This window comes from Staurois parvus, unplaced genomic scaffold (genome assembly GCF_062004578.1).
Source record: "Staurois parvus isolate SC_StPar_1 unplaced genomic scaffold, SC_StPar_1.0 ptg000280l, whole genome shotgun sequence".
Lineage (NCBI taxonomy): Eukaryota > Metazoa > Chordata > Amphibia > Anura > Ranidae > Staurois > Staurois parvus.
This window is the reverse complement of record NW_028318076.1, coordinates 69,383-213,561: the sequence shown is the minus strand read 5'-3', so window position 1 is coordinate 213,561 and position 144,179 is coordinate 69,383. Positions and strand designations below refer to the sequence as shown.

The 144,179-nt window shown below is 41.9% G+C and overlaps 2 protein-coding genes and 1 long non-coding RNA gene across 5 annotated transcripts; 1 reads left to right on the top strand and 2 right to left on the bottom strand.

Annotated features, from left to right (window-relative positions):
* Positions 1–43,166: 43,166 nt before the first annotated feature.
* On the bottom strand, positions 43,167–89,229 carry TXN2 (thioredoxin 2). Its single transcript, XM_089681829.1, has 4 exons — positions 89,015–89,229; positions 69,515–69,792; positions 56,441–56,564; positions 43,167–43,482 (listed from the first exon to the last, which is right to left on the bottom strand). The coding sequence occupies exons 1-4, from the start codon at positions 89,066–89,068 to the stop codon at positions 43,360–43,362; spliced, it is 579 nt and encodes a 192-aa protein (XP_089537955.1). The 5' UTR covers positions 89,069–89,229; the 3' UTR covers positions 43,167–43,359.
* Positions 89,008–99,257, top strand: LOC149458707 (uncharacterized). The gene is made up of 2 exons (XR_016313391.1): positions 89,008–89,163; positions 98,397–99,257. It is a non-coding gene; the product is annotated as an uncharacterized LOC149458707 (long non-coding RNA).
* Positions 99,258–101,939: 2,682 nt separating this feature from the next.
* FOXRED2 (FAD dependent oxidoreductase domain containing 2) lies at positions 101,940–131,374 on the bottom strand. Of its 3 annotated transcripts, XM_089681826.1 has the most exons (12): positions 131,235–131,374; positions 130,861–130,971; positions 127,290–127,424; positions 123,817–124,311; positions 120,969–121,220; positions 120,089–120,370; positions 118,986–119,021; positions 116,974–117,140; positions 115,965–116,130; positions 114,421–114,665; positions 109,903–110,073; positions 101,940–103,911 (listed from the first exon to the last, which is right to left on the bottom strand). In XM_089681826.1, the coding sequence occupies exons 4-12, from the start codon at positions 124,308–124,310 to the stop codon at positions 103,730–103,732; spliced, it is 1,995 nt and encodes a 664-aa protein (XP_089537952.1). In that variant the 5' UTR covers position 124,311; positions 127,290–127,424; positions 130,861–130,971; positions 131,235–131,374; the 3' UTR covers positions 101,940–103,729. The 3 variants fall into 3 exon arrangements, with proteins under 3 accessions (XP_089537952.1, XP_089537954.1, XP_089537953.1); XM_089681828.1 differs by lacking the exon at positions 118,986–119,021; XM_089681827.1 differs by lacking the exons at positions 130,861–130,971; positions 131,235–131,374 and adding an exon at positions 127,870–128,070.
* Between the last annotated feature and the right edge of the window lie 12,805 nt (positions 131,375–144,179).

Genomic DNA, 144,179 nt, shown 5'->3' with positions numbered 1-144,179 from the left:
GGAGTTAAGGGGCAAGTTATTGTCCGCACACCACACAACCAGATGTTGTACCTCCTCCCTATAGGCTATCTCATAGTTGTTTCTGATGAGACCAATCACCGTAGTGTCATGTGCAAACTGATGGAGTTGGAGCCAAACAGAGGTCTGCAATCATGGGTGAAGAGGGAGTAGAGGAACAGGCTGAGAACACAGGGCAGGTAGCTTGATATTCCCTCTTAGATTGTAAGCTCCAAGGAGCAGGGCCCTCCTAACCCTCTTGTATTGAACTGTATCGTTGCTGTATTGTCCCCCTTTATATTGTAAAGCACTGAGCAAACTGTTGGTGCTATATAAATCCTGTATTATAATAATAATAATATAAGCTACATGTGCTTGCTGTGACTAAGAACATTTAGTAGCAGCAGCATGCTTTTTGTATCACCTATCATGGCGTTAAAAAACAAAAAAGAATATTTATTTATTTATTACAGATACTTATATAGCGCTGTCAATTTATGCAGCGCTTCACATATATATGTTGTACATTCACACATTCACACCAGTCCCTAAGCCTTAAGGGGCGTACGATCTAAGGTCCCTAACTCACATTCATACATACACATACTAGGGCCAATTTAGACAGGATCCAGTTAACCTAGCAGCATGTCTTTGGAGTGTCAGAGGAAACCGGAGTACCTAGAGGAAACCCACGCAGGCACAGGGAGAACATGCAAACTCCAGGCAGGTGGTGCCGTGGTTTGATAGCCCTTTATAGTACAAAAACAGAAGATAATCACTATTATAAGGGGTTAAGTTATACTGTGAAACAGCAAAAGTAATAAAAATATATACACTGCATATATCACTTACATCATACAGGTGAAACTCAAAAAATTAGAATATCATGCAAAAGTTAATTTATTTCAGTAATGCAGCTTAAAAGGTGAAACTAATATATGAGATAGACTCATTACATGCAAAGCAAGATCATTCAAGCCGTGATTTGTCATAATTGTGATGATTATGGCTTACAGCTCATGAAAACCCCAAATCCACAATCTCAGAAAATTAGAATATTGTGAAAAAGGTGCAATATTCTAGGCTCAAAGTGTCTCACTCTAATCAGCTAATTAAGCCATAACACCTGCAACGGGTTCCTGAGCCTTTAAATGGTCTCTCAGTCTGGTTCAGTAGGAATCACAATCATGGGAAAGACTGCTGACCTGACAGTTGTGCAGAAAACCATCACTGACACTCTCCATAAGGAGGGAAAGCCTCAAAAGGTAATTGCAAAAGAAGTTGGATGTTCCCAAAGTGCTGTATCAAAGCACATTAATAGAAAGTTATGTGGAAGGGAAAAGTGTGGAAGAAAAAGGTGCACAAGCAGCAGGGATGACCGCAGCCTGGAGAGGATTGTCAGGAAAAGGCCATTCAAAAGTGTTAGGGACTTTCACAAGGAGTGGACTGAGGCTGGAGTCAGTGCATCAAGAGCCACCACACACAGCCACCACACACCTGGACATGGGCTTCAAATGTCATATTCCTCTTGATTTTGGAGCACTTCATGATTCCATCCGCAGACGAGCTTTATAGGGATGCTGACTTCATTTTCCAGCAGGACTTGGCATCTAGCCACACTTCCAAAAGCACCAAAACCTGGTTGAATGACCGTGGGATTACTGTGCTTGATTGGCCAGCAAACTTGCCTGACCTGAACCCCATAGAGAATCCATGGGGCATTGCCATGAGAAAGATGAGAGACATGAGACCGAACAATGCAGAAGAGCTGAAGCATCCTGGTCTTCCATAACACCTCAGCAGTGGCACAGGCTGATAGCTTCCATGCCACGCCGCATTGGGGCAGTAATTGCTGCAAAAGGGGCCCAAACCAAGTACTGAGTACATATGCATGCTTATACTTTTCAGAGGTCCGATATTGTTCTATGTACAATCCTTGTTTTATTGATTGCATGTAATATTCTAGTTTTCTGAGATTGTGGATTTGGGGTTTTCATGAGCTGTAAGCCATATTCATCACAATTATGACAAATCACAGCTTGAACTATCTTGCTTTGCATGTAATGAGTCCATCTCATATATTAGTTTCACCTTTTAAGTTGCATTACTGAAATAAATGAACTTTTGCACGATATTCTAATTTTTCGAGTTTCACCTGTATATAATAATAAATATACCCAGAAGTAGGATATATAGGGTATTTGATTGGGAGTCAGACATGAAGCTACATCAAAGGTGGAGGAGGGATGTAAATATTTTATATTAAAGTAGTACTAAAGGCTCAGACTTTTGCATGGATATAATCATTTTTAAACATAAGGCACATACTGGTAAACTTTTAATTTACATTTAATTGTAATACCTTATATTAACTCCACTCTATCAGCCTCCAACTTGGAGTTTTTTTTAATTTAGAGCTGCCCCCACAGGGGCCACTTGATAATGCTTGTCCCTAGTGGTTGCCCTGACCTTGCAAGCCTCCCGACACCTCTGACACTATAGGTTCAGACATATTTCAACAGTATAGAATAATAATGCAAGAGACACAATTCTTAAGTGATATCTCTATATTAGTCTTGGTCAACAGTGTAGACCACAAATATAATGGGTTTAGGATATACAACACTAGGTAATGCATAAAAATAGAACACTGGTAAAATAGGAACAATCAATTAGCAATGTTTAACAAAGTATACAGTCATGAGCAGTAAGCTTCAAGTATTAAACCGCAACCCCAACAGTAAAAGGGAGAAGGAAAGGCTTGTTTACTTATCAGCTCCCTCTAGGCCACCTGTGCCGCAATGATGGATAGAGGAAATAATGTAAATATATACTCCAACATAAATAGATATGAGTATTCTAACTTGAATAGCAATGGGCTTAGAAGACAAGAGGTCCCTTTAACTAGAGATTGCAACTGGAGTCCTTTGATGTTTAAAGTTGCTGATATGGTGTCCATTGTCTTCTGCTAGTAATGGTGGGGCTCATAAACAGTAGTGAAAACTGGTAATTCAATTAAAGAGGATCTCCACTTAAAAGTGGAAGCTCTGCTTGTTTGCCTCATCCCCCCTCCACTGCCACAATTGACACCTTTGTGGGGGGAGTGGATACCTGTTTTTCACAGGTACCCGCTCCCACATCCGACTCAGTTCGCCGCGGCGAAGTGAGCTGGAAGCTCGGCCCCCTCCTTCCTCCCACAGTCTCCTGGGAACCTCCCAGAAGACTGCCGGACCAATGAGAATGCACAGTGTGACTCGCACATGTACAGTGGGCACCCGGATGTGAAACCACAAGCTATCACAGCCTGGCGCCCACAGTTGTGATGCTGGTGCCAAGGAGGGAAGAGTCAGAGGAGGGACAGTGTGCGTAGGAACATCGCTGGACCTTGGGAAATGTAAGTGTGTGTTTATTATAAGTCAGCAGCTACAGTTTTTTCATAGCTGTTGACTTTTAATAAACACAAAACTGACTGGAATTCAGCTTTAAGTTAAACAGATAGGCTGTGGTACTGTACAAAGCAAATCTCTTTATCCTGAGGTGTAAAACTGTCTGCATGCAGTGTCTCTAGAGTGATGACAGGAAGAGGTTGGGCATCCGCCCGCTCACCAGTTCCATGGATAGCATGGCCTCTTAGGAACAAGAGTTCTTCCCCGGGTTCTTGGCTGTTTGCAGATATGTACAGAGTTGTCACCTGGCGGCCTGTCAGTGTGGCGAGCAGAGATGTCTGCATGAAGACCAGATAGTGACAGTCCCGAGAAGCTGATGTGATCATGGTGTGGTGATCATTGTCTCGCAGCAGAAGGCCAGCAATCCATCTCTGGAGGAGTGTGGCATTCCCTTTGTGTTCAGCTCTGAATCCAGTGCCAGGAAAGCAAGCCCTTGCTGTAGAATATATCTGCTTTCCCAACATCCTTCTGAATTGTCAGCTCTCTGGTGGTTGTAGTTCAATCAGCACTCAGGAATACAAGATGTATTGGCTATAAGATTGCAGGTCCCAAGATCCTCTGCTGTCAGAAGAGCTGGATCCCCTCTGCTAACAAGAAGTGATATAGCAGTCCCAGTGGGCACTAGTGGGAAAAGGAAATGTCTTATCTGTAAATGTCCCCAAAAGGCATAATGATATAGCCAGCACCTGTCTACATAACTGACAAACATGTCATACTTACCTGCCCTGTGCAATGGTTTTGCACAGAGCAGCCCCGATCCTCCTCTTATGGGGTCCCCCGCCGGTGCTTCTGGCTCCTCCTGCCTTTTGCAGTGTCCCCATAGCAAGCCTCAAAGTATAGCATAGAGTACCCCTATAGAAAGGTAAAAAAAAACATCTGTCCAGGACTACATGTTCCGCGAGGCATTGCTCCTCACACATTCACAAGTTCTCAGGCACTTATTGACATGTAAGAATGGTCTTCTGAGCTGTATGTGTGCTGCACTGTGTATACTGATATGTATGGGTGGTCTTCTGAGCTGTATGTGTGCTGCACTGTGTACACTGACATGTATGGGTGGTCTTCTGAGCTGTATGTGTGCTGCACTGTGTACACTGACATGTATGGATGGTCTTCTGAGCTGTATGTGTCCTGCACTGTGTACACTGACATGTATGGAAGCAGAGAAGGCCAAATAGGTATTTAATGCACTTGTGTGTTACTCTGTTGTTTAGTAATGCAGGTAGATCTGTATGTAAAAACTGTTGTGTGTGTGTTTACTTGTAGTTCCACCGAATTTAGGAACTTATTGAATTTACGAACTTACGAATCAAGTCACTGTAGAGTAATCTAACGAATTTATAAATCCAAGTGAATTTATCAATCTATCGAAATATACAGAACAAATTTATCGAATCTATTGAACCTATCGAGATAAGCTATCGAATCAAACCACTGTAATATGTAAGAAATAAGCTACTGTATGATAAATGAAACAAGCCATTGTAAGCAGTGTTATATGAAGAAGATGGAAGTTATTAAAGAAGTTAACTAAAGTATTCGGTGTGCTCTTTAAACCTACTGCATCCATAGAGCGGCATTGGAGGAATTATAGAGTAAAGTCAGTCTAATCAAACAAAGAAACAGCAATTGCATAATTTTTCTAATGCCGCAGCGCACTAGGCACCAAAGGGTGCTGCGCCTGCCACATGCTGCACTGTGTACACTGACATGTATGGATGGTCTTCTGAGCTGTATGTGTGCTGCACTGTGTGCACTGACATGTATGGATGGTCTTCTGAGCTGTATGTGTCCTGCACTGTGTACACTGACATGTATGGATGGTCTTCTGAGCTGTATGCGTCCTGCACTGTGTGCACTGACATGTATGGATGGTCTTCTGAGCTGTATGCGTCCTGCACTGTGTACACTGACATGTATGGATGGTCTTCTGAGCTGTATGTGTGCTGCACTGTGTACACTGACATGTATGGATGGTCTTCTGAACTGTATGTGTGCTGCACTGTATTTCCTGATATGTAAACAAATAATGCATTCTGTATGCAGGCCAAATAATCGGCTGACCAGCTAATCGATAATTTTTTCCCTTAAACAGGTTTTAATGTTCATCAAAACATCATTTAAATTAAACTTCTATTGCTAATTGTTCCATTGTTGAAGAATGCAAGTTGCTTATGCAGTGCTACACACGTAGGAGCCACTGAATAGTACAGGACCTCTGTGCCTACTCTGGCCTTCAGAACACATCAACCCTTCTGACTCTCTAGGTTTGTAATGCTTCTTGCAACTACACCAAGGAGTTTGTCACAACTAGCTTTCAGCATACTATAAAAAAAAGCATTAGGCAAAGTAATAAAATAGAATTCTGCTGTATTGACACCACTCAAAATAGTGACAATGTCAACGATCAGGCATATCAACAGCTATAAACAAGTATCTATAAATCAGCTACAAATGGTAAACATAATATAGCTGGCATATAGTGCACTGGCTAACCGGACTCATCAGAGCTGTAATAATAGCCCTAGTGCAACTATGGTAGCTGGAATAGGAAAACACAGGATCAGGAGGCTATGCTGCCAAAGAGCACCCAGGAATATGTTAGGCCTAGGCTGTAGTTAAGAAAGAGGAGGAGAATGAGGATAGCAATTCTGTGGAACAACAATATTCTAATGTCTTTATGTCCTACATGGAATTCTAGATCTTCTTCTGGCAACATTGGGGCCCTGATATTGTCATGGAGGTGCTTAACAATAATGCTGATGGTTTTGCTAGCACAGAGGCATTTCTGGAGATTGTATAGTATTCCACTGGGTGAAGTTCTGTTCTTAGAATACTAATAGTATAACTGGGCTTGCTCTCAGAGTGATGAGCTATAACTGGGTGCACGGTCCTCTCCCTAGTCCTCAGATGTTACAGTAGTCCTGGGAGTTGTACACTCTTGTACAGTGGTAATCTCCTCTAGTGATCAAGAAAGGGCCTTAGAGTATTACAGTACCGGCATTACAGCAAAGCGTAAGTCATTAGGCACAGTAGTACAGTATCTCTTCTCCTCCCTACTTGCATGGCTCAATACTTGGCTACACCTGGGCTGGCCATACATTATACAATTTTATTTATTTTCCTTTATATTTACCAAAACCATTTAACCACTTGAGCTCTGGAAGATTTTACCCCCTTCATGACCAGGCCATTTTTTTCAGTAACGCACTGCACTATTTTTTTTTTTCAGTCTCTACTTTAACTGGAAATTGCACGATCATGCAACACTGTACCCAAGCAAAATTTTTATACTTTTGTCACACAAATAGAACCTTGTTTTGGTGGTGTTTAATCACCACTAGGTTTTTATATTTTTTGCGATATAAACCAAAAAATACCAAGAATTTTGAAAAAAATAGCCCAAAATTACTTTCTGCTATAAAATATATCCAATATATATGTGTAATATGTATAAAGTGTGTTGCTTTTACTAATAGACTAATTGATAGATGCTGTGCAGGAATGAGAAACACAGAGATCGTTCCCTCTGTACAGAGCTCTGTGTTGATTGTCAACACAGAGCTCTGGGCTGTGATTGTACACAGCCGAACAGCAGGTCTCAGCCATGAATCATTGGTGAAGACTTGCTGACAGGCTCCCGCTGTGTACGTTGCTTTGCCTACAGTAGCTGCCCGTACGCAATACATTGCGAGTGGGCGGTCGTTACATGCATAATATAAAGTCAAACCTAAACACTTTCAATTTGTATGCAGTCAGGCAGGCCCTTGCATTACATAGCATATTAATATAAAGGAAATTGATCAAGAAAATTGTATAATGTGTGACCAGCTTTAAGTTGCCTATAGACATTAAATAATTGTTTCAAAATCCAGCTATCATATGTCTGTGAGTTACCTGAATTATTGCCAGATAAAGAGTTTGTAAACCCTAACATCAATGTTCTTATTAGGTTTCCTTTAGTGTGGTAAATATGCTGTTTGAAGTGTTTTGTTATATCTGTTCAATAGGTGAAAAAAATACCTGTTGACCCTGCCAAAAATCTTGTTAGCTGAAAACTTCTTGAGCTTTCTGTCTGTGCTGTGCTCTTATTAGTCATATTGTACCAGTGATCCCTGAAAACTATACAACCTGTTGCCTGCAGGCTATGGAGAAATGAAGCGGGAGAAGGGTTTGTAGTGCTGTCCATCCACAGATGCAGTATGGTGTGTGAGTGTTGTCACCTTATTGTACAGACAGGGACGAACTGACAACTCATGGGGCCCCCGGGAATAGGGGATCATGGGGCCCCTGTGTCCTTGCCCAAACTCAAAAAAGCCTATGAAAAAGGTACCAGGGGCATCTCATGGGGCCCCCTACTGACCCCGGGCCCTCGGGCAGTGCCCGAGTTTCCAAATGGTCAGTCCGCCCCTGTGTACAGATATATATACAGTATATGCCTCTATCTATTAGTTACTGATCACCTGTGATGGCATTTAGAGATGTCAGAGCTTTTCCTGATTCAACACATCTAGTAGCAGCACAGATCTGCTCCAGTAATGGTCAACAGGGTCCTATTCTTTGAAGGAATCTAATTTTGACATTAGGGTGTAGGGTGTAAATCTGTCAGGAGTTGATTTTTTGTTGGGCAAATCTGGAAGAGCAATGATCCCTCTTATTTATGAACTGAACATAGTGATATGTTAGCAGAAACATTCCTATCTTCCCATCAGGGACTCCGCTCAACTCCCTTGACTTACAATTCTAGGGTCAGTTACTTCACAGTACCCTGGCAAGGATGCTTTCTCTCTCTTGGACAGGACATTCACCGGTAACAGGATGATTACTGCTTTATTCCCAGTGTCTCCGAAGAGTTGCATCCCTAATTTCTCAGTAACAGTCCAGACGCTGTTTACCTTACAGTTCTGCAATGTACTCACATTCTTCTTTTCAGGGGTCAGGCTTCACTAACTGCTCCCACAATACTCTCACATTCTCTCACAAGAGTAAGATCGCTTGCCATATCAAGGACCTTCTTGAAGTAGGAAAATTACACTTTTCCATTCTTTTCATCCTTAGATAACTAATATTAATTTCCAAGTATTCCCAGGCCCTCCTCTGCACATCATCGCTTCTATCACAAATTTCTCACTCTCAACAGACACACCTGTACCTGTACACCCTTTTGTAAACAGTACTTGTCCCATCTTTTTTCTTTTGCGGACAAAATCTAGGTAATAAGTTACATCTGGAACACTAGGGATGCCTTTCTTCTCTCTTTGCTCAATGTATGAACAGTTTTACTCTTTCCAATTGTAAAATACTCTCCCTTAAAATAGTTGTTAACCCTTACATGTACCCTCTGAAGTGCCAAGCGTGATATACAGACTTGGAACAAAACCTCCTTATATCTGTTGATCTACAGCCCTCTCTTCTCTACAGCCTTCTAAAATGCACAGATCAAAGGCTATTTCTCAGCTCCAGCAGGTGGGGGGCAGGGCTCTGACATCACACCATGCACTGCATAGAGCAGGGAGCTGAGTGTAATCTGAGACCTGAGTGGAGGATGTGTTGCTATGGATATGTGGTGATTATTGATATGTAAATGAACCAACTGGACTGGTTTATGAGCTCAGCAACAGAAGTCAGGCTACAGGATATGACATAACAAGAACTGCGGGAGGGGATTAGGACTCTGGAACCATGTGGTGAGGAAAAAGAGAGTCGTTCTGGACTTTGGCGAGGAAGCAGTTGTTCTGAAAAACAAGGAAGGATACACTTGTTCTGAAGACGAATGAGGAAGCAGTTGGAGTTCAACCATGACAAGATTCCATCACCAGGAAAACCCAAGTTTAGCAGCCATTTAGTATACTTATTGCATACATATTGTACATGCTTATTTGCTAGGAAGATAGTCAGCTTGTGCATGTTGTAGGCATATTTTGGTATACTTTCCATGCTATGATTTTGTATCCTGCAGTTGTATGTGCAGCTTTTCTGTTTAGTAAAGCACATTATTACACTGCAGGTTTTATTCACTTCCATGGCTTGCACCACAAAAGAACCTTGATAGACCAAGCAAAACAGAGGGAAAGGACACACCCACATCTACTCGGTCCTAAACAGGAACATGTGCAGCTGAGGCTGCCAATCACCTTCTGTGTGCTGGGGTGGGGGAGGGGGGGGGGGGGGTTGGGGGTGCTGTTTCTGGAGTTTTTTTGTGATGTCAGCATAACCAGATTTTGTGATGTCAGAGGTGATTCATTCAGAAAGCAGAGGGAAGATAGAGGAGACAAAAATCACACTACTTTCTTTGGATTGAAGCTAGTACACACTATAGACGGATAAAACGTGTATGTTACACGAAACGCGTCAGTGAGGTGCCCCCCAACTGTCTGGACATACTATATAGTTGACCTATGGTTCCTGCTTTTTGAATTTCTGTAAGTGTGTTTTTGATTCATTTTGAAATTACTGCACAAATAAATACCTACTACACTATCAAAGCTTCTGGCCTGTGGCTCTCTTATTATGGAGGGAACCCGGGCTTTTTGAAGGTGCTCGATTTTTCCTGGCTTTCTGCTGGTTGCTGACTGATGTGCTGGATAAATCCCTCCATTGGCTGATGTACACCTCTGGGATCTCTGTCCTGCTGTCCTGGGAACATGACATCTAGTGGCGAGAGATAAGATGACATCAACCTTTCCAGTGGCTTCCTTTTCAGAGCACCAGGAGTAGGTCTTAATTACTCCATGCTCCATGTGCTGAGACATCTGGTTAGTGCAAGCTATTCTCAGTTCTTTACCACAAGAGTCACAAACTTTTTTCCGGTTTTTCAACCTTGGATGCACCACAGAAGTCACATGTTTAATATTTTAATGTTTTATTTTAACCATAAATCTTTGTTTGATTATTTGATTTATGCGAATATAATACTATCTGGCATATGAGCGCTGCATATTTTCTATGGTCACTGTAGACGGATATGTTTGGGTAATTTTTCATTTCAGAGGCTTACAACCATTTTAAGTGCTCTACTGATTGGAGCAAAGCTTACCAACCATTAAAGACAGCAACTCTGGCTAAGGGCTCCCTACAGTAGGTTACCTGTATCCCTTTATATGCCCCCTAATAGATCCAATTCATTTTTTCAAGGAATTGATGTTTGGAGATAGGGGAGCTCTGTCATTATCCTGCCATAACATATTTTGTCATAGTGCAGATATGCTCTATTAATTTGTTGGTGCACCTTCCCATTCCTGGAACTTCCCTGGCAACATCAGTTTAGGGATCAGGGCAGATGTGCTGATGTAAGAGAGAGCATATAAATCAGAAGCATTAAGGTCAGAACTGAGAAGTGTGGTGGCTATTTTGGGCCTATAATAATTTTCAACATATTTACCATCTGTTGTATCACCTCAACACACCTCCATGTATGTTACTGTGACTGTGGGGGGGAGGGGGATTACACTACAAAAGACTCAATGGAGCTGAGGGGGATGGAAGGCAACTTGAATTTCCTGTTCTTTCATTTATTTAAACTAACCATTGCTCTGAAGCCCACCCGTTTGAGGTGTGATTTACTTGGGTGGGTGGGTTTAGGGATGGTCTTTTGTAATGTGCATAAAACACCTTGGACAAAGGATAAGCTCTCTCTTTATTGTGTGTGCCTTCCAGGAGCCAGACCTAACAACATCTGGGTGTCTGTAATGTATAAGCCATGCTCTATCTTTTATTTTCTATAACTTCCTTTCTTATAGTCATCTCTCTATACTGTAACATCTAATATTTTATTTCATGTAACATCAATTGATTGACTATATTAGTAACTATTTGTCTTCTGTATAAATAAATTAGATTTACTTTTTCTTTTTATTTGGCACAGTGGTTATTGGTTAGAAATAATCTACAACTGAGAGAGAGGCAACAAGGCCTGATTCTGTTGTGACAAAAGGTTGTAATCACTTATTGTATTTGTAATCGATAGAACCAAGTAAATAAGTGTGGGAGAGAAAAACCGCCAAAACAAATGGTGCCCCGTGTGAGGAAGTCTGAATGTTTAGGTAAATGTTACTTCTTGTGTGGAATAGATAATTATTTACATCTTTCTTTGTTTTCATGTCTATCTTCCATTTCTGTCTAAAATACCTAGACTAGTAAGCTTTGTCGAATGTCATTTTTACCTTTTGTCTTTACTAATATTTTGATGAGACTGATTATGAACAGTATAATTGAATTAAAATTGTACTGAGAGTGTATAAGGAAACATCATAACTGCTGGGTTGCACCTATTGCAGCGGGGTGTGAGTATGAATCTGTCCTCTTTGTAATTTAGTAACTGTAGATTGTAAGCGTAAGAGCAATTTAGGAAAAAATCTGTCAGAATACTTCAGAAACCTCCACGGGGGGGGGGATTGAACTATCAAGTTCGGGTGATCCCTAGGCTGCTTGAAGGACTATATTACATGTAGTGAAAAGCAGCAACGGTGACAGGGGCAGAACCTGTCAACCCAATCATTGAAAATGATCACCAAACTTATAAGAAGGTGTACCTCAATGAGGTATCTCCTATTGAGAAACCGAGAGGCCATTAACTGCTCTCTAAAGAACCTGATCCGATATACACAAAAGAAATTTGCACATTCAAGAGAGGACCCTAAAACAACATAAAGGAAAAGGAAACTCTTGATGTTCTTTGTTTCTTTTTTCCCCTTTTTTATTGTTTTTTTTTGGTTTGGTTTGTTTTAGGGAGAAGCCTCTAAATTGGAGCAATAAAATGCAGTCAGGTTTATCTAAATTCTAAAAGTTTTTTTCAATCAAATTTTTTTACTCTCCCCGTTTTTGTGTACCTGACCTGCAAATATACTGTTGATTATAGTATGGCGGAGGACTTGTCTATTGTCTAGTAACTGCTGCAATTTTTGCAATGTTTTTGTGTTTTAATGCAGTTTTCCTAGGCGACTATATATATCCACAATATATATTATTTTTTTTTCACCTTTTCTAATTTTTAATTTTTTTGTATGAATACAGATTCATTGCTCTTCACCATCCTAAAGTAAAAGTCGTAGTTGGAGGAGCATTAAATCTGTACCTTTTTTATTTTTATATCATTTTGTTTATGCTTTGGCTTTTATGCTTTGGCTTTTATTACTCTTTCCTCTCTCTCTTTTTCCTTGTTTCATGTAATTTTTATTTTAGCCTGAATTAAAAGGCTGTGGCATTTGTGCCCGACTCAGTTTCAAGAGTCCGATGGGGATCCACAGGCTTATAATTGCTTCCTGCAGACATCCCTCAATCTGTATATAGTTTCACCCCGAGCCCTGTGAGTGGGTGGGGAGAACCCAGGGACTGAGACCTGACAATAGCATGCAGCATCGGCCATCCCCACCTTCAGGGGCTCTGGTAAATACCGGCTGTTGCTCAGACTCTGCATCCTGTGGGGATCCCACTTCACTTGCCCACATTAAGACCCCCTATGGTTAACAACCTTAAAAAGGCAAAACAGCCGCTTCACACTTCATTTCCCCCCAATAACATTCTCCTTCTCTTTTTTCGTATCCATGTATGATCGTCTGGAGGCCTGCCCTACCACCACCTGAAGAAACAACAACCACCACGTCATCTCTAGAGACAAGGGTGCAAAAGCTAGACTTTCCTCAACTATCTTTCGCCATGCTGAATAGTGCCATTTCGCGGTCTGATCCAATCTCTGCAAACATTGCACAGTGTTCCCAAGCTACGGGACTAAAGATACCAGGATCCCGCCATCGATGTTGGAGTTCCATCCTTCCAAGGCAGAGGGGTGAGGAAACATCGCAGCACAGGCATTCATGGTGCGAATGTGAGGTCTCGGAGGCACCAAGACTAGGAGTTCCTTCGTGATCAAGAAAGAAGAGGAGGCCGCAGTGGTGGTGGGGGGGTTGGGCCTTCTGGGTGGTCATGGGTGGGTACAAAATCATTGAGGGAGGGCATAAGTTCTCGAATGAACTTCAGGGGGAGATGTGGTGGCTATTTTGGGCCTATAATAATTTTCAACATATTTACCATCTGTTGTATCACCTCAACACACCTCCATGTATGTTACTGTGACTGTGGGGGGGAGGGGGATTACACTACAAAAGACTCAATGGAGCTGAGGGGGATGGAAGGCAACTTGAATTTCCTGTTCTTTCATTTATTTAAACTAACCATTGCTCTGAAGCCCACCCGTTTGAGGTGTGATTTACTTGGGTGGGTGGGTTTAGGGATGGTCTTTTGTAATGTGCATAAAACACCTTGGACAAAGGATAAGCTCTCTCTTTATCGTGTGTGCCTTCCAGGAGCCAGACCTAACAACATCTGGGTGTCTGTAATGTATAAGCCATGCTCTATCTTTTATTTTCTATAACTTCCTTTCTTATAGTCATCTCTCTATACTGTAACATCTAATATTTTATTTCATGTAACATCAATTGATTGACTATATTAGTAACTATTTGTCTTCTGTATAAATAAATTAGATTTACTTTTTCTTTTTATTTGGCACAGTGGTTATTGGTTAGAAATAATCTACAACTGAGAGAGAGGCAACAAGGCCTGATTCTGTTGTGACAAAAGGTTGTAATCACTTATTGTATTTGTAATCGATAGAACCAAGTAAATAAGTGTGGGAGAGAAAAACCGACAAAACAGAAGCCACCCCATGGGACCACCAGACATGTAGTATATCAACTGATTGATTATAAATTTGAGTGCAGGCATTTTCTGTTGTGTTATACATCTGCTACTGCTTTATTTGGAATGTATACTATTAATATAAAATATTCAACCTTTCTCCTTTATTGGAACATTAAGTGGGATCTTGGACATTGAGTTAAATACATCCACACAGCCTTATTTTATCCCTTTCTATAATACTACTTGCTGGTATATTGTATGTGTCTAATGTAATATAACAACATTATTTATATTATTATTATACAGGATTTATATAGTGCCAACAGTTTGCTCAACACTTTACAATATAATATGTAATCTTGCCCTTTCTCATAGGGTTACTAAGATAGTCTTTCTTGAAGTATGTGAGTTTGGAGGGGGCATGAAATTGCAGGACACCAAATGTCATATTTGTAGATTGTGAAATAATTCCACTTTATGAAAACCCATATTAAGACCCGCCCAAGATAGAACCATAATATTATGTGCAATGTCTTTTAAGGTCAACATTTTCTTTGACTGCCATGCAGGGGAGAACTGACCATTTGGAAACTCGGGCACTGCCTGAGGGCCCGGGGTCAGTGGGGGGCCCCATGAGATGCCCCTGGTACCTTTTTCATAGGCTTTTTTGAGTTTGGGCAAGGACACAGGGGCCCCGTGATCCCCTATTGCCCTGGGGCCCCATGAGTTGTCCGTCCGTCCCTGCTGCCATGTCTTCCATACAGCACTGGCATGTGCTTGTAATAAATCAGGATTGTGGAAGAGAGGCTTAAGCAGTGATCATTCACTTAACATATAGTTGTAGTTTGAGGACAGACTCAAACCAAATGTCTAGGCCAAGCTTTCTCAACCAGAACTGCAGAACCTTAGGGCTACCCCTTAAAGGAGAAATACAGCCAGAGCTCATTTGACTGTACTTCTCCTGTGGATCACTGTTGGCTGAGGTCACTTAGCTGGTCCAGGCTGGGGAAAGATCCAGACTTTAAAGTTGGGATCCACCCCAGAGTCTGGAGCGGCACCTGGCTCAGCCTCTTAGCGATCTGCTGAGAGCCTGAGCCACACACTCACTCCCCCTCCACAGGCCAGCGCTCTACTGAGTTCTCACACTAGAGCCGGAATGGGACAAATGCAGCATACGGCCGATGCTGCATCCACCTAGGTAAGTATGATTTAAAAAAACAAAACAAAGCCACACTTCTCTTTTAAGTTTTTTAGGGGTTCCATGAGCACTGATGAATTGATCTCCCATTTATACTGACCATCAATACAACAGAAAATTGTTCCACTTACCACCTATGCAAGGGGTCACTTCTACACTAACAACCAATGCAGTTATTTTGTTGTATAGAGGCATGATCTGCCCTGGCTTTCAAATATGTTAGGTAGACTGCATTTACAGTATATTCTTTGATTGAAAACTTTCTACAATTTACTGGTCACGTTAATGTACCATTCCCTGAAGTAGTTCTTCTAAGGTACCAAGGCTGAAAAAGGCTGATCTAGGCTATGTGTGATAAATGACGCAAGGTATTCATACACAGTGTTCCAAATGTTTTTGTGAAATCACATATTGGTGGATTGAGTGAATGATAGATACCTCCAGCTCCATTTATCTTACCAAAGTAAGAAGGGGTGTTCCACTTGTAGGAGTTAGGTAAGTTTAGAAAGTAGATTGTATTTTTGTATGATAGACTGACTCTTCTTGTAGTTTGGCCAGAGTGAATGTAGGGGTTTTCACCCTGCCACACAAAGAAGGAGAACAAATTAGGTATCTTAGGAAAAAGATTCATTTTTACTACATTATTTTATCCGAAGAAGGAGAGCTGTTCCCTTCCAGAACTGATTATGAAATTAGTGTACTAGAACAGTGTAATTAGTAATACATACATTATATTGCCAAAAGTATTGGGATGCATGCCTTTATGCGCACATGAACTTAAATGGCATCTCAGTCTTAGTCCATAGGGTTCAATATTGAGTTGGCCCACCTTTACAGCTATAACAGCTTCAACTCTTCCGGGAAAGCTGTCCACAAAGTTTAGGAGAGTGTCTATGGGAATGTTTGACCATTCTTTCAGCAGCATATTTGTGAGGTCAGGCACTTATGTTGGACAAGAAGGCCTGGCTCGCAGTCTCCGCTCTTATTCATTACAAAGGTGTTCTATTGGGTTGAGGTCAGGACTCTGCAAGCCAGTCAAGCTCCTCCACCTCAAACTCACTCATCCATGTGTTTATGGGCCTTGCTTTGTGCACTGGTGAGCAGTCATGTTGGAACAGGAAGGGGCCATCCTCAAACTGTTCTCACAAAGTTGGGAGCATGAAATTGTTCCAAAATGTTCCCTTCACTGGAACTAAGGGGTCAAGCCCAACCCCTGAAAAACAACCCCACACCCTAATCCCCCCTTGTCACATATGTCACATACCTGATGGGAGACTGAAATGACAAGGTCAGCCTCACTTGTGTCACTAGTCCTGACCCCGCTGGAGTAGGAACAGAGGGAGTCTAGGACCCAGGGGAACAATAGTGCCAGTAGTTGTTGTTTGCAGCTGTTGTTGATGTAAACCTTGGAAGGCTGATGATCCTCTGATCTTGGCACAGTAGTAGTAGGCAGAGCTGGTTTTATAGATTGCCAGGTGTGCACCAGAGCAAGGCAGGTAGTGAGGACAAGAGACAGGAGCAATGTCATGGAATAGCCAGGGTCATCAACAGTCGGGCAGCACGGTACAGAATCAGAAGGAAAAGCCAAGGTCAGGAGCAGAGCCAAAGTCAGGAACCAGTATCAGGAGAGCAATCAGAGTCAGGTGAGGAACAATCCGGGTCAGCAACAAAGGAATCATACAGGAACAAGCAGGACACGGGGAAGCTGAAGACCAGTCAGCACTGAACATGAGCAGAGACACTCCTTAAATAAGCCGTCTGGTGCCAATCTTCGCCGTGCGTGTGCATGATCGCGCATTTCGGGTCACGATTCGTCTAGCCGGAAATCCCTTACACCCCTCCACTAAACTTTACACTTGGCACAATGCAGTCAGGCAAGTACCGTTCTCCTGGCAACTGCCAAACCCAGACACGTTCATCGGATTTCCAGACAGAGAAGAGTTATTCATCACTCCAGAGAACACATCTCCTCTGCTCTAGAGTCCAGTGGCAGCGTGTTTTACACCACTGCATATGACACTTTGCATTGCACTTGGTGATGTAAGGCTTGGATGCAACTGCCATGGAAACCCATTCCATGAATCTCTCTATGCACTGTTGTTGTGCTAATCTGAATGCCACCTGAAGTTTGGAGGTCTTTAGCTATTGACTCTGCAGACAGTTGGTGACTTCTGTGCACAGTGCGCTTCAGCATGCACTGTCCCCGCTCTATCATTTTACATGGCCTTCAACTGAGTTGCTGTTGTTCCCAGTTACTTTCACTTTGTTATAATATCACTAACAGTTCACCATGGAATATTTAATAGCAAGCAAATTTCACGGATGGACCTATTGTACAGATGGCAACCTATCATGGTACCATGCTTGAATTCACTGAGCTCCTGAGAGCGACCCATTCTTTCACAAATGTTTGTAGAAGTAGTCTGCATGCCTAAGTGCTTGATTTTATACACCTGTGGCTATGGAGGTGATTGGAACACCTGAATCCAATGATTTGGATGGGTGTCCCAATACTTTTGGCAATATAGTGTATTGCAGGCCATAGACGGGGAAAAAAACGGTTGGTTTTTTAAAAAGTAACCGAAAAATTGGTCGTTCAATAGGCCGACGTTACCACCAACAGTAAAAAAAAATCGCCCGATTTTCTTCCCGTCTACGGCCGGCATTTAATTACTTCTGTCCCTGCAGAGAGCCCTGCTATTATATTTGACATTAAAAAGTATTGCGGTTGCAACATTGTATCTATTTGTATCCATTTCAGATACAGATGGGTTTTTCAGATACAAATAGATACAATGTTGCAACCGCAATACTTTTTAATGTCAAATATAATAGCGGAGTGGAATTCTTCTTGTTTCTCTTCTTCTTCTTTCTCTTCTTTCTCTCTTCTTCTTTCTCTCTTCTTCTTCTACTTCTTCTACTTCTTTTTTCTCTTCTTTTTCTTTCTCTTCTTCTTCTTTTTTTTTCTTTCTCTTCTTCTTTCTCTTCTTCTTCTTTCTCTTCTTCTTCTTCTTTTTTTTCTCACAGGTCACGGGTCATGCGCAGATTTTTTATCGGTAAAAAGATCGGCCGATTTGCCCATCATTGCCATGAAAATCGGTGGATCGGCAAAATCGGCCGATTTTTTTCCAACTTTACTGATCAAAAAAATCTGACAAAATCCAGAAAAATGGAGGTGCTAGAAACTGTACTGTCATTAACAATCATGCCGCCATAAAGAGTTCTATAGTAGGTTTTAAACTGTTGGAGTATTGGAACCGGATTGTAAATCAGGTATCCTATCTTAACCCAAAGGAAATTAAGTCTAGACTGAATAGTCTTGCTGTTTAATATGCAGGTTACTAATTTCACTGTGTTCCAGCTATAATATAGTTGACCTGTAAAGGTAGGGTCTTTTTTTGTGTCAGCAGGGCGTTGATTTAAACTTTGAATGTGGTTTACTTCTTGTCCAACCAGTCTATCCTGTGCCACACTTCCAGATCTTTTATGATGAAATCAAGAATTTTGGCATCAAGGTTTTTCTTGTGGTATCAAGCTATCTTCATCAGCAGTCTCCATATAACTGGTTTGTGGGATAATTCAGAAGTATTTAAAACTCGTTTTGTAATTGTTTGTTTTTTCTTGGCAAATTTTCTCACATACATCATCCACTTACAATGATTAATCCAATTTACAATGGCCTGCTTTCAGAAGCAGGAGGAAGTTTTCAAATGAGGTCAGGACAACTGCATTGTCAGACCAGGATATTTCTGAAAGATCTGTTGAAAGTATTCTTTGGTTCGATTCCCACTCCAACACTCAGTACAGGCACATGCCTTGTACATAAGTTCTGTGGCACATCTTATGGAAAGCAGGTGTTAAGAATATTCTGAAGAAGAAACAAAATGAATTGAAAACAAATGTAGAATAATGCAATATACAGGTGAAACTCAAAAAATTTGAATATTGTGCAAAAGTTCATTTATTTCAGTAATGCAACTTAAAAGGTGAAACTAATATATGAGATAGACTCATTACATGCAAAGCAAGATAGTTCAAGCCTTGATTTGTCATAATTGTGATGATTATGGCTTACAGCTCATAAAACCCCAAATCCACAATCTCAGAAAATTAGAATATTGTGAAAAGGTGCAATATTCTAGGCTCAAAGTGTCCCACTCTAATCAGCTAATTAAACCTTAACACCTGCAAAGGGTTCCTGAGCCTTTAAATGGTCTCTCACTCTGGTTCAGTAGGAATCACAATCATGGGAAAGACTGCTGACCTGACAGTTGTGCAGAAAACCATCATTGACATCCTCCATAAGGAGGGAAAGCCTCAAAAGGTAATTGCAAAAGAAGTTGGATGTTCCCAAAGTGCTGTATCAAAGCACATTAATAGAAAGTTATGTGGAAGGAAAAAGTGTGGAAGGAAAAGATGCACAAGCAGCAGGGATGACCGCAGCCTGGAGAGGATTGTCAGGAAAAGGCCATTCAAAAGTGTTGGGGACTTTCACAAGGAGTGGACTGAGGTTGGAGTCAGTGCATCAAGAGCCACCACACACAGATGGATCCTGGACATGGGCTTCAAATGTCATATTCCTCTTGTGAAGCTGCTCCTGAACAACAAACAACGTCAGAAGCATCTTACCTGGGCTAAAGAAAAACAGACCTGGTCTGTTGCTCAGTGGTCCAAAGTCCTCTTTTCTGATGAGAGCAACTTTTGCATCTCATTTGGAAACCAAGGTCCCAGAGTATGGAGGAAGAATGGAGAGGCACACACTGTAAGATGCTTGAAGTCCAGTGTGAAGTGTCCACAGTCTGTGTTGATTTGGGGAGCCATGTCATCTGCTGGTGTTGGTCCACTGTGCTTCATTAAGTCCAGGGTCAACGCAGCCGTCTACCAGGAGATTTTGGAGCACTTCATGCTTCCTTCTGCAGACAAGCTTTATGGGGATGCTGACTTCATTTTCCAGCAGGACTTGGCACCTGCCCACACTGCCAAAAGTACCAAAACCTGGTTCAATGACCGTAGGATTACTGTGCTTGATTGGCCAGCAAACTTGTCTGACCTAAACCCCATAGAGAATCTATGGGGTATTGCCAAGAGAAAGAAACATGAGACCGAACAATGCAGAAGAGCTGAAGGCCGCTATTGAAGCATCCTGGACATCCATAACACCTCAGCAGTGGCACAGGCTGATAGCTGCCATGCCATGCCACATTGAGGCAGTAAATGCTGCAAAAGGGGCCCAAACCAAGTACTGAGTACATATGCATGCTTATACATTTCAGAGGTCCGATATTGTTCTATGTATAATCCTTGTTTTATTGATTGTATGTAATATTCAAATTTTCTGAGATTGTGGATTTGGGGTTTTCATGAGCTGTAAGTCATAATCATCACAATTATGACAAATCACAGCTTGAACTATCTTGCTTTGCATGTAATGAGTCTATCTCATATATTAGTTTCACCTTTTAAATTGCATTAATGAAATAAATGAACTTTTGCACGATATTCTAATTTTTCGAGTTTCACCTGTATGTTAATCAACAATACAGGTTTCTTTTAGCAATAAAAAGTGTTTATATAGAGAGTATGGGGGGTGGAGCTGTAAGAAATGTAGGAGAGTGAAAAACCTAACAAAAGGTAACAATGTATCAAAAGTAAACATACATTTTGGTAGACTCGCAAGTGAATGTAAAACTAAAGTCCTACAATCCAAAATTGTTAGCAGTTAGAGTTTTTTTCATTAGAAGAGACATGCAAAGTATTTTATTTTCTATGCACTGCTGCATGGTGCATGGCAAGAATAGAAATGGCTCCTGGGGACCTAACTACTGTGTGCATGTTCAGAAGTTTCTTAATCAGTGGCTACCCAATGGCCATAGAGAATCAATGCAGGATCCAGAAAAAGTGGCAGGGAATATGGTAGCAGTGGGCATGGAGTATGGGCTGCCTGTGCTGGAGGAGGTCATACTGGATGCTAATGTTTGTTGTGCATGCTTGAACAACTAAGACAGAAACACAGGTATAGAAGGACTTAAGAAGAAGGGGCCAAGTACAGAACATAATGTTTTGGAAACTTCCTTCTAGTAGGGATGGTTTATAAAGGCCATAATACCTATTAACAAAGACCAGGTGCTAAGACTCAACATGTCTAATAAGGCCAGAACAGATGCTGGTTTATCCAAAGCCTACAGTGCTGGCAGAGCCACCTCACATCACTGTACCTGGTCTGCTGAGCTCTGCCTCCTTCCCCCATTCCCACAATCAGGGTCAGGACAAGAGAGGGCAGCCTGGTGCAGTAAAGTTTAGACAGCAGGAGTCGGGAAGAGGTTTGGGCTGTGCCCTCACCCTCCTGTCAGTGAAGCGCTGTAGTGATTTTTCGCATGTAAGTTAGTAAGTTAGGGGGGTGGAATTTACAGGCAGAGAATTGTACTGGGAACACAGTGGTGATGGGGGGGGGCACTAGTTTGTGCTTGGGATGAGAGATTTGCGAGGGGTTGGCTATTTGTGCTGGTTAGGGTAATTTGGAGGGAAGGGGTGTGCTAAGAGGAGGAATGCAGGAGGATATATGCTAGGAGGTGGGATTGGTGGGGGGATATGTGCTAGGAGGGAGGATTGGTGGGGGAATATGTGCTAGGATCGGGGGTTGGTGGGGGGATATGTGCTAGGAGGGAGGATCAGTGGGGGGATATGTGCTAGGATCGGGGGTTGGTGGGGGGATATGTGCTAGGAGCAGGTATTGGTAGGGGGATATGTGCTAGGAGGGAGGATTGGTGGGGGGATATGTGCTAGGAGCAGGGATTGGTGGGGGTTATGTGCTAGGAGGGAGGATTGGTGGGAGATATGTGCTAGGAGCAGGGATTGGTGGGGGGATATGTGCTAGGAGGGAGGATCGGTGGGGGGATATGTGCTAGGATCGGGGGTTGGTGGGGGGATATGTGCTAGGAGCAGGGATTGGTGGGGGGATATGTGCTAGGAGGGAGGATTGGTGGGGGGATATGTGCTAGGAGCAGGGATTGCTGGGGGGATATGTGCTAGGAGGGAGGATCGGTGGGGGGATATGTGCTAGGATCGGGGGTTGGTGGGGGGATATGTGCTAGGAGCAGGGATTGCTGGGGGGATATGTGCTAGGAGGGAGGATCAGTGGGGGGATATGTGCTAGGATCGGGGGTTGGTGGGGGGATATGTGCTAGGAGCAGGTATTGGTAGGGGGATATGTGCTAGGAGGGAGGATTGGTGGGGGGATATGTGCTAGGAGCAGGGATTGGTGGGGGTTATGTGCTAGGAGGGAGGATTGGTGGGAGATATGTGCTAGGAGCAGGGATTGGTGGGGGGATATGTGCTAGGATCGGGGGTTGGTGGGGGGATATGTGCTAGGAGCAGGGATTGGTGGGGGGATATGTGCTAGGAGGGAGGATTGGTGGGGGGATATGTGCTAGGAGCAGGGATTGCTGGGGGGATATGTGCTAGGAGGGAGGATCGGTGGGGGGATATGTGCTAGGATCGGGGGTTGGTGGGGGGATATGTGCTAGGAGCAGGGATTGCTGGGGGGATATGTGCTAGGAGGGAGGATTGCTGGGGGATATGTGCTAGGAGCAGGGATTGGTGGGGGGATATGTGCTAGGAGCAGGGATTGGTGGGGATTATGTGCTAGGAGGGAGGATTAGTGGGGGGATATGTGCCAGGATCAGGGATTGGTGGGGGTTATGTGATAGTAGGGAGGATTGTGGGGGGACATGTGCCAGGAGCGGGGATTGGTGGGGGGATATGTGCCAGGAGCAGGGATTGGTGGGGGTTATGTGCTAGGAGGGAGGATTGGTGGGGGAATATGTGCCAGGAGCTGGGATTGATGGGGGATATGTGCTTGGAGCAGAGATTGGAAGGGGGGATATGTGCTAGGAGCAGGGATTGTTGGGGATTATGTGCTAGGAGGGAGGATTGGTGGGGGGATATGTAGCAGGAGCAGGTTAAGAGGGGAGGGCTGGGAGGGGAATATGGGGCTCTGTGGCAAGGGATAGACTACAATTCCCATGATGCTTTGTGTCAACATACAGTGCAGGTATCCGGGCCATCCCAGACCCTCTAAGTTTATTTTTTCCCAGTGACACAGTGTGGCAGGGCAGGTTGAGTGGAGAGCAACATGCAGAGTTCAGGAAGTTGGCAGAGTTGTTGGCAGCAGAAAGGGGGACTTCTACAGTGTTCAGTGGAGCTGAAAGTCTGTGTAAGGTGAGCTGCCTGAAGACTGCAGAGGGAATGCATGGTGTTATTCAGCAACTGCCCGACAATGTATTTTTTGTATGTGTTGCATATTGCTGTAAGTGCCTGTTGTATGTCCACTGCAGCAGTGTCTCTGGCTGCCTCATAGAACCCTCAGAGCAGAGGGAGACTCATTCTGGATATCTGTACAGTTCTAAGCTGGGAAAGGGGGACTGGAAGGGAGTTGAGTCTGTACTAAGGCAGGGGAGGGGTGACACCATGTTTTACCACACCAGGTGACACCAACCCTAATGACACCACTGCACAGGATAAAATCAACAGAGGACTCTGCTAACTTGTAAGTGAAACAGGATCAAGTTTACAAAATGATTTGTCCAACTAACTAATTTGTATAAGAAACTAGATTGGATGAAATCTTACAGACTGACTGCTAATTTACTTGTATTTTCATAAAAGATACTAGAAGACACACAAACTATTTGGGGATTTTTGGCTAGAGCCTTTTATATGATTTCTGAACATTCATTGGTGACAAATGTCTTATACAATCAATTGCAATTGTTACATCACATCATTGTTAATTAGCGCCTTTACACAGACATTTACAGCCATGCTAATGAGTGGTCAGTCCCTGTGATCATGCATGCAACAAATGGTAAAAATGCTGAGATGAATGTTCTCTGGATGTGATGATATACAGACTGGATTGTGAAAGAGCATAAACTGATCCATCTGGAACACATCTGGGTCCTGACACTCTGTCACGGAAAAGAGACACTCAGATTTGGAAAAAGAATGTTGCGCAATCCGTTACTTGATAGCAAAATATACATAAACAGGCACGGATGTACAGTTAACATACCAACAGTACAGACGTACATGCATACATCTTGAATTAATTACCAACTTTATTTTTAAAACAGCAAAAAAAAAACGAATTAAAGCAAAAGAACAACAGACTTAAATATTTATAGGTTACAATTTCATTTTTACATTATTTTTTGCCAACAACTTCTGGTTTTCTGTTTCATATTATAACAAAAAAACTATAGTGTTTGAAAATAAATAGAACTTGTGCATGCTTAATATAAAAATGTCTCAAACATGCCTCTTTTCCCTTAAAGTCAAGCTTGGTCCCACCCATTTCACCTCCTGCTGGTCCTTTAAAATGGTGAGTAGCTTTACTGATCAATAGTAAAAAGTCAGGTGATGGAAAATAGCAGACTCAGTCTCAGACTTCCACATAACTTCAGTCTCCATCTCTGCTCATCTAATAATTTTGACATGTTATTCTCACTGAATATAATCTTTGGTAAGACTTTTTTTCACAAAATAGTCTGAATATGACAGGTTTCCTTGAATGGGGCAATCTAAGACCTCATACACATTGGGTGTTTTTGATACTACTGTTAGGAGCATCAGATATTTTTTTTTACTGCCTCTAAACTCCCCTGCATGTTATCCTTTGCATTCATGCACACATAGGCTTTTAACAGTGTTTTGTGGCAGGAGAGTTTAGTGGCAGAAATAAAAAACACTGCTAGTATATTTTGGAGCAGCAGCATTTTGGCAGAAAAAACACTTGACAGCTCCTAAACTCTCCTAAACTCTGCTAAACACTGATGTCCAGCATTTTTTTTCTATGCGGAGGCTGCTGGGGTCCTTAACAACCATTAAATAGCTGATTGTTGTGGAGCGGGCCGGCAAGTGGGCCACGGCATCCTTCACAGCGGATGGGTTCCCCGCTGACAGCTGAATGTAAACAAAACTATTGCCGGCTGTGACAGACCACCTGGCACCCCGAATTAGTGTCTGTGCCAAACAGTGCCTCCTGCCCTCCAAACCCTTCCAGCAGACCGGTAGCTAATACCAACCCTTTACCCCAAGTATACTACACAGACAAGATGTTGAGGTAAAACCAAAGGAATACCTATATTGAAAAGAAATACAGGTTTTTATACACTTCAAAAATGGTGTAGTTACCACATGAACAATAAAAACAAATATTACACATTGGGGTAAACATCCCACAATGGTTAGGTAATGAGGTAAAGTTGACACAGGGTTAATCACATTTGGTAGGAATCTCCAGAAGGATTAGCAAACAGACAGAAACAACAAATTATTCAATTAACAATGGGAATTCACACCTAGGAGGCACACAATGGGGAAATTACACAATGTGAGAAAGACACTTCACACCTAGACAGGATAGACACATTACTGGCACTTCCCCAACTCTCTAAAATGTGCTAGTCACCCCCATACTTAAAAAAGCCTCACTGGACCCCACCAATCTTAGCAACCTAAGACCCATCTCCTTACTCCCTTTTGCCTCCAAACTCCTTCAACGTCTAGTCTACAATCGGCTGAGCTGCCACCTTATTGAGAATAACCTTCTCAATCCCCTTCAGTCTGGATTTCGCCCACAACACTCCACAGAAACTGTTCTCCTAAAACTCACAAACAACTTACTAACAGCTAAAACAAATGGTCACTATTCCATACTCTTGCTCTTGGACCTCTCTGCTGCCTTTGACACAGTTGACCACCCCCTCCTCCTCAAAAAAATCTATTTACTTGGTCTCCATGACTGTATTCTCTGTTGGTTCGAATCTTACCTATCTTACCACACCTTCAGTGTCACTTACAGCTCTACTTCCTCCTCTCCTACTCCTCTTATTGTCGAGGTCCCCCAAGGTTCTGTCCTTGGACCTCTCCTATTCTCGATCTACACTTCTTCCTTGGGTCAGCTGATAGCTTCCCATGGTTTCCAATCCCATTTCTATGCTGATGACACACAAATCTATCTCTCTACTCCTCAGCTCACCACATCAGTTTCCTCATGTTTCACTGATTTACTAACCGACATATCAGACTGGATGTCACACCACTTCCTAAAACTCAGTCTATCCAAAATGGAGCTCATAATATTTCCTTCCCCACGTGCCTCTTCCCCTGATTTCTTGGTCAGAATCAATAGCAACCCTATCAACCCATCCCTGCATGCCAGGGTGCTAGGGGTAACCCTGGATTTTGAACTATCCTTTCAGGCCCATATCCAATCCCTGTTCATCACCTCGCAACATCTCCAGAATACGCTCCTTTTTAACCAATGATACCACAAAACTCCTAATTCACTCCCAGGTCATCTCTCGCCTCGACTATTGCAACTCCCTCCTCATTGGCTTACCTTTACATAGGCTATCCCCCCTCCAGTGCATCATACTGCTGCCAGGCTCATCCACCTTACCAACCGTTCAGTTTCTGCTACCCCTCTCTGCCAATCCTTCCACTGACTTCCACTCGCCCAACGAGGGAGAGAAGGGTAAGTGGCCACTACAGTGGGGGAGAGATTATGTGGGTGATGTGAAGAAGGCAGAGGACACTGATGGTAGAGGACACTACTATGGGGGGGGGATGTGAAGAGGGCAGAGGACACTACTGTGGGGGGGGGGTGATGTGAAGGGGCAGAGGCCACTAATGTGACACACTATGTGTTCTTCATGCTGTCTTTATTGAGAGCTTGATAGTTTTTTGTTTTTAAAGGGTGCTGCCTAGTAACCCCCTCCATGGGGATCTTTACTCCATGTTGTCCAGGTAGATCTCAACCTCTGAAAGGTTGCCCCCCCCCTTCTGTAGAGAAAAATAATGGTTTTAGTGATTTTCACACATTTGAAAGTTAAATAGTACGTTTTTATTACATAGGTTTCTACATTAGACCAAAAAAAAGGAATAACTGTTAAGGAAAGAGCGACAGGAATTTGGTTCCAAAAGAAAGACAGCCCACAACAAGTGAAAGAAAAAAAATAATTTTCAGAGACTGTTTCCATTTAGCACTATTGCAGGATTTGTTTTGTAGTGACTGACAGATAAATGTCGTGAGATTAATCTCACTTCAATGGGAAAACTCACTGCGCAATTTATCTCCTAGTACCCAAATTAGCAGAGATGCATTCATTTCAGTATAGCGAGGGTTTACTGAAACCCTAATAAATATTACAGGATGCCAGTTACCTGCAGTTTTATTGTCCCTAAAGTTCAAGTGAAATGAGAAACCAAAAATGTTTCCATGCAACCAGAGGGCAGATTATTTGGCCAGATGGGTTTCATTTGCTTTAACATGTCATTTTACAGGAATTGCCCAATACATTGCATAGTAACTTTAGTGCTCTCCTTCTGCGGGTTGCAGAGCTGGACCTTTTACATTTTTGTTATCTGACGCACAGCTGTTTCTTTCAAATGTAAACAACACAGCAGAGATTTATGGAATCCTAGGACAAGGAAAATAAACAACATTGTTTGATAAGATCACAAACTGTATCTGGATGAGAAGTGTTTAAAGAAAAAGTCAGTTCTGTTGAGACAAAATCAGTCCCCTCCAAGTGCATTATATGTACTACCAGGACTTTAGAAATGTTGGGGTGGCACAGTGGCTTAGTGGTTAGCACATCTGCCTTGCAGTAAATGGGTCATGGGTTCGATTTCTGACCATGGCACCTCCTGCATGGAGCTTGCGTGGGTTTCCTCCGGGGACTCTGGTTTCCTCCCACACTCCAAAGACATGCTGGTAGGTTAATTGGCTCCTGTCTAAATTGGCCCTCATATGTGAATTAGGGACTTTAGATTGTACACCCCTTGAGGGTTAGGGACTGATGTGAATGTACAATATATACAGTATGTAAAGCACTGCATAAATTGACAGCACTATATCAGTACCTGAAATAAAAATACATGTTTCTGGCAGATGCTTACTGTCTTGTTTTGGAGATACCGGTTTAGATCTTATTCCATGTCTTGCAAGCGCGTTGTAGAGGGTGTTTTAATGCAAGCCAGCAAGCACTGCAATAAGGATGCATTCACAGCTAAGCGTAAGCCTTTACAGGCGATTTTGGAGCATTTTTTTAAGGCATGTTTAGGCTTGAACACTTCTGTTTTACACCATGAAAAGGTAGTTACCAGGAGGATAGGATGGTTGTTCAGGCTCGAAAAACATTTTTTAGATGCTCTCATTGAAGTCTATGGGGCCAAAAAAGCTTCTAAAGTAGATCAAGTACCTTTCTGAACTTTATGTATTGAGTAGAAGGTGCATGGACGATCATACACTCACTGACCACTTTATTAGGTATGCCTGTTCAATTGCTTGGTAACACAAATTGCTATTCAGCCAATCACATGGCAACAACTCAATGCATTTAGGCATCTAGATGTGGTGAAGACAACTTGCTGCAGTTCAAACCAAGCATCAGAATGGAGAAGAAAGGGGATTTAAGTGACTATGAACATGGCATGGTTGTTGGTGCCAGCCGGGCTAGTCTGAGTATTTAAAACTGCTCATCTACTGGGATTTTCATGCACAACCATTTCTAGGGTTTACAGAGAATGATCCAAAAAAGAGAAAATATTCAGTGAGCAGTAGTTGTGTGGACATGAATGCCTTGTTGTTGTAAGAGATCAAAGGATAATGGGCAGACTGGTTGTTCCAACATTCAGATGGTAGGGTTGAGAATCTGGTGTAAACAACATGAAAGCATGCATCCATCCTGCCATGTATCAATGGTTCAGGCTGGTGGTGGTAGTGTAATGGTGTAATATTTTCTTGGCATTAGCAAGGTGTACCTAATAAAATGGCGAGTGATTGTATGTGTGTTTGAGTGTTTTGAGCTTCAAGCTACAAAAATGCTCAGGTGTGAATAAGGGCTAACTTGTGGTGACTCCCCTTTGATTTCCCGTGGCACCCCAACAGGCATACACGCACGTTTTCTCCGTGCAACACATGCAATACAAGACACATATGTCATCTTGTGATGCACTGGCAAAAGATAAGTCAGCTGCATTTTCTGGTCTGCGAAGGAAAGCCCATAAAACATTACTGGGCCTGAGCAAAACAATACGTATTGCTGCACCTAAAATGCATACACAACAGTAAATAGGCCCTATGTAGGTGTATAAAACTGCTGACTCCACGTTACTATGTGCTATGTGCCTATGCCTTATATGCATTTTTTTTTTGTAGGTAATGCATATAAACCTGTCACCACTTCTCTCTTCTGCTATGCAAAAGGCTAGTATTACACTTGTTATTGTCCCCTCCGATGATTCCAGTTTGTCAGTTTTTGCAGAATCTGGCACTGTCCCTGTCTGACACGTCTCAGCTTGTCGTCCCTTCCCTGCACTACTTCTCTGTATGTCTCTACAGCTCCCAACAAATTATCACAATATGACAGCTCAGAGGATGTGTACAAGAGCTGTGTGGCTGTGATAAACCCGTGTGACCATGGATACATGTGATCACATGGCTTTATTTGTATACAAAAGCCATGTGAAAAGTAGTATGTCCTTACTTAACCACTTGCCCTTCGGCAGATTCTCCCCCCCCCCATGACAAGGCCATTTTTTGCTATTCGGCATTGCCCTATTTCAACTGGTAATTGCACGGTCATGCAATGCTGTACCCAAATGACATTTATGTCTTTTTTTCACACAAATAGATCTTTCGTTTGGTGGTATTTGATCACCAATTAATATAAATGAAAAAAGACTGAATATTTTGAAGAAAATAAAAACATATTATTTACTTTCTGTTATAAAAAAATATTCAGTAAACTCAAAGGTAGTAATAAATTTAGGCTAAAATGTATTCTGCTTCATGTCCTTGGAAAAAAAAAATCCCAATACATGTATATTATTTGGTGTGTGTGAAAGTTATAGCATCTGCAAACTATGGTATATATATTGGAATCTATGCAGCTTTTACTTTCTGACTGCCTAGCACATTTCTTGAGGTGCTAAAATGCCAGGGCAGTACAAACACCCCCAAATGACCCCTTTTTGGAAAGAAGACTTCCAGAGGCATGTTGAGTTCATGGACCATTGTTGTCATTTTTTCAAAAAGTTGTCACTTAAATGATATATTGCTCACACATGCCATGGGTATATGTGGAAATACACCCCAAAATACATTCTACTACTTCTTCTGAATATGGGGATACCACATGTGAGAGACATTTTAGCAGCCCAGCAACATACAGGACCCCAAAGTCCAATGACCACCTCCAGGCTTTCAAAGGGTATATTTTCTCGTATCACTTCCTCACTACCTATTACAGTTTCTTAGGCCATAAAATGCCAGGATAATACAAACACCCCAGTGGACACCCCAAGGAATTTGATAAGAGGCTTGGTGAGTATTTTACAGTTACCATTTTTTCTCACAAGGTTTTGAAAAAGAATAAAAGAAAAATACAGTCTATTAGACTCTAGATCTCTCCTCTGCCCTTAAAGCATCTGATCACACCAATCTTGGTTTCCCAATTTTAAAAATGGTGCTGTTTATATCTGATGAAACGGAAATGATGAAATATTCGTAGCTTCCGATGTCTTAGACCATAGAGATGATTGGAGGCATTCCGGTCTCCTATCAGCTCTATTGTCAGTCAGCAGAGCTGACAGCTGCATTTTTGGGTTCCCCTGTGGGACGGGAGAACTCAAGAAAACCTTGGAAGGCAGTGGGAGAGGTGGGGGAGTCCCTTCGCTCTGCTTGTAAAAGTAATCCAATGGCTAATTAGTGGCTAGGATTGCTTTTACATGAAAGCCAACCACCAGCTGAAAAAAAACAATAGCAGGATGATGCCTGTAGACGCAAGCACCATGCCGGTATAACTACTCAAAGTCCAGGGAGGGGTGGGGGAGTCCCTTCCCTCTGCTTGTAAAAGTAATCCAATGGCTAATTAGCAGCTAGGATTGCTTTTACATGAAAGACAACCACCAGCTGAAAAAAAACTATACCAGAATGATGCCTGTAGCCGCAGGCATCATGCCGGTATAACCACTCAAAGTCCAGCGACGTATCAGTACATTGCTGGTCCTTGTTGAGCATATACAGTTGTGTTCAAAATAATAGCAGTGTGTTGAAAAAAGTGAATAAAGCTCAAAATCCTTCTAATAGCTTTTATTTCCATACACACAAATGCATTGGGAACACTACAGATTCTATTCTAAATCAAAACATGAAGAAAAATATATCAAATTTGTGTTGTTCCTCTAAAAAATTGAAGAAAAGTGAATATTAGACTGTTCAAAAAAATAGCAGTGTTTGTATTCTTCTTTACAAACTCAAACATTCACTATATAAACTGAAAAATGTTTGAAGATTTTGCTTTCCTTTGAATCACTTAATTAATATTTAGTTGTATAAGCACTGTTTCTGAGAACTGCTGTACATCTGTGTTGCATGGAGTCAACCAACTTCTGGCACTTGTGAACAGGTATTCCAGCCCAGGATGATTGGACTACATTTCACAGTTCTTCTCTATTTCTTGGTTTTGCCTCAGAAACTGCATTTTTGATGTCACCCCACAAGTTTTCTATTGGATTAAGATCCAGGGATTGGGCTGGCCGCTACATAACGTCAATCTTGTTGGTCTGGAACCAAGATGTTGCACGTTTACTGGTGTGTTTGGGGTCGTTGTCTTGTTGGAACACCCATTTCAAGGGCATTTCCTCTTCAGCATAAGGCAGCATGACCTCTTCAAGTATTCTGATGTATTCAAACTGATCCATGATCCCTGGTATGCGATAAATAGGCCCAACACCATAGTATGAGAAACATCCTCCTATCATGATTGCGCAACCATGCTTCACTGTCTTCACAGTGTACTGTGGCTTGAATTCAGTGTTTGGGGGTCGTCTAACAAACTGTCTCCGGCCACTAGACCCAAAAAGAACAATCTTACTTTTATCAGTCCACAAAATGTTGCGCCATTTCTCTTTAGGCCAGACAATGTGCTCTTTGGCAAATTGTAACCTCTTCAGCACATCTTTTTTTCAGCAGTGGGACTTTGCGGGGGCTTCTTGCAGATAACTTGGCTTCACATAGGTGTCTTCTAATTGCAACAGTACTCACAGGTAACTTTACACCTTCTTTGATCTTCCTGGAGCTGATTGTTGGCTGAGTCCTTGCTATTTTGGCTATTCTTCTATCCATTCGAATGGTAGTTTTTCATTTTCTTCCACGTCTTTCAGGTTTTGGTTGCCATTTTAAAGCATTTGCGATCATTTTAGCTGAGCAGCCTATCATTTTCTGCACTTCTTTATAAGTTTTCCCCTCTCCAATCAACTTTTTAATCAAGGTACGCTGTTCTTCTGAACAATGTCTGGAACGACTCATTTTCCTCAGAATTTCAGAGAGAAATGCACTGTAACCAGCATGTACAACATTTGCTGCCTTACTTCCTTAAATAAGGGCAATAATTGCCACCTGTTTTTCAAAGAATGAATGACCTCGCTAATAGAACTCCACACTGCTATTATTTTGAACATGCCCCTTTCAATTAGTGATTCAATTACACAGAATCAGCAGCATGCATGTCATGACTGTTGGGTCTGTTGGATTTCTATTACTCTACTAAACCTGCTAGTAAGTTATTTGCCATGTATAAATATCATTTCTACCAAAAACAGTGATTGATCAGGTTAGTGATGTTTGACTGCTATTATTTTGAACACAACTGTATGTAACAGCAGAGAACACGGGCATATGATGAATTGGGTCTGTGGACCAATATGACCGCAATGCATTCTTTTTTGTAATGCCCATGTTGAGGGTTAGGCCCAAAAAAGTTTTAAATTTGGAAGCCGTGATAGATTTCCATGCGAATTGTCTGGTAAGAGCTGAATTTGGGTGGGCGGCGATGTATTGTTGTGCATATAAATTGCTTTGGCCCACAATCAATTCATACAAATAAATACTAGTGCTTACGGTGAACAGGGCCAATCCTGCTAATACTGTGTTTTTGGGGACACTATACAAAGGAGACACTAATATAGTTCTATTCCTGATCAATATATTTATCTGTACAAACACCATACGAGTAATGGCGGTGATCAGCGACCTATAGAGTGTGATAGTGTGCAGGCAATCTAACTGGGGGTGTTAACTAACCCTAATGCTACCTGATGTCAGTGGCAGTGATACAGTGATCAGTGAAAAATTACATATATTGACACTGTACTAATGGCAATGGCTGGGTGACGGGGCAATCAAAGGGTTAATAGGGGCGATTAAAGAGTTAAATGTGCTAATCTAACGTGTGTTTATGTGTGTGTAAAATGTAGTTCTTTACTCGTGTTTGTTCTTCTCTGCCTGGACAGCATAGGGGGCAGTGGGAGATGCACACATGGGCATGCACACCCAGAAATAGAAAGCGTCGCTTTGCCCACTTGCCTGCACATTGTTGGCAGGCGGGCAGCAAGTAGTTAAAAAAAATAAATTTTAAAATGTAAAATTTTTTTTTAAAACATTTTTTATTTTTTTAACATTTTTATTTTTTTTAAAAAAAAAACAAACTTTAATTAGAGTAGTGCACTATTACAATAGTAACTTTGTACTACTCTACAGGGGGGGGGGTCAGGGATTTTTGTTTTGCATTTCATGAGCAATAAAGATTGTTGCTGTGCAATGCAGAGCTTGCTTTGAACTGTCATGAATGTGTTAAGTTCGTCATAGTTCAAAATACAGTGATCTGTGATTGACTCCAGCTGGTTACATGGTACAGGATGCTGTGATTGGTCCCATGTGCCATGTGGGAACTGTGAACCAATCACAGCTCTCCAGGAACAGAAGCAAAGCTTTCATGAATCAGAATGATTCATAAAAGCTTTGTTGTCATTGTGGTCATGTGATCAAACAGCGATAACATGATTACAGGGTCCCACTTACTGGGGTTCTCACTCCGCTGTGTCCGGTGGACACAGCGGTCATGGGGGGGGGAGGGCCCGCTGTAGCTCCTACCCATCCGCAGTACATTGCTGGAGGGTGACCTGAAAGTGGTTAAAGTGTTACTACACCCAGGACCCTGCATTTACTATATCTGGTTTCCCACAGTACACAGAACACGGAAGTGCAATTATTTTAGTAAATATAAACTGCTAAATACCTTTTCTCATCAGCAGTATATAGCAGTCTTCTGACTGCTATCAGTGTCCAGCCGAGCACTGGTTAAAATTTGTAGAAGGAGTTTTCATTCTGCCCTAGGAGGATGCAGGACCCCTGACCTCTGTCTGGATAGTGCTGATTGACCCTTTGCTGATCACATGCACTCTCCCAAGACAAAAAAAAACAACCCTCTCTAGCAATACACACCAAACTGAGCATGTGCAGAGTGACTCCACACATATGTCTTATCAGGAGATAATAGAGGGACACTGGAAGAAGGGGAGGATCAGAGCAGTCAGGATCAAACAGCCTTTTTACACAATGCTGAGGATTAACCACTTAGGTTCCACAGTGAGTATATCAAGTATAATTTACTGCATATACAGACTGATTTTACTGTTGTGGGTTTAGTAACACTTTAACCTGATCACATAGCCTATGTTTGTTTACAGATCTTCCTCACTTGATGTCACCTGTTATTTAAACAAATCCATATCACACATCAATGGGGTGTTACATGTTACTCCAATGCATGTTGCTGATATAGGCTATGAATGTGGCCCAACACAACATTTTGGCAGAACCTATATATGTGGGCAATTATGAAGACACGAAGAGCAAAATTAGAACCAACATATCTGATGAGCACCTTGAGAATTGCTACTACATCAATCAAAGCAGATATTGATGCATTTGTTGATCAAAAACTGTGTCAAATATTGCACTAGTTTTGTGTTGCCTTCTTTTACTTTTATAATAAAAACAGTTTAAAAAATAAAGTTTTATAACTCAAATAGGTACATTATCTATAGCAGTGATTGTTAGCTTGTGATCTGCCTGACTTTATTTGCTCATCAGCTCTCCTTATTGTTAGTATATTTTATGTGTGGCCCAAGATAATTCCTCTTCTTCCATTGTGGCTCAGGAAAGTCAAAAGGTTGGACACCCCTGGTCTATCTCATTCCCTGTGTACATAAATCATTTGTTTCCCAGCAAATATGGTATGGAAACCTTTCTTTATCAAACCCTTAAATATCTTCCCAAAAATAGAATTTACATTTCCTGATCTATAGTTAGTATGTGAACACCTTTATTCCTTTTTAATGTTTATCTACGTTTATTTTTTGCTCTGCAGCACCAGGGCCATAACGTACCTGTAATGAAGTGTTGTCTCAGGTCTGCCTGGTTGCTTCATAGTGTACAAATCTTCTCATCACTGCCATCGGGTTTTCCCCACAGAGATGATCTTCTGGCACAGATGTGGTTTGTACAAGCTGCCATTTAAAGTATATTACTCTCAAAATCCACCAAAAAACACCTTGTTTTCAGCTTCTCATGGACCCCAGTGCATTTTTTTCAAATGCAAAATGTCACAGAAATCTCACATAATTTTCTGACATGTTGAGCTCACAAAAAATACCAGCAGTATTCCATAGGAATCAACAATGGCCCCAGTTCTTTTTTTAATTTATTTATTAATTAGAGATATAATGGGTTATTTACTAAAACCGGAGAGTGCAAAATCTGGTGCAACTCTTCATAGAAACCACTCAGCTTCCATGTTTTTTTGCCAAAACTTAATTGAACAAGCTGAAGTTAGAAGCTGATTGGACACCATGCAAAGCTGCACCAAATTCTGAGTGCAATAGTTTTAGTAATCCCCCCAGAGTGTCTGAAAGTAAACAGCTTCTGCTGTGCTCTATTTTTAGAAGACCGATAATGATCTCTGAATTCTTTCATAGATGTATCAATTTATTATCTTCCCTGGCATTAACCTTTAATGTTACTCAGGCTCAGAATTCTATTGGAAAACCTTTTTTTTTTAAACATCACTCACGTTTAGAGTTCAATTCCAGATGCAGTGTCAAGACTAAGTACTGCAGGGCAGTGTTCTGCTGCCATCTAGTGACTGAAATAACAATATGCAGACAAAAAATGTGATATGTTGTATTTTAGTATTAAGTGTCTCTGTTACATATAAAAAAAACTTTTCCTTGTAGAAAAAAGCAACTCTTTTTGCATGGTTTTCCAAGAAGAATCATAATGCTAAAAGGGTTAAATAGTTCAAATAATATTTCATATACCTACTAAAAAATCAGTGGTGACGTCTATGATAATACCCAGGGGTTTCTGCTGGGAATGTGAAGCAGAGCAATGAGAGCACAACTGCTTCTGCTGTTTCTACACAAACCATTGACAGTGCTGGGTACTTTCTCCCAGCACTCTCAGTGGCTTATATAAATGCTTCAGTGGTATCTAATTTGATAATAGCCAGGGGTTCCTTCTGTAAATATTAACCACTTGAGCTCCTGAGGATTTACCCCCCTTAATGACCAGGCCTCTTTTTGCTACTCGGCGCTGCATTAATTCAACTGATAATTGCGCGGTCATCCAATGCTGCACCCAAACGAAATTTACATAATTTTTTTCACACAAATAGAGCTTTCTTTCGGTGTAATTTGATCACCTGTGCGCTTTTTATTTTTCACGCTATAAACAAAAAAAGGCCAAACATTTTGAAGAAAAACAATATTTTTTACTTTCAGCTATAAAAAATATATAGTAAACTCAAAGTTGGTTATAAATTTAGGCCAAAATGTATTCTGCTACATGTTTTTGGTAAAAAAAATCCCAATAAGTGTATATTGATTGCTTTGTGTGGAAGTTGTAGCGTCTACAAACTATGGTATAAATACTGCAATTTACGCCATTTTTCTGCTATACGGCGCTGCGCTAGTTTAACGGACAATTGCGTGGTCATGCAATATGGTACATAAATGAAATTTACATCCTTTTTTTCCCCACAAATTGAGCTTTCTTTCGGCGGTATTTGATCACCTGTGTGGTTTTTATTTTTTGTGCTATAAAAAAAAAGGCTGACAATTTTGAGGAAAAAAAACAATATTTTGGACTTTTTGCTATAAAACATGTCCAGTAAAAAAAAATGCAAAAATCAAATTTCTTTCAAAATGCATTCTGCGACATGTCTTTGCTAAAAAAAATCCCAATACGTGTAAATTAATTGGGTTACGTGAAAGTTATAGCGTTTACAAATGGCGGGAAAGATACTGGAATTTTTCATTTTTATTTATACTAATAATGGCGCCGATCAGCGACTTTTGGCGGCAATCAGCGACATATGTCGGCGACCAGCAACTTATGGCAGGACTGCGGGGCTGCAGCGGACATTTTGACACTGGGGGGGGAACTGACTTGGGGTCACTGACATCCCCAGTGACACCAATACAGTGATCAGTAAAAAAAAACCACTGAAACTGTACTAATGTCACTGGGGAGGAAGGGGTTAACATTTTTAGAATTTGCAGTGTAAGGGGAGTGTTTTACTAGGGAGCGGGGGTGTGTACTGGGTGGGGGGGGGAGGGGGGAGCTGATTGAGGGAGAAAAACTCTGCAGCTTCTCACAAGCTGTCAGAGAACTGACACAGAACAGGGCTGTGTGTAAACAATGCAGCCCTGCTCTGTGTCAGCGATCACCCTCAATCGCGGGAAAACGAACGGTAAAAACCGGCCGTGACCCATCGGCTGACAAACGCTGTTGACACCCGGGTAGGGCGGGCTCCGCAGAGGATGGGTGATGCAACAGGACAATGACCCAAAGCATACAAGTAATTCAACAAAACAATGGCTGCAACAGCACAGAATATGCCTTCTGGAGTGACCTCAACCCGACTGAAATGCTATGGCATGACCTTCAGAGAGCGATTCACACCAGACATCCCAAGAATATTGCTACACTGAAACAGTTTTGTGAAGAGGAGTGGTCAAAAATTACTCCAGATCGTTGTGCAGGTCTGATCTGCAACTACAGGAAACGTTTGGTTGAGGTTATTGCTGCCAAAGGAGGGTCAACCAGTTATTATGTCCAGAGGTTCACATACTTTTTCCTCCCTGCACTGTGAATGTTTATATGTTATGTGCAATTAAACCATGGCAACATCTAATGTTTGTCTAGGATTATGTTCAGCAGACTGTGTTCTTCTATTGTTGTGACTTAGATGACGTTCAGAGCACATTTTATGCCCAATTCATGCAAAACTCCACGTAATCCCAAGGGGTTCACATACTTTTTCTTGCAACTGTATACTGATATGGACTGGGTAATGTGTTAGGAACATAAGGATGCCCTATTACTTGATGGAAATGAAAATTATCAACCTACAGAGGACTGAATTCAAAGATACCCCAAAAATCAAAGCGAAAAAATGATGCAGCAGGCCGGTCCATTTTTCTGAAATTTCATTGCAGCAATTCAAAAATGGTACTCAGTAGTTTGTATGGCCCCCACATGCTAGTATGCATTCCTGGAAAAACGAAAATAGGCTGCACACCTAAAAGGCTAACCTCAACAGGTTGAGGCTAGCCTTTTAGGTGTGCAGCCTATTTTCTGTTTTCTTGGTTTTTGCAGTATATTTTAGGTAGCATCCTTCCAAATTACTCTGGTAGCACCTCATCACTCTTTTCTGTATTATTGTGGACTCCCCAGCTTTCCCCATATTTTCCCCCTATTAGTATGCATGCCTGACAACGTCAGGGTATGCTCCTAATGAGACAGCAAATGGTGTCCTGGGGTATTTCCTCCCAGATCTGGACCAGGGCATCACTGAGCTCCTGGACAATCTGAGGTGCAATCCTTGGATGGACTGAAACATGATATCCCAGAGGTGTTCTACTGGATTTAGGTCAGGCGAGCGTGGGGACCATTCAATGGTATCAATTCCTTCATCCAACAGGAACTGCCTACATACTCTCGCCACATGAGGCTGGGCATTGCCATGCACCAAAAGGAACCCAGGACCCACTGCGCTAGCGTAGGGTCTGACAATGGGTCCAAGGATTTCATCCTGATACCTAATGGCAGTCAGAGTGCCATTGTCTAGCCTGTAGAGGTCTGTGCATCCCTCCATGGATATGCCTCCCCAGACCACCACCAAAACGGTCATGGTGAATGATGTTGCAGGCAGCATAACGTTCTCCACAGCTTCTCCAGACCCTTTCACATCTGTCACATGTGCTCAGGGTGAACCTGCTCTCATCTGTGAAAGCACAGGGCGCCGGTGATGGACTTGCCAATCCTGGTGTTCAATGGCAAATGCCAATCGAGCTCTATGGTGCCGGGCAGTAAACACAGGGCCCACTAGAGGACGTCGGGCCCTCAGGAAGCCTGTTTCTGATTGTATTGTCAGACACACTAGTGGCCTGATGGTCATTTTGTAGGGCTCTGGCAGGGCTGATCCTGTTCTTCCTTGCACAAAGGATCAGATACTGGTCCTGCTGATGGGTTAAGGACCTTCTACGGCCCTGTTCAGCTCTCTTAGAGTAAATGCCTGTCTCCTGGAATCTCCTCCATGCTCTTGAGACTGTGCTGAGAGACACAGCAAACCTTCTGGCAATCGCACGTATTGATCCTAGAGGAGTTGAACTGCCTGTGCAACCCCTGTAGGGTCCAGGTATCGCTTCATGCTACCAGTAGTGACACTGACCCTAGATAAATGCAAAACTAGTGAAAAATAGTCAGAAATTATGAGTAGGGAAAAAAATGCCAGTGGCCTCCACCTGTAAAACCATTCGTATTTTGGGGGTCGTCTCATTGTTGCCCATCTAGTTCATCTGTTGTTAATTTCACTAACACCAAAGCAGCTGAAACGGATTTACCCCCTTTGCTACTTAACTGACCAGATCATTATCCCAGGATTTTAATTGACATGATGCTATACTCGGATTCAAAGGTGTTCCTTTAATTTTTTTGAGCAATGTATATAGAAAACAAAACCTGGTGCATAGTAAAGTCTAGTTGGACTATGTTGGGGTGTGCAGCTGGTCCGATATCTGTGATCTGAGGGGTGTTGTTGCGAACAACCTGAAAGATTTGTGAATATCGGGGTGTACACTCTTTGAGTGTACCAAGATGGCAGAGGATACTTATTCAGTCCTCGATACATTCAGTATCCGGTTGGGAGTAGCAAGATTGCCAACGTCATACATCCAGCCAGGAAATGTAATGAATTGAGAGTAGTAGGCAGAGTTATAACATATAAATGGGTTTGCCAATCACCACAGCCCTATGCCTCTGAGGACAACCAGTGGGGTGGGCGAAACACATTAGTACGGACAGTGGTGACGTCATACCGGTGTTTAAAGTGCACAAGGAGCTGCACTGCCTTCCAAGCCAGTGTTTATGCTCTTTTTATTTTTGAAACACGTGAGTGTAATACCAGTGTAGCTAATTTTATTCAATAAACATAAATCACACTATTTGTCTTTCTCCATTGTTTGCATGCATATAGTCTACTTCATGACGGAACGATAAGCTTCATTTACACCAGGAGGATCACAAGACCCAACAGGAACTCCACATGCCCCATCAAAGCGTCTAGACTCTTGTTTTATTATAAGAGTTCAATATATCTGGTGAGTCGGTGGCCACATAAGAGGGGAGCACAAAGCATGAATCACCTGTTTCTGGGAAGAAGCACTTGCTATTTGCACTAAGGACATTATTTTTCACAATAAGGTTTTCTTGCTGAGTTGTATTTATGTATGTTTTATCACATTTAGGCAGCGCTTTTATGTGTATTGTTTATGTTTGGAACAACAGTACAGGATAAAATTGTGTCCGAAATTGGGTAAAAGTGCACCAGAAACTTTGGAAATGGTGAAGAAAGCTTATGGAGAAGCTGCGCTATCACCTCCACAAGTGTACCAATGGCACAAGGCCTTCAAGGAAGGAAAAGGTGTTGAAGATGAACAACAATCACCTCTTCATCAAAAATGGAAAAGAATGTGGATGAAGTGAGGTCTGTTCTCAACCGTGACCGACGGCTCACTATCAGAATGGTTGCAGAGGAAACAGGAATTACCAATTTAATTAGTGAAATCGTGACTCAGGATTTGAACATGAGAAAAGTGTGTACAAAACGTGACACTTGATCAGAAGGAACACCGTCAACTCAGTTGCTAAGGCCTGCTGGCCTGATATTTTGAGTCAAGTGATCACGGGAGATGAATCCTGAGTGTTGGAGTACAATCCAGAGATGAAGAAACAAAGTTAAGAGTGACACACGCCCACATCACCTCCTCCCAAGAAATCTCCAATGAGCAAATCATAAGTCAAATGGTCATTGTTTTTTTGATTCATGTGGAATTGTCCATAAGGATTTTGTACCTGCTGGTCAAACTGTGAATCTAAGATTTTACCTGGAAGTTCCAAGTTGCTTGAGGCAGAGTTTTTTGTGTGCATCCTAAGGTTATCTCAAGCTGGATCCTTCATCACGACAACGCACAGTGTCACAGTGCTTTGGCTGTCAGAATTTTTGGCTGAAAAACACATCACAGTGCTTCCCCTTCCACCCTACAGCCCAGACTTGGCTCCTTGCGACTTTTTCATAATCCCAAAGATGAAGAAGGGTTTGAAAGGACACCATTTTGGTAGTGTGGATAACAGCCAAAGAGCCACTATGCAGGCTTTGAATGCCATCCCACTTGAAGACTTCTAGGGATGGAAAAATCACTGGGAGCATTGTGTACACTCAAAGTACATACTTGGAGACAATGTTCAATTCTAAATTTTTTTCAATACAAATTTTTTAAATATCATTCTCATTACTTTCTGGACACACCTCGTATATACCAGTTTGTAGACACAATAACTTTCACACAAACCAGTATATATACACTTAATGGTATTTTATATTTTACCAAAGACATGTAGCAGAATACATTTTTGCCTAAATTTATGAAGAAATTTGTTTTTTATTGTTTTATTGGATATATTTATAACAGAAAGTAGAAAATATAACTTAAATGTTTGGTCTTTTTTTGTTTATATAATAAAAAAAATAAAAAACCCAGTGGTGATCAAATTCCACCAAAAGAAAGCTCTAGTTTGCGAAAAAAGATAAAAATTTATTTTGGGTAGAGTGTAGCATGACCGAGCAATTCCCAGCTAAAGTAGAGCCTAATAGCAAAAAATGCCCTGGTCATGTAGGAGATAAAACCTTCCAGAGGTCATGTGGTTAAAATAAACAAAACATTTCCAAGACATTTCTACAGAGAATCACAGAACATTCACACCACACGTACATTTCTTTAAAAGCAAATTACCTGAATTTAAGAATACCACATATTTAGCAAGCAAGTGACATGCACACGGCCACTCTCCAGCTTTTCACCAAACTGACAAGTCTTATTAAACCCTAAAGCGAATTTATACATTTCCCTTCGGATCCAAATCATTAGCCTCACTGGGCCGTAGTTCAAGCTGTGGGTCACCTGTCAGTACTGCCCAACTTGACTTGAAAAATTGATTTTTCAATCCACTTCTGTCAAAGGAAAATTGTCGGTGGAACAGTGACTGCATCCAATCAAATGTAGTCACTTTCAAATATTCAGCACCTGCTAACTACAGTAGCCAACAGTGGAGACTCCTTCATCCATGTGGTTCAGTATGGATGGAGAAATCTATTAGGTTTCTCTAATTCAGCGTTGAACAAGAAAACTCTTTGTGTGTATGGATAGCTTTACTGCTGTGCCGTGAATAGTCCTGGACTGCAGACTTTCAATTTACATACAGGAACAGTCAAATAAATGATGACACCACTCCATCTTTCCTAGCAGATAAGCCTGTGTGTTTTCAGTTAGGCTGAAGCAGCCAAGACATGAGTGGGAAGACATTTCCTTTACAAAGTATACTGCATCAAGAAAATGAAAGGGATAAGAACAAGATCTGAGTAATAATGTACTATACATTTTATTTTACAGTGTTTTTTTTGTTTTTTTTAATTCTGTCTAGAAATAAAATTCAAAATGAACATGAAGACAGGTATACAAAGAGGAGCAAAATGTCACATTAAAGTTGTTGCTGTCCCTGCTTGTTTGGATCACAGTTATGCACAGGTTTTATTGGCTTCATACTTCTTACTAAGGACATGGTCCAATAAGCTTGTTGAGAAATGCTTCAACCTGATCATCATCTTTGACTCCCACAAACTGATCCACAACACTGCCATTTTTCAGAGCAAGAACTGTTGGTACAGCACTGACCTGCAGAGAAAAAAAAGAAAGTTAATTACATGGAAGGCTATGGGCTAGGGCTATGGGATTTGTGCTGTGCAGAGAGCAGTGCATGTGACTGCAACTAATATGCACTGTTCATTCTAAACTAATGGAAGTCAGGGATAAAAGGAGTGGTACGGATGCTCACAGAGGACATTACAAGGAGACAGAAAAACAGGGTAACGATTTAATGAATAAGATTACAGGGCCATTAAGTGCTGCTGTCTGTCAGTCTCTGGGTGTGCGGCTTCTCTTTCTGTCCTTTCACATCCCCTAGATTTTTGTAAGATCAGATTTTTGGAAAAAGGCTGCATGCATGGGATACATGTTTATTTGTTTCTTGTGTTTAGGTGAAGGTAGGGGAGTGTTTTGCATAATTTAATAAGTTTTCGGATAATAAAATAGTTTCTTTGTATATAGTTCTATTTATGTTATTTTCAGAAAAAAGACATTTTCTTTTCTGTTATTTGCTGATATAAGCTTGTTTGGATATATATATATATATATATATATGCTTTTATTACTAAGCTGTATGTTTGCAAGATTTTAAATACACAAAAAATGTACAAGGAGACAGAAAAAGAGAGTAAGAAATCATTTAATGAAAAAGAGATTACAGGGCCATTAAGTAGTGGATGTATATGGATTGCTATTTTGGAGAATAAGGACACCCAGAAGATGCAGTATATGACAAAATGCGGTGGATGGAGCTTCGTGTTGTGATGTCATCACATTACCAGAAGTACCCCCGGAAGTTGGTTTTGGTCTATCTGGATTGTATTACTGGCAGTGCGGTTTTACACTATGTGGGGCGCATGGTCTCCTTTCACTTTTTAACATGTAAACGCACATATGAATAAATGTTGGAGATGGAGGATTAAAGCGATATATATTCCCTATTTTTGCCAATTTCTCTTGATCGCTCAAACAGAGACATAGACCCAAAAGAACTATTGTGCATCATTTATTGATTAAAAAAATTATATCCCAAACTTTAAAATATTCCACTCACATAGTCAGTGGCCCTCCCTGGCTTCCAGGATGACTGGCTACCACAAAATGCAGGATGCACCGATGTTCCACAACTGATGCGTTGCAAAAATTCACCAAAACCGTTGTAAAGAGTACTGTACATACTGTTCTTTTATAAAGTGAAATCTATGTGAACAAGACCTAAAACTTCTTGAGTCACTGACCTGGAACAAGCATGCAGATCAGGAGCTGTGACTGCACTCTGTCTTTTCAATTTGCATGCATGTTCCTGGTCAGTGAGTACTTAAGTCTAATAAAGCCAGGTAAATAGTATTCTTTCAGGGAACTCCTAGATTGTAAACTGCAAGGAGCAGGGCCCTCCTTTCCCTCTTGTATTGAACTGTATTGTTGCTGTATTGTCTCCCATTATATTGTAAAGCGCTGAGCAAACTGTTGGCGCTATATAAATCCTGTATAATAATAATAACTCAACCATCACAGCCCCCATGTTTCCCTTTGCAGTTAGGTGTGTGCAAAATCAACAAGAAGCAAACTATAGAATGGGGAAGGGGGGTTGTTTGGGGGTGACAGCGCATGTCCATCTCTGGAAGGTTCTCACATCAGCAATTTAACCTGCTTTCACTTGTATATTCCAAATAAGAACAATAACACTTTTACTAGCTAGTATTATTTATATATTTATTTCAGGTACTTATATTGTACATTCATATCAGTCCCTAACCCTGAAGGGGCCTACAATCTAAGGTTCCTAACTCACATTCATACATACACATACTAGGGCTAATTTAGACAGGATCCAATTAACCTACCAGCATGTCTTTGGAGTGTGAGAGGAAACCAAAGTACCCGGAGGAAACCCACGCAAGCACAGGGAGAACATGAAAACTCCAGGCAGGTGGTGCCATGGTTAGGAATCGAACCAGCGACCCCAGTACTGACAGGCGGAAGTGCTAACCATTTAAAGTATAAAGGACACTCAGGCAGGCCATAATATTCTCCAGTAAGCAGCATATTCTCAGTAGTTCATTAGAATGCTAGAGGCATCTGCTATACAAAGGGTGCTTCTTCAGCAATGTGATATGAACAGGGGGCTTATATAGCATCAGATCCTATCAATAGCTCTTAATTTCTTTCATGTTACATGGCAGTACAAAATGTAACCACTACTCGCCATCCACTTACCACTTCCATTGAGGGATTAATCTGGTGGTTGCCATCTCCAAAGAGCCATTCCCTTTAAGGAATTGTTCCAAAGAATTCCATCTACCATGAAGGATGTGTTTGAGCCTTATTTGCTGCCTATAATTTGTGCAGCAACTCTTTCTGGTGAGTGCATTTGGAGTGGTGGTGGAACTTACTGAGGATTTTTGTTGGAGAATCTGATAAATATTGATATTTGACTGGAGAGTGTTTATCACTAGATGAACTGTTATCACCAGTTTCCTTACTCGTTGGACTTTTCTATATGTATGCTTATGTTATGACACTTGATCATGAGTTTTGAGCGCTGCACTTTTTTCACATATAATTTAACACGAGGTTTAGGCATAGTCACCTTTCAGTGCCAGCAGCTGATTTATTTTCCACAAAGCGCTGAATTTTTTCATATTTTTAGTGAATTATTCCTTTGTCTTCCTACTATGCATGACAGCATGTACAAGTACCCTTAAAATACACATTAAAGCGTTAGTTCAGAAAAAAGTGAAAAGGTGAACTACCACCCTACACCTTCCCCAATCCCCTAGTTCCTGCTGTACTTACCTCCCGTAGGTGATGCATTGTCAGTGCAGCTGGTGTAGTGGTCTGGGAATTTGAAATCCCCACTCTTCTCCCCCTGATGTGGCTCAGAGCATTCCTGATTAGTGGCCACTGACTGTGCATCACCTCACAGGAGGTAAGTACAGTGGAGACAGTGTGTGGAGCGGGAGGGGGTTGGGGGTTAGTTTAGTTCACCTTTTCAGAAAAAAATTAAAAGGTAAATACTTTTAATGTACTTGTATGTGTCATTTTTTAACATGAACCCTTCTGTTTTTTTAACTCATTTAGTTTGTGTAATCCACTTATCTGCCTTCTTCATGTATACTGTTCTGACATGTTTGGCTATGGTATGTACACATTAAGCATGGGTCTGCTAAGCTGAAATGTAATTCTCTTTGCTGTGTGTAGAATGGTATTACCTTGACGTACTAGAAAGGTTTTTATGTTACAAACAAGTTGAAAATTAAAAGCTCCTTCACCTACAATGCACAAAAGATATGTTTCATATATAGACATAGGAGGCTGCAATGTCCCAAATCCAGTTTGACAGGAATCTCAAATGACAGCACCTGAAGGAGGCCATAAGTGAGATTAGTACACTGTTGACTTGATTATCTCACTGCAGGCTGTATATTACAGACTAAATCCCTACATAAACAGAATGTGAATGCATAAAGGCACTTTAGTATTGTATAGTCATACATAAGTCACCAAATTACTCGGATTAGAAGCACAGTAAAACACATTCCCTAGTCCTCTTCTAGCTTTAGGCTGGCTTCACATTAGTGCATTAAAGCATGGAACTCAGGCCTGGTTTAGATTTTCAGAATTTCTCCACCAATTATATTATACTTATATGGTCTTTGCTGTTTAATTTAGCACTTGGAAAGCCTGTGACTAGATCTCTCAATTGTGTTCAGAATTTTTATGAACTTACCAACTGCCTATGTAATGCATTCCTCCTGTGTATGATGTTGTCTTATTAATTTCAATGTACAACACAGGTGCATGTATTTCTTAGCACTGATGTTACTTTATGCCCATTTCAGTATTTATGTAAACTCTTTTGGATTAAAAAATATATCACTGGTGCCATACTGGTGAATTTCTGTACTTCTTTATTCCAAATATTTCTAAAATATGCTGGTGCTTCAATTTACAGACAGGTAGCCTGTTCCCTTGGTCAAGAAAGTTGTTTAAACTGCTAGGAAATGTGGAAGCCAACCTGAACCTGATCTACCTGAACAACATGAAAGAGATCTACCTGAACAACATGAAAGAGATCTACCTGAACAACATGAAAGAGATCTACCTGAACAACATGAAAGAGATCTACCTGAACAACATGAAAGAGATCTACCTGAACAACATGAAAGAGATCTACCTGAACAACATGAAAGAGATCTACCTGAACAACAGGAAAGAGATCTACCTGAACAACAGGAAAGAGATCTACCTGAACAACATGAAAGAGATCTACCTGAACAACATGAAAGAGATCTACCTGAACAACAGGAAAGAGATCTACCTGAACAACATGAAAGAGATCTACGTGAACAACATGAAAGAGATCTACGTGAACAACATGAAAGAGATTTACATGAACAACATGAAAGAGATTTACATGAACAACATGAAAGATCTACCTGAACAAGATGAAAGAGCTCAAAGGTTTAGTGCCCCCCTTTTTTTAAAGAGTTAACTATCAAGGACAAACTAAATAGTAAGGAAAAAATATACTTAAACAAATGTCATTGTAAAAATATAAACTTAGCCAACCTTAAAAGTGGATGGTGTAAGTCAGTAGAGCAGTGGACAGTGCCAGCAGGGAAGTGGACGGTGTGTGGACAGAATCAATAGGGCAGTGGATGGTGTCAGTGAGGCAAAGGACGGTGTCAGTCAGTAGAGCAGCCAACAGGAGAAGGTAAGCTGGCCATGCTGAGAGGTTGGGGGATGTAATGGGGGGCTGGAAAAGAAAGGGGAACCTGGACTGGAGGGATAGTGGGGGTGGCATTTACCAGAACCAATCCCCTGTATTTTCCTCCTGCAGCAGCAGAATGCCGGTAGGAGAGAAAGAGAAGACAGCTTTTGTCTGCTGCAGAAGGAAAATACAGTGAATCGGTTCCCATAAATGCCACACTGCTCCTGCCCAATTTCTGGGGTCGGCAAGGAAGGGATGCCATCTACCCATCATTTACCCATGATTAACGGGTAGATCACGATTGCTAGGTTGCCGACCCCCGTCCTATCCACTACAGCTGCAGCAGCCAAAGGTGTACACATGCCGCAGCATGAATTATATATTCTGTCACTTTCAGTGGGTGCTACTGCCCACCAATCACAACCCATTCAAGAAATGGGGCCACTCTGCAAGTGCCCTGCAACTGCATGCTTCTGTGGAGTTCAAGGGTTTAAAGCAGATGGTGAGAAAGCAATACAACACCTCCTCACCGCCTGCTTTAACCCCTTGGTTGCTGTACTGCACATTATTGCAGGGCGCTTGCAGAGCAGCGTCCTTCACTTGAATGGGTCATGCTTGGTGGGCACAACACTTGCCAAGCGTGACAGGGCATATAGGTCCTGCTGTGGCCAGGACATGTGTACACCCTGGCCAATGCAGCTAAAAAGTCTGGGGGGGCGGTTGAAAACACTTCTCAACTATGGGGTATTACCACCCCTCAAAACGCATCTATAGAGCCCTTACTGCTCAGAGTTCCCTAATATAGAACAGAGTTCACAGAGTTTTAGATGTGATTATGTCCAGTTCAGTCAGACCTATGAATGTGCCAGTCTAGAAGTACTATCAGGTCTTTAAAGAAGGGCATGGAATTCCTCACAAGACTAAATGCTACCCTTGAGAAACATGAAAACATTTGTAACTCTAGGAATTACCTTTAGGCGTAGAATGCATTGCTCAATGATAGGTAATGAATTAATCAACATAATGAGGGCAGACTAGGTGGCCCACTGTCTTCTTTCATTTTTTTTCCTCCCCTTGATCTTGATTCTTAAGCTGGCCATAGATGGATCGAATCTCGGCTGATCCATCTATGGGCAGGCTGGTAGTACTAAAGTCAACCCATCCATCAACTTCAGTACAACCAGCCTGTTGGATTTTTTTCCCGCATTATGGGATGGATTCCCCCATCAACACTGACTGTGGCTGCAAGAAAGAAAATCACATCATCTATGGCTTGCCTTTCTTACTGCTGTTTGAGATTTTTTTTTTTTTTAAACTTGTGTAGAAAGTATGAACAGATACAGCTTTAATCTGGTTCTGCACAAGTTCTTTACTGAAGCCATTGCTTTTTCCCTATGCATACCAAGGTGTTGAAAGACAGCACCAGAACTCTCTAGGAGTCATGTTCATCCAATGGCTTCAATACTTTGAGACATCGGCCTGGAAAAAGTATGCTTGTCCCACATCAGTGATTCTGAACTACTGAAGCCAGTGGCAGACAGATAACCAGTATTCTTAAAAGGAAATAAACAATGCTGGTCCTCACATTTGATCAGCATCGGCTTCCTTCTACCTGCAGTTATACACTAACAATTTATTTTGTGAAGGTTCACAAACTAAGACCCCTTTCAAACTGATCAGTTTTTCTTCAGTTTTTGTCTTACAAAAATTGGAAGAAATATGCATCACTATTAAATCCTATGGAAGTCTTCACACCGGTCCGTTGCAGGTCAGTTGAGTTTTTAAAAGTCCTGCTTGCTGCATTTTTGGTGTGGTCAATAAATGCACCTTCCCATTGAAATGAATGGAAAGCGATCAAAAACGTGGCAAAAATGCATAAAAAATGCACCCACTCTACAATACATTTCACCCATCTATTCAGGATTGCCTCGGAAAATTGTTAGCTTGCTGGCATGCGGAGGTTCCGGAGCTTGATATTGAGGACTGGGAGGATATCTGGGATTATCCCATCAAGCAATTGGTCTCTACATGGGATCGCTTAAGCCAAAATAAAATCCTTCATAGCATACACTTCACACCTTAAAAACTGCATAGGATCTTCCCTACACAACTATCTAGATCAGCAATGGGCAAACTACGGCCCGCGGGCCGTATACGGCCCGGCGGACCTTTTAATCCGGCCCGCGGAGCTAGGCTCCCGCTAGGCTCCTCTCACAGTCCGCCGTGTAGCATGAAAATCTATCTCCTATGAGGATCTGTCCCCCTCGACGTATCTGCGCATGTGCCGGAGATCGCCGATCGGCTGCTAATGCCTGAAACTGGCACATGCACAGATACGTCGAGGGGGACAGATCCTCATAGGAGACAAATTTTCATGCTACACCGGAACGGCGCGGGAACACGGCGAGAGGAACGCGCGGAGCAAAGGTAAGTGAATTGACACAGGGGGGACTTGGGGACTTAATATGGGGAATGAATTACTATAGGGGGGATGAATTACTATATGGGGGATGAATTACTATAGGGGGGATGAATTACTATAGGGGGGATGAATTACTATAGGGGGGATGAATTACTATGGGGGGGATGAATTACTATATGGGGGATGAATTACTATATGGGGGATGAATTACTATATGGGGGATGAATTACTATGGGGGATGAATTACTATATGGGGGATGAATTACTATATGGGGGATGAATTACTATATGGGGGATGAATTACTATATGGGGGATGAATTACTATGCTTACTATGGGGGAATATTACTATACTTACTATGGATGACACATACACATCATTCATCTACTCTTGGTCTGGCCCCCGGGTCCAATATATGAACCCATTGCGGCCCTCAAGTCAAAAAGTTTGCCCACCCCTGATCTAGATGGTGGCGGTGTCCAGAGGATGCGGCAATGTTTCAACATATTTTCTGGCATTGTCCGGTTAAACGACAATTTTGTGAGGTGTTATCCAGCTACGACGTCCATATCTGTTCCCCTGACCATTGATGTTTGTATTTTGATCCTAGTTCGTTTATTGGCTATGTCTACAGCAATAAGAACGTTGATAGGACTGTTTTATGCCAGTAAAGCCATACTTCTCAAATGGAAGTCTCCATTAGCCCCCACTCTGGATTTCTGGAAGCATTTAGTTAATGTAGCTGTGCCACTATACAAATTCACCTACGAATCCAAGGGATGCCTGACAGAGTTTTCCAAGGTATGGGATATATGGATAGATTCACCTGATAAAACGGTCTAATGCGAACCTACTTCTTAGGCTACATAGAGTCCTTCTCCTTTCTCCACTTATAGGAATCATTGAGGTTTTGCAACGCATTTGCATTTTCACTGAGTTTTTCCAATGGAGCAGTGTGAAAACAAGCTAATAACGAATACATATTCTCTACAAATTTGGCACAGCATAAGGCTGGGTTCACACTAGCTAGGTTCACAGTGCGGACTGCATGTAATCGTACTCTCCCACACCAAAAACACGCTGCTGTCAGAAGAGGCGCAGGGGTGCCTTTAATTAATGGCAGCTCCACGCATTGGAATCCAGAGAGCGATTTCCCGTGCTGGGAACTGCATAGCACTATGCGGATTCTCTGCAGCTGCAATTTTGGAAAACATGCAGGGACCTTTTTCCTGCATTTTCCAGTAGAGCAGCCCATTCAGGCTGCTGATCCTGTGCAAGCACAGCCGCTGGGAAACTGGCATAGTGTGAACCTAGTCTAACAATATATAATACACCTATAAATATATCCTTAAATACTGAAAAAAGATCTGGATAAAAAAATAACAGTAAATCAATAAAGGATTCAGAGACTGGGAAAAGATAAGGAAGGACAAACGCTGGGAAATTTTTCATCTGGATAAACAATGATGAAACAAACTGTTTGTTTTATGTATAAAAATAATCAGAACCCACTGATAAAATGACAAATGTCAAACAAACCGACTTCCAGTATAACAAATCATTCTCAGCTGAGAGTCATTTACTTTAAACATCAGACTCTATGAAAACATATTGCCTACAATTATAGTGATGTAGCTTCACATGGAATGAATATTGATATTAATAAAAGCAGCCTATGCATGGACTATGCAGAATCTCCACTCCGATGTCATTTTCATGTACATTTCTTACACACAACCCAAGACTAGCCCAAAACATCACTTGAGAGAAACAATCTTATGATAACAGGTGTCAGATCTCAGCCACTGCCACCAATATGTGACAAACTGCAGGTCAGGTAACAGCGTGCTTCCACCAATACATGATGTTGATGCTCCCTGTCGCACCTGACACAAATATCTTCTAGCTCCACCACAATCTAAGTGCCAACGTAATTGACACTGGGGTCAGCTAACCATGCCTTTGACCCATAACACATCCAACCAGCTGGCAGCATGTGTTTTTACTGAAAACCCAAATCATTCACAATATCTACATTAATAATTCTGACTTCTATGAAATGCCTGGAATACACACTTTTAATACAGATATATTTCAGAGATGTACTCCTCAGAGGAGTGTAAACTTTTACTGCCATGACCACCAATGTGGTGGGGGAGGGAGGGAAGGGGGAAATGGGGGGTGGTGATAGTGGTAGAGGGTTAACTTTCACTGCTGTGATCACAATACAGGTGGGTGGAGGAGGTTACATTTTACTGCCAATGGCCACCAATTCCGGGGGGGGGGGTGGAATAAATGTTACAGCCAGTGGGGGGTTATTACTGCGTCCACCGACACCAATGTTGAGAGTTAACAATGTGTCCACTGACACCAACGTTGACGGTTATTAATGCGTCCACTGACACCAATTGTGGGGGGTTCTTAATGCACTCACTGACACAAATGCAGGAGGTTAGTCTTGCATCCACTAAAACCAATGTTTGGGGTTATTACTGCATTCACCAACACCAGTGTTGGGGATTATTATAGCACTCACTGACATCGATGTTGAGGGTTATTATTGCATTCACTAACACCGATGTTGAGGTGTATTATTACACTTGCAGACACTAATGATAGGGGTACTATTGCTTCCACTGACACTAACATTAAGTGTTAGTATTGCATCCATTGACACTCCAATGTTGAGGGTTATTATTGCACTCACTGACACCAATTCTGGGGGTTATTGTTACTGTCACTGACAATTCTGGGGGCTACTGTATGCCAACTTCCTCAGTGTGCATTGTGATATGCTGCAAAAAGAAAAGCAGCAAGACTGAAATATTGGGGTGTTGAGGTTTGTTATAGCACATTCATTGCAAGTGGGCTGCCTAACTTCACTCAATGCACAAAAATGAACTGCTATTGTATAGGGGCTATACTTAAGACCCACTATACTTTTCAAGTGGACCCCCACTGTTTTAGAGGGTGTCACTGGTCTTCCCCCAAACAAATCACAAGGGTTATGGGTGGAATATAGGAGTACCGAAACATTTTATAGTAATCAAAAAATAAACATCAGTGCCGCGCAGCACTATGCAGTAAAGAGCCCTATCTATACCATCTAATAGCTGAATATAAAGTGTTCTGTGTCATCACTCCAAATATATCGAAATAAAATGATAGAAATAGTGAAAAAAAAACAAAAACTATATTTTCTTATCCATGTGTACCAAACAATTATATGTGTTTACCACTTTAAAAAATAAACGTCCCTTTAAAGTGCAATTATAATCTATCCTATTGGTTTCTTATCAAATATATACACATTCTCCTATACTAAGTATCCATATGTACAAATTAGCTATCCATATGTACCAACCCACAAAGACATGTGGTCATTCTCTTTGCACCACACTATATTATAAGTGGAGAATCAGAATATAACGTTTATGTGTACACAATTAGCCATATGTCCAGTGTGTATTACTTATTATGCTTTGTGTCCAAAATGTCTGAAGTTTAGAACATTCTTCTTGTTTCAACTTAAATTCTTAACCCCAATGTTTTATGATGTATCCTTCATACAAATTGCACATCCTTGTCACCACAAAGCTTATGCTCTCATGTTAAGAGTAGACCCAACACATATTAGGTCATATGCTCCTTCCCACTGGGGTTCTCATATGTCACAGCATTGATCACCACTCCAACCTCCAGATGATTTACAATCCAGATCCATCCTCAATGATTCTTCAAACCAGGACATTGGAATCATATTGGAAGCAGAGAGCAATATATCTTCCTTTTTCTGAGCTTTCCAATATCCTGGTCTGAAGCATCATGAAGAATGGACCTGGATTGTAAAACAACCAAAAGAAAATGGAAAGAAAGGTGAAAGAACCACCAAAACATTTATCTACCGAGAACAACCTAAGCAACTGCTTTGGTAAATGCTGGTTAGGAAATATCTTCAGTGTGGTCTGCCCAGTAAACAGCTACATTGCTCGGTGCCATGACTACTCAATGACACAGAACCTAACCTTGAAGGGGATTCCTCATTCATGGATGTGCTTCAACTTGCTTGGGAAATATCCTAAGCTGGCCATTTTCCACAACCATCACAATCTATGTGACCTGGAAGAAAACTAAGGATGCTGAAGTAACAGCAGGACTAGCTACCAAAAGTGGGATATCTAAAGCCTCTTTCATCCTCAAGAGCTCAGGGGAAGAACAGAACAGTTAAGAGGCATTTCTTCCATGGCCATACAAGAGAATAGTAAAGTCCTGGGTACTGGGGTGAAGCATGAAGAGCAGGAAGTGAACTAAAAGTCTAAGAGAATCATTCCTGCAAGCAGGAAGAAGAGGAAGGGAAGGTACAGGTACACCATATGGGGGGCATCTCTTCCTCCCCTCTACAACCCTAAACTAAAAAGTACTGTCCATGCCATCACGTAGATAAGGCAAGGTGAAAGGCCTCAAAATGATCAAAGGGGATACTAAAAGAAAAATACGACAGAAAAAGTTGAAACTGCTGGGCCAATCAAAAACAGAAGAATTGAGAAAATGTTTATACTTTGTAAGCATTGTTTAAATGGGAGGAGTCACCCTCTTGTGTGCTGTTCTGGAAGATGATTGAGAAAAATATCTATCCTCTTCAATCTGTAGTCAGCTATGACTTTCCAAAACTGACAAAAAATTCAAATATCACTTCTCTGAATTATGGAAAACTGAGAATGTCCTTTCACAGTTGTGTCTAGGAGTATTGTAAGCCCAGGCTGGCATGTTTGTGATAGGCTGTACTAACAGAAGGTGGGTTGGATAGCAACCAAAAAGAGACATACAACATATGCTAGACCGCAGAAGCTTGTGCCCGTTTGGAAGGGCGCTGAAGAAAAGGCGAGTATTTAAGTGAAAGCTTCTTTTTTACGTTTAAAGTCTGCTGGGAAATTTTTCTTTAATTAAAAAAAAAAATAGGTGGGATTTAAACCACAGCTGCTGTTCTTGTGTTGGGAAGGGGGGGGGGGGGGAATAGGTCAAATTATGCATTACAGATGAGCTAAGGTGTTTGATTTTTATTTTGCAAAGCACATGGGAAGGACGGTGCATTCTATTTAAATGCTACAAGCTACAAGTAATGGCTATTACTTCCTGTTGGGCCAGTCTTTTATTAAGTATATGGATGCTGGTATTGACCTCGTATGTCCTATGCTGGAGGTTTACAAAGGTTTCTTAAAATTACATAAATGACATTCTATAATGAGAGTCATATACTGGGGTTTAATTACTAACCCTAGGTTCACACCTAAGCGGATTCCGCAGCATTTTGCAGAAATGCGCTACAGTCCATTTAATGTTTCCTATGGGACACATTCACATCTCCACGTTTTCACCAGGATCAAGGACTTTTCTAAAATGCAAAAAGTTGTGCTTTTAGTTCTATTGACGTCAATGGAAATGCTGCAGAAAAGCATGTAGTGTGTTTTTGCTGCGTTTTATTTTGCCTAGCAACAGAAACCCCCATAAAAAAAAAAAAAACGCATCTAAAACGCGGCAAAACCGAATGTGCAAAAATGCAAAAAGCACTGCAGAAATGGATCAAGCGTAAACTGCATAAGTGTGAACCTAGCCTTAAGCTGGAGAATGCAAAATCTGGCGCACTTCTTCATAGAAACCAATCAGCTTCCAGGTTTTATTGGCAAAGCTTAATTGAACAAGCTGAGGTTAGCAGCTGATTGGCTACCAAGCACAGCTGTACCGGATTGTGAGTGCTCCAGTTTTAGCAAATCTCCCTCACTGTGTATATAAATATGTGAGTGAGTGTGTGTGTGTGTTTTATAAGTTGTACAATTATATTGGGAAACAAATACCTCATATTCAAGAGCAAGGTCTGTATTATCATCTATATCCACCTTTGCCATTAACACTTTTCCCTCATGCTTGGCAACTGCTTTCTCCAATCGAGGAGCCAAAATCTTGCATGGGCCACACCATCTGAGGAGTAAAATGATAAGCTGTAATTTGAAACATAGAAACAGAAAAGTAACAGGAAAAAAAAGATCAAGTGATCCACCGTGTATAGATCTCTGTTTGTCCCATGCATATTTTAATCCACTTACTGTTGAGTGACTCACTACTTCTGCAAGAGGTCTATTCAAAGTATCAACTACTCTTTTGGCAAACTTTTTTTCTTTTTTTACAGGAAAAGTTTTGAACTTTCCTCTGCTTAATTTGAAGTCATGTCCCCGTGTTCTTGATCTTGGCTTCATATTGAAAATACTGCCGTCTTGAACCTTATTCACCCCCTTAATGTATTTAAAAGGTTTCAATCATGTCTCCCCTTTCCCTTCTTTACTCCAGCCTGTACATTTAATGTTTAAATTTAAACCTTGGTGAGACTAACTACTCTCTAGGCAATTTATAAAATTGAAATATTTAAATATTTATTGGTAATAAATATGCAGCAGTCTACATAGTTATTTACCATAATCGTTTTCTTTGCATATGATAGAAACCTGAACATGCATTATATACTTGCTGACAAATGTTAGCACTAGGGATGAGCTCAGGTGTGTTCAGATCATAGTCCGAATCCACGTGAGCCCACCAAGAGGTAATCACTGTACTGGGCCAATCAAAAGCAGCATCCCCCTTGTATATGTGCAAATGCAGGATGGGGAGTTTACATGTGATTGAGTTATTATTGTAATCTGCCGGCAATATTAAACCGCACCTACATTCCATTTTCTTAAAGTAAGCATGTAAAATAGTTGAGGGATTTTAAGGGTGCCATACATCCTCCGAACAATATTGAGATCAGAACAAATTTTTATAAACATATCCATAGAATGAAAATAACATTTATTTAGTTCCAAAACATAAAATCTTCCTTCATAGAGGATTAACATGTGCAATGTAATTTACAAATTGTTACAGCAGTCTACAGATTTTCAACAGTCCCAACATGATTCACCCTTCCAGTCTTCTTCAGGGAGATGACTGCTGATCATTCCAATGCTACATACAATGACTATACTGTAAAGGTTATAGTCGTAATTGCTTGAAGAAAGCATTCAACCGAGCCAGACAACAAAATCGAAATTCTATGATTTATGCACCGAAAACACCTAAAGATTCACAGTCTGTGAGAATAATTACAAAATTTTCCAAACAACATAAAAAGGTGAGACAGATTAACAAATATTAGCCATTAGTACTAGCTGATCCTACTATTCAAAAACATGTCAAACCCTATCCAGAAATTACTTTTAAACGATCATGTTCTCTTAAAGACTGTTTAGTAAAAAGTCACTATACTCCAAAAGAGAAAACTGGTACATTATTCCTGCCTTCTTCCCTGCAGAACATGCAATTTGTGCAGTTTTGTGTTACCTGGTCAACAGGTTCTGCTTCCCAATGAAGATATTCATGCATTAAAACATTGAATACTGGAATCTTCTACTCTTCCAACCAGTCCATCCCCCACAGTTACTACCTTTTGTACCACTAGCCCCTCCCTCCTAGATTGTAAGCTCCAAGGTGCAGGGCCCTCCTATCCCTGTATTGTATTGTTGCTGTATTGTCTCCCGTTATATTGTAAAGCGCTGAGCAAACTGTTGGCGCTATATAAATCCTGTATAATAATACTAATTTAATAACCTGTCAAACCCCGGGGGGTTGTCTATATAATGAAATGTCATTGTGGATGTTGTAATGATTGTGAGCAATATGGACATAGTAGTTGTACACGATAGCCATCTTGTAAAGGTCTCAACCATTTTGTTTTCATGAGCAGTGACCCCCCCCCCCTTGCAAACTGTGGAATTTGCAGCTGCAAGTTTTAACGAACTACTAAAGAGTCTCTTATCGTAACCAAAACACAATAGAGCCAGTGTGCAGACCTGGTCAGAGATGTAAACAGCTAATTAGTAGTGGTGCACCAAAATGAAAATTCTGGTGCCGAAACCGAATTGGACAGTTTTTAATATATTTTTCAAATGCAATTTTTTGGGTAAAAAAAATACACTTTAAATGATTAACTACCTCCCACCTGGCCAATGTACATAAACGGCCAGGTGGGAGCTTCCCCATTCTGAGTGGACGTTCCTGTAAATCCCTCAGAACACGTGCCTGAGCATGGCCCCGACGCGCAGCAGCACCATTCTGTGATGGCTGTGTTCCTCAGACACAGCCCATTACGGATAGGGATAAGGGCTCCCTGATTGGCCCTCCCAATCACATTATGTCTGTGTCCAGTCACAGCCATCTCAGAATGTCAGCAGAGACACAGGTCTCTGTAGTTGGGGGGGGGGTGGCAAACGCACACATTGGTCTCATACGCATACGTAAACAGCGATCACGTCACCCTTGTAAGGTATCGTCATGAACGTGAGAGCAAGAGCAATAATCCTAGCACTGGACCTCCTCTAACTCTAAACTGGTAACCTATAAAGACATATAAAGTGTCGCCTATGGAGTAGAAATTCCACATCTGTACCAGTGATCCACATCTGTCATGGCATACGAGTGTAAATTCCATATCTGTATTAGTGATCCACATCTGTCATGGTGTACCAATGTAAATTCCACATCTGTACCAGTGATCTACATCTGTCACGGTGTACCAGTGTAAAATTCACATCTGTACCAGCGATTCACATCTGTCAGTGTACCAGTGTAAAATTCACATCTGTACCAGCGATTCACATCAGTCACGTCATCCACTTGTGTACCAGTGATCAACATCGGTCATGGCCTACCAGTGTCAAATCCACATCCGTCACAGTTTACCAGTGCTCAATATCTGTTACACAGTACTAGTGTAAAATCCACATCAGTACAAGTAAATAACATCTGTCACAGAGTATCAATGTCCAATCCACATCTGTACCAGTGATAAACATCTGTTCCAATGAACATCAAAATCAACATCAGCAGTGCAGCATAAACATGTCTAAAAAAATATACACCAGCAAGGAAGCTTTCCAGATACGGAGTATGAAGGACGAAAGTAGAAAACTTGTGGGAAAACACTTACATGTTCAAAAGACTCAATTATGCCTCATAGAATATACATTGGAGGGTGTTTGCCTTTCAAAATGATAGTTAGGAAACGAGATGTGTAATGTATGCCTACTGAACGCCTGTAGGTGCTACTTGGATGTTGGGCCTCTGTATGTGGCCAGGCTGTGGAAAAATCTTACATATGTGGTATCCCCATGCTCAGGAGGAGCAGCAGAATGTGTTTTTTGTGCTGAAGCTGCAAGTATGCAAATGCCCTGTGAGAGGAATAACCTGTTAATATAACAATTGTGTAAAAAAAAAAACACATTTTATTTACTTTCTTCATTTTCCAAAGAATTGTGGGGGAAAAAAATTACAGGTTCAAAAAAACTCACCATGCATCTTACTAAATACCTTGGAATGTCTAGTTTCCAAAAAGAGGTCATTTGGGGGTATTTATATACTGTCCTGGCATGTTAGTGTCTCAAGAAATGAGATAGGCCATCAGTACATCAGGTTTGATCAGCTGTGATCAATTTTCAATGATTGGTACCATAGCTTGTAGACTCTAAAACTTTCATAATATACACCGATTGGGATTATTTTTACCAAAGCAGTGTAGAAGTATACATTTTGGCCCACATTTATGAAGAAAAGTGACAAAATTTTATAACTGAAACAGAAAAAAGTGTTTTTTGGTCTTTTTTAATTCAGAACGCAAAAAATAGAAAACCTGGTGCTAATTAAATACCACCAAAAGAAAACCCTATTTGTGTGAAAAAAAAGGACAAAAATTTAATTTGGGTACAATGTTGCATGAGTAATTATCATTCAAAGTGTGAGAGCGCTTAAAGCTGAAAATTGGTCTGGGCAGAAAGGGGGTAACAATATATACCCAAATTTTTTTGTAAAATTGAGTAAATAGATACCGAACATGTCATGCTTTAAAATTGCGCTCGCTTGTGGAATGGCGTCAAACAACGTACTTAAAAATCTCCACGGGTGATAATTAAAAAATTTCTATAGGTTAACAGTGCACAGTTATAGAGGAGGTCTAGTGCTAGAATTATTGCTCTTGCTCTGACATTTGTGGCAATACCTCACATGTGTGGTTTGAACACAGTTAACATATGCGAGCGTGGCCTATGTATATGTTCATCACTAGGCACGAGCATGGGAAGACGGGGGCACTTTAAACTATCATTTATTTATTTTATTTTTTTACACTGTCCATTTAACCTCTTGCCGTCCGCCTGCTGTTTATAAACGGCAGGGCGGTGGCAGTCCAAAGTCGGGTTGCCGTTCCTAAACGGCACCCGCCTTTTCTAGCTGTGCGCGCTCCCTAGGAGCGCGCACCACCGCGATCCGGTGTCCGCTGTGTCCTCCGGACACAGTGAAACACCGATCGTCGGACGGGACCTCTGTACGAGGTCCCGGTCATGTGATCACTGATTGGCGAATCAGTGATCACATGCAAAGTAGTGAGCAAGATGTCACTTGTGACATCATTGCTTACTACGTGTGAAATCTGTGAATGATCACAGAGGTCACATGGTACAAGGCTATTCACAACAGCCTTGTACCATGTGACAAGCTGTGACCAATCACAGCTCACTCAGTATTTCTCAATGACTGCAAGAATGCAGACAGAGAGAAAGAGAAATGATTGCTTTTACATCCTATATGGGTGTAAAAGCAATCAGTGTAAAAAAAAAAAAAAAAAAAATCTTCATCACCCCCCACAAGTAGTACAGTGTCACCATGGTGACACTGTACTGCTAGGGTGACAGTATGTAAAAATAAAAAATAAAAATAAAAAATAATATAAAAAAAAATAAAATAAAAATGTAAAAAAAAATGTTTAAAAATTATAATGTTTGGTTATAAACTAATTTGGATTTTTTTTTTTACTAAAAAAATAACGGAATAAATTTTGGCCAAGATTTAGGATGAAATATTATTTATTTGCAAAATTTTATTAAAAAAAACACTTTTTTTCAAAATTTTTGGACTTTTTCATTTACATAGTAAAAAAAAATAAAAATCCCAGCGGTGAATAAATACCACCAAAATAAAGCTTTATCTGTCTCAAAAAAATGGTAAAAAATTCATATGGGTACAGTATTGCATGACCGCGCAATTGTCATTCAAAGTGTGATAGCGCTGAAAGCTGAAAATTGCCCTGGACAGGAAGGGGGTAAAAATGTCCGGACAGGAAGTGGTTAAAAAAAAAAAAATGTAATCACTTTTATTCCTATCACAAAGAATGTATGCATCCCCTGTGATAGAAATAAAAAGTGACAGGCCCTCTTTATGGAGAGATATGGGGTCAATAAGACCCCACATCCCTGCTCTAAAATGTAAAGCATTAGATCAAAAAAAGCATTCATTTAGTAATTTAAAAAAAAAACAAAAACAAAACACACACACACGACCTTGTTTACATGGCACCGGAACCAAAAATGACATCGCTCCGGTCCTCCAAGGGCTTAGAGATTAGTGGAGGCCATCTTTTCTTCACTTATCTCTATGCCCAGCACCGGGATCGTTCGATGGTTTCTCATGTAAGCCTGAGAACCACCGAGCGGAGGCGGGTGGCGGCAGCGAGGGACGGCGGCAGCCGGCGAGGTTATTTTCAGCACCTGTATCGGTGCTTATTTTTATATCTGCCCAAGGCTGATAGGGGTATTTTCGGTCGAAACATTTCGGCCACCGAAATTTCGGTGTATCCCTACTAATTAGTTTTGGTAGGATATCGGTTTCCACAACTCTTGAAAAATTTTTCCCTCTGACCTAGCCTGTCACACATGATGTGTAAGGCCATCAAAGCTCTAGGAATGCAGAGCGTGCCATAAAACATCTATTCCACAACACAACAATTCCACACACAATTCATAAAATTTAACAGGAACAGGACACATTAACCACTTGCCTACCAGGCACTTATACCCCCTTCTTTACCAGGCCAATTTTCAGCTTTCAGCGCTGCCGCACTTTGACAATTGCGCGGTCATGCAACATTGTACCTATATGAAATTTTGATCATTTTTTTCTCACAAATAGAGCTTTCTTTTGGTGGTATTTAATCGCCACTGGGCACTTTACTTTTTGCGCTATAAATAAAAAAAGTGCAAACAATTTGAAAAAAAAAAAAAAATTATTTGTTTCTTTTATAAAATTTTTCAAACAGGTATTTTTTCTCCTTCACTGATGTGCATTGATGAGGCAGCACTGATGGGTACTGATAGGCGGCACTGATGGGCACTGATAGGCAGCACTAAAGGGCACTGATAGGCAGTACTAATGAGGTGGCACGGATAGGCGGCACTGATAGACAGCACTAATTAGGGGTCACGGATAGGCGGCACTAATATGCAGCACTGATAGGCGGCACTGATAGGTGACACTGATTATGGGTACTGATAGACGGCACTGACTGGCATCACTGCTGGGCACTGACTGGCGGCACTGACTGGCACAACCCCTGGGCACTGACTGGTGGCACTGACTGGCAGCACTACTGGGCTGCACTGGTGGGTGGCACTGGTGGGCAGCACTGGTGGGTGGGCACAGGTGGGTGGCACTGGTGGGCACAGGTGGGTGGCACTGCTGGGCACATGTAGGTGGCACTTCTGGGCACAGGTAGGTGGCACTGCAGAGTGGCACAGGTGGGTGCAATGCTGGGCACAGGTGGGTGCACTGCTGGGCACGGGTGGGCGGAGCTAGTGGGCGCACTGCTGGGCGGAACTTGCGGGTGGCACTGCTGGGCACCGATCATCAGGGCACTGATCATCAGTGCCCTGATGATCGGTGCCGATCCCCGCTCTGACAACTGCCGGTTCTCGGCAGTACTTTCCTCACGATCTGACAGCGTGAGGAAAGTGCAGCCGAGAACCGGCACTTGCATTTCCCTCTGATCAGCGTGTCATTGGACACCGCTGATCATGTGGTAAAAGGCCGCTGTGATTGGCCTTTTACCACATCACGTGATCAGCTGTGTCCGTAGGACACAGCGATCACGGAGATCGCCGGGTGCGCGCCCCCTGGGGCGCGCAGGAGAGCGCGTTCTGGGAGGACGTCATATGACGTCCACCCAGAACTGGCCAGCCGCAGTGCAGCCGTCATTTGGCTATCTGCGGTCGGCAGCTGGTTAATATTAGGTATATATTTGAATGGGGAATATCATGCCGATTAATTCAAGGTCATACATGACAATGTTAGCACATACGAAAGGGGAGAAAGCAGTCTCCCCCCTCCTGGGTGACAGATCTGTCCAAGGTATGCTGTGTTTGGTATCCCTGGATACTAAATATAATTCTGAACATTAATCTGTCAGTTTCTAGAATACCACCTGCAGATTTTGTAAGTTATTAATATTAGTATAAAACTGGGACTTGGTCATAAACTTGGTGACCTCCCAGCACCCATCCCTTGACCGGATGATTGGTCAGTTGGTCTCTGTCGACACTGCTTTGATATAAAAAAAAAGGGAATGACAGGACCTGGTAAGGTGGCTCTTGTTTTAACATCAACCAAGGAACATCTTAATAGACTTGAGAGCCACGTCAACGTTTTTGCTCGGGCAATTGGACTCAAGCCAGGACTTTGCAGGTATTCTCCATTTTCACCTCCTTTTATTTCTCTGTTGCATTTTTGTTCTCTTTATGTCTTTGTACCACCCTTTTCTTCTTATTTTATTTTGCACCTGGTCTGTCTCTCTAATCTCTGTAACTTACAGTTGTGATGAGATAGCGATAACTTCAACCTCAGTTGGATACCACAGTCAGCGACTCAATCGATAAGACATCTTGTAGATCTTGTGAAGTTTATTCCATAAAATGAGAGAATCTTACAACAATGAACATTCGATAGGTCAAAAGATCATAATGTTTCCTGATCCATGACATGAGACTAGAGCTGCAATGCATTTCTGGGAAAGGAGGAGGGCTATCTATACAGTATTAACTAAACCAAAGGAAAGGGTGGAGCAGAAACAAAATATAGAAACACTTAAAGGCATATGATAGTCAATATGACAGTCATGTGAAGCATGACAGCACCATTTTACCTTTTCATTATTAAACCCTATTTTGAAAAGTGTTAAAACTATCTCTAAGGCTTTGAATGCAAATTAAAGAATCCATGTCTCTTGAAGAATGCTACTGTATGTAATAATCCTCTGAATATACCAGTCTGTGGTGACAGCGTGTGTTGCAAACGTTTATGGTGTTATTGCTAAGATTTGTGATTTTCCTCCTCGGTAAAAAGGGGGGGGGTGGCAGTTTAAAGGGTTAATTGCTAATTAATTAACCCAGTGACAATTGCTTTCAGGCTGCTGGCACATAGATTGTGGTCCAGTGAGGTGGAAAATCTTGTGCAGGGTGCAACTGAGAGTGGCATTGTCATGCAAATGACAGCGCGGTGTGAGATTGGCTTGTCCTTTGTCACAAGTTGGTGAAAAGGGCAGGGCTTAGGCACCATCTTAGTCACAGATATTCTATATAGACAAAACTATACGTCTGTTTTTTTAAACGCATTACAGATCATGTATCGTTAATCAAAAAACAAATAAAACTCCCATTAGTCGCCATGTAGGCCGCTATCATAATTTTGATTTGGGCATGATCAAAATTTACCATACTAGAACACATTCCTCCACGTGCGTGGAGGGAGTGTGGATCAGCATCTGCTGCAACTTGAGACACGCTGGATTATCATCTCAAGGCCACTCAACATCCTGGCCTTTCCTATATGATATCAATTCCCTCTATCAATTCAATCCTAATTGGCCATGTTAGGTTTGGGTAAAGATAATGAATATAAAGAATAGCTTTGTATAATTGGTACTATGAGTATAATGTATACACGGAATATATTCAGTTTTGCAATGTGTACTTGTAAAGAATATGCAGAATTGAAATGGCGATAGCAGTATAGTAGACTTTTTTATGATTGCATATTATTGGAAATCTACAGTCCCTGGTCTGTCTCTGCTTATTGTTCCTTGGTATTTAGACTTATTGGGTTCCCCTTAAATGTGAATTCTAGTTCACTTGATTGTCTATTTATTAAGAAGAAAAAGTATACTTCTTATTCCTTTATATGGCAGTGTGACTGGGTGTTTTTTTGTGATTGCACGGATGTGATAGATGTGATAGACGTTTGCCTGAGGACCAATCAAGAGCTCCCAGGCCAAGTCCTATGTCCATCCCGCCTATGTGTGTGGGGGGTGGGCCTTGGTATGCTCCTTCTTGCCTATTTGTTGGGTTAGTGTTCGCAACGTATAGTTGTGCTCTACTGTGGTTTACAGTCCTTGTCATCTCCCCATCAAATGTGCTAGTAGTTCCGCCTAAGACCTTGCGATCTATTGCTCTGGTATTTGTCCATCAATAGGAAGCGCTGTCCTCACTGACCAAAATGCGAGAATCATTCTTGAGTTAAGACCTTGTGGATCCTGGTACTTCGGCCTGTTCTGGCGCATGCGCGGTGCGGTGACCACGTCTGTGTATTTCCGGTGACATCAGACGCCGGAAGGGCAGGGGGTATAGAATCCCAGAGTCTCTGGTGGCCATCTTGCCAGAGTCATCAGTGTTGCTCGATGTACTGGATGTTTCTAATGCTTGCGGTGAGAACTTAACAGTTATGTTGATAGATATTACTGGGAATAATGTTTAAACCAGATTATACTTTGATTGGATGAAGGTGGGAGTAATGTATCTTGTGCTTATTTAAAAGGAGTACATTATTATTCACATTCATTTTTATATAGCCATAAATTGAGTGGATTTACAAAAAGGTACTTTTAATGATGTACCATTTTTTCAAGTTGGCCGTTTATATGCACAAGGTTCTTTTATATAAGCATATAAATAAATTATTTAAGATCTAACTGGTTTATTATTATAAAACCTTTACAATACAAATCACTGTTTTATGCAGAGGCTAATTATATTGAAGCCAGCATCACCGCAGGTGTATGTTCTTGGGTGCCCTCTTGTGGATTTGATACAAAAAATTCTGTAAATTCTTTAATTTTGTGGGAGGTAATTGGCCCCTTGTTAAACATTTTGGAGGAGTAACCGTTTGACCTTTCTTTAGCTTGGTCCTTGTGTACCCTCTGTGATCACTTGGTGGACCCCAAACCTCTGCCATCAATTGTACAAACATCTTCATAATCTGACAGTGAGACATTTTGGGTAAGCTTGACAGACTATGAGCAGATACAAATTAAAAACTATATGGATTGTAATTTATGTGGTTTTTAATTGAATATGTCTATAATTTTTGCATTTTTTTGTATGTAGCTTTGGAATAAATCAGCAGTCATCTCCCATGAAGCCTGGATGGGTGAAACATATTGGTACTGCTGAAAATCCGTGGACTGCTGTAATAATTTTTAAATTACATTACACACATCCATCCTCAGTGAAGGAAGATTTTATATTTATAAATGTTATTTTAATTATATAGATATGTTTATAAAAGTTTGTTATGATCTCAATACTGTCCTGAGGATGTGTGGCACCCTTGAAATCCCTAAACTATTTTACATGCTTGCATGTGATTGGTTTAGCTCTGAGGATGGGGGCATATCCCCCGAAACGTGTCAGCTTTCCAACCATGTGACACACGACCGGATGACATCGCCTATGGCTGAAGTTATGTGATAGGTCAGTTGTTACTTATGTTTGTGAGTATGCAATTATTTTTTGGCATGTAATAAAGTTGTATGATGGTAATGCGCTAGGTGTTTGTGCCCTCCTATGTGTGTTTTTGCTGTTGTTTTAAGATTTCACGATCTGAGCAGAGCTGCATCAGATAGAGCATTATGTTTGAACACCATTAGGAGTACCTCTACTTGAGCCCCTAAGTGTTTTTGGGACTCTAGCGCAGGATGGGGAATGCTTTGGCTGCTTATAATTGGCCCAGTACAGCGACATCCTCCTGGCAGGCTCACTCACGTGGGTTTGTAGTAGAATCTGAACATTCCATAGCTCATCCCTAGTCAGCACCTATTCAGAACCTTTTTATGGCTGTACATAAAAGTTATTTCGTAAAGTAAATACCCAGGATGCTCAGAGTGCATACTTATGTATTGGGTTGATGGATCAGTAGCCTTCACCATACAATTTAACCAATTCTAAGGCTCACTTTTTAGGCAGTTCATTATTGTAACGGCCAACAATAACATTTATTATAACATATTGTTCAACTAAATCCATCCTGTAATCCATTTTATACCGGAAATCAAACCAACAGAGAGAGGAGTAGCACAAGCAGGTGTGCATTATGAATATTTGCTGTCAATGAACATAATGAAATTAGGAGACAGTTGACGGAGTTGAGTGTGAAGCTCAGTTAGATTTGACTGCTTTACTCTCCAATCTCAAGCTAGGCAAGAGGGTGACCAAGCAGCGGCAAAAGCCAGGATACCAACTGAGCTCTGCTGTCTGGCAGGCCTTAGTAAATGTCAGAGCTGAATGGTTAGACACAATTTTTTGGCATTTAAAACAACTCCGACATATGCATTTCAAATATTTTCTTGAAGTTTAGCGTTATTGTAGGTCAGTGTTTCTCAACTGGGGTTAAAGGAAAAGTCCTCAGGGGTTCCACGGAAAATCACATTGTGGCAGATGTATACCACCCAATGTTGTTTCCAGTGTTGTTCTCAATGCGCAGGTATCGGACTGTCAGTGTGCATTGATACCTGATGCCTCCTCTGTAGTTCAGGCTCCTGTGAACTTGCACCAGTAGTGCAGAGAGCAAGAGGAGACTTCCAATGGCAGTGCTGATCACAGACTATGGGAGGGAGCACAGAGGGAGAGCCCATGGCTAGATCAGGAGATGAGATACCATGATGAGTTTGTGTATGGCAGAAGTGTGATGCAAACTGTAGGTGAGAGGGGGTGGAATTTGGGCAGAGAGCCAGAGAACTGTGTGTGTAAGCAGCAGTGAATACAGACCAGGGGTCGAACAGAGAGAGGAAGCACATGGCTAAAGCAGGAGGTGACATCCAGTGTATAGCATCAGTGATGCAGAGCACACAGCTGGATCAGACTGAATGTAGCAGGAGGCGAGTGCATGATAGCTTTATGTTATGTGATGCGATAACTGTGCATAAAGCTATTATGACCTCACCTCCTGCTACATGCAGTCTGATCCAGCCATGTACCCCTGCCTATTGCTCCTCCTTCTCTAGTCTGCATTCAGTACTTCCATACACTGAATGTCACCTCCTGCTACATTCATGCATATGCTCCTGCTCTCTTATTCCCCCTTCCACAGTCTTCATTCACTGCTGCCATACACAGGGTTTCACCTCCTGATCCAGCCACGTGTTCCCGCTCTCTTCACTTCTCTCAATGCTGTCCTCTGAGTTCTCAGAAGTCACAAGTACAAAGGAGGCATCAGTTATCAGTGCATACTGAAAACAACATTGGGCAGATATATCTCCACCACAATATTGATTTGCGGTGGAACCCGGTTTGATAAACATTGTGTTATGGATTTTCAGAGCAGTGCAGGGAAGCATACTGTTAATTACTCCATTTCCCACATGTCCTCCCCTTCCGTCTGTCCCAGGCTCTTGCATGTTATATCACCTTGGATGGATGAGAGGAGGGCTAGCAGGGATCAAGTGGAAAAGACATGTTACAACAGCAGCTTCCCTGCGCTGCTCTGTATTTGTTTAATTATTACTTTTTCTACAGCTCGCTGATCAGATCCAATTTTCTGTGGGCTGTAAATCTAAACTTTTTTCAGGGATTCCCCGAGATCCTAAACGTTTTGCCAAGGGTTCCTCCAAGGTAAAAAGGTTGAGAAACACTGTTGTAGGTAAAACTCTACCAGGCACTACATATTCATTTCTTACATATACAAATGTTAATACAAATTTAAATATTACTTTATGCACATTAAACTTTAAATAATATGTAACTTACTGAGCATGAAAATCCACAATCACTGGAACCTCACATTTAATAACCCGCTCCTGAAAGTCATCTTTATTTTGAACAGAGAACGTTACTCTGCGTGAGGACGAAGTAGAAATCTGCCGAACAGTGGTAAACTCAGTAAACCGAGAAATGGGCGAAGTTGTAAAATGTGGAACATAAGTTTGCGTGCATTTTGTAGATAAGCTGGAGAAGGATTGTACTTGACTAGTTAGACATCTTCCAGGCAAAGAAAGAAAACGTTTTAAAAGTAACCTCTGGGCCATCTATAAAGCAAAAAAAAAAGTGTAAGTATATATAGCAAAGTACTTTAGGCATCAGCTGATTGTACCACAGATATACAGGTGAAACTCAAAAAATTAGAATATTGTGCAAAAGTTCATTTATTTCAGTAATGCAACTTAAAAGATGAAACTAATATATGAGATAGACTCATTACATGCAAAGCAAGATAGTTCAAGTCATGATTTGTCATAATTGTGATGATTATGGCTTACAGCTCATAAAAACCCCAAATCCACAATCTCAGAAAATTAGAATATTACATGCAATCAATAAAACAAGGATTGTACATAGAACAACATCGGACCTCTGAAAAGTATAAGCATGCATATGTACTCAGTACTTGGTTTGGGCCCCTTTTGCAGCAATTACTGCCTTAATGCAGCGTGGAAGCTATCAGCCTGTGGCACTGCTGAGGTGTTATGGAAGACCAGGATGCTTCAATAGCGGCCTTCAGCTCTTCTGCATTGTTCGGTCTCATGTCTCTCATCTTTCTCTTGGCAATGCCCCATAGATTCTTTATGGGGTTCAGGTCAGGCAAGTTTGCTGGCCAATCAAGCACGGTCATTGAACCAGGTTTTGGTGCTTTTGGCAGTGTGGGCAGGTGCCAAGTCCTGCTGGAAAATGAAGTCAGCATCCCCATAAAGCTCGTCTGTAGAAGGATGCATGAGGTGCTCCAAAATCTCCTGGTAGACGGCTGCGTTGACCCTGGACTTAATGAAGCACCATGGACCAACACCAGCAGATGACATGGCTCCCCAAACACAGATTGTGGAAACTTCACACTGGACTTCAAGCATCTTGCAGTGTGTGCCTCTCCATTCTTCCTCCATACTCAGGGTCCTTGGTTTCCAAATGAGAAGCAAAAGTTGCTCTCATCAGAAAATAGGACTTTGGACCACTGAGCAACAGACCAGGTCTGTTTTTCTTTAGCCCAGGTAAGACGCTTCTGACATTTGTTGTTCAGGAGCATCTTGACAAGAGGAATACGACATTTGAAGCCCATGTCCAGGATCCGTCTGTGTGTGGTGGCTCTTGATGCACTGACTCCAGCCTCAGTCCACTCCTTGTGAAAGTCCCCAACACTTTTGAATGGCCTTTTCCTGACAATCCTCTCCAGACTGCGGTCATCCCTGCTGCTTGTGCACCTTTTTCTTCCACACTTTTTCCTTCCACATAACTTTCTATTAATGTGCTTTGATACAGCTTTGGGAACATCCAATTTCTTTTGCAATTACCTTTTGAGGCTTTCCCTCCTTATGGAGGGTGTCAATGATGGTTTTCTGCACAACTGTCAGGTCAGCAGTCTTTCACATGATTGTGATTCCTAATGAACCAGACTGAGAGACCATTTAAAGGCTCAGGAACCCTTTTCAGGTGTTATGGCTTAATTAGCTGATTAGAGTGGGACACTTTGAGCCTAGAATATTGCACCTTTTCACAATATTCAAATTTTCTGAGATGTGGACTTGGGGTTTTCATGAGCTGTAAGCCATAATCATCACAATTATGACAAATCACAGCTTGAACTATCTTGCCTTGCATGTAATGAGCCTATCTCATATATTAGTTTCACATTTTAAGTTGCATTAATGAAATAAATGAACTTTTGCACGATATTCTAATTTTTTGAGTTTCACCTGTAGTGATTTTGTTTGCAATTCATGGGCACAACTAAAAGATTAAAGGCAAGTGAATCAAATCCAAAATGTCAGTGCAACTAGAAAAAGTTACCATGTACACCAGTAGTACAATGTACTTTTTTAAATGTAAGTCTAACATAATACACCCTGACAACCTCCAATTCACAATTCTTGCAACCCATATCCCAGAACTAAAATTGGGATTTCCAGTTCTGTTACCTAATCAGTTAGCCATGTGCTCCCTTGTGACATCTCACCTTCACTCCTTTACAGGAGTATTACAAAAATCTAGAAACAGAGCCAGAGTTCACAAAAAAAAGTAAACTAACTCCAAAATATCCTGGCTACCCCTCCGGACCCCGCTACACCTGTCTTCCATGATGCCCTGTGCTGCCTATCCATCAGTCCAAGCAACAAATACTGCAATACACAGCCCAGGAGTAAGTATCCATCATAATGCTGGCAATGGCAAGCGCTCATTAGTCAGTACAACCATGTGACCGTGACCATGTGACATATCTGAGACTCCTTCTTCTGCAAGGTGTTCCAGAAGAAAGAAGCACTTTTCATTGGTCAGCATGGTCACGCTGACCAATCAGAACTTACGAGCATTATGATGGATAATCACTCTGGGGCTGTGTATTGTGGTGTATGGTGTACGAACCGCTACATCAGCAGCACTGGGCATCACACTTACTATATTCAGTGGGGTTCTGAGGGATGGTCAGGATTTTTGGAGTTAATTTACCTTTTTATTTTTCATGAAAAACTAAAAAACTAACATATTTCAAACAATCAATGTCATTCATTAAAAGCGAAGGAAAGAAAGGATGAGGAGAAATAAAAGTATTAAAGAAATAGCTCTAAAATCCAAGTGAGTGCCCTTCATTTGTAAATACAGGCACAGGATCTAGCTGGTTCTTTTCTCCCTGGAACCATTTTGTTCCAGAGAGAGAAGACATAAGAGCAGCACATTTGCGCCCACACACGTTAGATAGAGACATTTTAACCCCCTTGATTGCCACATTTAACCCTTTGATTGCCCCCTGCCAGTGCCATTAGTACAGTGTCAGTGTACAGTATTTTTCACTGATCACTGTATTACTGCCACTAGCGACGTCCGATAGCATCAGGGTCAGTAAGCACCCCACCCAGCCAGGGTCAGCTAGAGTTAGATTGCCAGCACACTATCACACTCATGCTATAGGTCGCTGAATACCGTCATTACTAGTATAGTGTTTGTACGGATCAATATATTGATCACGAACAAAACTATAACAGTGCCCCCTTAGTATTAGTGTTCCCAAAAACGCAGTGTTAGCAGGATCATCCCCGTTCGCTGCCAGCACTAGTGTTTAGCCCCAACGCCCCCCCCACCCCAAACAAGAAGTGCAGTGTCAGTATAATTTCTGATCACTGTCACCTGTAATACATTGCACACAAAACCATATGCACATTGCACACAAATGTTCACAGAATCAGGCCTGATCTCTGTTAGCACTTACCGGTAATTTTTTTTGTAGCGGTTCAAGCAGTCCCTGACAGCCAGGTGCTATTTTCCCCATGAGTCGCACTAGGCACCTGTAAATTTAGAGTCCAAAACGTCCAATGAAAGGTACACTAGTGAACAGGCCTGCAGGATTCTGAGCATGCCAGGGGAGAGCGAAGGGGAAGACTCCCTGACACAAATCAGCCTCAGAATACGAACCTGTAGACAGCAGTGTTACCCTGACAAGTAGCTCAGACGATGAAGAAGAGGGCCCTGTTAAGATCAGGCGTACCCGACCCCATGAAGCTGAAGTGCTACGATCACATGAGTTGTCTCATATGCGGCAGAGTGCCAGTACTAGTGCCGCTCTACCTTTTGGTCTTTTTTATACCAGCACTGTAGTATCACTTGGTGATGTGGCGAGTCCCATAAGTGCAGTACAAGCTTGTGCGGTGGCGAGCACAAGTATTGTCCCGCAACCACCAAGAATTTGCACACAAGCCCGTAGAGCCTATAGTATCCTTCCGGACGTGCTTGCAAATCCTGATTGGCAGCCCACAGATTCTGCAGCACCCGTATTTCCCCCATTTACTGCCCAACCCGGAATTCAGGTGGAAATAGCAAATTTAACTACTCCCCTTGATTTTATGGAGCTGTTTTTCACAGATTTGTACAATTTGATTGTGGGCCAAAGCAATTTATATGCTCAATATATCGCCGCAAACCCAGATTTAAACCTTGCCAGACCATTCACATGGAAACCCATTACGGTTTCCAAATTTAAAAGTTTTTTGGGCCTAACCCTCAACATGGGCATTACAAAAAAGAATGAGTTGCGGCCATATTGGTCCACAGACCCGATTTGTCATATGCCCATGTTCTCTGCTGCCATGGCCAGGCATAGATATGAGACGCTTCATGCATTTCAGTGATAACACACTCTGTCGACCTTGGGGTGACCCTGAACATGACATGCTCTACAAAATTCGGCCCCTCAAACTACCTCACTGAGAAATTTGCAGATGTGTATACGCCCCAGCAAAACATCTGTGTGGATGAGTCCTTCATTCACTTTACTGGCCACCTTGCATTTAAACAGTACATCCGCTGCAAGTATGCCAGATATGGGGTCAAATTGTATAAGCTCTGTGAGAGGGCCACAGGCTATATGTACATATTTAGGGTTTATGAGGGAAGAGACAGCAAAGTAGAGCCCCCCGACTGCCCAGACTACATGGGGAGCAGTGGCAAGATAGTTTGGGACTTGGTGTCGTGTTTGTTCCGTAAGGGGTACCACTTATACGTGGACAATTTGTATACAAACGTGCCACTATTTAGACATTTGTACAATCTTGGAATTGGCTCATGTGGCACCGTGCGACCTAACTGCCAGGGCTTTCCCCCAACAGGTTGTAAATACCCAACTTAGAAATGGGGAGAAAGCCTGCTTGAGGAATGATGAATTGCTCGCAGTGAAGTTGAAGGACAAACGGGATGTTTCCGTCCTGTCTTCCATTCACGCAGATGCGACAGTCCAAATTAGCACAGTATCTGGCCTTGTTGAGAAACCCCTCTGTGTCCAAGACTATAACCTTAACATGAGAGGGGTGGACTTCAACGACCAAATGATGAATCCGTACCTAGTTTTCCGGAAAGCTCGACACTGGTACAAAATGGTGTCTATTTATTTATTTCAATTGGCTATATATAACGCTTTTGTAATTTAGAAAGCAACGGGACGAAGTGGATCCTTCCTAAAATTTCAGGAAGAGATCATCACGGCCCTTTTGTATCCAGAAGGAGCTGTGGCCCAATACTCAAATCGAAATGCAGTTAGCCGGCTGCATGAGAGGCATTTTCCGGATGTCCTCTCTGGTATCCCAACCTAAAGGTCACCGCAAAGAAGATGTTGTGTCTGTAGCAGACATGGAATAAGACGCGACACCCGTTTTTTTTTTGTCCCTCCTGTCCTGGCCAACCTGGTCTCTGCCTCAAGGACAGCTTCCGTCACTACCATACACTAGTGGAGTATTAGTATAGGGTACAGCATGGCACAGTTCAGGGCACATATTTACAAAGGGTCTCGAAAGATGATAGGTAGTCAGGAAACTGGCTATTACAGTTTGAGAGACCAATGTTTTAAAAAGTTAACAAAAAAAAACCCAACAAAAAGTTCAAGCCCAATTAAAAAAAAATTTTAAAAAACAAAAATAGTTCTATTTTGTTGTTGTTGTTACTGTTCTACTGTTACGATTTTACTGTTTTATTGTTAACCATTGCTGTTTTCTTTGCAGGAATGTCATTCAGCTGCAGCACTGACTTGTTTATTCTGACAGCAACAGGGTCTTGCTCTCAGAATGTACATAAGTAGGTGTGTGCAGTGCTGTTGGATGAGATTTTTCATCTGCAGTTAAAAAAAGAGCATATTTGCTGAAGGATGGGGGCCTGGGGTGGATGGCCCCTATGCTTCAGCATGTATATTTTATAATATTTTTTGGCACATTTCATGTGTGCCCACCATTAGAAGTCAATGGATGCAGGGCAGAGATTTGTTCTCTAATTTTTCATTCAGCCCACAGGCTGCATAAAAAAAAAAAAAAAAAAAAAAAAAAAAAGAGAACAGCATATACACCCAACAAGGACCAGCGACGTACTGGTATATCACTGGACTTTGAGTGGTTATACCAGGATGATGCCTGCAGCTATCATCTTGGTATCGTTTTTTTCAGCCGGTGATCGGCTTTCATGTAAAAGCAATCCTAGTGGTTAATTAGCTGCAGGATTGCTTTTACAAGCAGCGGAAGAAGAAGGCACCCCTCCTCCGCCGCCTTCCACGGCCTTCTTGGGCAGTCCCGTGCCATCGGGGGAACCTGAGAATGCAGCCAGTGTTTCTGCCAGCTGACCATAGAGCTGATTGGAGACCGGAATGGTGCCAATCATCTCTAATAGTCTAAGAAATCAGAAGCTACGAGCATTTAATCACTTCAGTTTCGCAGGATATAAATAACGCCATTTGTAAACTGATCATGGCAATCTTGGTGAGATTAGATAATGTAAGGGCAGAGGAGATATCTGGAGTCCGATAGACCCCACATTTTTCAAAAAATAAGATATGGCAATGCCCATTGAAGTTATAGGGGATATTTTCATTCCCTGTGATAGCATTAGAAGTGATTATAAAAAAAAATGAAAAAGTGACAGTGTAAAAATAATTAAAAAAGTCAAATTAACTTAAAAAAATATATATATATATATATTGGATATTAAAAATGTATGCAGTTTGTCACCATTGCATGGGGCATGCGCAGTTTTAAAGCATGTCATGTTATCTATTTACACAGCATACCATCATATTTTAAATTTTACTAATTAGCCAATATATTGTGTTTTTGTGCATTAAAAGTAAACAAAAGTGTATTTAAAACAAATTTGTGTTTGAAAAATCGCTGTACGAGTACTATGTGACATAAAAAATTGCAGCATCCACCATTTTATTCACTAGGGTGTCTGCTTCAAAAATATATAATGTTTGAGAGTTCAAAGTAATTTCCTAGCAAAAAATACTGATTTTTTTTTTCATGTGAACAAAGTGTCAGAAAAGGCTTGGTCTTCAGGTGGTTAGAAGAGTGAGTGATGCGTGCCATAAACTTCTAATGCTGGGCATAAAATGCCCCCACCCCCAAAATGACCCCTTTTTGGAAAGTATACACCCCAAACTATTTGCTAAGAAGTATGTTGAGTCAATAGAATTTATTTTTTTTTAGCGCAAGTTTATGGAAAATGACCCTTTTTTTTTTTTTCTTTACACAAAATTGGCACAAATGATTTATTGCTCACACATGCCATGGGTATGTATGGAATTACTCCCCAAAATAAATTTTTCTACTTCTCCTGAGTATAGGGATACCACATGTGAAAGACTTTTTGGCAGTCTAGCAAGTACAGGACCCCAAAATCCAATAAGCACCTTCAGGCTTTTAAAGGGCTTTATTTCCTCAATATACTTCCTGACTACCTATCAGTTTTGGAGGCCCTGAAATGCAAGAATAGCACCAAACCCCCCAAATGACCCCTTTTTGGAAAGTAGACACCCCAAGGAATTTGAAAATGAAGAAAGAAAACAAAAACATATTTTTTCTTTTTTTAGATTTCAGAACCTTGTGAGAAAAAAAAACGAGATCTGCAAAATACTCAACATACCTCTTTTTTAAATTCCTTGGGGTGTCTACTTTCCAAAAAGGGGTCATTGGGGGGGGGGGGCTTGGTGCTATCCTGGCATTTCAGGGCTTCAGAAACTGTGATAGGTAGTGAGGTAATGAAATGAAGACGTTACGCACCTTCAAGCTTTCAAACTGGTCATTGGATTTCAGGCTCCTGTATGTGGCAAGGCTCCCAAAAAGTCTCACAGATGTGGTATCCCCATACTCAGTAGAGGTAGCAGAATGTATTTTGGGGTGTAATTCCACATATACCCATGGCTTGTGTGAGCAATATATCATTTAAGTGACAACTTTGTGCAAAAAAAAAATGTGCCCTTTTCCAAAGACTTGTGGGAAAAAAAAAAAAATCTTCCATGGACTCAATATGCCTCTCAGCATATAGCTTAGGGCAGGGCTTAAAATTTAAGCTCTGAGCTACTAGCCAGGCCTTAAGAGTCACTCACCACCAACAAACAGACACCTGTTCGCACACACACACAGACATGTACATACACACACACAAACTTGTACATACATGCACAGAGACACATGTACACACACACGCATACAGACATGTATACACACACAGGTACGTACAGACACGCATACACACAGATACATGTACATACACAGAAATACACACGCACAGACACATGTACATACACACGTACACATAGACACTTGGACGTACATACACACAAACACACACATGTACACATACACATGCATACACAGACACACACAAACACACATGCTCCCCCCCCCCCCAAATAAAAAGTTGCAGTACTTCCTTGTTCACTCACAGAGCTTTAACTTTCACATACAGCAATCAATATATACTATACGTATTGGGATTTTTTTGTACTAAAAACGTAGCAAAATACATATTGGCCTGAATTTATGACGAAATTTTAGTTTTTTGGATATTTTTTATTACAGAAATGAGAAAATAGAGTTTTATTCAAAATTTGGGGTCTTTTTTTGTTTATAGCGTGAAAAATAAAAAGCACACAGGTGATCAAATACCAATGAAAGAAAACTATTTGTGTGAAAAAAGGACGTAAATTTAATTTATGTACAGCATTTCATGACCGCGCAACTGTCTGTTAAACGAGTGCAGCACTGTATAGCAAAAAATGGCGTAAATTGCAGTATCTATACCATAGTTTGTAGACGCTATAACTTTCACACAAAGCAATCAATATACACTTATTGGGATTTTTTTTACCAAAAACATTTAGCAGAATACATCTTGGCCTAAATTTATGACTAACTTTGAGTTTGCTATATATTTTTCTTTAGAACCGAAAAAAAAAGTTTTTTTTTTAAATTTTCGGTCTTTTTTTGTTTATAGCGCAAAAAATAAAAAGTGCACAGGTGATGAAAAAAAGGACAAATTTCGTTTGGGTACAGCATTGCATGACCACGGAATTACCAGTTGAAATACTGCAGCGCTGTATAGCAAAAAGAGGCCTGGTCAGGAAGGGGGGGGGGTTGAAAATCCTTAGGAGGGCAAGTGGTTAAAGATAAATGTTCCCTGAAGTAAATCCATCATCAAATCACAATGACCCACACAACAAAAAAGGCAAAAAAAAATCTCTCCACCCACCAACCACTCTTGTTGCTTGTCATTGGCTGAATGAAAGCACTGTAAACAAAAGGGCGTGAATTAATAGGGTGACCCCACCACCATGACATCACTCGGAGATCCCGTCCCCATGCTGGCTCCTAATAACCAAAGCCCAGGAAACTTTGGCAAAAAAAAAAAAAAATATATATATATATATATATATATATATATCACAGGGGAAAAAAAGAGCATGCAGAATGCATCTAGAAAGCATCTTGGACTGTTTCTGTGTGTGAACCGGCCCTTAACCTCCCTAGCGGTCTGATTATGTCAGCATTTCTGTGCTCAAAGCGGTACATTTTTTTCCATGGAAATATGTAGCTTATTTATTGTAGGCCTGTAATTTTTAGAATAACTTACTGAAATCTGTCCGAACAAGAGTCTAGTAAACATCCCGGGTAGGATAAAATTTGAAACACGAAATCATAAATTATAATTTAATAAATAATCATAAAAAAGATTATAATAAATTTAATTCAATAATATAATCAACCCAAAAACACTGAAATTTGAAATACAGCGCCAAGTTTGCACATCACTGAGCAAAGTCGCAAAATCGTTTTCAGTGTCTGATGACAAATTTCCCCACGAATCATCACTCAATTCTGCAAGTAGTTCTGATTTACTATCGCTGTTCTCTAGGTGGTCTAAAACCGCTTTTGACCTAAAGGGACGCTTTTTGGATGCCATGGACGTTTCCCAGTTTCCAGACAGAAAGAACAGTAAAAATACAGGCAGGGCACAGGACAAAGCACTAGGGACAAAATGTATGTGAAATGGTTTGATACAGTAATGTAATACTATCCAATTTTAGTGTATTTAGTGAATGTCACTTTTTGACATTTTTAAATTTCCCACCAGTTCCGTCCCCGTACGTCCTGACGTCACAGGGGACAGAACCCAGAAGACGGATGCCAGCATCGGCCGGATTACATTGCCAGGGATGCTGCAGGAGGGACATTGCGGGGGCGCAGGACAAGGTAAGTGAAGAAGAGATCCCAGAGAAACACTGCAAGGTATTCCCGAGTGCAGCTCGGGGGTTACCGCTTGTGGTGCTGAAACTTTACCCCGAGCTACACTCAGGAATACCGCCAGGGAGATTAAACTGTAATATTCGATTATTACCCTTTATTGTTAATTTGTACCATCTTTTGCTCATTTACAGAAGATTCTGTTATTGTATGTTCACTGCATATAGCACCATCTAGTTTTATTTTAGTATTATTTCACTAGTTTTTTTGAGGGACAGCTCATTTTGTTTCAAATATTTAAATTGTTTTATTTCAGCAGCCCCTGAACTCTCCCTAACGGTTTCCTATGCGTCCATGTACACTATGCCGTTTGAATGCACCAAACTTGTGTTCAGGAGTAGATTTTATCAGCTTTTCAAACGCCAAACTTTTGTAAACGCCGCTAACCATGTTTATAAGCGCTTGCGTTTATAGCATTTTTTAACCATGTCCAGATGCTGTCCAGAGCCTTTTTTCATCATCAGAAATGCATGCAAAGCATCTTCCATGTATTCAAATGGACCTAGTACATCAGCGAGGTCAGTTCCAGGTTTTGCGGGAAAGGAAAAAATGGTAGAACGTGCGGCATTATGCTCATGATGGGATCCATAGTGAATACAACCAGAAAACACAAGTAATCTCCACACATACTGCTCTCTCTGCTTCTGCTCTCTCTATTTCTCTTAAAATGTCTGAAATATTTATGATCTTAAAAGAAGAACTCAGGAAGGGGATCAGGAAGGAATTTTTTTCCGTGCAGGAGCAAATTGGATCGTGCTTTGCTGCGTTTTTTTGCCTTCCTCTGGATTAACTGTGGGTATAGGATTATAACTTTTTTCTATGGTTGAACTGGATGAACTTTTGTCCTTTTTCAGCCAGACTAACTATGTAACTCCGGGATGGTGATTAAATTTGCACAGTAGTCCAGTGTAGTCAGGCAAAACAGCTGACATTGTATTGCTAAAAACTGTGTATTTTGTCCAAATCTCACAGCTTTAAAAGCTTTGATGTCATCATTCTGCTCTGAAAGTTTCTCAGTCCCCAGGGTCTGGAAGGAGGTGTCTCATAAGCGGCGATGTTGCTTCCTATTAATGCCCGTCGCCACCCACTGTAACTACACATCCCAGCATGCCTTGGGATAGGAAGCCTGCGTGGGCATATGTGCAACCAATCTGAAGTGTGCTACACAGCGGCTTCCCACGTCAGTATTTACACATTTCCCCATAGTGCAATATAAAAAGCTGATCGCTTTCTACAAGCCATGTACATTCTGGTCTGCCAGTGAAGTGTCTGGTGAGAAGGCGGGACAGGTCAGGAGTGGAGTGGCCAGACCATCCGATGACACAGCACAGTGGGTGGAGTCAAGTCTCCTGACTCCACCCCCTGCACTGAGCAGCAGTGTGATTACATGCCCCCTGCCTTCACTAACAATTACAGAGGGGATTGTACAAGACCGGTGGCTGAGGGGATAGAGGGTCACCGGTCTTGTGAACGGGATATGAGGGGGACAGAGGGCTCTTCACTGAACAAATGAAGTTGGAAATCTGGCAAGCAAGAAAACTGCTCTGTCAGACTAACATATTATTTAAAGGTATGGAAGCATCTGTACAAATATGGAATAGAAATACTGCCCGGAGTTCTGCGTTAATCTTTCCAATTAAAGACGTGTGAGATAGGCTAAATAGTTCACAAATATTACCACAATCATGAATCAGCTGTTATTTCTTTCCTCTGCCCTTTTGTTTTTCCAGCAGGGGCACTTCATCTGTTATGTAGGTCCCTAGAACAGTCCGTTTGCTGGTTGAAAGTTTAAAGGGGGCGGTTACAAATTCAGCAATCCGCCCCTCCCCCTTTCTGTCCCTCCTCCACTGGGAGATGTGGCCATATCTACTGAACAGGCTCAAACCTGAACAGTAAAAGAGTTCAGTCACTGTGCTGTTCCTTTGCATAGTGGAAAATACATAAATGGTATAGACATGGCTGGATCTAGGGGGGAGGTGTTGGGGAGGGCTGTGCCCCTCCCCCCCCAGATTTCAGTTGTGCTCCCTCCCATCCTCTTTGGAAGCTGTGCCTGTTGGGCTGTTCACACCCCTGTACTGCTCACAGTCTCAGTACAGGCAGCACAGCTTCTCTCCCTCTCCCCTCCTTCCTCCTCTCATACAACGCACAGCTCAGATTGATTCTCTTACAGATACCCGCTATCTGCACACTGCTATGCTGCACAGCCGGTTTTATCTGGGAACGTCACACCAGAACTGCAGCATAGCAGGCAGCTACACAGTGTGCAGATAGAAGCTGTCTGTAAGAGAATCAATCTGAGCTGTGTGTTTTTTGAGAGGAAGAGGGAGGAAGGGGAGAACTGACAGCCCAGAGCTGACATCAATTAAACACAGGAGAAGGAATGGAAGTGGATCCAGACAAGATTGTCCGCCTAAGAATCCAAAGAAGACTGTAGCCCCTCCCACAGGTATTTACCTTGATTTTAACAGAAAGGGTGCACTTCTCATAGGGCTAGAAAGATCTATATGTATTAGCAGCTCACGGGCAATAAGATAAAGCTAAAAAAAAAAAAAAAATTATATTCTTATGACCTGTTTAACATGGAATTAAACTCAATCATAAACAACTTTTTAAAGACAAAGGTTTGCAAGTCTCTTTTGCCAAAAAACTCTTTATCCTGCCACTTTTTTAAATCTGCATGTGCAATGTGACGTGTACACTCCCAGTTCATTCCCATCATCTGTAAGATGCCAAGAATGGAGCCAATGCCAAGAGGATGCAGATGCCAGGAAACAGTGTGGGTAGCTGTAATAGGCACAGCAGACACAGCATGCTGGGACGAAACTAGTCGGAGGCAGAATCTCAGTGCTGATGTCACGCCGCTGAATTATTACTGGGCCATCAGCAGCTGTTTCAGCTCCTTGGTGAGCTCTGTTCCATTGGGAGTTGCCTTTTGTTGCTGTCTGAGAGGAATGATTCAGGAGTGTAAGTGCATACACCTGGGGAGGATTTGTGCCTCAGAAACATGCTGTGTCTGCTGTACCCGTTATAGCTTATGGTCTGGTGAGTGTGCATTAGAGTAAGGTGGTGGCACTGGTGGTGTGTTTTCGTTACACTAAAAAGATCTGTGGATGGTGAAAGATCTTTTTTACTTGAATATATATGAACTTTGATTTAAGAGAGACTTCACTTTTGACACCTAGAACTCTGTTTTCAAGGACTCCCCATGAAGATGGAGTTTAGATCCACTTTATAATCAAATCTCCTAGGCATTATATATGGCCCTGATACATGGACGCTGCTGACAAAACATGTCAGCACAAGACACCATTCTGAAAGTCCTGTTTTTTTAGGCCCGAGGCTAGCATAATTGAAAGAAATAGAACTTATAAATTATGCAGCATAAAAACTATTAGCATTATCAGTCATTGGCATTCTTTGGATGTGATAAATGTGATAAACTCTTACCTGCTAGGTAAATTAAAAAAATTATATTGAATCCTATTTTTTTGTTGTACTTTTACCTGCATACATATTATTTTCATATATTTTATTTACGGTTTTGCACACCTGTCCCAATGAAGAGGCCATTACAGTGCCACTAAATGCATCAATGTTGTTTTACTAATGTTGTTTGGCAACAAATACCTAACATTTCAAAAGAACTCCCCAAAACTTCTACTTTCACATGGGACTATGAGTACCTTTACTGATGTAATCTCCATTTTTTTTTTGGGGGGGGGGGGGGGGAGGGTCTATTCAGTAGATAATAGTGAATGATATAAAGGTAAGTAGTCTGAAAGTGGTTAAAGTGAACTGAACCCTCTTATCCCTTACAGCCAAGGAAGCTGCCTGATCTTAGCCTGTTTAATCTGCAGTTGAACATGTGATCAGTTGTGACACCAACTATTTGGTGGCTTGACAGTTTGGATGAGAGCGCAAGCAACTGCGACAGTTATCCTTGCATGTAACGACTGTGGGAAACAGTTAAAGCGATGGGTTTAGTTCCAATTTAAAGTGGTTCTAAAGGTTCAAGGTTTTTACCATCAAGCATTCTACCTTCTGTGTGCGGCACCCTCCTCAATCCTTACCAGAGCCCACTCCGATCCAGCGATATTCACAAAAGCCTCAGCTGTATGGGGACTCTCCTTCCTCACTGGCTGAGACATAGCCAGTGAGCCAATGAGGAAAGAGTGGGAGGCGAGGCAGAGCTCTATGTGTTTTATGGATGCACAGAGCAGCGGCTCGGAAGCAGGCACTTAGTGGTGCCCGCATGGCAAGCAGCTTTCCTTGGGGACACTGCTCAAGGAAAAGGACCCAAAGAGAATCGGGGCAGCTGTATGCAAAACTATTGCACAAAGCAGGTAAGTATGACATGTTTGTTTTTAAAAAAAAAAAAATTTAAAATGAAGCTGTAGTATCACTTTAACATGTTAATACTTATACAAGATTTTAGTGATTAAGATTAAATCTCAACATAAAATCAGAAATGTAACATCACTGAAAGTACAAATAAACTTTACCTTTCATAGTGAACTTATTAGTACACAATGAATCTGCCACAGGGCAAATTTTCGAAAAGGGTACACACAAGACATTTTTAAAATAAAACACAAGCAGGAAGTTTTTTTCTACCATCCATAAAAATATAAAAATCGGGTATAATGTTTTCCATTAGAAATGACACAGGTTTCACATAAACACACATACCAGAAAATATGTGAAAAGTGCAAAAACAACTGAGCTTGAGCTAGCTTGGGTAAAAGCTGAGAAAAACCTGGAGGCTGCCACTAATGACCTCTTCCTGTCTATAAATGTTCACTGCCGGGCTGTCAACGTCAATCAAATATCTTCAGTTACTTTGAATCACTGGCCTAGAAAAAACACTGATCAGGTGACCTGACTTTTCTGTAATTTCATTTGCTGCATGCTTCTTCTAGTTTAGTGGTTGAGAATGTGCTGAAGATCAACATCACTGCCAAGTATCTGGCCTCCAGGCTTCTTTTAGTATAGGTTTCCTTTAAAGTGTATGTAAACCCAATAGAATTACTTTTTGAATATGAGCATTCATTAAGACTCAATCACAGTTGGCCATAAATCATAATTTTATTAGGCTCAAATAACTATTTTTGCCTTTTTCATTTTGCGGTCACGTGGCATAGGCCATGTACCTCCACACATCATTGTCGGATAGTGGGGCAGAGATTAGTTTCTGCATCTGATGAAGCCATGAGCCCAAGCAAGCCTTACGTGAAATTACTCTTTCCCAGTATCCCTTTAAACTAACATGATCCTCACGGCTATACGTTGTGTGGTCCAGACTTTAGCTGTGCAATCTGCTGATCAGTTGCTTGATTGAACTGCTTCTGGAACAGATTGTACAGCTAATGTCCGAAACACCCAGTGATCAGCAGGGAGGAGCAAGTATGTCTGGAGGAATGGCAGTTGTTTGATTTCTTTTCCCAGAGGAAATTTAGAGCATGCCCAGTGAGAGAAGCAATGCTGAAGATGGGGGATCTGCTAGACTAGCATTGCCACTCTAAAGTGTTACTAAACCCACAACAGTAAAATCAGCCTGTATATGCAGTAAAGCATGCTTGTTATACTCACTGTGGAACCTAAGGGGTTACTCCTCTGCATTGTGTAAAAAGGATGTTTGATTCTCTGTTCTCTTATCCTTCCCTTCTTCTACTGTCCCCAATATAACTCCTGATAGAACAGGCTTGGGGACAAGCTGCACATGCTCAGTTTGGTGTGCATTGCTAGGGAGTTTTATTTTTTTCTTTCGAGGGTGCATGTGATCAGCACAGAGCTAATTAGCATTTTCCAAACAGAGGATCAGGGGTCCTACAGCCTCATGGGACAATCAGGGGAGAATGAAACCTACTCTTACAAGCTTTAACCAGTGCTCTGCTGGACACTGACAGAAGTTACACTACTACTACATATCGATGATAAAAGGTATTTAGCAGTTTATATTTACTAAAATAATAGCAATTTCATATTGTGTGTACTGTGGGAGACCAGATATAGTGAATGCAGGGTCCTGGGTTTAGTAACACTTTAACAAGAAGGTAGTGGTAAATGGAAGTATCAACTAGGTATATATTATATAAAAAAAAAATCTAGTAATGAAAGTATAATTAACATTTTAAAGCCAAAATATACTTTTTTTTTTGCATTTCTTAACAGTTTAAGCTCAATGAATGTCCCACAAATGATGTAATTCTGTATTACTTTCACACTTGTTTTCCCTAGCCCTGTTTGGGCTCTGATACAATGTTTTCAAAGACCACCAGACTTCTGCTGTGCATGACATTGCAAAGGTGTGTGGAAACTGAATCCTATGTCTGAGGAATTTCATTTAGGCCAACTTTACAACACTCCTTCCTTACTCTTGTAAAGCCTCTCTGTAGCCCTGTCAAATAACAGAGTTGAGTTACTAAAACTGGAGAGTGCAAAATCTGGAGCAGCTCTGCAAAGAAACCAATCAGCTTCCAGGTTTTTTGTCAAAGCTTAATTGAATAAGCTGAAGTTAAAAGCTGATTGGCTAACATGCACAGCTGCACCAGATTTTGCACTCTCCAGTTTTAGTAAATCAACCCCCATGTTTAAAACCAATATTACAGCAGTGAGTCAAATCTTCGAGTGGCGGGTGCAGATGGTATCTGGCCCTGGGGGGGGGGGGGTGTTGGATATCAGGTCCCCTACTGTGCTCCTCCTGCTGGCCACTACATTGTTACAGGGAACCTAAGTGACTTGGCAGCCAAGTAGGAGGAACCAGAGAGTGCAATGCAGGCTCATTATATGGCACACCTGCAAATGTCAGAGACTAGCGCTGCGTACTGCTCTTTAAGAGAGTAAAGATGTGACTTACTACTACCAGAATGGTAAGTATAAAAATGTATAGTGTGCACGGAATTGTATTTTTTTAAACCGCCTCCTGCCCGCCATATAGTCCAATGACGGACGCAAGGCAGTTCTCTCGTTCTGGGAGGACGTCATATGACATCCTCCCATTCTCACCGCGCATGCGTGGCTCCGGCAGCGTGGCGATCGGCGCTGCACTGTGTCCCTCGGACACAGCAGATCACCGATCCACAGAGAGTCGAAGACGTCGTCTCGGTCATGTGATCTGCTGTGTCCAATCACAGCTGATCACATGTAATCAGGGAAATGCCAGTTATCGGCATTTCTCTCCTCACAAGCTGTCACGCTGACAGCTCAAGAGGAGAGGAGAGCCGGTAATCGGCATTCCGCGGAGGGGACATGTACACTGATCATCAGAGCACTGATGATCAGTGTAGCCCCAGCAGTGCCACCTGTCAGTGTCCATCATTGCCAGCTCTCAGTGCTCATCCATGCCACCTGCCAGTGCCCATCAGTGCCTACCAGTGCACATCAATGCCACATATCAGTGCCAATCTGAGCTGCCTTTCAGTGTCACCTAACAGTGCTGCCAGTCAGTGCCGCCTATTAGTGCCCATCACTGCAGCCTCATTAGCGCACATCAGTGAAAGAGAAAAAATCACTTATTTACAAATTTTATAACAAAAACTAAGAAAAAACTTTTTTTTTCAAAATTTTCAGTGGTTTTTGGTTTAATTAATAAAAAATCCAGAGGGGATTAAATACCACCAAAATAAAGCTCTGTCACAAAAACATGATCAAAATCTCATGCATAGGATTGCATGACCGCGCAATTGTCATTCAAAGTGTGACAGCGCTGAAAGCTGGAAATTGGCCTGGGCAGGAAGGAAGTGCCCTGTAGGCTAGTGGTTAATCCAGCAACAGGGTCACTTTAGGCCTCATGCACACTGGACGTTTTGACAACTCTCTTAGAAGCCTTTCCTCCTGAGAGCAGTGTTTTGACAGAAAAGATGCTTGTAAAAGTGTGTTACGCATTTAGGTTTGTCAAGCACTTGGTCATTAATTCATTTCATTGGCCAGAATAAATTTGTTCTGGCCATTGAAATGAATTATTCTCAAGCATTAAACATGCTTAGGCGCATTTATAGGTGTTAAATGTTTTTGTTCTGTCAAAACACCACTGGTCCTGGATGCACTGGCAGTGGGTTTTTTTTTCTACCTCCAAACTCCCCTGCCTCTACAAGTCTATGTGTGCATGGACACATAGGGGTTGGTTTAATAAACCTAGAAAGTGCAAAATCTGGTGCAGCTCCACATAGAAATCAATCAGCTTCCAGGTTTTTTTATCAAAGCTTAATTGAACAAGCTGAAATTAGAAGCCGATTGGCTACCATGCACAGCTGCACCACATTATGCACCCTCCAGTTCTAGTAAATCAACCCCATAGGCTAACATGCAGGAAAAAAAACACTAGATGGCCCTAGGAGCAGCTGAAAAACCATCCAGCGTGCATGAGGCCTTATAGGAGAAGTATAGCCAAAGATTTTGGCTGCACTTCTCCTGTAGGTCACAGTTTGTTCTGCACTCCTGTGATCTGTTTTAAGCCGACAGCGGGCTAAAGTCCCGTTGGCTGACGTCACTCAGTCAGTCCAGGCTTGGGAAAGATTCTGACCAGATGTTCAGGATCCACCCAGATGCCTTGCTCAGCCTCTCAGTGATCCAATGTGGACGGAGCGTCTCTGGGACTGACCTTCTCATGTGCATGGCACGTCTCCGGGACTGACCTTCCAATGTGGATGGAGCGTCTCCGGGACTGACCTTCCCATGTGCACGGGGCGTCTCCGGGACTGACCTTCCCATGTGCACGGGGCGTCTCCGGGACTGACCTTCCCATGTGCACGGGGCGTCTCCGGGACTGACCTTCCCATGTGCACGGGGCGTCTCCGGGACTGACCTTCCCATGTGCACGGGGCGTCTCCGGGACTGACCTTCCCATGTGCACGGGGCGTCTCCGGGACTGACCTTCCCATGTGCACGGGGCGTCTCCGGGACTGACCTTCCCATGTGCACGGGGCGTCTCCGGGACTGACCTTCCCATGTGCACGGGGCGTCTCTGGGACTGACTACATGACATGTCCATGATGAGGCCTCCCACTGACCTCCCTGTCTGCTCAGCTCCAAGTACAGGACTATTATGTAGAATGTACGTTCTGTGAGGGGAGCACATCCCCCACCTCCCTCTCATCTTCACAGTCACGTCCTATTGTACACAAGCCATACGTGCCTATGTCAGAGGTGACCCCCACTTCCCAGCACCCACCCCCAGGTGTCATTCAGAACTCCCACCGCTACCATGCGTGCTTACTTCTCTCCTTGTAGATCCTCCTTCTTCCTCCCACAGAAGGAACCTTGATGACATCACACGGTCATGTGACTAAGGCTGCCAATACGCAGAATGCAGTACCGCCCATGGCTGGGCTAGAAATCATCAGGAAGTGTCCGGAGCGGAGCCGGGTGAGAGTCCGACAAAGACGTAATCCGGGATCTGGCAGTACTCCCGGCTGGTGACGGCTAGATCTAGTCACGTGACTGCAGTGTCATCCTGGGCATGTGTACAGCGATCACACACTGATCATCCTATCACTGCCCCGCCTCTCGATCTTCTCTCCGGTCACATCTGTCCCCATGACCCTGAACTCCCAGATCTAGATCTGTATTCTGCTCAGTGATCGCTGATTGCTGGATCAGTAATGTGGGATATTGACATACAGATCAGGATTCCGGAAACACGAATGTATGACTTCTGAGTGTCCAGATTGCTCACATTGCTGCATATATAGTGGATGAAACGTTCAGTATGCTGACTCGTGTTATTCCCTCTCACTACAACAACACAATGGGGCTGATTTACTAAAGGCAAATAGTCTGTGCACTGTCTCTACACCTGAGGGGAACATGCAAGGAAACATGAAAAACATTTTTGCTTGCACATGATTGGATGAAAGAAATCGGCAGAGCTTCTCATTTCAGAGCTTCCCCTCAGATCTAAAGCAGCTGCACCTGTAGAGCACAGTATACTTACCTTTAGTAAATCAACCCCGATGGATCACATCCTCATCTACGGTATATCATACATATACAAAGGGCGGGGCTTAGTGTGCCCTCCACAACGTGACCCTCCCCCACTACTACACACACCAGTCCTCTGCTCCATCACTGAGCTCATATTCACATTTGCCCAGTTTAGGCTCTTTATTGTTTGCATTTGTTGGGTTTGTACAGGAGTCTTTGCAGGCATCTGAGGTGTGAGTGCTTTTTAAAAAAAATATTTTTAGCTCTATTTCCTTGGCCTCTGTGACTGTGTCCAAATCTTACCTATCTTACCACACCTTCAATGTCACTCACAACTCTACTTCCTCCTCTCCTACTTCTCTTACTGTCGGGTCCCCCACAAGGTTCTGTCCTTGGACCTCTCCTATTGATCTACACTTCTTCCTTGGGTCAGCTGATAGCTTCCCATGGTTTCCAATCCCATTTCTATGCTGATGACACACAAATCTATCTCTGCTCCTCAGCGCACCACATCAGTTTCCTCACGTATCATCGATTTACTAACAGACATATCAGGCTGGATGTCACAACACTTCCTAAAACTCAATCTATCCAGAATTGAGCTCATATTTCCTCCCCCACGTGCCTCTTCCTCTGAATTCTCTGTCAGGATCAATAGCACAACTATCAACCCATCCCTGCATGCCAGGGTGCTAGTGGTAACCCTGGATTCTGAACTATCCTTTCAGGCCCACATCCAATCCCTGTCCAAATCATGGTGCCTAAACCTTCCCAACATCTCCAGAATATGCTCCTTCTTAACCAATGACACCACGCAGCTCCTAATTCACTCCCTGGTTATCTCTCGCCTCGACTATTGCAACTCCCTCCTCATTGGCTTACCTATACATAGGCTATTCCCCTCCAGTCCATCATGAATACTGCTGCCAGGCTCATCCACCTTACCAACTGTTCAGTGTCTGCTACCCCTCTCTGCCAATCTCTCCACTGGCTTCCACTCGCCCAATGAATAAAATTCAAGATACAACAACTTACAAAACCATCCACAACTCTGCCCTCAGCTACATCACCAACCTGGTCTCAAAATATCAACCAAAGCACTCTTTTTGATCCTCCCAAGACCTTCTGCTCTCTTGTTCCCCTGTCACCTCCTCCCATGCTCACCTCCAGGACTTTTCCCAAGCTCCTCCTATCCTATGGAACTCCCTACCCCAATCTGTCCAGCTACCTTCTGCCATGATCGCGGCGTCAGACCCCAGACCTTCTCACCAAACTCGTGACCGAAGGACTGGCCAATCTGAAACCGCGATGTCATGTGGGTAACAATGCCACACCCAGCTGCACCCTGCACAACGATTTTACAGCTAATTGGACCACAATCAATGTACCGGCAGTTTGAGCGATTGTTACTGGGTCAGGTTAATTACGCAATTAACCCTTCACACTGCCACCACCTCCTTTTTGTACAGAGAAAGAGGAAACTTGGCGATATCAGCTAAAACACTATAATGATTGAGGTAATCATCTGTATAACACCGCAGGCCGGTTATACAGAGGGTTAAACAAACACAGTAGCGTTCTTTTTAGAGGCAGGAATTCATAAATTGCAATTAAGAGCTATAGAAACAGTTCAGCACTTTCAGAAGGAAAGATTTATTACTAAAAGGTCAAATGGGTGCAAAAAAAATATTTACAGAAAAAGATGTAACTAATATATATATAAATATACAGAGAACAACAGCACAGCAAAGAGATAATAGAAAGGAGGTTTAAGGGTTAAAGTACTTGCCAAAGTCCTGGGTTAGCAGATCAAGTTTCAGAGCAGATGGATGCTTTGATCTCCCTCTGTTTTGATGGTCAATGGGAGAATTCTTCATCTTCCCTCTCTTATGCCTGACAGCCCATTTTGTAGTTCCCTAGCAGGGGGTGTCTTTGAAGTCCAGGACCAATGCCCCGTTTAGGGAGGGATCATCGGGCGGAGCCCTAAACTAGAGCCAAAATCTCCCGTAACTCATATTTTGGCCCATAACTTTCCATCTGCACAAGTGACATTCCACCCGCGGATAGATTATTATGCAGACACGTCTGAGGATTGATTAGATGTGAATTATGAAATTATACACTGAACAGTTCACGAGATCTACTTTTCTGTTTTCCTATGTATTCAAGACAATGCGAGTGACCTATGAAATTGTTTATCTCCTCTTAGCCAATCTGACGATATGTCTGGTTTTTATGTAAGTCTCTCATATTCCAAGATATGAGATGGGAAAAATGGATTTGTAAAAGTGTTTATCTGATTCGTGCTTAGTTGGAATGCCTTGAACTCAGGTGTTTTATCGCTCTGGGCTCCCTGCTGGCTCTAGCCTGCCAGTGACCCACAACCAGATGTCACTATGGCTGAAGAGAGAGGAAGGGGGAGAATGAGGGGGGGGGACATGGCGAACTCTTAACAAAATGGAGGCTGCGTCCTTCACTGTGTGTACGCTGGTTACACCTTCTATTCTATCCACCTTTAGACGATCCATGAAAACCTTTCTCTTTAACTGCTTCCTATACTGTGGACGGGTAGTAGCTGCAGGCAAAGCAACATACCCGTACGTCGCTTTGCTCTTCCTGGTTTAGAGCTTGCATGTGCACGCTTCCACCGATGACTCCCATTGTCATTCGTTGTAGGAGGTGTATGTCAGCAGGTCTCAGCCAGTGAATGGAGATGCAGAGCTAGCTGGTTCTTCTCTCCCTGGAACCATTTTGTTCATCACACATGAGTAAAAGCAGCAAACTGCACCCACACACATTAGATAGAAACATTTTAACCCCTTGATTGCCACATTTAACCCTTTGATTGCCCCCTGCCAGTGCCATTAGTACAGTGTCAGTGTACAGTATTTTTCACTGATCACTGTATTAGTGCCACTAGCAATGTCAGATAGTGTCAGGGTCAGTTAGGGTCCCTCCCAGCTAGGGTCAGCTAACATTAGATTGCCCGAACGCTATCGCACTCATGTTATAGGTTGCTGATCACCCCCATTACTAGTAGAGTGTTTGTACGGATCAATATATTGATCACGTATAGAACTATACCAGTGTCCCCTTAGTATTAGTGTCCCCAAAAACACAGTGTTAACAGGATCATCTCCGTTTGCTGCCAGCACTAGCATTTAGCCCCGACACTCCCCCCCACCCCTAACAAGAAGTGCAGTGTCAGTATAATTTGTGATCACTGTCACCTGTAATACATTGCACACAAAACCGCAGTGTTCGCAGAATCAGGCCTGATCTCTGCCAGCACTAGCAGGTGAATTTTATTGACGTTAAAACTTTTATGTGCCTAACCCTCAACGTGGGCATTACAAAAAGAATGAGTTGCGGTTGTATTGGTCCGCAGACCCGATTCATCATATGTCCGTGTTCTCTGCTGCCATGGCCAGGCATAGATATGAGACGATAATGCGCTTCATGCATTTCAGTGATAACACACTCTGTCATTCTCGGGGTGACCCTGAACATGACAGGCTTTACAAAATTCGGCTCCTCATAAACCACCTCACTGAGAAAATTGAAGATGTGTATACACCCCAGCAAAACATCTGCATGCATGAGTCCCTCATTCACTTTACTGGCCGCCTTGCATTCAAACAGTACATCCCAAGCAAGCGTGCCAGATATGGGGTCAAATAAGCTCTGTGAGAGGGCCACAGGCTATATGTACACATTTAGGGTTTATGAGGGAAGAGACAGCAAAGTAGAGCCCCCCGACTGCCCAGACTACATGGGGAGCAGTGGCAAGATAGTTTGGGACTTAGTGTCTTGTTTGTTCTGTAAGGGGTACCACTTATATGTAGACAATTTGTATACAAGCAACGTGTGACCTAATCGCCGGGACTTCCCCCAACGGCTTGTGAATACCCGACTTAGAAAGGGGGAGAAAGCCTGCTTGAGGAATGATGAATTGCTCGCAGTGAAGTGGAAGGACAAATGGGATGTTTTCGTCCTGTCTTCCATTCATGCATACGCGACAGTCCAAATTAGCACGGTATCTGGCGTTGTTGAGAAACCCCTCTGTGTCCAAGACTATTACCCTAACATGGGAGAGGTGGACTTCAGTGACCAAATGATGAATCCATACCTAATTTCTCCCGAAAGCTCGACACTGGTACAAATTGGTATCTATTTATTTCAGTTGGCTATATATAATGCTTTTGTAATTTACAAAGCAACTGGACAAAGTGGATCCTTCCTAAAATTTCAGTAAGCGATCATCAGGGCCCTTTCGTATTCCAGAAGATGCTGTGGCCCAATCCTCAAATCCAGATGCAGTTAGCCGGCTGCATGAGAGGCATTTTCCAGATGTCCTCTCTGGTACCCCAACCCAAAGGTCACCGCAAAGAAGATGTAGTGTTTGTAGTAGACACAAAATAAGACGCGACACCCTCTTTTTTGTCCCTCCCGTCCTGGCCAACCTGGTCTCTGTCTCAAGGACTGCTTCCGTCGCTACCATACACTAGTGGAGTATTAATATAGGGTACAGCACGGCACAGTTCAGGGCACATATTCACCATTCTCACAAGATGTTAGATAGTCAGGAAACTGTCCATCACATTTTGGGAGACCCGAAACTCAGAGGTTGTTACAGAAAAAGTTAAAAAAAAAACAACTTTTTTAAAAAAGTTGTTTTTATTGAGTTTTATCGAGTTGAGTTGTTCTATTGTTACTTTGTTTTATTGTTAACCATTTGTTTTACAGGAACACCATTCATTTGTTGGTTTATTGAGTTAATGTTCTATTGTTACTTTGTTTTATTGTTAACCATTAATGGAAAAAAATGTGGTGCACTATCTCAACATAAATAGAACCATAAGCTTTATAAACAAAGTGACAGTCCAAGAAATTTTTTTTTTCTCCAATAATAAACGTCCAATCCAGTATATGTTGTGTTATCATGCAGCAATAATCAAAACCGTGCTTGACTTGTGACCCTACTCCCTGCTCACCTTGACCATTGACCTATAGATTATAATAGGCCAAAAACCCGCTTTATAAGGAAATGTGTCTCCAAATTTCTGATTCGTGATGTGTTTCTTCCACATATTATTCTTCTTTAAACTCCAGATCCGTGCAAAATAAACAAAAACATACCATAGTACAACACTGTTTTATATAACAAAAAATTAAACGTGTTACGTTTGGACTATCACGGTGTTTCTAAAGCCAATGGTTCTATTTATGATAGCGCACCACATTTTTTTCATTTATTTAATTTTGAGTGTGAGTACACCAGAGTAGTGAGTGCAGCAATCTTCTTCCCTGATATTATTACTATAGTTGGAACATAGCAGCATATAGGTTTTTACCATTTGTATTGTTAACCATTGTTTTCTTTGCAGGAACACCATTCAACTGCAGCACCAATCTGTTTATTCTGACAGCAACAGTAACTTAGTCTCAGAATATACATAAATCAGTGTGTACAGCACTGTTGGATGAGATTTTTCATCCGCAGTTAAAAAAAGAGCATATATGCTGAAGCATGGGGGCCTGGGGTGGCCAGTGGGTGGATGAACCCTATGCTTTGGCATATATATTTAATAATATTTTTGCGGCACATACAGTGGATATAAAAAGTCCCCCCTGTTAAAATGTCAGGTTTCTGTGATGTAAAAAATTAGACAAAGAAATAATTTCAGAACATTTTCCATCTTTAATGTGACCTCTAAACTGTACAACTCAATTAAAAAACAAACTGAAAGCTTTTAGGAGGGGAAGTAAACATAAAAAACTAAATTAATGTAGTTTCATAAGTGTGCACACCCTTAAACAAATACTTTGTTGAAGCACCTTTTGATTTTATTACAGCACCCAGTCTTTTTGGGTATGAGTCTATCAGCATGGTACATCTTGACTTTTCCTTGCAAAAACACTCCAAATTTGTCAGATTGCAAAGGCATCTTCTGTGCACAACCCTCTTCAGACCACCCCACAGATTTTCGATCGGATTCAGGTCTGGGCTCTGGCTGGGCCATTCCAAAACTTGAATCTTCTTCTGGTGAAGCCATTTGTTGATTTTTTACATCACAGAAACCTGACTTTTTAACGGGTGTGTAGACTTTTTATATCCACTGTACTTCAATACAAAAGTTGTTTTATTGAGTTACTGTTTTATTGTTAACGATTGCTGTTTTCTTTGCAGGAATGCCATTTAGTTGCAGCACCAGCTTGCTTATTCTGACAGCAACAGGGTCTTGCTCTCAGAATATACTTAACTGTGTGTTGGTAGCTCTGTTGGATAAGATTTTTCATCCGCAGTTAAAAAAAAGAGCATATATGCCGAAGCATGGGGGCCTGGGGTGGCCAGTGGGTGGATAGCCCCTATGCTTCAGTATATATTTTTGGCAGAGATTTCTTCATCCACATCGACCAATGTGAATTCTGAATGCCCACCATTAGAAGTGGGTGGATGCAGGGCAGTATATTCTAATGGTGGGCATAGCACACACTTTTTCTAGCAGAGATTTCTTCTCTTTTTTTCATTCAGTCCACAGGCTACATAAAAAAACAACAACATAGCATATATACCCAACAAGGACCAGCGAAATAAAATACTGGTACATCACTGGACTTTGAGTGGTTATACCAGGATGATGCCTGCAGCGGCTTTCATGTAAAATCAATCCCAGTGGCTAATTAGCTGCAGGATTGCTTTTACAAGCAGTAGGAGATGATGCCCCCCCTCCCCCACTGCCTTCCACGGCTTTCTCGGACAGTCCCGTGCCATCGGGGGAACCTGGGAATGTAGCAAGTGTTTCTGCCAGCTGACCATAGAGCTGATTGGAGACCGGAATGGTGCCAATCATCTCTATAGTTTAAGAAATCGGAAACTACGAGCATTTCATCACTTCAGTTTCGCAGGATATAAACAGCGCCATTTGTAAATTGGGAAAGCATCTGATCACACCGATCTTGGTTTGATTAGATAATGTAAGGGCAGAGGAGATATCTAAAGTCTGATAGACCCCAGATTTCTCAAAAAAGAATATATGTCAATGCCCATTAAAGTTCCAGGGCATATTTGCATTCCCTGTGATAGCATTAAAAGTGATAATAAAAAAATGAAAAGAACAGTGTAAAAATAATTTAAAAAGATCAAAATTTCTAAAAAAAAAAAAAAAATCACCCACTTGCACGTACCTGCGTGCGCGAGCGTTGATCCCATGCCAGTATGTAAAGAGCGGTTGCACCATGCAAGTGAGGTATCACCGTGAACGTCAGTTCAAGGGCAGTAATTCTAGCACTAAACCTCCTCTGTAAATCTAAAATGGTAGCTTGTAAAGGTTTTTAAAACATTGCCTATGGATATTAAAAATGTATGCAGTTTTTTCGCTATTGCATGGGGCTTGCACAGTTTTAAAGCATGCCATATTTGGTATCCATCTATTCGGCATACCATCATCTTTTATAATTTACCAAATAATTGGCCAATATATTGTGTTTTTTTCATTAAAAGTTAAAAAAGTGTATTTTTTAAAAAAAATTTGTGTTTGAAAAATCGCTGCGTGAATACTATGTGACATAAAAAATTGCAGCACCCACCATTTAATTCACTAGGGTGCCTGCTTTAAAAAATATATAAAGTTTGGGGGTTCAAAGTAATTTCCTAGCAAAAAATACAGATTTTTTTCATGTGAACAAAAAGTGTCAGAAAAGGCTTGGTGTTCATGTGGTTAGAAAAGTGAGTGATGTGTGGCATAAACTTCTAATGCTGGGAATAAAATGTCCCCCCCCATGACCCCTTTTAGGAAAGTAGACACTCCAAAATATTTGCTGAGAGGCATGTTGAATCAATAGAAGAATTTATTTTTTTACCACAAGTTTTTGGAAAATGACAAAAGAAAAATATATTATTTTTTACACAAAATTGTCGCTTAAATGATTCATTGCTCACACATGCCATGGGTATATGTGGAATTACTTCTCAAAATACATTCTGCTACTTCTCCTGAGTATGGGGGTACCACATGTGAAAGACATTTTGGCAGTCTAGCCAAGCACAGGACCCCAAAATCCAACAACCACCTTAAGGCTTTTAAAGGGCTTTATTTCCTCATTACACTTCCTGACTACCTATCACAGCTTTGGAGGCAATCAATATACACTTATTGGAATTTTTTTACCTAAAAGACATGTAGCAGAGTACATTTTGGCCTAAATTTATGGCTAACTTTGAGTTTACTATATATTTTTTATAGCCGAAAGTGAAAAATATAGTTTTTTTTTCAAAATGTTCAGTCTATTTTTGTTTATAGCATAAAAAATAAAAAGCGCACAGGTGATAAAATACCACCAAAAGAAAGTTCTATTTATGTGAAAAAAAGGACATAAATTTTGTTTGGGTACAGCATTTGTGATAATTGTGCACTTAGACACATGGATGCTGACAACCATTTTGTTAAGGTCTACCATCTTGTATCATGATCTGAAAATATCATTCTCACTTTGTCCAGTCCTCCCTCCCTTTTGTATGGAAAGTGGTCTGTATGTGAACTGGGGTCACAAGTGCATAAGGCAAACACTTTCCTTGGCCCGGTCGTAAAACCATAACTCAGTCGGTCACTTGACCTGCAAGCATTACAGCAGGGGCCATAAAAACTTACATTTTCTTTCTTTATTTATTTCAGGTACTTATATAGCGCATGTCTTTGGAGTGTGGGAGGATACCAAAGTACTCGGAGGAAACCCACGCAAGCACAGGGAGAACATGCAAACTCCATGCAGGAGGCGCCATGGTCGGGAATCAAACCCATGACCCATTTACTGCAAGGCAGATGTGCTAACCACTAAGCCACTGTGCCCCCCTACATCCCACGAGTCATTTTTCATACAGATTCATAAACTTCAGCAGGAACTAGGGCACATTGATATAAAGAATATATTCAGATAGGTCATTTTAATACAAGTCACATGACACCTTACATCCCTATGTAGCGTCTACAAGAGGGTAGAAAGCAATATATTTTTATCCGAAGTGGCAGGATATGCCATATTTGGTATCAGGACGTTCGGAATATGATTCTGCATATTAATCTGCCAGTTGCTAGGATGCTACCTGTACCTATTGAAGGTTATTGACCAGGGTATAAACTTGGAAGTGATTTGGTCATAGCCTGGGTCCCCGCCTAACACCCATCCCCAAATGAGGCGATTGGCTCTTTGCTTCCAAGAGACACCCCTTTCAGATACTAGAAAAAAGGCTGACATGCCTGGAGAGAGGTAAGAAGAGATTTTTCCCTTTTAACACCAGGATCCATCTGGGAGAAAGGCAACCTTTTTGTTCGGACATTTGGACTCTGCTCAAACCAAGGACTTTTGCAAGTATCCTACCTTCTGAAACTGCTTTCTTTTATTTCTCTGTTGTTTTATTACTCTTTTTATCTATATATATATATATATATATATATATATATTTGTTACATCTTTTCTGTAAATATTTTAATTGCACCATTTTGACCTTTTTAGTAATAAATCCTATTTTCTGAAAAGTGTTGAAACTGTCTCTAAAGCTTCTAATGCAAACTAAAAGAATCCCTGTCTCTGAAGAGTGCTACTGTATGTGATAATCTCTGAATACATCTGTTTGCGGTGGCAGTGTGTATACAGACGCTTATTCTAATAGCATAGTGTTACTGCTAAGATTTGTGAGTTTCCTCCTTCTCTGTAAAAAGGTGGTGGTGGCAGTGTGAAGGGCTAATTGCGTAATTAACCTGACCCAGTAACAAGCGCTCTCAGGCTGCTGACACATAGATTGTGGTCCAGCGAGCTGGAAAATCTTTGTGCAGGGCGCAGCTGAGAGTGGCATTGTTACGCAAGTGGCAGCGCGGTCTTAGATTGGCTGGTCCTTCAGTCACAAGTTGGTGAGAAGGGCTGGGGTCTGATGCCGCGCACCGTCACAGCATTGCATGACCACACAATTACCAGTTGAAATAGTGCAGCACCAAATAGCAAAAAAAGGCCTGGTCAGGAAGGGGGGCAAATCCTGAGGAGGGCAAGTGTTTAAAGAAGCCTGTCCTGCTTCTAACTAGTAAACTGCCTTTTTTTTCCTCCATCAGCTCATCCCCCACAGCGAACACCTTTTGTATCACTCAACCCTTCCTCTTAGATTGTAAGCTCTAACGAGCCGGGTCCTCTGTTTCCTCTTGTACCAAATTGTATTGTAACTGTAATGTCTACCTTCATTTAGTAAAGCGCTGCACAAACTGTTGGCGCTATATAAATCCTGTATAATAATAATAATAGCCAATGGAAAGCTAATTACTAGGGAAAAATGTGCAGTATGTGTATTTTGTACCCTTCTTTGTACGTTTTTCAGGCACTCCCATTTAAATCTATTTGGGCCACAAATACCTCAGAAGATGCTCATGTACTTTTTTGAGCTTCAGGCCACACTAATCTCATGTGTGAACAGGCAGAATGGAAAGCCATGGGACTTTGGATGTTGAGTGTTTTGGAGCTTCAAACTATAAAATGCTCAGATATGAATGGGGCCTAAGATCACAAGGTACTTAAACCCTTCCCACCGACACCTCCCGGCCCTTTAAGAGGTCCTAAGAGCCAGAAGGCAAGCATTCCAATCATGTGACCGCTGTGATTAGCAGCTCAAAAAACTCCTGATTGCAAGTATATATCGGATCTTTCGGGTCCCTGCCAGTAACTGTGCTGGGAGTGCGCAGGGCATATGCTCTCAGTACAGAAAACTGTTTGCCTAGGGCCACATATATGCAGCGTTAAAAGCAGTAAAGCCCACCTGCTGAGAGACCACATACACTATATTGCCAAAAGTATTGGGACGCCTGCCTTTACACGCACATGAACTTTAATGGCATCCCAGTCTTCGTCAATAGGGTTCAGTATTGAGTTGACCCGCCCTTTGCAGCTATAACAGCTTCAACTCTTCTGGGAAGGCTCTTCACAAGGTTTAGGAAAGTGTCTATGGGAATGTTTGACCTTTCTTCCAGAAGCTCATTTGTGAGGTCATGCACTGATGTCGGACGAGAAGGCCTGGCTCGCAGTCTCTACTCTAATTCATTCCAAATGTGTTCTGTTGGGTAAAGGTCAGGACTCTATGCAGGCCAGTCAAGTTCCTCAACCCCAAACTCGCTCATCCATGTCTTTATGGACCTTGCTTTGTGCACTGGTGCGCAGTCATGTTGGAGCAGGAAGGGACCATCCCCAAACTGTTCACACAAAGTTGAGAGCATGAAATTGTCCAAAATGTCTTGGTATGCTGACACCTTAAGAGTTCTTTTCACTGGAACTAAAGGGTCAAGCCCAACCCCTGAAGAACAACCGCACACCATAATCCCCCCCTCCACCAAACTTTGCACTTGGCAAAATGCGGTCAGGAAAGTACCATTCTCCTGGAAGCTTCCAACCCAGACACATCCATTGGATTGCCAGACAGAAGTGTGATTCGTCACTCCAGAGAACACGATTCTACTGTTCTAGAGTCCAGTGGCGGCATGCTTTACACCACTGCATCCAACGCTTTGCATTGTACTTGGTTATGTAAGGCTGGGATTCAGCTGCTCGGCCATGGTAACCCATTCCATGAAGCTGTCTACGCAGTGTTGTGCTAAACTGAAGGCCACATGAAGTTTGGAGGTCTTTAGCTATTGACTCCGCAGACAGTTGGTGACTTCTGCGCACTGTGCGCTTCAGCATGTGCTGACCCCGCTCTGTCATTTTACGTGGCCTACCACTTCATGGCTGAGTTGCTGTTGTTCCCAGTTGCTTCCACTTTGTTATAATACCACTAACAGTTGACCGTGGAATATTTAGTAGCAAGGATATTTAATGGATGGACTTATTGCACAGGCGGCAACCTATCATGGTACCACGCTTGAATTCACTGAGCTCCTGAGAGTGACCCATTCTTTCTCAAATGTTTGTAGAAGCAGTCTGCATGCCTAGGTGCTTGATTTTATACACCTGTGGCCATGGAGATGATTGAAACACCTGAATCCAATGATTTGGATAGTGTCCCAATACATTTGGCAATATAGTGTATGCACAGGTATGTGAGCTAGTGGATTGACATCTATACAAAGAATCTAAGCATGACATAGGAAATTGATAGCCAATGGCCAATTGGCTATTGTATGCACAGATCATTAATAATATTATCAATACGTCTTATGTTCTATATCAGGAAAGAGACATTTCAGTGCTGATTTTTTTGTTTTATTTAGGGAACAATTCCTTGCTCTGCTGATTGATACAGTGTGGCAGTGTTTGAATGTGGCACATATGGCACATGGCTACCCAACTTTGTAGCTCACTAGACACTTTACAGTCTGATTGTACAATCTCCTTTAAATCCAAATTTGATTGTACATATATTGCATGGTCAGATTGTAAGTGTAATGACCCTTCGAGGGATAATTTTTTATCGTTTTTTATTTAATTCAGTAAACCAGAATTAAAATACTTTTTTTTTTTACACATTAGATAACATTTGCTATATGCACAAAAATTGAATATGGTGTCTTAAGATATCATACAAAGGTACTGATTAAAATAAAATGTATGATTTATTTTACATTCCTTTGTTATTATATCTCTAGATAATATTTGCACCAAAAAGTTTAGTTCACAAAAATAAATAATGCACAGGTGTAGAATTGTTTGTCTGCATAAAATGAACATTTGAATCATTGAAAGTCTAAACTGATGAATCATTATTCATCTCTGCCTGTAATGTTTTCCTCAAAAAAAGCTAACACATTTAACCACTTCCCGACCGGCCGTTGTATATAAACGGCCAGACGGAGGCAGTGCAGGGTCGGGTGGCCGTTTATAAACGGCCTCCCCACACCCTGCTTGTGCGCGCTCCCTGGGAGAGCGCAGCACCGCAATCCAGTGCCCGCTGTGTCCTCTGGACACAGTGGAACACCGATCGTCGGACGGGACCTCTGTACGAGGTCCCAATCATGTGATCGCTGATTGGCCAATCAGTGATCACATGCAAAGTAGTAAGCAAGATGTCACTTGTGACATCATTGCTTACTACGTGTGAAATCTGTGAATGATCACAGAGGTCACATGGTACAAGGCTATTCACAACAGTCTTGTATCATGTGACAGGCTGTGACCAATCACAGCTCACTCAGCACTTCTCAATGACTGCAAGAATGCAGACAGAGAGAAAGAGAAATGATTGCTTTTACATCCTATATGGGTGTAAAAGCAATCAGTGTAAAAAAAAAAAAAAAAAAAAAAAAATCTTCATTACCCCCCCACAAGTAGTGACACTTTACTGCTAGGGTGACAGTATGCAAAAAAAATAATAAAAAATAATAATCTAAAAAAATAAAATAAAAATGTAAAAGAAAATGTTTAAAAATTATAATTTTTGGTTAGAAACTAATTTGGATTTTTTTTTTTTTTTACTAAAAAGATAACGGAATAAATTTTGACCAAGATTTATGATGAAATATTATTTATTTGCAAAATTTTATTTAAAAAAAAACACTTTTTTTTCAAAATTTTTGGTCTTTCATTTACATAGCAAAAAAAAAAAAAATCCCAGCGGTGAATAAATAGCACCAAAATAAAGCTTTATCTGTCTCAAAAAAATGGTAAAAAATTCATTTGGGTACAGTGTTGCATGACCACGGAATTGTCATTCAAAGTGTGATAGTGCTGAAAGCTGAAAATTGCCCTGGTCAGGAAGGGGGTAAAAGTGTCCGGTCTGGAAGTGGTTAAGAGTCTGTGTTTAAACCTCTGAAAGTGATGGATATGTGAGCAGAGTGTGTGTAAATGGTTGCTTGCTTTAGCATACTGCTATTTGTACAGCCCCAATGTTCTGTCTAGAGCCTTGTTGATTCACCTGTAGATGAGAACCGTGATTTTTACTTCAGCAATAATAAATGCAGTTTCCTGAGTTTATTAAGTTATCATTTATAGCATTGCCTGCTGGAAAGTCCAGCAATCCAAATCCCATTTTTTTTAAAAGTCAGAGCTCATCCTTTTGTTGCATTTTATATGGTATCTCAGCTCTGTCAGGTCTCACAATGTAGGTCTTATTAGAATTATGTCTTTGTTGCTCTTTCCTTATAAGTCCTTGGTTCTGTAGATAACCCAGCTGGCAGAAGGCAGGTATTTTCCCATGCAACAAAGGAAACACAAAGCATGAATCTACAAAACAGAAAGAAAGTGAAAACCAAGAGCACATTAATAAAACTTCTTTCACAAAAAAAGTCCAACACAGCAAGACTGAACATTAACAAGAAAGTTGGCCATACATTGATTGAAATTCAGCCGTTTCAGTGGGGACCAGTTGAATTCTGATCAGTGTGTGGCTCTCCCTGCTTGACAGAAGTAAATCCTTTGTGTGGATCTCTTAGTTTTTTTTCCTTCAGGCTGTGGTGTATGGCAAGCTTTAAACAGGCAACCACTCTAATGTACAGAGTACAGTATATAGGTGGGACTTAGCAGGTATTGGTAGTGGTAAATCATGCACAAGGCAGGGACACTCGGGGACAGTCCAAGTAGGTCCAACACAGTTTCCATGCAGGAGGGTTTTGCACAGAAAGTCCATAGCAAAAACCAGAGCTTGACAAATTTGCTTAGAATGTAGGAGCCAGCTAAAACAGGAGCCAGTTTTTTAGCGTAACGTGGGTTGCCAGCGCCCAGGACTTCACGCGATACGACTTGCCACATGATAATCACAGCAAATCCACACCATGCTTTAGTCACCATCGAAAATAACAGCACCTGAACCTGCAGATTGCGATCACAGTAATTTTGCTACGATCCCAAAATGCCCAGGTGTGAATGGAGCCGCTCTGGTTCACACATATGCGATTCTGGTTTCATTTTGAAACTCACAGATTCACATGACAATCTAGATATTTTGTGTTCCTATTGAGGTGGCTCACACAGATGCAATCCACATGCATTGTATTTTGAGTGCAATAATGAAAATGATCGTATGTGAGTTTGTAGCAGTGCATTCCAGAGTCGTAAGAGAGAGTAGAGTGGCATGTGGAGATAAGTGTTCACATGGGATTGCTATTGATAGGAGTTTTTGCACTGAAGTCTATGGGAGGCATTCTCACACTGAAGTCTATGGGAGGCGTTTTCGCACCGAGGTCTATGGGAGGCGTTTTCGCACCGAGGTCTATGGGAGGCGTTTTCCCACCGAGGTCTATGAGAGGCGTTTTCCCACCGAGGTCTATGGGAGGCGTTTTCACACCGAGGTCTATGGGAGGCGTTTTCACACCGAGGTCTATGGGAGGCGTTTTCCCACCGAGGTCTATGGGAGGCGTTTTCCCACCGAGGTCTATGGGAGGCGTTTTCCCACCGAGGTCTATGGGAGGCGTTTTCCCACCGAAGTCTATGGGAGGCGTTTTCCCACTGAAGTCTATGGGAGGCGATTTTTCCATTGAAGTCTATGGAGCGCAACTTCCCATTGAGGTAAATGGGGAGCGACTTCCCACTGACATCTATGGGGCGCAACTTCCAGTTGAAGTCTATGGGGTGCAACTTCCCATACAAGTCTATGGGGCGTGACTTCCCACTGAAGTCAATGGGAAGCAGTGTGTGAACCCAGGTGCCAGGAGGAAATTTCTAGTCACAATGGCGACCTGGCACCTGAGATTAAACCAAAAGAAAACATCTCCCTGTCCAAACCACAAACTAAACTCAGCTAAGAGGGAGCCCTCTAATGGGTTCCTCAAAACAAGCAGGCAACTCTTAGAATTTTTTTTTCAGTATAATGCAAATATCAGTCACTCCCCTTACACCAGGGAACTAGGTGTCATCCTAGACTCTGACGTGTCCTTTTAACCCCAAATCCAATTGCTGTCAAAAGCTTGTAGACTTCACCTCCGTAACATCTCTAAAATTCTCCCCTTTTTAACTAATGAAACCAACAAGCTATGCATTCACTCCCTTGTCATCTCTCGCCCTGACTATTGCAACTCCCTTCTCCCCTCTCATAGGCCTACCTCTCCATAAGTTATCCCCTCTTCAGTCTGTCATGAATGCTGCTGCCAGAATCCTCTACCTCACCAACCTCTCAGTGTCTGCCACCCCTCTCTGCCAATCACTCCACTGGCTTCCGATTGTCCAATCAATTAAATTTAAAATACTAATAACAGCATACAAAGCCATTCACAATTCTGCCCCGAGATATAGCAACAATCTTGTCTCCAGATATCACTCAAACCATCCTCTCCACTCCTCTCAAGACCTCCTGCTCTCAAGCTCCCTTGTCTCCTCCTCCCATGCTTGTCTCCAAAACTTCTCCAGAGCCTCTCCCATCCTCTGGAACTTTCTACCTCAATCTGTCTGGCTGTCTCCTACTCTGGCTGCCTTAAGGTGATCCCTACAACTAAACTTTTACCAATTCACAAAAGGCATGGCAGGATGTGGAGCCGAAAGACCGCCAGCCTGAGAAGATCCCACTGTCCTGCTCTATCCTGACCAGCTGTGGGGCTGAGTAGCCATTTCACTGATCATGAACCCTGCTAAGCTTTCAGCTTCATACCAGGATACTGCTGCCGGAAAGAAGCAGACATATCCCCAGGCTGCTGGGGCAGGCACCATCTTGGCCAGAAAGCTCCGTGCTGTGCCTCTCCCTTCACAGGGAGACAATGACAACACTAGCCTCATTCTTGGGGCTATAGAGCAATGCAAAACCTCTCTCTTGGTCAGAATTGATCGATTGGCCAAAGAGTTTAATCTGATGAGATTGCACTCTCCGGCCAGGAATGACCTGGGTAAGATTAGAAGCCACCTCTCTGACACAGAAGATCAGATCTCCACCATGGAAGATATCACGGCCCAACACACTGATCTCCCTTAAATCTCTGCAGAGCACAGTGAAAAATTTGGTTGCCTATTAGATTGTAAGCTCTTATGAGTAGGGCCCTCTTAACCCTCTTGTATTTTATTGTATTGTAAATGTATGGTCTCCTTTTATATAGTAAAGCACTGTGCAAACTGTTGGTGCCATATAAATCCTGTAAAATATTAATAATAATGATAGCATTCTGTCAGCAGTAGCATTTTTACCCAACAACAGGTTCTCACAGCAGGGAAAGAGAGAGCTTTGAGCATCAGTCAGCTCACTGATAAAAATGCACGAGAACTAATAACGAGGTCTGGCAAACAGGTCAAATGTGGATGGAGAATTTATCTCACTGAAAGCTTTACAAAACCTCTGGACTCCAGGACTCAGTCTAGAACATATTAAGATCCTGGGGAAACAAAGAGTTTGTTTTTTCCATACCAGATACAAACCCTGGAGCCCCCCACTGAGTGTAGGCAAGAAACCTGGGTGATGCATATACACCATCCACAATTTTGCCAAGGCCTCATAATATATATACATTTTGGTAAAATGATTTCTGGCTTCTGAGTGATGTACAATTTAATGGTGTACATTACTGAGCAATTAGCTGCTGGTTATTTGGTAAAGTATGCCTTCTCATAAAAAAAAAAAATAACGGTGGGGAAATAATTCAAACTGATAATAGACTATGAAGAAAGAAAAAGGCGGAAGAATATCAGCAAAACATAAACTTGGGAATGGGGAGGGGTGGGGGCTAGAGGAGCCACAATGGCAGTTGGTTCTGGGTCACGGGGCAAAAAAGGGGCAATGAAAAAGCTAAGCATGGCATGAACTGGAGGGGAGGAAGAAGCAACAGCTGATCATGGCACCCTGTGAGGGAACAGTACGACTTGAATGGGAGGAAAGAAAACAGTAGCAGATTGATCAAATACCAAAAGAGCTTGTAAAACAGCTTATTTTGCCAAATGCTAACCAGCAACGGTGCATTTTGCCCAACAACAGACTGATCAACAGGCAAACTGCTGAATCACAGATGGAACATGTGACTGAGGCCCCACAGGTATCCTTAAAGAAACAACAGCAAGTGTACCTGTCTCTAGAGCAGCAGATTATTACATTATATTATCATACAGGATTTATATAGTGCCAACAGTTTGCGCTGCGCTTTAAAAAATGAAGGTAGATATTACTGTTACAATACAATTTGGTACAAGAGGAAACAGAGGGCCCTGCTCGTTAGAGCTTACAATCTAGGAGGAAGGGTATAGGCCCTGTCAGAGAGGTTGATGGTGACATAGGGGATGACTCTTCAACAGCTGGTTTAAAGCACATTATAGAATTTGATCATTGCGTAAATAATCTCTGATGTTGAAGCCTATCTCAGCATCTTTTGAGACAGTTGCTGAATGGCAGAAGTTGCCTGAGGAGCAGTGGGTAGATGTGCTAGCACCGTTTTTTTACCAGGAGAGCCGAAAAAAGGCCTATTTGAGGTTGCAACCTTAGGATGCCAAGGAGTATCCTAAGCTCAAAGAAGAGATTCTAGCCAGGTATGGGATTACCATGGCCATCCAAGTGTAGCGAGTGTTCTCATGGGAATATGAGGTCACAAGGTCCAGATGTATAATTTGTTTCACCTTACAAACAAGAGGTTCTAGCTAGGCGTTCTCAACCTTGCTCAGATTGTTTAGCAAATGGTGTACAACCATTATGTCAGAGCCTTGCCAGATAACATACAGCAGCACATTAGGCACACACACCTCAAGAGTGTGGACAAGTTTGTGTCCCTTGTGGAGCCACATATTGTTGTCAAGGTAAGGTCCCTGAAAACAGGAAAAAAATTACCTTGGGAAAGCCTTGTCACCTTTGTCCCTGCCATTCTACTATACCCTGCAAATCTTGGCTCATACTGAATAGGAGTACTCAGTTTACATAGAAATGCTAAAGACTATCCTTCTGTGGTGTTGTTAGAGGAGACACCTAGAGGAACTGTAAATTATGTCATGGGTGTGGCTAAGAACTCAATACTGGACTGTGATTTTCCTATGTTTTGCGAACTATGGGAAAATCGCAGGTAACCAGTTCTGATTGTGTTTCTGAAGTAAATGTCAGAGGTACCTGACAATTTCACACTAGCAATCATGGTTGGGGAGTCAAAGGAAACAAATTTAGTGTCAGAATTACCAGTGGCCATTCAAGATTTTGGGACCGTACAGTTGCATGATCCAAATTTAGCAAATGCATGTAAAAATGATAGGGTACAAGAAAAAACAGATGGTAAGTCCTGGTATACACCTTTTTTCAGTGTCCCATAACTTACTGTATTGTGTAAAGAAAGAATGGGAGCAAATTGTGGATCAACTTGTGGTTCCCCAATCTCACATGAAGATGGTGCTGGATCTGACCCATTCTTATGTCATGGTGGTCATTTATTGGGAGAAATAAAGTAAGTATTCCTAAGGAAATTTTGATGGATCAAGGAACCCCTCTCAAGTTAACTAAAGAGCTACATTGCCTGGTAAAAATTTTCAGAGTACCACCCCCAAGAACCCTAAAAAACACATTGCGCAGACCCAAGATAGGATAGCAACAATAACTCCTATAATTTGACAACACATGCTGCATGCCTATAAGGCACAGACCAGAATTTATAACCGCTCTTCTAAATTCAAAAACCTAATGCTAGGTTCAAACTCCAGCAGTCTCTGAAAAGCAATCATCAGTGAACAGCTTTTCAAAGGGCGGTATAACAGTGGGTTCTAGGTGCTGCTGTTTTTTTTATTTTTTTGCTAAAATGTGATTGCATTGAACTAATGTGCTGCAACTGATAACCAAGCTTTTGGCTCATGGCTGTAGCACAGCCTAAACAACTTTGATGGATGAGTTTGGCAGGTGGTGCAGACTGTCCACTTCACAAACCAGCTTAAATTTGCTTGGCTGTGGCATGTGTTTGAGGCCCTTACCTTGCCAGGCTTTTGGTGGGTGGATGAAATGCAATTGAATTGCATTCCCCTTTGTGACATTTCCATAACGTTTGCACCGCTGTCATCAAGTGTCACACCAGCGGCAATGTTCTAACACAGCCCTTGGTGTGAATGGACCCTAAAGCTTACCATACATGATACAGTCTGATTGTACAACATAAATATTATCAGCATAACTCTACTGCTATCTTTTAATAAGAAGCAAACCTTTTGTTTTTTTAATTTGTGATGGAAGTGATGATGAGTAAATACTTTCTTTTTATTAAAGAAGGCAAAACTGTACTAAACAGAAACACAGAAAATTCTCAAGAATTCTGAGACATTGCATCTTGCATTTCTTATACAAACCTGCATAGAAAGCTCTGAGGTCTGTTTGTAGGCAGTTTTCTAGAAAACGACGAAGTGGCAGCAGATGAGCACTAGGTGCAGTCCAGTCCGTAAGGAAATCCTCCACCACATGATGAATCTTTTCAGGACGTGGCAAAGACCACTTTTCTGGACGTGCCTCCATTTGCTCCTCTGCCATGTGAAAGAGAAGAAGGAATATGTCACAAACCAATAAAATAGGATAATATACACATGATTACCATGAACATACCTACAAGAATACTTAATTCAACACTGTAGTCTCAGAGATATCAATTTATCCTGTTATTTTAAGATTGGTCATGTCTTAGGCCCCATTCGTGCACATGTAATATAATGCATACCGTATTTCAAATGGAAACACCAAAGTAAAAAAAAAGTGTTTTCAATGCTGCCTGCTCAGACTCCTGCATTGTATTGCAGTGCTATTGAAAAAAAAAAGGTTTGAGTATTTTTTGATACATGAACATGAGTTAAGGTATGTACATGTCACAAATGTGTTTCGAGGTTCAAGTAGCAAAGGGACAGATTCAATGTATGTGTAAAATCAGTGTTTTGCCATGCATTTCACACCTAGGCCTTCAGTGGTGTCCTACCTGAATTAAAGTGGTTGTAAAGGCTGAAGGTTTTTTACCTTCATGCATTCTATGCATGAAGGTAAAAAACCTTCTCTGTGCAGCAGTCCTCCCCCCAATACTTACCTGATATATACTTACCCAATACTTGCTCCATTACAATGTGCACAAGAGCCTCAACTCTCTGGGAACTCTCCCTCCTCACTGGCTGAGAGCAGATACTTACTGACAGGAAGACTCAATGAACTACTAGTAGTTCATTGACAACTTTGAGCCGATAGCTGCAAAAGCTGTTGGAACACTGTGAATGAGTGACGCGGATAGGCAGGTGGAGCCTCGCACGGCCATGTTTTTTAAAATTGTAACAGCTAGTGGGAAGGAGAAGGTCCCTTGCTAGCTGTCACAACGGGGATCGGGGGTGTGGGGACAGGTCCGATCATAACATGTCACACCCTGAATATGAGTGTGACATGTTACGAAAAGGTAAACATCCTTTAAGTGGAACTGCAGCCATACTTTTCTTTTCTTGAAAGCAGATCGTCACCCTCTGCAGCATGATCCTTCCTTTCCACCTCTTCTCTGGTCCTGAGTATGGATAGTAGTCTTTTTACCTTTTTTTTTTAACAAAGTGTTTTGCCAGCCTCCCTTTCCCTTAAACGTCAACTAAGCCAGTGATCTCCATACTGTGGCCTGGGGTCCAGGTGCAGTCCTTTGCTTGTCTTTATCCAGCTCGTGGGGCAATATTCCTCCCACTGATCCCTAAGTTGGGGCACCATTCCTCCCAATGACACTAACAATAGGGTACTATTTCTCTCACTGATACAGCAATTTTCTACTCCCACCAGCCACAGTCTGGCTACCTAAAGCCTGAAGGACAGTAAACTGGCCCTTTGTTTAGAAAGTTGGGAGACCCCTGAACTAGGTAAATGACGTGCACTGTTCTCCCTTTGCCTCTTGGGATAGGCATGTCACATATCTGAGGAGGGAAAGCCTTCAATTCAGTTAAAATGGAGGGGTTAAGCCTAGCATGGTGTCATCAAAAGGCATGTCAGCTGAACCTGGAACAGCTGGAAGCCTCTGGATGATGTCACGACAAAGCATGTTGGCACAGGGATGCAATTATTTGCTGGGACCACCACCCTTTGTAATTGTTTTGTATACACTGCATGCCTTCAGAGATATTAAACATAAAATTAAGTCTGTTTTTGACTGCTTTGAAGTATGCTCTAAGGCAGGGTTGTCAAACTTCAAGCATCATGGTTGCCCTCAAAGGGCCGGCTGTATCAAGAGCCCCCCCCATCCTCCCTTGCATCACAGTGCACCCCCCTTACCTTGTGCTGCTTCCAGGAAGGAGGGGTGGAGCTGGGAAGCAGAAAGTACAAGGTCTAGAGGAGGTCTGGAGGAGGGATGTTGTCAGCTTATGAATTCTGCTGAAAGCTGAGACCAGGGAGGTGGAGACAAGGGGGTGCTGCAGCTGTACACAGAGGTGCAGGATCTGTAGGAAGAGTTCTGTCCTCCTCCATGCTGCTGACTGCTGGGGTAGGGGGGGCACAGCTGCAGGAAATGTGAGGGCCCCATGATATGGCCTGGAGGGCCGAATCAGGCCCGCGGGCCTTGTGTTTGACACATGTGCTTTAAGGTATGAACAAATCCAGAAACGGTGAGCCTGCTCTTGTATTAATTGCACAGAATTAGTGGCTGATTAAGGTGGTAATTTAACTCACTTAGTTCCTTATCTGCATTAAATTAGCCATAGAACCTGTGTAATTAATATGTGTTCGGTTTTAGAGGGATGAGGTGGCAACCCTAACTCAATCCCACTGAGTATGTTCTGAGAAAGCCTATATACAGTCAGGTCCATAAATATTGGGACATTGACACAATTCTAACATTTTTGGCTCTATACATCACCACAATGGATTTGAAATGAAACGAACAAGATGTTCTTTAACTGCAGACTGTCAGTTTTAATTTGAGGGTATTTACATCCAAATCAGGTGAACGGTGTAGGAATTACAACAGTTTGCATATGTACCTCCCACTTGTTAAGGGACCAAAAGTAATGGGACAATTGGCTTCTCAGCTGTTCCATGGCCAGGTGTGTGTTATTCCCTCATTATCCCAATTACAATGAGCAGATAAAAGGTCCAGAGTTCATTTCAAGTGTGCTATTTGCATTTGGAATCTGTTGCTGTCAACTCTCAAGTTGAGATCCAAAGAGCTGTCACTATCAGTGAAGCAAGCCATCATTAGGCTGAAAAAACAAAACAAACCAATCAGAGAGATAGCAAAAACATTAGGCAAAACAACTGTTTGGAACATTCTTAAAAAGAAGGAACGCACCGGTGAGCTGAGCAACACCAAAAGACCCGGAAGACCACGGAAAACAACTGTGGTGGATAACCGAAGAATCCTTTCCTTGGTGAAGAAAACACCCTTCACAACAGTTGGCCAGATCAAGAACACTCTCCAGGAGGTAGGTGTATGTGTGTCAAAGTCAACAATCAAGAGAAGACTTCACCAGAGTGAATACAGAGGGTTCACCACAAGATGTAAACCATTGGTGAGCCTCAAAAACAGGAAGGCCAGATTAGAGTTTGCCAAACGACATCTAAAAAAGCCTCCACAGTTCTGGAACAACATCCTATGGACAGATGAGACCAAGATCAACTTGTACCAGAGTGATGGGAAGAGAAGAGTATGGAGAAGGAAAGGAACTGCTCATGATCCTAAGCATACTACCTCATCAGTGAAGCATGGTGGTGGTAGTGTCATGGTGTGGGCATGTATGGCTGCCAATGGAACTGGTTCTCTTGTATTTATTGATGATGTGACTGCTGACAAAAGCAGCAGGATGAATTCTGTGTACAGCTGCAGCACCCCCTTGTCTCCACCTCCCTGGTCTCAGCTTTCAGCAGAATTCATAAGCTGACAACATCCCTCCTCCAGACCTCCTCTAGACCTCGTACTTTCTGCTTCCCAGCTCCACCCCTCCTTCCTGGAAGCAGCACGGGCAATATTATCTGCTCATATTCAGCCAAATGCTTCAGAACTCATTGGGCGCCGCTTCACAGTGCAGATGGACAATGACCCAAAGCATACTGCAAAAGCAACCAAAGAGTTTTTTAAGGGAAAGAAGTGGAATGTTATGCAATGGCCAAGTCAATCACCTGACTTGAATCCGATTGAGCATGCATTTCACTTGCTGAAGACAAAACTGAAGGGAAAATGCCCCAAGAACAAGCAGGAACCGAAGACAGTTGCAGTAGAGGCCTGGCAGAGCATCACCAGGAATGAAACCCAGCGTCTGGTGATGTCTATGTGTTCCAGACTTCAGGCTGTAATTGACTGCAAAGGATTTGCAACCAAGTATTAAAAATTGAAAGTTTGATTTATGATTATTATTCTGTCCCATTACTTTTGGTCCCTTAACAAGTGGGAGATACATATGCAAACTGTTGTAATTCCTACACCGTTCACCTGATTTGGATGTAAACACCCTCAAATTAAAGCTGACAGTCTGCAGTTAAAGCACATCTTGTTTGTTTCATTTCAAATCCATTGTGGTGGTGTATAAAGCCAAAAATGTTAGAATTGTGTTGATGTCCCAATATTTATGGACCTGACTGTAGTAGTATGTTAAAAAACAGAGTTTACTGACCGGAAACATCAGCAGTAGCTCTCCTACTTCTATCTCTATGCATATCAGGTATTTTACTTTCTCCAACAAGGCAGCAGCGGGGGAGTGAAGGGAAGGAAAGTAAATTCACTTTAAAGCTCTAGAGTATTTCAGACCTCATGCTGTGAAAACAGCAAAAAAAGTGCACACCTTTGTGCAGAAATTACATCATATCCTCACCTTTTAAGATAACAGAAGCTAAATAAACTTTTCCTATCATAAAAGCAATGTCAAAGCTCTCATTACCTGTTGGCAATTGTTTGTAATAATAAATCACAGGATGAAGAAAGTTGGAATGCCATGCCGCCTTCGCATCTCCAATAGCACGATTATAATGAAAGACATCCTTGTCTGGTCCTGAAAAATTCTTTCCATATTCCATAATAAGGACAAAAAAACCTGTGCTGTATACATTCCTGCCAGTGCTTTTCTCTAACATGGGAAGAATGCCTACTGGCACTTCCTCTAAATATTCAAATGTGTTAGCGTCCCTGGAAATGAAAAGAAAAAAATTATGATTGTTTGCATGCAGTTACCATACAAAGGACACATATATAAAAATAGATTTTTGTGATCACACTAAAATCCTTTTCTCAAAGTCAATTTAGAGGTATGGGATTCTATTCAGGAACCATGGGTTACCTTGCTGGCTTTGACACTAGGCACAAAACATTGAGGGCCAGCCCCTATGTACCATACCCCCTTCAATACCAAGTATGCCTCAGTTGTAGCAAGCAGTATCAAACATCGCAATGTCCACACCTAGAGGGGAGGAATCTCTGTCCCTCCATAGGCTCAGAGAAAAGGATTTTACAGTGAGTAACATAAATAATATATAGGTGCTGCGCAGCATTTGGCTTAGACAAGCGGTAGAAGCAGCGAGCAGAGTGGTACCCTGGGACGGAGCAGCGCTGATCCCTGAGCTAGCCCACCCGATCCACCGCAATATCCAGAGGAGGGAGTTCCTGTCTCACAGGCTTCTACACCCACCCATCCCTTAAAGGGGACCTCTGGCTGACTGGATCCTTTACCACCTGGGAGCTTCTGAGGCACCACAATTATCCAGAGGGAGGATTATCTTTGACCTGGCTCATACCCGATCCTGAAGGGGACCTCCACTGATTGATTTAATGCATATTTACATTACGCATCTGGTGAGTGCGTATTCTTACCCCACTACTCTGGAGCACCAGCACTGAAGTTTTGCTGCTATTTCAACTATACCTGCACAGATTGTTACTTATGGACGTAGACCGTTTTAGTTGACATTTAATTTATTTTATTTTAAGTGGACTATTTCATACATTACTTTTACCACTGCACTTTTTTATTTGAATTTTTACTGAGGGTTTTTTATTGGTTACCTTTAGTGCTACAACTGCTGCCTAGAGAGTGCTCGCTTTTCTTTTTCTTTATTATTAAGGTTACAATACCAGGTGACAGGAACTTTTAACAACCAATCAAATTCCATTGTGTTCTGACAGACCTTACCATAGTGAATTCTGATGGATGTTTTTATGGAATACAGATGCTTTAGTTTAATTACTGCAACATTAGTGTGTTGGATGTGATGTTTTGATAGCAGGAGATATATGCTGTTTGAGATCATTCTCCTTTGTTTCTTCTAATGTCTGGTGCTAAGTGGGGGTTCTCTTTTTCTGCATTCTCAACAGTGCTACCTCCTGATCCAAATCCCAAGGTTCTCAATCAGATTTTTACTGTGATCCTTACCATAAAAAATGCAACCTGCAGTCAACTTTAATCATACATTCATTAAAACATTGTCTTACTCTCCAAGAAGAATGAAGTCAGCTAAGATTTCAAACATCTGGTAAATACCCGATCCTTCATTCATACGTTTGACCAGTAAATTCAGGAGCTGGGAGATGGGGTAAAGAGTTGCTGGCCATGGGATATTATGGTAACGTTTTTCAGTCAATCGATGGACAGATCGAGCTGGAAAAAGAACACGTTTTCATTTCAGTGGTACTATGCTTAGACGTTTATGCCCAAGTATGGGACTAGGACTTTGTTATTCAGGAATGAGGAATCCTGCAATATATGCCCATTTAAATGAATAGACTTTTAGGACCCTGTGAAAGCAATGATGTCTCAAAGAACCTTTTAGTAAGTGTGCTGGGTATTATTATTATACAGGATTTATATAGCGCCAACAGTTTGCGCAGTGCTTTACAAAATGGTGTCAACAAATGTAGAGGGGGTTGAGTAGTGCAGCGTTGTGTGTGTCTATGAAGCAAGCCCAAATTTGTGCCTCCATAGCAAGCGGCTCCATACATAAGAGGAGCGGAGATTGCTGATGGGGGACCACAGAAGAGTAGGTAAGTGGTCGCAGGTAAGTCTAAACCTTTTTTATTGTAATTAAAAAAAAAGATAAAGGTTTTCAATCAACTCATCTTTTAGGCCCTGTTTACATCTGGCATTTTGGGATCTGTGTATTCAAATAGCACTGCAATAGTGGCAATTTTCAGCACGTGTGCTCAGGTGCCATTTGTTTTCAAGGGCACCTAAATGTGGTGCAGTTCTACTGTGATTGAAAACAAATGGCACCCTAAACACACGTGGTGCATTTTGCCACTATTGCAGTACAATTTGAGATTGCAGGCAAAATTGTAGCAATTCTGCCTGAGATCCCAAAATGCCAGATGTGAACGGGGCACCAGTGAATTAACCTGCAGTGAATGTTTGCTGAATGTCACATTCACTGCTTTATAAATATACCTTTATATATTTTGACTGAACAAAGCAGTAAAAGAAACAACAAAAAGCCAATTTTCTCACCGGTATAGCGAAAACCATGGATGAATCCACCGGCTGATTTGCGAAAGTCAATGCCATGGCTGGCAGCACCCACCACAAACAAACCTTGAGTATGTTTCGCTTCATAGTTCACATTTACCAAGGGATATTTTTTCTTTAGGCCAAAACCAGGCTTCAGTTTAATAGACCTAAAAAAACAAGATACATTTTATAACAAACCTAAGCTGACAAAAATCTATATTGTAAAGCATAAAAACAGATATACTAATAATTGGGAGCAACATAACATGTATCAAATTGTATAACATGTATCAAACATGTATAACATGTATCAAAATGTATCAAAAACAAGGTACATTTTAAAACAAACCTAAGCTGACAAAAATCTATATTGTAATGCATAAAAACAGATATACTAATAATTGGGAGCAACATAACATGTATCAAATTGTTCAATCAAACATGTATCAAATATGATTCTGGCTTCAAGTAACATAACAGACACTATCTGCATGGAGTATGTATGTTCTCTTCATGTAAAAGCTCTCTTAATGGCAGAGAATGTGAAGAGTATGGCAGTATGTAAGTCTGTATGGTTTGTAAAGTGCTAGAGAATGTGTTTACATTATATAAATGAATAGCACAAATAAAATCTGACAAAATATGTCATTAAGCAAGTGAGCTTTTCTACGTCTTGACATTTAAACAGTTTTTTTGAAATGCCAATTTTTTTCCTTTCTCATTTCCAATGTTATATTATAAACCACCTGTAATGAAATGCACTAAAAAGCTTGTATGGAGGCTGATGAAGCCTGCCAATACACATTAGAGGACATTCAGATGTGTTGGCAAAATCCAAATGCAATCTTTAGAGCAGTGTTTCTCAACCTCTTTCCAGTCAGGGCTCTGCTCTTTAAGGGTAGCATTAATTCTTAGTGGTACCCCATACATCATATTTTGGTGTGGTGCAATTTTTAAAAAAAAGGCCAGGTTAGAGTTTGCCAAACGACATCTAAAAAAGCCTTCACAGTTCTGGAACAACATCCTAAGGACAGATGAGACCAAGATCAACTTGTACCAGAGTGATGGGAAGAGAAGAGTATGGAGAAGGAAAGGAACTGCTCATGATCATATCACCTCATCAGTGAAGTATGGTGGTGGTAGTGTCATGGCGTGGGCATGTATGGCTGCCAATGGAACTGGTTCTCTTGTATTTATTGATGATGTGACTGCTGACAAAAGCAGCAGGATGAATTCTGAAGTGTTTCGGGAAATATTATCTGGTCATATTCAGCCAAATGCTTCAGAACTCATTGGACGCCGCTTCACAGTGCAGATGAACAATGACCCAAAGCATACTGCAAAAGCAACCAAAGAGTTTTTTGAGGGAAAGAAGTGGAATGTTATGCAATGGCCAAGTCAATCACCTGACCTGAATCCGATTGAGCATGCATTTCACTTGCTGAAGACAAAATTGAAGGGAAAATGCCCCAAGAACAAGGAGGAACTGAAGACAGTTGCAGTAGAGGCCTGGCAGAGCATCACCAGGGATGAAACCCAGTGTCTGGTGATGTCTATTTGTTCCAGACTTTAGGCTGTAATTGACTGCAAAGGATTTGCAACCAAGTATTAAAAAGTGAAAGTTTGATTTATGATTATTATTCTGTCCCATTACTTTTGGTCCCTTAACAAGTGGGAGGCACATATGCAAACTGTTGTAATTCCTACAGCGTTCACCTGATTTGGATGTAAATACCCTCAAATTAAAGCTGGCAGTCTGCAGGTAAAGCATATCTTGTTCGTTTCATTTCAAATCCATTGTGGTGGTGTATAGAGCCAAAAATATTAGAATTGTGTCGATGTCCCAATATTTATGGACCTGACTGTACATGCCTTTGAAGGTACCATCACCTGCACACCCTTCCAAGGAAACTGAACATATGCCCATGGGAGTGTACAACCACAGGAACATAAGCTGAAGTGTGCACATAAATGTGTACACCAGGGCCCACCCTTTACTTATTTTGACTAACCTTTTAAGGTATACCCATGGTCCTTGAAAACTTGCTCTATCAAATCAAGAGAAAAAAATGTTTAAAAGACTAAGGCTGGTCATACATTAAGCTATTTTATTGTCTTCATCCACAGATTTAAAGAAAGAAAATCACTTGATTCGCTCACCAACACATTCAGTGTTGTTGTCAGTGAATCCCTCTCGCTGCACTATTGTATTTTGACACCTGGAGGTTTCCATGCTGTCAGAATACAATGATTAATGCTGGTGGCTTTAACTCGACAGGTTAGTTGTTCTGAAGTTGATCGATAAATGTTAATAATATATAATAAATAATTAAAAAATATTTTTAAAAATTTAAAAAAAAAATGATGTACAATCAGTATCCCGGATCACCATCATGCCAGTCATATATTAACGCTATACTGCACTGGTGCTACAAAAAAAACAAATGTAAAAAAGGGGTCATTTGAGGGGGCCATATGTACTGTTTTGGCATTTTAGGGACTCAAGAAATGAGACAGGCTGTCAAATATATATATCCCATAGTTTGTAGACTCTCCTACAGACTTAATAATACACTTTTGGGTTATTTTTGGGTTGGATTTGGGTTATTTTTAACAAAGAATATTTTCTGGCTCACATTTATGAAGAAAGACTATTTGTTTGCAAAATTTTATAACAGAAACTAAGAAAAAAAACTTGTTTTTTTCATTTATATAGCAAAAAATAAAAACTCATTGGTGGTTATATATCATCTATTTGTGTGAAAAAAAATATAAAAATTTAATTTAGGTACAGTGTTGTATGACTGAACAATTACCAGTTAAAGTAGCACAGTACTAAATAGCATAAAATGCCCTGGTCATGAAGGGGGTAAAATCTTTCGGAGGTAAAGTGGTTAAATAACTTCAGGTGCCAGTTCATAACTGTGTGTTTTAAACGTGAATTTCATGTAAGAAAATAAAATGGCATATAAAATTGGCACACAAGCCGTTTTGTAATTTACTGTTAAGAATGCCTGCACTTTCTAACTAGTGAAGAGTGTGTGTATGATATATTTATATATGTTTTTCATATCCTGCTCTGTATCAATAAAGAGAAGAAAGAATTCTTCATTACTTATCAAAGATTGAGAAATCAAATTTCCATCCCAAACAACGAATGACACGGTCATATGGTTCGCGAGCTGCAAAATTATCTAGATCATCCTTTGGAAGCATGGAGGATGGATTAATTGTGTTGTTATTTGTAGAGTTATTATAATTTTTTAGATAATGCTTGTGGGTGACAAAAAGTTTTCCAGACCCATCGTGGACCAGTGCCAGGTCAGATATATCGCCTTCTAAAAGCCCGTCCAAGGACTTCAACTGGTACGTGTCCAAAAGTCCATTGTTAATGGCTCTGCAGAAAGAAGGATTGCATCAGTTTTTTGGAAGGTACTGTTATCCATGACTGCCATAACAATTTTTCAGTAATTTCTGTATATTATTACACACTGAAAATTAGTGAAAATGTTCACTACTTAAAGGGGGACTGCACTGTATCTGACCACTACAAACCAAAAGAGCTATTTAATTCATTTTTAATATTCAAAGCAAACTCCATCCATGTCTCCATGTTTTATTTTGCTGAGAAATAACTTAGAAAAACACCCCCTAGCATTGCTGGCTGTGGCCATTTTGAATGAGAGCAGATGATTCTTGTAGCATTTACTTCCTGGAATCTTTCTGCCATTAGCTCAGGCATGCAGGCAAGAGGGTGAGCTTAGCTGAGGAAACCCCTCCTCCCCTCCTGAAGACTCCAGTGCTGTATGAAATCATTTGCCTAGTCATGGAAACCAGGAAGTAACTGAAGAAATGTAAAAAATCAATATTTAAAACAAGTAAATATAATATATTCTCCTATCCATTTACTAATGCTAGTAGCAAACGGATTACAAATAGCCAATGCTGAATGAGAGAGTGACATTTCATTTTAATGACAGACTTAATTCACTCACCTTAAATCTCCCACATAGTGTGTAGACCAAGACAAACGAACTCTTGAGCGACCAAGCATATGTATAAAATTGGTATAGCCCAAAATATTGTCAGCTGTTTCAAATGCAGAGTTCCCACGCCCCAGAATAAGAACACTCTGTCCAGTAAAATTGTGAGGGTCTATAGACACAGCCTCATAACCTTCTGTATATTCTGCACCAGGAAAGTTTACCACATTAGGCAAAGATATACCACTGGCCACTAGCAAGACACTGAAACAGGCAAAAAGAAAACAATAAGGCAATAAGTAAAGCACTATACAGTTAATCCACAATGACAAAATCAACAAAACGTAAATTATCCACAAATACATATGAAAACAAGCATATGATTATGCACATCACTTATGTGAACATAGTATATCAGTTTGTACACTGCTCAAAAAAATTAAAGGAATGCTTTTTAATCAGAGTATAGAATCAAGTCAATTAAACTCCTGGGATATTGATCTGGTCAGTTAAGTAGCAGAAGGAGTTGTTAGTCAGTTTCAGCTGCTTTGTTGTTAATGAAATTAACAGGCACACTAGATGCACAACAATGAGACGACCCCCAAAACAGGAATGGTTTTACAGGTGGAGGCCACTAACATTTTTTTTCCCTACTCATCTTTTCTGTTTTTCACTAGTTTTGCATTTGGCTAGGGTCAGTGTCAATATTGGTAGCATGAGGCGATACCTGGACGCTACAGAGGTTGCACAGGCAGTCCAACTCCTCCAGGATCGCACATCAATACGTGCCATTGCCAGGAGGTTTGCTGTGTCTCCCAGCACAGTCTCAAGTGCACGGAGGAGATTCCAGGAGACAGGCAGTTGTTCTAGGAGAGCTGGACAGTGCCGTAGAAGGTCCTTAAACCATCAGCAGGACCAGTAACTGTTCCTTTGTACAAGGAGGAACAGGATGAGCACTGCCAGAGCCCTACAAAATGACCTCCAGCAGGCCACTGGTGTGAATGTCTCTGACCAAACTATCAGAAACAGACTTTATAAGGGTGGCCAGGGGCCCGACGTCTTCTAGAGGGCTCTGTGCTCACTGCCCGGAACCACAGAGCTCAATTGGTATTTGCCATTGAATATCAGAATTGGCAGGTTTTCACAGATGAGAGCAGGTTCACCCTGAGCACATGTGACAGACGTGAAAGGGTCTGGAGAAGCAATGGAGAACATTATGTTGCCTATAACATAGTTCAGCATGACAGTTTTGGTGGTGGGTCAGTGATGGTCTGGGAAGGCATATCCATGGAGGGACGCACAGACCTCTACAGGCTAGACAATGGCACCTGACTGCCATTAGGTATCGGGATGAAATCCTTGGATTCATTGTCAGACCCTACACTGCTGCAGTGGGTCCTGGGTTCCTCCTTGTGCATGACAATGCCCGGCCTCATGTGGCGAGAGTATGCAAGCAGCTCCTGGAGGATGAAGGAATTGATGCCATTGAATGGCCCCCATCTCCTGACCTAAATCCAATACAACACTTCTGGGATATCATATTTCGGTCCATCCGATGCCACCAGGTTGCAACTCAGACTGCCAGGAGCTCAGTGATGCCCTGTTCCAGATCTGGGAGGAAATACCCCAGGACACCATCCGTTGTCTCATTAGGAGCATGCCCCGATGTTGTCAGACATGCATACAAGCACATGGGGGCCATACAAACTACTGAGTACCATTTTAAGTTGCTGCAATGAAATTTAGCAAAATGGACTAGCCTGCCGCATCATTTTTTCACTTTGATATTCAGGGTGTCTTTGAACTCCATATCAGTATAGATATCCAGCATGATATTTTTCCCCATTGAGATCTGATGTGTTTTCAAAGTGTTCAAAGTGTTCCTTTCATTTTTTGAGCAGTATATATATGTGACAGAGGTACTATTGATGAACTGAACATGCCCAGGTTAGGTTTGAGCAGGGTTCAACTAACATTACTAAAATTTGGGTGCCAAATCCAAACCCCAATAAAAGTTAGTTAGAACCAAATGATTAAAAACTGTTCTGACTATTTACTAGCTTAACAGGCAAGGGATTCTCAAACAAAAAGCACGGGGAACGTGTACCAAAAAAAAAAAAATTCAATTTTGTTTGGCTGGGAACAATGATTTTTGTCATGCTTACTAAGAAACATTAAAAATTTTAAACTCCATTAAATAACATGCCCGGGGGGTGAGCATCTGTGTGATGTATAAAACATATTGCTTTTAATAAAACAAAGCACTGATCCAGGTTAGTCCATGATAAGCCTGCCCCACACAGTCCAGGTACTGGTCCAGCTCACCACTTCAACACAATAACACCACTTCAACTGATCCACACACTGGTAAAAGCCAACTTCTTTATTCTATCAATATAAAGACTGTAAAACCGCATCCACAGTGCATCAGGAGAAGCACTGGATCATAGCATCACACAAGCATGGCAGCTATGATTAATTGCTTAATGGCACAAAACGTGTTAGCAGTCTTTCTTCTGTTGTTTACCAGTGTGCGCACATCCACTGGAGTTGTGTTATATAATGTATAAAACCTACTACAGCAACACTGACAAAGAAAAAAAGTATATAAATGACAACTCCCCGCATCTTCATTCTGTTTGTAAACAAAGCAGCCAGGGATGCCATTCATCTATACCAGACCCTTATCTCAATGAAACTAAAAAAAGACATGTTTTATTAATATTACACTGATCAAAGCCTGCATATCTATTAGTATAAATATATTTTAATTCAAATAACTGATATAGCAGAGTTTCACATATAGGAGCTATTTTATCTCAGTAATTTGACATTATAGGCTACATTTGTTTTCACTTACTTGCACTCATGTTCTTGTCTTGTTTGATCCAGAAGTAGAAATCGGTGTCCGTTCCATGCTTCTGGGTTGGTTTCTATCCGGACGTTTTTGATATCTGTTCCATAACGCACATTGATACCAATACTGAAATTTTGTAAATACCTCACCATATCATCCGCATGAGGAAAGAAATCATGTGAATAATGCCCAAAAAGCAATTGTTCATCTTTGCTCAGCAGAGAATTCCAGTCATGACGAAGATTAAATTCTTTGTTCTTCCGACCAGTAAATTGTTTGTTTATGCTGATTAACTTACGGTGCCGTGGAAGATGTAAAAAGAAGCTACCAGGTCTATTGTTCCTTTCAAAGACTACATAGTCCCTTTGAGAATCTTCAAGAAATTTTGCAATCTGAAGCCCTCCAGGACCAGCTCCAAGGACACAGTAATCATAGGAGTGTAGCTTTGAGGACACATATGGAAGGCTTAGAAGAAAAATGATCTGCAAAACCTGCATTCTGCACAATAAAAAATGTAAAGTTAAATTATTTTAATAAAAGGTGGATAGATCTTAAAACATGAATATTATTTACAATGAGGAAACAGCAATTGATAAGCACCACAACAGCTCTTATGTCATGGACTTTCCATACATTAAAGCTTAAGTGCAGTCAAAAAAAAAAAGAAAATCAGTGCAGAAGACAAAGCTTCTGTTAGTAGGATGTGTCCCTTGTGCTGATGCCTCTTCTATTAGTATCCATCCATAGCTCCAGCCATACACTTCCAGTGAGATGGGGGTTAATGGAACTAAAGGGCTGTAACAGGCTCTCTATGAATCATCTATTCTATGAATAAAACAGGATCTTTGAATGGAGGGGGCAGACCTTTCAATCATCTGCTGTCATCCATTCGTAGACCCTGTTTAATTTATAGAAGCTGTAGTACATCTTCTATTCATGGAGCAGCTGGATGGAAAGGGCAGCATAGTTAGACTCTCTTGATGAGCGCCTGTGACAAATTCCACATTTCTAATAACCTCCACTGGACCTGACGATTATGGCAGTGGGTGTGAGGGGGGAATGGATGGAGAAGGATTTCTACTAACAGAAGAGACATCAGCACAAGGGACACATTCTACTGACTGTAAGTTATGTCCCTTGCACTGAATTTTTTTTACTGTACTTAGGCTTTGAAACACACAAAAATATGTAGGTGTACACCCAACCATTATAAAATAAATAATTTTTGTGTTTTTATTATTTAACAGAAAAAAAACAGCTATTTATCATGTGTTATACTTAAGACATTCGGGATCTGTTTAGTACTGTGTACACTATGCCTGAATCAAAAATGTTGCCATGCAAGTAATATGCATGTTTTTCCATTTTATACATTCAAAGTGGCCAGAATAACAGAAACCACTGTTCAGTTCTGCACTGGATAAACTTTGTATTTGATCACAAATGCCAGAGTTCTTTACACCGACTCTGCAATTTTTTTCTAGTGTTACTGATGACAAAGGTTTCAGCATACAACACAAAAGGGCCGATTCACTATATGCATGCAGGTTGTTTACTTTACAAGGGGATTTTCACTTTGCAGGACAATTTTCCCTTAGCTTAGTAAATGTGATGAAAGTTTACATTGCAAAGAATACCCAATCACATGCAAAGGAAAATAAAACAAAAAGCAGTATTTTTGCTTGCACATGATTGGTTGATAGAAATCATCAGAACTATACCTTATTCACTAACCTAAAGGATAATTCCCTTGCAAAGTGAACAGTCTATTTACCTTTAGTAAATAAACCCCATACTGCCCACAGTTGATGGGTGAATGTACCCTTCAGGTCATTTGAGCTTATCCAAAATGTGCTATGTTACTCTAAATCTGCCTGTGCTGTGCCCACTGCACCCTGTGGCCCGTGTGCAGCTCACCATGCAGTGAAAAGCTCCTAACCACCAATAAACCACACTGTATAAACAAATCTTGAAATTTTATTAGAAGAACATGGTGGATGAAACTGGAAAGAATGTCTTACAATCAGAATACATGTAATGAGATAAATAAAATAAGCTGTTTATGGTTGTAGGTCCAAGCTCACCAGCAATGCTGCCTGACAGGAACACAGGTTGCCCTGCACTAACATGTGCCAAAGATGATGGATGGATTCTGGATTTCCAGGATGCCCCTGTATTCTCCTTCTTGGGGTAGGGGATAATAAGAGGATGGAACCACTGCCAAAACAGTCTTTAGATAGATATTGAGGCGGTTTGGCAACCGTGTAGAGCTCACAGCAAAAATAGTAGGAACAACAATAAACTCAGAGAAGCCCTATGCTGCCATTAATGCATTTGGAGCTGCGATTCCCTGGACCAGATAACATTTTTCCATGTGTTAACAGTTCAGAGCCGATTTGAAACAAACCCTCATATCCTTTACAGCCAAGGAATCTGCCATCTTAGCTTCAGTTTGACATCTAGTTGTCATGGTGCAGAACTTTTGATTAGTTATGACACCAGTCATTTGATGATCTGACTGGTAAAAGCACAAGCATCTGTAACAGTTATCGTACATGCATGCTTACAATGTAACTGTTTTGGGAAACAATTACATTCATGGATTTAGTTTCTCTTTAAGCCCACTGCAAACACTGTTTGCAGGTTGACCTGGCTAGGAAAAATGCAATGGAGTTGATTTACTAAATCAAGAGAGTGCAAAATCTGGTGCAGCTGTGCATGGTAGCCAATCAGTTTCTAACTTCAGCTTGTTCAATTAAGCTTTGACAAAAAGAATATGGAATCTGATTGGTTTCTGTGCAGAGATGCACCAGATCTTGCATGCTTCAGTTTTACTAAATCAATCCCAATGCGTGATTATTTACATCTATATTCTATAAAATCAAGAGTGCAAGAGTGGAAATCAAGTGTGCTCTGATATTTGTCACTGAATCTAATAATTGTGTTGTAATATTAACTGCTCTACTATGGACAGGTAATTTGCTGTAATACCCCAGACACCAGTGGGCTACCATTTTCGCCTCCTAAGGAGATCTCCACACAGTGATATTTTGATTGGGTTTCTAAATCTCTGTTTCATTCATTGTACATTGCTGCCTCCAAGTAACTCAATAGTCTTTGGAGATGATCAAACCTACCCTCTTATCACAAACAAAGCCTTATTCAAAGCTTGTTAAGTCACACTTTAAGACCATGCTCAGTAATATGTTCACATGTTAAGTAACTGCTAAAATGATGTCACTGTTGCATGTGTCTGTATAGATCCACATCTGCAAAGGGAAGGGGAAATGTTTCTTTTCTCCAGCTAAAGAGTATAGAATAGCTTTACAGCTTATAAAGAAACACATATCATTTATATCTAATAATAATATATTTATATATATATATATATATATATATATATATATACACACACAAATATATTATATATTCTCCTTTACAATGTACCCTATGACCACATTCCTTAAGTTACTCACCTGCAAAGAAAGACACCTGGAAAGTAACCAGTATAGTGTAGCACAATACATATCACTATGGTCCGAGCTTGTTATCCATAAATACTAGGGAGTTGTCAATTGAATCATGGCAATAAGAAATCCTTTTGCATAAGCCTGATGAAACAAAAAATTTAATCAAAGATAAAGCAATTTTGTCAAATCAAGATCCTTGTGGCTATGTGAGACGTACAGCTGGGAATCCCAGCATGTAAATGTTAATGCCAAGGCAGCTTAGAAATGCACTAAGATGAGTAATTGCATTTAAAATAAACTTAGATATAAAATCTATATATAAAATCGAGCGCAGTGTATAGGTGTAAGTACGGTAGCTGCTTGCACAAAAAGGCACCTCGGGAACCTCCAAAGTAATTGATAAAGAATGAGAGTGCAGCACTAACCCAAATAGCGATTAAACATATGATAGACCACATATGATAGTGGATCAGTAAAATGTCAGTGTAAGTTCATCAGATGTGCTGAAAATGCATACAGTCTCCAATATGTAAAGAACCAAAAGTAGTGACTTTCAGAAATGATAATAGCCAAATAATGCACTAACCAGATAGCGCATATTAAAGCGCATGGAGCATTTAAGACCTGCCCCTGGTGCTCAGCCACTGTATCACTGGAGCCAGGAGATGTCATCTATAGGGTGACCACTAGATGTCATCTATCCGGATGGAAGCTGAGTCCAGCCACTGTATTAAAGGATCAGGCGGATGTCATCTATAGGGCGACCACTAGATGTCATCCGTTCCAGGAGGAGCTGTGTCATGGATCCAGGGATGTCACTTGCAGATGTGTCCTTTGCTAAGCACAGCCCCAGGACCTTCAGAATTACAGGCTCCCCTGAAATAAAGAGCCCGTGGAAAAAGGCCTCAAATAATGTGATATCGTTTATTAAAGTAGGTAAATAATCAGAAAAGAACTTACTAACAACGATTCAGCTGCTCATAAACGGCCAGACCAGAGGTACATGTACACGGGATATAAATAGCTTGGCACTTCCCTAACGCGTATCGTGTGAGTACACATCATCAGAGCACTCTCATTCTTTATCGAGTAATTGCATTTGTCTACCATCTTCCTGTTCTGCTAAAAGTATGTGATATATTTCTCTTTTATGTTTCAAGACAAAACTAGACCAGCTGACCATTTTTCACTGTGAGTTGTTTAGGTACTCAGATAGGTACTCATATGAACAGATCTTAGGAGTTACTAGACAGGTACTGTATGCTGTCTAAAAAGATAACTACATTTAAAGCCTAGGTGTAGTCAAAATAAAAAAAAGCACAAAAATCAGCACAAGGCACATGACTTTCTATAAATGTGATGTGTCCCTTGTGCTGCTAGCTCCTGGTTTCCTTTGAATCTTTCTCGGTCAATAACCCCACCCCCACTCCCACCTCTATAATCTTCAAGTGTGGCAGGGGTTAACAGAACTGAGGGAGCTCTCATTTTAACTCATCAAGAATGTCCAACTATGCCCACCCTTTTTGCCCAGCTCCTCCATTCATAGAAGCCAGTACTACATATCATTTGAATGAAAGATGATCTATGAATGGAGGGAGCAGGTACCCAATCATCCACCTGTCCTCCATTCAAGAATGGTGTTTCATACATTGAAGCTGTAGTACTGACTTCAATGAATGTAGGGGCTGGGCGGAAGGGGCAGGCATAGTCAGGCACTTTTGATGAGTGCACCAGAAGATTGTGGCAGCAGAGTGGGATGGCATTGATGGATGTATTAATAGTATGTTATGTCCCTTGTGCAGGTTTTTGTGCTTTTATTTTGACTACACTTTTTAGGTTTTAAATGCTTGGGATAAAAATGCCACATGACTTCTGCCAGATTCAGGTGAGTAAAAGGGGCATTTAAATATGGTTTTGTTATTATTATTTGCGGCGGGGATTATTTGGGGTTGGGGGAACAAAAGAGTTTAGTTTTAAGTAACAAAAATTGAAATTAAAGGATTTGTTCACCTTTTGAAACCATATTTAGGGTGTAAAATGTAACATGCTCAAAGAGACCACCCTCCCCCTTAGCTCCCCTTTCTCTGCGACACTGGGAGGGGGATCCTCTCCCTGCAGCTGCTTTCCTATTTTAAAAATGGGTGCAGCTGTGTGGAGATCTGCATGCACATTCTCGTCATTCATTCACAGGAATCTGTAAATGAAGAAACTACAAGTCCCTTCTGCCAATGCAGCCGATGGTTGTAGTTCTCAATGAACTATGAAAACACTCATGATTACCTTCTTAGTTCACTGACACTTCCTCCAGCTTTCAAACTGAAAGCCCACACAGAGATTCTGGCAAGAAGGCTGGAGACAGTGTCTGCAGGAGCCTGATACTGCACCAGCAATTCACAGATCATGGGTGCAATGCTTTTCACACTCCTGGTGTTTGTTGTGGCCTAACAAACAATACCATTTTACTGGCGATCTGCCGTGTTTCGGGAGCGCACTTCCTTCTTCAAAGTGGAGCTAAGCAGCAAACACTAAAAGCAGAATATATCTACTCTAATAGACCTCTGTACATCCCACACAGAGGCAAAAACTTACAGGGTCAAAAGTCAGCCCAAGCAATAACCCCACCAGAAGTTGACAGCATGATGCACTTCTGGCTCTCCAATCACTGTGGGCACCAGCTTGTGTCCCAGTGGTCATTACCCCACCACCATTGGAGATATGCAGGATAGGACTATGTGTGGATTTTGAGATATTTTTCTTTCTTTTTTACCCATGCTCTATGCTATTTCATGTGATCATTTGGTGAATTATCCCGAGCATTTATGGTAGTGGGGTCATTGTTTGGATGACCTTTGATCTTGTCTGTGACTCAGTTTCCACCCCTGTATGGGCTGTACATAGGTCTATTAAAGTAAATGTATTCTGACTTTGGTGTTTGCTGGTTAGCTCAGCTCTGAAAAAGGAGGTGTGCCCCCTAAATGCGTTAGTTCTTTAGCATAACGGTATCACTTGTTAGGCCACATGATTCCTGCATTGGATTGTGCCTCATGGTTTTAATACCTTCATTTCTTCTTTTTTTTGTGAGTAACCATTTTGGCAATATTTTCATTTTTTACAATAAATCTCTGATAATGCACTAGGTGTTTGCGCCCTCCTGTGTGTTTTTTTTGTAACGGTTATTTCTATACTGCTGAGCTTTACGAACATTGAGTAGAATTATAATTTTGAGGCATGACATTTCAGTATCTATGGACTTGTCAGTCTCCTCTGTTTTATTTTACAAATAATCGAGGATTACCGTACATTGTGCTTGTTTGCATTTCAATAAATGTGCTCCATGAGCTGTGGGGAGGGGAATGTTCCAGTCTGCAGCTCACTGGAGTACACAAAGCATGTTCAGGGTTGGGAGATGAGTTTGGAGGATGCCCGAGCCCATCTCTTCCACTACCCCCAGATGTCATGAACATTTAACCCTTGCAGTGCAGAGGAGGGGGGGGGGCAGTGTTTTTTGTTTTCTTCCCGGAGTTCAACTTTAATATAAAACAAATGTCACTCTTTTGGTGCCTTGTCTGTTACTCACCTCTCAGACATGACCCTGGATAAAGTGATCGCTCACCACAGTTCCAACCAATGAATGCCATGGGATGAACAAGCCCATCATAAGACAGCAGTGTGGGATCTGGGAGAGTCTCTAAAGAAAAGCAAATGACACAAATCAGTCCCAGTATCAGTAGCTCTCTATGACATACTGCCATATTCTCATCTGTGAGCAGGAAAACTAATAGGAACAGCATGGATCACAGAGGAAGAAGTCTAATCACCGACCTCTGCCTGTCACAGCCGTCACATCATCTCAGGATGCAGCCAGCACAGCCCCCCCCCCCATAAACTGACAGGTCTCCTGGAGGCAGATCCCTGTGATCACAGCTCATCTGACTCATCAACGCTGCTCACCATTGAAGTCATACACCTCAGCTAAACCAAGAATAGACAACGATCACATAAATGTGGAGTATACAGAAATCTCTGTCCTGTCCCTTTATAATGGTCTGCCTTCATCGCTCCATTCATTTCCGTTGAGCTAAACTCCATCCAATGGGAGGATGAAGTGATGTCACGTGGTGTTCTGCCTTCCAGGCACAACTATTCAGAAGACACTGGGCTGAGAGCGACTCCTACCGGCCGTCTGTATAAAGAGGATTTATATCATTCACCTCCAGGCTGTGCATCCATTTATTAGAGATCAGCACTTTCCTGTACAGCGCTGCTGCCATCATGATGATCACGGCAGTAGAATCCTGAATGATAACATCCTCTTCATAAGCTGCCTGTAAATAATACATTCATGTGTCAGTAGTCCACATGTAGCTGTCAGGTTGTCTAGCTCAATGTTTCTCAACTTTTCTTCATTCAAGGCACCCTTTAAAATTCTAGACATTCTTGAAGCACACCATTCGAAGATGGGGTACCTTAAGACTGTCCATACTTTTAAAAGGGCACCCCATTCTAAAACGTGAAAAACTATTCTAATAGTTTTCTATAATGCAGCAACATCCACAGACGTAGGACATCCAACATTAGAGATTATTTATTCTTCCAAAGCAAATACACTTTTTCACACTGGTACTGACTAGTATTCCAGTGTTTCTCTTCTCATGTGACCCCAGCACTGATGGAGATGGGCAGGGGAAGATCAAACTAGGATGCTGTGCGGGCAACTGACATCCTCCTTATCAACTAATGTAATTGGTTGTCAGGATGCCAGCAGCTAGGTTATAATGGTGCACAATGAAAACGTGGCTTTGTGTAAAAAAAAGCCAAGCTTGTTCCACCCCTGGCTTGCAAACAAGTTTTGGGCAATTTTTAGACATTTTGCCAAGGCACCCCTGAAGAAACCTCAAGGCACCCCAGGGTGCCTGGGCACCCTGGTTCAGAAAGGCTGGTCTAGCAGATCCGACAGTGTTGCTGCATTCAGGTCTGACATTGTGGAAACTGGAATGTAGAGACAGCAACCTAGACTGTACTGCACACATCAATCTGAATATAAATCCATGCCCAACATTAGGTTGCCTCTCCCACACACAGCAGCCTTTACTTACAAAGAAAACTAATTATTAACCCAAAATTTAAATTGCGCTTACCATTCCTATACCAAGCACAGGGCAATGTGCAGGAATCTGTTATTTTACAAAGGCAGCATGAATACCTACCTACTCAAAGTGGAATTCCAGCTCAAACCTAACTATCTTAAAGGATAAGTTCCCCTTTTGGACAAAAGTAATAAATGCACATTTTTTTGCAGGTAAAAACATGTGCATTTTTAATTTTTGTCCAAAGGACCCTGGAAAGCATTGCACGAGCGATCAGTAGATCGCTGATGCCATGCAGGTCTTCTGCAAAGACTGGCCATAGGGAACAGGGTCGCCGGGCTTAAGATGACCTGGCCACACAGCGGGAGGTAAGCTGTGACCGTTGTCTGGACGGGGCTAATACAGATGTGGCCGCCGCTCACCTCCAGCTGTGCAGCTATGCCCAAAGCAGGGCCTTCAGGAGAAGCAGCAGTGACAGCTCCTGAAGACAAGCAGGAAGCGCCGCTGACACAGGGACACCTCCTCGGCCGGCCGCTGCACTGGAGGGAGAATGGCGGCCTCTTCACCCTCGGCCGCCGGCAGGTGAAGTAGCAGCGGTGGATGGGGCTGTCTCTGCTGGATGGGCTGTCTCTTTGCTGGAGGAGCTGTCTCTTTGCTGGAGGAGCTGTCTCTTTGCTGAATGAGCTGTCTGTTTGCTGGAGGGGCTGTCTCTTTGCTGGAGGGGCTGTCTCTTTGCTGGACGGACTGTCTCTTTGCTGGATGAGCTGTCTCTTTGCTGGAGGGGCTGTATCTTTGCTGGATTAGCTGTATCTTTGCTGGAGGGGCTGTCTCTTTGCTGGAAGAGCTGTCTCTTTGCTGGAGGGGTTGTCTCTTTGCTGAATGAGCTGTCTCTTTGCTGGAGGGGTTGTCTCTTTGCTGGAGGGACTGTCTATTTGCTGGACGGACTGTCTATTTGCTGGATGAGCTATCTCTTTGCTGGAGGGGCTGTTTCTTTGCTGGATGAGCTGCCTCTTTGCTGGAGGGGCTGTCTCTTTGCTGGAGGGGCTGTCTCTTTGCTGGATGGTCTCTCTCTATGATAGATGAGCTGTCTCTGCTGGATGGGCTGTCTCTTTGCTGGATGGGCTGTCTCTTTGCTGGATGGGCTGTCTCTGCTGGATGGTCTGTCTCTTTGCTGGACTGGGCTGTCTCTTTGCCCAGTTGGGTCCAGGAAAGAGACATCCCAATCCAGCAAAGAGAAAGCTCAGTCCAAGAAGGGACATCCCCATTCAGCAAAGATACATCCCTGTTCAGCAAAGAGACATCCCAGTCCAGCAAAGAGACAGCCAAGTCCAAGAAGGGACATCAACATCCAGTAAAGAGACCTCCCTGCCCAGCAAAGAAACATCTCGTCTTTGCTATATGGGGATGTCTCTTTGCTGGATTGGGCCATCTCTTTGAATATATAGGGGATATACTGTATTTAGAACTCTAGGGGCACTGTAATGTAAAGGGGCACTGTAATTTATACAGTGCCCCTTTACAGTTCAGTCCCCTTTATATCACAGTGCCCCTTTATATTACAGTGCGGAGGACTGACTCCATGAATATTCCGTCACCAACTGCCCTTGCCTGGAAATTGGCTGCTCAGTCTAAAATGCATGGGCCTATTTTTTGTCCCAGTCTGGGCCTGCCTGTCATAATATCTGTTTGCCGTCTGGGATATACGAGCAGGCAGATATACTGACAGGAGGCTTCAATGAACTACAACAGTGCTCCACAGCAACGTGATAGTTAATTGAAAACTACAAGCCAACAGCCGCTAAGGCTGCCGGGACTTGTAGGCACTCATTTACAGAACCCTGTGAATGAGTGACGCGGCCATGTGGGCAGAGCCCCACATGGCCATGCTTTCAAATCTGACAGATAGTACGAGGAAATGTCTCCCCGTACTATCTGTCAGAGGGAGGGGAGGGCAGGGGCTGCGGCTATGGGAACATGTTACATATTCAACCCTAAAAACGGATGAAATACTGTATATAATGTTAATAACATGTTCCAAAGGTGAACTTATCCTTTAAACCTAATTAGCCTTATAAAATGTTCACTCCCCCCTTCTAACACCTATGCTGACAATCCTGTGTAAAAAAGATTTATATATCTATTTCATTATAGGTACTTATATAGCACTGTTGATTTATGTAGCACTTTACATATATATTGTGCATTCACATCAGTCCCTGCCCTCAAGGAGCTTACAATCTAAGATCCCTAACTCAAATTTACACATACTAGGACCAATTTAGACAGGAGCCAATTCACCTACCAGTGGGAAGTTTGGATGACGTCACAACGTTCGTTTTAAACAGTAAAGTGTGGTATTCATATAGTGGTGAAGGCATTATTGCACAAGATTACCAGATTTATTGTTTATGCTGTTTATTTAGTGCAATCTAGCACCTGGAACAAGTGAGTGCATATTGATCAATTTAAAGGGTTTATTAAATGTTTTGAGGATAAAGCACTATGCAGCATTTTATTTACATGTGGTGGAGTGGATAATAAGGAGGAGGTGAGTGGAAAAGCTGTGAATAGTGGTTATTGGACACACTCAGGAGATCTTCATAGTCCATTTAAGGGACAAAAAGCGTGTTGAAACCGAGCATTTATTGAGAGGTCATTGAGTGGAGGTGAGCAAACATTTGGTGGTGGTACAGACACTGGATGCAGGGGCGGACTGACCATTCGAGCACTCGGGCACTGCCCGAGGACCCGAGGTCAGTAGGGGGCCCCATGAAATGCCCCTGGTACCTTTTTTATAGGCTCTTATGAGTGTGGGCAAGGACACAGGGGCCCCATGATCCCCTATTGCCCCATGAGTTCTCAGTCCGCCCCTGACTGGATGTCATTGGAACTGGCACAAAAGCTGTGGCACATATTTGAATATTTGGACTTTGTTTAATCAATTCATAACAGTGGACTTTCATATAATTTTTGATCTAGTAGCATTTATGAATGTTTATACACTATTTTATGTAATATGGGAGTGAGTTATTTCCATTAGTCAGCGCTGTACAATTTTGGTTATATTAACCTACCAGCATGTCTTTGGAGTGTGGGAGGAAACCAGAGGAAACCCACACAGGCACAGGGAGAACACGCAAAGGCCTGATGGCCTCATGGTCTGGATTCAAACCGCCGACCCTAGTGCTGCAAGGCGGAAGTGCTAACCACTTTCTCACTGTGCTGCCCATCAGGGCCGCTGATAAGGGGGTACCACCGGTCCTCCAGTACTGTGCCCGGGCCCTATCAGTTCAGCAAGCGGCCTGGGCAGCTGCTTTTCTGCCTTTCTGCTACATTTGCATCCGATCCACAGCCTCCTGTCATTCTCCCGCAGCTCTGCTCAGTGCTCTGATGTTAGCTCTGCTTCTCCCATCCCCTTCTATTTATCTCAGTAAGTCTGTTTCTCATCCCCCCTCCAGATTCTTGCGCTACTCACTCTGCCTGTCATATACCGCCCCTCATCCCTGCAATCACACTCCAGTCTTCTCAGTCCCATCCATTGTACCCAGGTAAGTCTCCCTGCAGTCTCAGTCCTTCTCTCATGTACCTCGTGTACTCCTCCCATCTAATCTATCCTGTCTCTCACAATCAATCCTGTTTCTCCAACTGCCCAGCCTGTATATTTACCTGTATATTATTTTCTGCTCTCCCCCCTCCCTGACACAGACACAGCCATAGATGTCTTTTGTAGCTGGGCTTCCCACTCCTGTCTCCCAGTCTGGTTCCCCCTCAGCTCACTGCTCCAAATCTCTCATTCCCCTATTCAGTGCAACTATTTTCTAATTTTTTTTCATATTTTTTTTTAATGGATATTTATTAATCATTAATTGGGGGGGGGGGTTCCCTGGGGGGGAGGTCCCTGAAACCAATCATCCAACTGCTTCCCCTGCAGCACAGCTGCCTTTTCCTTTCTCTTCTGCCAGCTTTCAGCTGCTGCAGGGGGATCAGTTCTGATCATTCTCCCTGTGCAGGATCCAACTCCTCCCTCCCACAGCCTCGATCCTCCTGTGTCCCCCTCCACAGCAGCGGCTTCTTCTCCTCTCCCTTCTGCTGACTGTCAGCTCCTGCGAGCACACAGGGGGATCATTTCAGGATGGGGGGTGTTAAATATGTCATATTTACTAACCCCTTCCTTTTCTCTTTCCTCCATGAACATAGTGAATGATCGGTACCAATCACACGCCATGTTCATTCATAACTGAAGTATAGTAAACTGTGTTTACTATGCTTCAGTTTGTGAATGAACAGACAGCCTTGGTACAGAGAACTTCAAGTTCATTCATCTGCCCAACATGGTTGTTGAAAATTTTTTAAAAGTAGTAGTTAAAAAAAATTGTAAAAATGAAAAAAAAATAAATAAAAGGGTGTGGGGGGTCTTTCACACAGGTACACTGGCCATGTGAATGAGTGATTTGTTCATGTGGCTGAAGCCACATGTTACTGAATGGAGACACAGCAGCTGTTATGAACACAGCTGCAGGTTTTAATCTGACAGGTGTGCAGGTGCGGGTGATTTGCCCCAAATGCCCACTGTTCATGTTTGGGTCCGTACATCTGCACCCACACACCCTTAAATTTAGAACCTGCAGATGTGTTCATACAGCCACTGTGTCCCCAAGACCTCATTTACACGCAGGACTTTATTACCTCAATGCACTTTTATATTTTGGATTAAGCAGAAATTATTTAAGTTATGTTGTGTTTGTGTCAGCTAAAAATGATTTTAGTGTATATATTAGCAAAATATCACTTTGATATTTTCTACGGGAGGGGGGGCCTGTCAGGTAGGCTGTACGGGGCCCCGCAATTTCTACCAGCAGCCCTGCTACCCATATAGTTACCTATTTTTGGCTGTTCTAGTCTGGTCATGTGATCTTCCCTGTGCCAGCCAGCAGCAGCTGCAGGGGAGAGGAGAGAGCATGCGACTCCGGCTGGTCGAGTTGCGACATCACCAATAGGATCCTATGAACCATGCACTGTCATTGTTCCCTCTTCATCCCCGGTAGCCACATTGGCTGACACTGCGCAGCCAGGACCACGTGACCAGACTGGAGTGGCCTGAAATAGGAAATATGCAAAATATATGCATTTCTTTTAGGTTATTCAGCATAGGTGTTAGGTGGGGGGTATTTTTAAGGCTAGTCAGGTGTAAAGTGGTTGTAAAGGCTCAAGGTTTTTAACCTTCTTGCATTCCATCCATGAATATAAAAAACATTTTGTGTGCACCAGCACCACTGCCCCCCCCCCCAACTTACCTGTGCTCCATCTCCATGCAGCAATATGCACAAGTCAAGAGCCTCGGCTCTCCTAGATCTCTCACTCCTTATTGACCGAGAAAAAAGCTGTAACTATTGGCTCCATCTACTGTCAATCATAGCCAGTAAGACAATGAGGAAAGAGCGGGGATGGGCCTAGCCACAGTCTGTGTGTGAATGAACACACAGAGCAGCAGCCCAGGAATGAGCCTGCTTGGGTGACCCCATAGCAAGCTGCTTGCTATGGGGGCACCAGATGGGGAAGAGGCCAGGATCGCCAGCGAGGAACCCAGGAAGAGGATGATCAGGACTACTGTGCAAAACCACTGAACAGAGCAGGTAAGTATAACATGTTTGTTAGTTTAAAACAAAAAAAAATTGCCTTTAATATCACTGTAAGCTGGAATTCCACTTTAACTAAAGATTCCACATTTTTTATACACAGTAGCATTATAATAAGATGTTATAAACAGCAGTCAGTGCCAGGGCCGGTCTGGCAACTCATGGGGCAATAGGGAATCATGAGGCCCCTGTGTCCTTGCCCAAACTCAAAAAAGCCAAAGGGGCATCTCATGGGGCCCCCTACTGACTCCGGGCCCTCGGGCAGTGCCCGAGTTTCCAAATGGTCAGTCCGCCCCTGGTCAGTGCTGGTGTTCACAGTAGAAGTAGCAGTGTAGAAGTGCTGTTGTTTCCTCTACCTGCTTTCCTCAGTCTGCTTAGGAGTACTTACAGTATGAGTCTATTAACCACTTGCCTCCAGAGGATTTTCCCCCCTTCCTGACCAGGCCTTTTTTTACGATACGGCGCTGCGTTACTTTAACTGACAATTACGAGGTCATGCAATGCTGCACCCAAATGAAATTTAAGTTCTTTTTTTCCCCACAAATAGTGCTTTCTTTTGGGGTTGGTTAATCGCCTGTGCGTTTTTTATTTTTTGCGCTATAAATTAAAAAAACAACAATTTTGAGAAAAAAACAATATTTTTTTCTTTTTCTTTTTGCTATTAAACGTGTCCAGTAAAAAATATTAAAAATCACATTTCGTCATAAATGTAGGCCAAAATGTATTCTGCTACTTGTCTTTACTAAAAAAAAAATCCCAATACGTGTAAATTAATTGGTTTACGTAAATGTTATACTAGTAATGGCAGCAATCAGCAACTTATAGCGGGACTGTGAGATTCCGGCAGGTATTCGGACACTGGGGGGAACTGACTTGGTGTCACTGACATCCCAAGTGACACCAATACAGTGATCAGTGCTAATAAATAGCACTGATACTGTACTAATGGCACTGAGCATGAAGGAATTAACATCTGGGGCGGTCAAAAGGTTAACTGTGTGCTTTTTCACTATGGGGGCTGTGTGTGTGTGTGCGTCACTGTGAGCACACTGCTTTGTGCAGGAACTGACAGGGGAGAGATCTGTATTGTTTACATACAGGTCTCTCCCCCGTTGGAGATACTCTGCGATCACCGGGTGTTGGCGAGTAATCACCGTCCGGGACCCGGTGATTGACAGCGAGTGCCTCCTACCAGGAACTGCAAAATCACATACAGTTGCAAGAAAAAGTATGTGAACCCTTGGGATTATGTGGAGTTTTGCATGAATTGGGCATAAAATGTGCTCTGAATGTCATCTAAGTCACAACAATAGAAGAACACAGTCTGCTGAACATAATACTACACAAACATTAGATGTTGCCATGGTTTAATTGCACATAACGTAAACATTCACAGTGCAGGGAGGAAAAAGTATGTGAACCTTTGGACTTAATAACTGGTTGACCCTCCCCTGGCAGCAATAACCTCAACCAAACGTTTCCTGTAGTTGCAGATCAAACCTGCACAACGATCTGGAGTCATTTTGGACCACTCCTCTTCACAAAACTGTTTCAGTGTAGCAATATTCTTGGGATGTCTGGTGTGAATCGCTCTCTTAAGGTCATGCCACATTTCATTTCATTTCATTTCATTTCATTTCAATCGGGTTGAGGTCAGGACTCTGACTGGGCCACTCCAGAAGGTGTATTCTGTGCTGTTGCAGCCATTGTTTTGTTTTATTACTTGTATGCTTTGGGTCATTGTCCTGTTGCATCACCCATCCTCTGCGGAGCTTCAGTTGGCGGACAGATGGTCGTACGTTTTCCTGAAAAATGTCTTGATAAACTCTGGAATTCATTTTCCCATCAATGACAACAATCCGTCCAGGCCCTGAGGCAGCAAAGTAGCCCCAAACCATGATGCTCCCTCCACCATGTTTCACAGTGGGGATGAGGTTTTGATGTTGGTGTGCTGTGCCTTTTTTTCTCCACACATAGTGTTGTGTGTTCTTCCCAAACAACTCAATCTTGGTTTCATCTGTCCACAGTATATTTTGCCAGTAGTGCTGTGGAACATCCAGGTGCTCTTTTGCAAACTTCAAACGTGCTGCAATATTCTTTTTGGACAGCAATGGCTTCCTCCGTGGTGTCCTCCCATGTACTCCATTCTTGTTTAATGTTTTCCTTATTGTAGATGTGTCAACAAAAATGTTAGCATGTGCCAGAGATTTCTGTAGTTCTTTAGCTGACACTCTGGGATTCTTCTTTACCTCATACAGCATTCTGCGCTGTGCTCTTGCAGTCATTTTTACAGGACGACCACGCCTAGGGAGAGTAGCAACAGTGCTAAACTTTCTCCATTTGTAGACAGTCTGTCTTACCGTGGACACATGAACATCAAGGCTCAAGGAGATACTTTTGTAACCCTTTCCAGCTTCATGTAAGTCAACAATTCTTGATCGTAGGTCTTCTGAGAGCTCTTTTCTGCGAGGCATGGTTCACATCAGACAGTGCTTCTTGAAACCAGTAAACCCAAAACAGGTGTGTGTTTTTTAAGGGCAGGACAGCTGTCAGCAACACATCCAATATCATCACACTGATTGGAGTCAAGGTTGGCTCACTCCTGGCTCCAATTAGCTCTGGAAGAAGTCATTAAGCTAGGGCCTCACATACTTTTTCCTCCCTGCACTGTGAATGTTTACATGTTATGTGCAATTAAACCATGGCAACATCTAATGTTTGTGTAGTATTATGTTCAGCAGACTGTGTTCTTCTATTGTTGTGACTTAGATGACGTTCAGAGCACATTTTATGCCCAGTTCATGCAAAACTCCACGTAATCCCAAGGGGTTCACATACTTTTTCTTGCAACTGTATATATATATGTAACTTTGCACACGCCTGCCACCCTGTAGCAATAGTTCTGCTATAGGGCAGCGCGGAACTGGTTAAACATTCTGCCATTTTGCCCAGTCCTGATGAAGGAGGATTGTGTGGACCCTGAACTACATTGATTGTCCTTTGCCCTTCTTTTTGTTACCAGTTAAACAATAAAGACTTTGGTCTCCTAAGGACTTTTCATTTGGAACTCTCTCTGACCTATTAAACTTGGTTTGCTCAGCTCGGGTGAATGTCCTTCCCTGGGGGATCCCTGTCTTTGTGGTGAGCTGCCAAATAACACAGACCAGTTGGGCTCAAGTAATGACTTTTTCCATACTTGATAACCTGGGAATATCCATGTCCAGAGCCCCTCTACCACTATCTTTTGGAAAGGATATGAGGGGCACAGACTTTATTTACTGAATGTGTTAAATATTTATGTTTTGTGATATTTATCACTTAAATTTAACGTTATTTTTTCCATAGTTTTTTCACCATTCAGAAATATCATAAAACTGAAAACCAGACTCATCCACCTTACCAACCTTTCAGTGTCTGCCACCCTCTTTGCCAATTTCTCCATTGGTTGCCACTCACCCAATGAATTAAATTCAAAATACTAACAATAACTTATAAAGCCATCCACAACTTGGCCCCCAGTTACATTACTAACCTAGTCTACAAAATACCAACCAAACCATTCTCTTCGTTCGCTCAAGATTTCATGCTCTCTAGTTCCCCTGTTATCTCCTCCCATGTTCACCTTCAGGATTTCTCCCGAGCTTCCCCCATCCTCTGGAACTCCCTACCCCAATTTGTCCAGCTATCTCCTACTCTGTCCACTTTTAGGTGATCCCTGAAAACTTTTCTCCTCAGAGAAGCGTATCCTGCCTCCACCTAACAACAGTACTTTTATTTTCTCCATAAGCTCATCTCCCTTAGTTATTACTTTTGCATTACTTCCCCCCCCCCCTTTTAGATTGTAAGATCTGAGTAGGGCACTCCGATTCCTCCTATATGGAATTGTATTGTAACTGTACTGTTTTCCCTCACGTTGTAAAGCACTGCACAAACTGTTGGCGCTATATAAATCCTGTTTTATAATGATATTAGTGTGCTTTCATTCACAGAACCATTTCCCGCTCGTTAAATGTTACAATGAATTTTAATTCCTGAGCTCAGGGCAGAACATTTCTGCACTGATACATTGTATACTTTTAATTCATTGTCCAGTGCAGAGTTCCCCTCATTGTTATTTGTGACTATAAAGTGGAAGTAAAGTTTTAACTTGTACCTACAGGTAAGCCTATAATAATAAAGATTATCTGTAGGCACAGTGAAAATCTACAGAACTTGCACTGTTTAGGAGATATTCACACTGCATGCAGCCGGTGACGTCACCGGCACATGTGCTCTGAAGGGACAGCATACCTGTACTGTCCCTTCAGAGCTCCATGCCATGGCCAAAACTCCAGCGTGCATGCGTGGGAGTGACATCATCAAGGCTCAGCCAGTCAGATGGCCAGAGCATGCAAACCCGAAATGAAGATTGGGTGAGGATGGAAGAGGAGGCAGAGGGCTTGTCAGGAAAGGCTTGTTCATAGTGCAGATAAAGTTTCCCGGTGCATAGGAATGTGCATGCACAGATCATCAACTGGCCAGGCAGATGTGCACAAGAATGAGCATAGGTGCGCTCACTTGCGTGCGCACTCCCACACACAGGTGCACATCTGTTACCAAGACTGGCACCAAACAGCTTATTTAAACAGGACTACTGCACTGGCTAATTGCTGTTTGGTTTGTAGCTTCTGTGTGTTTATTCTGATGCCAGTACCTGACCTCAACCTGATCTTGACCCAGCTTGCTCCTGACTCTGCTTGTTTGCTACTTGCCCTGACTTTGGCGTGTTCTCAGGATTCTGTCTCTGCTAACTGCCTATTCTAGATCTGCCTCCACCGTTGCTGACATTGGCCTGTGACCTGACTTCTCTTCTACTTGCTGTTTATGCTCGATCTGCCAGTCTGTTGCCGACCAGGTTTGACTGACTCTGCATCCTGTTCATCCAGCCTGCGCCAGCTCCATAATCCAGTATGCTTTCATCTGATACATCTGCCTGCTGCTAGCTTGTCCATTTCCAGCCTGCCTGCTATGGCATCTGCCTGTTGCCAGTCATCTGCTATCAGCCTGCCTGCTGTGCCATCTATCTGCTATCAGCCTATCTACTACCTGCCTGCCTGCTGTGATGTCCGCCTGCTGCCAGCCGTCTGCTATCAGCCTGCCTGCTGTGCCATCTATCTGCTATCAGCCTGTCTACTACCTGCCTGCCTGCTGTGATGTCCGCCTGCTGCCAGCCATCTGCTATCAGCCTGCCTGCTGTGTCTTCTACCTGCTACCAGCCTGTCCTGTTGAGGCATCTGCCTACCACCAGCTGCTCTGTTCCTGGCATCCTTTCAGGGAAGTGACAGCTGCTACCTATGCAGACTACTGGACTGATCATGGCACTCATACCCCACCGTGCTCTCATGGTTACTGTTCCACTATCGGTGACCCCTGAGCCGGAGCTGTACAAGACGCCTTCCTCTGTACATCAGGCTCACTAACAGGTACAGTTGTGGCCAAAATTATTCAACCCCCACTGAAATTGAGTGTTTTGGCCAGTTTGACATTGCTTTTGATCATTCAGTCATCTTGCTTACATTTACATTAAAGAGGCACTTGTAGGTCAGACAAATATAACATAACAGTTATAATGAAATAACCACAAATGTCTTTTCTGTGCTCACAGCATTATCAGTTTTATTCAACCCCCAAGTGACATTCAATCTTAGTACTTAGTACAGCATCCTTTTACAGTTATAACAGCTTTTAAACGTGAAGCATAGCTTGACACAAGTGTCTTGCAGCGATCTACGGGTATCTTCGCCCATTCTTCATGGGCAAAGGCCTCCAGTTCAGTCACATTCTTAGGCTTGCGCACTGCAACTGCTTTCTTTAAGTCCCACCAGAGGTTCTCAATCGGATTTAAGTCTGGTGACTGCGATGGCCACTCCAAAATGTTCCAGCCTTTCCTCTGCAACCATGCTCTAGTGGACTTGGAGGTATGCTTGGGATCATTGTCCTGTTGAAAGGTCCAACGTCTCCCAAGCCTCAGGTGTGTGACGGACTGCATCACGTTTCCATCCAATATCTCCTGGTACTGAAGAGAATTCATGGTACCTTGCACACGCTGAAGCTTCCCTGTACCTGCAGAAGCAAAACAGCCCCAAAGCATGATTGACCCTCCACCATGCTTCACAGTAGGCAAGGTGTTCTTT

Excerpts from the sequence above, each read along its gene's own strand:
- FOXRED2 (XM_089681826.1), bottom strand. The coding sequence starts at position 124,310 with ATGCAGGTTTTGCAGATCATTTTTCTTCTAAGCCTTCCATATGTGTCC. Across the intron at positions 117,141-118,985 it reads CCATGGGTATACCTTAAAAG|GTCTATTAAACTGAAGCCTG; the intron begins GTTAGTCAAAAT and ends TTGTTTTTTTAG. Across the intron at positions 116,131-116,973 it reads CCATGGTTTTCGCTATACCG|CTCGATCTGTCCATCGATTG; the intron begins GTGAGAAAATTG and ends TTCTTTTTCCAG.
- TXN2 (XM_089681829.1), bottom strand. The coding sequence starts at position 89,068 with ATGTCATCAAGGTTCCTTCTGTGGGAGGAAGAAGGAGGATCTACAAGG. Across the intron at positions 69,793-89,014 it reads GAGGATCTACAAGGAGAGAA|ATGGCCCAGAGGTTACTTTT; the intron begins GTAAGCACGCAT and ends TTTGCTTTATAG. Across the intron at positions 56,565-69,514 it reads ATTGTGGATTTTCATGCTCA|ATGGTGTGGCCCATGCAAGA; the intron begins GTAAGTTACATA and ends TTTACTCCTCAG.